Genomic DNA, 141,747 nt, shown 5'->3' on the forward strand with positions numbered 1-141,747 from the left:
ATAGAATTTTTCATAGTGGTGTTTTCTGTGGTGTTGGCTGTGATCTCTCCTTTTCATTCGTGAATTTATCTATTTGGGTTCTCTCTCTTTTGTTTTTGAGAAGTCTGGCTAGGGTCTATCAATTTTGTTTATTTTTTCAAAAAAAAACAGTTCTTAGAATCATTGATCTACAGGGTGCCTGGATGGCTCAGTCAGTTAAGCGTCCGACTTTGGCTCAAGTCATGATCTCATGGTTCGTGGGTTTGAGCCCCGCATCAGGCTCTGTGCTGACAGCTCCGAGGCTGGAGCCTGCTTTGAATTCTGTGTCTCCCTCTTTGCCCCTTCCCTGCTCACATTCTGTCTCTCTCTCTCAAAAATACACATTAAAAAAAATTTTTTTAAAGAATCTGATCTGTTCTACTGGGGGGGGGGGGGAGGGAGGTGGATTCTATATTGCTTATTTCTGCTCTAATCTTTATTATTTCTCTTCTTCTGCTGGCTTTGGAGTTTCTTTGCTGCTCTGCTTCTAGTTCCTTTAGGTGTGAGGTTAGGTTTTGTATTTGGGATTTATCTTGCTTCTCAAGATAGGCGTGGATGGCAATATATTTTCCTCTTAGGACTAAGGCAGGGGCTATTATTATATAGGGGAGAACTAAGATTTGCAGTGGCTAAGTGTCCCAGCCTTGAAATGATTGCGTCTGGTTCCAGCTGGGCCAACCAGAGCCCACACACTACAAGACCTTTTCTGTCTCCCAGGGAGCCCCTCCATTTCTGTGCAACTATCTCATCTGTGTATGTGAATGCTGGTCTTCTTCTTTATTTATTTATTTATTTATTTATTTATTTATTTATTTATTTATTTATTTAATTTGAGAGAGAGAGCGTGTGCACACCTTTGGGGGGGTGGGGGAAATGGCAGAGAGAAAGGAAGAAAGAGATTCCCAAGAGGGACTCTGTGCCATAGCACAGAGCGTGATACGGGGCTCCATCTCACAAACTATGAGATCGTGACCTGAGCCAAAATCAAGAGTTGGATGCTCAACCAACTGAACCATCCAGGAACCCCCCAGTGTTTGTCTTCTTAATTGGTGTCCAGGATAGTATTTTTTGTCCACATCCTGATCCAAGTTTCAGGAATCCTCCCATTACATTGTATGTTCTACAACTCCAAGACAAACAGGACCCAAAGTAATCATGATACCTTACAAACATGAACCCCTTTTTTTGTAGCTATGGTTAAAATAATACAAAACCATTAAAAGGATTCTTTTAAACCTGCCCTGTATTTTGACATAACTTTTTCTCTGTTATCTTTTAGTTTTATCCACTTATATTATGTAGTTATACTACATGTGTTATAGAACGTTTACGTTACTTGTAAATATTTTCCTATGCTGCTCATAGCCTTCATGTAAACTATTTTTAGGAGGCTTAACTTTTTACACTTGTCAACCATGTTACCATATTTTTCTTTTGAATCTTAAAAAGATAAGATGGTTTATCTTCTTCTTATAAATCCTAAGTGTTTATGCCTGACTAGTTTTCAAGAGGGATGGTTCATAGGGTGTTGGATAAATATCTGGAAAATATTTCTCATTAAATCTCAAAGTTCAACACAGAGTTACTTAGTGTGTCAGACTCACCGATGTTTTCCAACACACAGCAGGCAGCCAGGCAGCACCTGGCAAGGGAGGATAAATAAAAAGTCAACTGATAAAATGGAAGAACATATCCATGATCAGTGAAGCTTGGGGGAGACTACCAGAGAGGAGGTAGGATGGCCTAAAGAGAAAATATTTAGTAAACGGGACTAGGGGAGTAGACAAAAACTAAAAAGGGAAATTTTTTTTGATGTCAAAAATATTTCATCTTCTGGGTCTTCATGCAGAGATACCCAGGCAATGGAACAAGGAAACCAAACCAGTGTCTCCGAATTTCTCCTCTTGGCCTTTTCAAGATGGCCAGAGTGGCAGGCTCTCCTCTTTGCACTTTTCCTGTGCCTCTACTTAACAGGGCTGCTTGGAAACTTGCTCATCTTGCTGGCTATTGTCTCAGACCACCGCCTCCACACACCCATGTATTTCTTCCTTGCCAATCTGTCTGCAGTAGACCTCTGCCTGCCTTCATCTACAGTTCCCAAGATGCTGCTGAACATCCAGGCACAGACTCAGACCATCTCCTATCCTGGCTGCCTGGCTCAGATGTATTTCTGTATGATGTTTGCCAACATGGACAATTTCCTTCTCACAGTGATGGCATATGACCGTTTTGTGGCCATCTGTCATCCTTTGCGTTACTCCACCATCATGACCCAGTGCCTTTGTGCCTCTCTGGTGGCTGTGCCATGGATCCTTGCCACTTTGAATCCCCTCTTGCACACCCTTATGCTCGCCCGTCTGCACTTCTGCTCTAACAACATCATCCACCATTTCTTCTGTGATATCAACTCTCTCCTCCCCCTCTCCTGTTCCAACACCAGTCTCAATCAGTTCATAGTTCTGGCTGCAGTGGGGCTTATTTTTGTGGTACCTTCGGGGTGTATCCTGGCATCCTACAGCCTCATCATCTCTGCTGTGATGAAAATCCCTTCCACCCAAGGAAAACTCAAAGCTTTCTCCACCTGTGGATCTCATCTTGCCTTGGTCATTCTTTTCTATGGAACAATCACAGGGGTCTATGTGAGTCCCTCATCCAACCATTCAACTGAAAAAGACTCAGCTGTGTCAGTGGTCTTCATGGTTGTAGTCCCTATGTTGAACCCCTTCATATACAGTCTAAGGAACAATGAGCTAAAGGGGGCATTAAAGAAAGCTGTGAGCCAGACCAAAATCTTCTCCCAGTAATTTGTACTGATTGAAAGGCATTAAACAGGAGGCAAGTCCTCATGAGATCATTGATATTCCAGTCACAGTTACAAAGCTGTTATCAAATACCTAACTAAAGTTGGCAACGACCTAAATTTGTTACCTAATCACAGGATTTATCTATTTGAGCTCCCAAAGGTATTACTGTTGTTGGCAAACATGCGGACAATAAAGTCCCTGAAAATCACAGTAAAAATATGAAATCAACATTCAATTGCATCATTAAGAACTTCCAGATGGCTCAGATCAACACGGAAACATACATGGGGAGTGCAGAATGGAGCACCTCCCCCCAGGCCTGTCTTCGTAGAGTAGGCAGGAGGGATGTAACCACATTGTTGTGCATGAAAAACAGTAGAGAATAAAATTACTATATAATAAAGGTTTTAAATCATAACTGCAATGAGAGGTTAAAGAGAAAAGATATTGATGAGGGTGTAAGAGATCAGGTAAAGTTCAAGACAAGCCACACTTGGTCTGGGTCCTAGTTGCAAAGAAATAGAAATCAATTTTATTTTTACATAGAAACAATGAGAATATGCCAAATCCATTAAGGAAGCCTTGTAGGTAAGAAGGAGCATGGTGTGTGTGAGTGAGTAAATGTACTGAATAAACTAATCTGAATGGGTGAAGTGTCCACATGAGGGATTGTGAGGAATGAGGGATGGGTTGTTATTTCTTACCCTGATGTTTTTTCTATTTAGTCACATTTTGTAATTGTATCATATGAATTCCCTATAACCTATCTTTATCCCTTGTGTGAAAAGCAGCATTTATATCATCCTTCTGAAATCTATATAAACCTTCATGATGGTCTGCAGAGAATTGCCTGGAAGACTATTAACCATTCTTAAACTTAAACTCTGTGCTGTTATTTAGAGGTGTCTATGGGAGAAGCAACCACACCAGCAATTCAGAGCATATGCCTCTGTGATCTTTGATTTGGAATTCATAGCTTATGTAACAGATTGTTTTCTGTGTCCGTGTTATCACCTAGAGCCCATATGCCATATGTCCCATATATTAAGTCATACTATCCAAAACATCTCTTTAAAGTTGGTAAGAAAAATAAAATGCTTAATCATTTTTTTCTTTTTTGCATGTTTATTTTTGAGAGAGAGATAGAGTACAAGGGAGAGGAGGGGCAGAGAGAGAGGGAGACACAGAATCCGAAGCAGGCTCCAGGCTCCGAGCTGTCACCACAGAGCCTGATGCAGGGCTTGAACCCATGAACTGCAAGATCTTGACCTGAGCCAGCTGGACACTTAACCAACTGACTCACCTAGGAGCCTGCACTTCAATTGTTTCAAATCATAACTGTAACGTTTGTTGCAGTTCAAACATTTATTGAAATGTTGCAAGGACCACAAAGTATCAGAGACACCACTACAAGCATGAAACCTACAGATAACACAATGACTCTAAACCCATATCTTTCAACAATAACACTGAATGTAAATGGACTAAATGCTCCAACCAAAAGACATAGGGTATCAGAATGGATTAAAAAAAAAAAAAAAAAAAACAAGACCCATGTATTTGCTGTCTATAAGAGACTCATTTTAGACCTGAGGACACCTTCAGATTGAAAGTGAGGGTATGGAGAACTATCTATCATGCTACTGAAAGTCAAAAGAAAGCTGGAGTAGCCATACTTATATCAGAAAATTAGATTTGAAACTAACAAGAGATGAAGAAAGGCATTATATCATAATTATGGGGTCTATCCATCAAGAAAAGTTAACAATTATAAATGCTTATGCCCCCAATTTGCATGCACCCAAATATGCAAATCAATTAATCACAAACATAAGCAATCTTATTTATAAGAATATGGTAATTGCAGGTGACTTTAATACTTCACTTAGAGAAATGGACAGACCATCTAAGCATAAAATCAATAAAGAAACAAAGGCCCTGAATGTTATACTGGACCAGATGGACTTGACAGATATATTCAGAACTTTTCATCCAAAAACAGCAGAATACATATTACTCTCGAGTGCACATGTAATATTCTCCAAGATAGATCACATACTGGGTCACAAAACAGCCCTCAATAAATATAAAAGAATTGAGATCATACCATGCATATTTTCAGAACACAACGCTATGAAACTTGAAATCAACCACAAGAAAAAAATTGGAAAACATGCAAATGCATGGAGGTTAAAGAACATCCTACTAAAGAATAAATGGGCCAACTAGGCAGTTAAAGAAAAAATTTTAAAATATATGGAAGCAGAGGAATGAATTTTATTGCCAGATAATAGAAAAGATTTGAGTAAATAGAAGCCCCAACATACTCTTTCTTCCTTAGTAAATTTGGTAGATAAAAATGAGAAGTGAAGGGGGAGCCAAGATGGTGGAACAGCATGGAAGTTTTTTTGCGTGTCTCGCATCCATGAAGTACAGCCAGACCAACACTAAACCATCCTGCACACCTAGAAAACTGACTTGAGGATTAACACAACAATCTGCACAACCTGAACCACAGAATTCAGCAGGTACACGGCGCGGAGAGGTGAACTTGGGGAGCGAGAAGCCGCAGCAGGCAGGGAGCTGGTTTTGCAGGCAGAGAGAGAATGGAGATGGGGGGGGGGGGGGCGGGGGCACGGGGGAGAATATGGGAAGGCACCTGGAGAGAAAGTGGAAAATTGGAAACAGCCGCAGGGACTAAACTAAAAAGGGAGAAAGGAAAAGGAAAGAGTTTAAATTCCATCAAGACTTTATAAACAGGGTGGGGCACAGAGGGTGAAACTCCGCGGCTAGATACCTGGCGGTGCTCTGGTGGGAAGGAAGAATCCCCAGGAGCAGAATGGGGTCCAGGAGGTTCTTGGGCCACACGGGGAAAAGTGGTTCCACTGCTGGAAGGACATTTGGTAGAGAATGTTGAGGCCACCTGGCCCCAGCAGACCCTGGAAGGTGGCCACATTCTCTGGTGCTGGGGCAAGGTCGTTAAGGGTGAAGCCTGGTGCCAGATGTGTGCCGTGATTTTCCATAGTCCCTGAAACGCTGCTGCTACACTATCTCGGGAACTTTTTCTGTGGCGGGCTGGCACCTGGCCACAGTCTCAGGGCACCGGCAGCAGCAGGGTCCAGCGGGCGTTCCTGGGTGCAGCCGACATTCAGCCATTGCTCATTCAGCCATTGCTCGATGAGACCTTCCCGCAGAGGGGCGGAACGGGTCAAAGCCGCAGTCCTTTGGAAGTAAGGGGCCAAGGAAAACAGCCACATCTGAGACAAAACTCAGGAGACAGGTACTGCCTGGGGCCTGTTTACGTAGAGTGAAAAAGCAGGGAGTGGACGAGGGCTGAAGACGGAGGACAGGTGCGCGATTGCTGATCCGGGAGAACAGACCGGGTAGGTGAGTGATGCCATTTTCACCGCTACCGCGCAGGCGTATAGGCACCTACAAGCACCATAGCAATCCACCCCAGTAGGCTAGCAGCGCCATCTAGGGGAGAGTGGAGCTGTTACACTGAGCCCCGCCCAACTGAGCCAACTTCGCTCTTCAAGAACACAAACCTCACCACCGGCTTAATTTATGGACTATAAAGACCTACATGGACTGACTTATAGAGCAAAACGAAGCAATTTCAGTCCTACCTCAATCTGTTAGCATGTTTATCTACTGAATTTTCTTTTTGTTCTTTTTCTCTTTTACAATTCGTTTCTTTTTCTTGAATAATAAAGAGAAAAAATTCATTTTTATTAAAAATATTTTTATTTTATTTCCATTACTATATTTTTTACTTTTGTGTAAATTTTTTCAAATTCTACTTTACTTCCATCATTTTATTTTAGTCTACTTCTGTGTATTCACCTTTTCAAATTTTCAAGCAATTTCCTTTTTTTCTTTTTCTTTTTTCTCTTTTTCATTTCTTTTCTTTTTCTTGAATGCAGAAAGAGAAAAACTTCATTTCTACTTTCAATCTCTATTAAATATTTTTATTTAATTTTTATTACCATATTTTTTGCTTTTATGTAAATTTTTTCAAATTGTATTTTCCTTCCATCACTTTATTTTAGTCTACTACAGTGTATTCACTTTTTCAAATTTTCAAATGATTTCTATTTTTTCTTTTCTTTTTTCTTTTTTTATCTTTTTTCCATTTTCATTTCTTTTTTCTTAAATACAGGAAAAGAAAAAATTCGTATTTATTTTTAATTTTTATTAAAAATATATTTCTTTAATTTTTTTCCTTCTAAATCTTTACTTTTGTATATATTTTTTCAAATTCTATTTTACCCCCATCATCTCGTTTTAGTCTACTTCAATGTATTCATTTTTTCAAATTCTCAAATGATTTCCTTTTTATGTCTCCCCCCCCTTTATTTTCTCTAATCTCTCAAACCACTTTCAACACCCAGATGAAAACACACCTAGGATCTACCATCATCTATTCGATTTGTGTGTGTGTGCGTGTTTTAATTTTTAATTTTAACACTTTTTTAATTTTCTTTTTTTATTTCAATTTTTCTACCTCATTAATTCCTTTTCTCCCTTCAAAATGACAAAACGAAATAATTCATCCCAAAAGCAAGAGCACAAAGAAACTACAGCCAGGGATTTAACCAACACAGATACAAGCAAGATGTCTGAACCAGAATTTAGAATCACGATAATAAGAATACTAGCTGGAGTTGAAAATAGATTAGAATCTCTTTCTGCAGAGATAAAAGAAGTAAAAAATAGCAGGAATGAAATTGAAAATGCTATAACTGAGCCGCAATCACGGATGGATGCAGCGGTGGCAAGGATGGACAAGGTAGATCAGAGAATCAGAGATATAGAGGACAAACTTATAGAGAATAATGAAGCAGAAAAAAAGAGGGAGATTAAGGCAAAATAGGACGATTTTAGAATTAGAAAAAAAATAAAATAAATTAAAAAATAAAAATAAAAACAAACAAACAAACAAATAAATAAGTGAATAAATAATAAAGAATTAGAGAAATCGGTGACTCATTAAAAAGGAACAGCAGAATCATAGGGGTCCCAGAAGAGGAAGAGACAGAAACAGGGGTAGAAGGGTTATGTGAGCAAAACATAGCATAAAACTTTCCTAACCTGGGGAAAGACACAGACATCAAAATCCAGGAAGCACAGAGGACTCCCATCAGATTCAACAAAAAACAATCATCAATAAGGCATATCATAGTCAAATTCACAAAACACTCAGGCATAGAGAGAATCATGAAAGCAGCAAGGGGAAAAAAGTCCCTAACCTACAAGGGAAGACAGATCAGGTTTGCAACAGACCTATCTACAGAAACTTGGCAGGCCAGAAAGGAATGGCGGGATATATTCAGTGTGCTGAATCAGAAAAATATGCAGCCAAGAATTCTTTATCCAGCAAGGCTGTCATTCAAAGTAGAAGGAGAGATAAAAAGTTTCCCAGACAAATAAAAATTAAAGGAGTTTGTGACCACTAAACCAGCCCTGCAAGAAAATTTAAGGGAGACTCCCTGAGGGGAGAAAAGACAGGAAAAAAAAGCAACAAAGACTAGAAAAGACCAGAGAACACCCCCAGAAACTCAAACACTACAGGCAACATCATGGCAATAAATTTATATCTTTCAGTACTCACTCTAAACATCAATGGACTCAGCCCTCCAATCAAAAGACATAGGGTAACAGAATGGATAAGAAAACAAGATCCATTGATATCTGTTTATAAGAGACAGATTTTAGACCTAAAGACACCTTCAGATTGAAAGTAAGGGGGTGGAGAACCATCTATCATGCTAATGGTCACCAACAGAAAGCCGGAGTAGCCATACTTTTATAGCAGACAACCTAGATTTTAAGATAAAGACTGTAACAAGAGATCAAGAAGGGCATTATATCATAAAGGGTCTGTCCACCAAGAAGATCTAACAATTGTAAACATTTATGGTCCAAACATGGTAGCACCCAAATATAAATCAATTAATCACACACACAAAGAAACTCATTGATAATAATACCATAATAGTAAGGGACTTCACCCACAATTACAGCAAAGCACATATCATCTAAACAGAAAATCAACAAGGAAACAATGGCTTTGAATGACACACTGGACCAGATAGACTTAACAGATATACTCAGAACATTTCATCCTAAAGTAGTAGAATACACATTCTTCTCCAGTGCACATGGAACGTTCTCCAGAATAGATCACATACCAGGACACAAATCAGCCCTCAACAAGTACAAAAAGATCGAGATCATACCGTGCATATTTTCAGACCACAACACTATGAAACTTGAAATCAACCACAAGAAAAAAAAAAAATGGAAAGATAATAAATACTTCCAGACTAAAGAACATCCTACCAGGGGCGCCTGGGTGGCGCAGTCGGTTAAGCGTCCAACTTCAGCTCAGGTCACGATCTCGCGGTCCATAAGTTCGAGCCCCGCGTCGGGCTCTGGGCTGATGGCTCAGAGCCTGGAGCCTGCTTCCGATTGTGTGTCTCCCTCTCTCTCTGCCCCTCCCCCGTTCATGCTCTGTCTCTCTCTGTCTCAAAAATAAATAAACGTTAAAAAAAAAATTAAAAAAAAAAAAGAACATCCTACCAAATAATGAATGGGCTAACCAAGAAGTTAAAGAGGAAATTAAAAAGTACATGGAAGCCCATGAAAATGATAACACCATAGCCCAAAACCTCTGGGACGCAGCAAAGGTGGTCATTAGAAGGAAGTATATAGCAATCCAGGCCTTCCTAAGAAGGAAGGTCTCAGATACACAACCTAACCATACACCTTAAAGAGATGGAAAAAAACAGCAAATAAAATCCAAAACCAGCAGAAGGCAGAAAATAATAAAGATTAGAGCAGAAATTAATGCTACCAAAACCAAAAAAAAAAAGGAGAACAGATCAATGAAACCAAAGCTGGTTCTTTGAAAGAATTAACAAAATTGATAAACCACTAGCCAGTTTGATCAAAAAGAAAAAGGAAAGAACCCAAATAAATAAAATCAAGAACGAAAGAAGAGAGATCACAACCAACACAGCAGAAATAAAAACAGATAAGAGAATATTATGAGAAATTATACGCTGATAAAGTGGGCAATCTGGAAGACATGGACAAATTCTTAGAAACATAAACTACCAAAACTGAAACAGGAAGAAATAGAAAATTTGAACAGACCCATAACCAGCAAAGAAATTGAATTAGTAATAAAAAATCTCCCAAAAAATAAGAGCCCAGTGCCAGATCGCTTTCCAGGGGAATTCTACCAAATGTTTAAAGAGTTAACACCAATTCTTTTGAAGCTGTTCAAAAAATAGAAATGGAATGAAAACTTCCAAACTCATTCTACAAGGCCAGCATTACCTTGATCCCAAAACCAGACAAACCCCATTAAGAAGGGGAACTACAGACCAATTTCCCTGATGAACATGGATGCAAAAATCCTCAACAAGATACCAGCCAACCAGATCCAACAAGACATTAAAAGAATTATTCACCATGACCAAGTGAGATTTACACCTGGGATGCAGAGCTGGTTCAATATCCACAAATCAATCAATGTGATACATCACATCAATAAAAGAAAGGACAAGAACCACATGATCCTCTCAATAGATGCAGAGAAAGTATTTGACAAAATACAGCATCGTTTTCTGATAAAAACCCTCAAGAAAGTACGGACAGAAGGATCATACCTTGAGATCAAAAAAGCCATATATGAAAGACCCAACTCGAATACAATCCTCAGTGGGGAAAAACTGAGAGGGAAGGAACATGACAGGTATGTCCACTCTCGCCACTGTTATTCAACATAGTATTGGAAGGCTTAGTTAGCCTCAACAATCAGACAACACAAAGGAATAAAAGGCATCCAAATCGGCCAGGAGGAAGTGAAACTTTCACTCTTCACAGATGACATGACACTCTATATGGAAACCCAAAAGATTCCACCAAAAAACTTCTAGAACTGATCCATGAATTCAGCAAAGTCACAGGATACAAAATCAATGCAGGGAAAGTGGTTGCATTCCTATGCACCAATAATGAAGGAACAGAAAGAGAAATCAAGGAATTGATCCCATTTACAACTGCACGAAAACCATAAAATACCTAGGAATAAACCTAACAAAAGAGGTGCATAACCTATATGCTTAAAATTATAGAAAGCTTATGAAAGAAATTGAAGAAGACACCAAAAAATGGAAAAATATTCCACCCTCCTGGATTCGAAGAAGAAACACTGTTAAAATGTCAATACTACACAAAGCAATCTACATATTCAATGCAATCTCTATCAAAATAGCAACAGCATTCTTCACAGAGCCAGGACAAACAATCCTAAAATTTGTATGGAACTAGAAAAGACCCCCAAAGAGCCAAAGCAATCTTTAAAAAGAAAACCAAAGCTGGAGGCATCACAATACCAGACTTCAAGAAGTATTACAAAGCTGTAATCATTGAGACAGTATGGTACTGGCACAAGAACAGACCCTCAGATCAGTGGAACAGAATAAAGAACCCAGAAATCAACCCACAAACATATGGCTAACTAATCTTTGACAAAGCAGGAAAGACTATCCAATGGAATAAAGACAGTTTCTTCAGCAAGTGGTGCTGGGAAAACTGGACAGCGACATGCAGAAGAATGAACCTGGACCACTTTCTTACACCATACACAAAAACAAACTCAAAATGGAGGAAAGACCTCAATGGAAGACAGGAAGCCATCAAAATCCTCGAGGAGAAAGCAGGCAAAAACCTCTTGGATCTTGCCCACAGCAAATTCTTACTCAACACGTCTCCGGAGGCAAGGGAAACAAAAGCAAAAAGGAACTACTGGGACCTCATCAAAATAAAAACTTCTGCACAGCGAAGGAAACAATCAGCAAAACTAAAAGGCAACCGACAGAATGGAAGGAGATATTTGCAAATGACATACCAGATAAAGTTTTAGTATACTAAATCTATAAAGAACTCATCAAACTCAACACCCAAAGAACAAATAATCCAGTGAAGAAAAGGGCAAAAGACATGAATACACGCTTCTCCAAAGAAGACATCCGGTGGCTAACAGACACATGAAAAAATGCTCAACATCACTCATCATCAGGGAAATACAAATCAAAACCACAATGAGGGGCGCCTGGGTGGCGCAGTCGGTTAAGCGTCCGACTTCAGCCAGGTCACGATCTTGCGGTCCGTGAGTTCGAGCCCCGCGTCCGGCTCTGGGCTGATGGCTCAGAGCCTGGAGCCTGTTTCCGATTCTGTATCTCCCTCTCTCTCTGCCCCTCCCCCATTCATGCTCTGTCTCTCTCTGTCCCAAAAATAAATAAACGTTGAAAAAAAAATTTTTTTTAATTAAAAAAAATAAAAAAATAAAAAAAACCACAATGAGATACCACCTCACACCTGTCAGAATGGCTAACATTAACAACTCACGCAACAACAGATGTTGGCGAGGATGTGGAGAAAGAATATCTTTTGCACTGTTGATCGGATTGCAAACTGGTGCGGCCACTCTGGAAAACAGTATAGAGGTTACTCAAAATATTTAAAATAGAACTACCCTAAGACCCAGCAATTGCACTACCAGGTATTTATCCAAGGGATACAGGTGTGCTGTTCAAAGGGGCACATGCACCCCAATGCTCACAGCAGCACTATCAACAATAGCCAAAGTATGGAAAAAGCCTAAATGTCCATCAGTGGATGAATGGATAAAGAAATGGCAAATATATACTATGGAGCATTACTTGGCAATCAAAAAGAATGAAATCTTGCCATGTGCAACTACATGGATGGAACTGAAGGGTATGATGCTAAGCGAAATTAGTAAGAGAAAGACAAATATCATGACTTCACTCATATGAGGAATTTAAGATACAAAACAGATGAACATAAGGGAAGGGAAGCAAAAATAATATAAAAACAGGGAGGGGACAAAACATGAGACTCTTAAATAGAATGAAAACAGGGTTGATGGAGGGGTTGTGGGAGGGGTGTGGGGTTACTGGGTAAGGGGCATTAAGGAACCTACTCCTGAAATCATTTTTGCACTATATGCTAACTAACTTGGATGTAAATTTAAAAATAAATTAAAATAAAATTTAAATTTAAAAATTAAAAAAGGGAGTCACTCCACAGTAGTTCACTGTATGGACTGTCTCTTACCAGTCCCTTACTGATGGACTTTTGGGTTGTTTCCATTTTTTGTCATAAATGCTGCAATGAATTATCTTATACATGCAATATGTTTAAAATGTTCAAATATATCTGCAGGAATTTCCCCCAAATGTAATTGCTGGGTCAATGGACAAATTGAGTATATATTATCAAATAGCACTCCACAAAACTATACCAATTTATTCATACTAATCACTTTCATGGCCTTTTCCATAGGAACTCTCACTAATGATGGTTGTTAATTTGAAATCTGGGGGAAAGATTGCTGATAATTGTCCTTCCTATGATTTAGCTGTTTCTGAATAAGGACATTTCATAGTCCTTGACTTTTCCAAACTTGAATCTTTGTTACAGTTTCTATGAGAATCTTCCTGATATCACTGACATGGGATTTTATTTATTCATAGAATTCCTGTTTAAGTAATGATGAATAATCCCCAGGCTTAAAATTTGAGATGGCAATGGAAAATATAAACCTCAAATGTCTTGAGAGAAATAAAATTGCTTTAAGAAAAAAGGAATATTAAAACAAAGAGCACATTTTTTATTTAACTTTTTTTATTTCAGAATAGTTTTAGATTTACAGAAGAATTACAAAGACTTCCTGTATATCAGATTCCCTTATTACTAGCATCTTACAGAGTATGGTACATTTGTTGTAGTTGATGAATCAATGCTAACACATTATTATTAAATAAAGTCTATACTTGACTCAGGGTCCCTGAGTTTTTGTATAACATTTTTTATTGTTTCAGGACCCCATCCAGGATACCACATTAGGCTCTTCAGGCTCCTCTTGGTTGTGACAGTTTCTCAGACTTTCCTTGTTTTCACAGTTTTGAGGAGTACTACGCAGGTGTTTTGTAGAATGTCCATCTACTGGGATTTATATCATGTGGATTGTTGTTTTTTTTTTTTTTTTTATGATTAGAATGGAGCTAGGGTGTTTTGGAAGGAAGACCACAGAGGTAAAGTGCCATCCTCACCACATTCTTTCAAGGGCACATAGTATCAACATGACATATCACGGTTGATATTAACTTTGATCATATGGCTTAAGTAGTGTTTGTCAAGTTTCTCCACTGTCAAGGTACTCTTCCTCCCTTTTCCTACCGTGCTTATGGGCAGGAAGTCTTTACACACAACCACATTTAAAGAGGGCAGAGTATCTGCATAAATTAATTATTCTTCACAAGACATTTGCTTATCTTCTGCCATTTGTTTATTTATCCAATCATTTGTTTGTATCAGTATGTGCTCATGGATATTTATCTTTTGGCTTATAATCCAAAACCACTTAGCTTTTTGCTCAAATTATGCAGGTTTTGCCATTGGAAGTTCACTTGGCTCCTGAGTAACTTTGATGTAACTCATCATTTTGGTTTTAACTGTTTGTTTTGTGTTTGTGTTTGAACTACTTATTTCTGAAACCATAAGACGCTCTGGACTCATCTATTTCCTCTCAGCCCTAGAATAAGCCATTTATCAATTACAGAATCATGTTAGAAAACAAGATCTGGGCACAAGGTGTGCTGGTTGCTACTGAAGTGTAATTGCTTCTAGGCCATCTCATCTGACAGAGCAAGAAAATATGTGTATACTAACCTCTGCATATATACTTACTTATCTATCTCTCTATTACCATGTGTATCTATATTAAGATAATCATAACTTTATATTGACTCTACCTTTTTATCCTGGCCTGTCACCTCCTACTCCAACAGTGAGATACCTACCTCCCACCATCTGCCATCCATTTATTTAATCATTCAAATCTACCGTACATATGTAATGGTTTCAGAACTGTTAAGCCAGACTCCCATGAGAAACAACTTTATCAACTAGAGTACTGTTAAGTACAGTTCCTTTTGTATTTATCATTACAGACTCTACTAATTTCCAATGTTATTTACATCAGTATCTTTCAGCTGTATCCCTACAGGGAGGCTGTTCTATGCATTTATAATATGGTTAGGTAGTTTGTCACATTCCGCATTCCATCTTGGGATCCTTCAACCTCCTAAAAAGTGTTTTTAATTTGCATACATCGAGGTTCTTTTTTTTTTTTTTTTTTTTTTGGATCTTCTAATGTTCAGTGGGGCTTGACAAATAGTGTCATGTATTCACCAGTACAGTAGCATACAGAATAATTTTACTGCCATAAAAAATCCCCTGTGCTTCACTTTCTTAGCCTTCCTTGACCCCAGAACCCTAGCAACTACTGATCTGCTTACTATCTTTGTTCTGTCTTTTCCAGAGTGTCATATAAATGGAATCATACAGTTTGTATCCTTTTTAGAATGGCTTCTTTAACTTAGCAATATGTATTTGATTCATCCATGTTTTCATGTGGTTTGATAGTTCATTATTGCTGAATAATATTTCAGTGTATGGGTGTATCACAATTTGTTAATTTATTTACCAATTGAAGGACACCTGAGTTGCTTACACTTTTTGGCAATTAATAAAAAGCTGCTAGAAATATTCACCTGCAGGTTTTTGTTTAGTAAATATATATTTTCAAATTTGGGTAAATATCTAAGAGTGTGATTGCTGGATTGTATGGTAAGACTATGTCTAGCTTTGTAAACAACTGCCAAACCATCTTCCAAAGTGCCTGTACCCTTTTGCATTCCCATTGGCAATCAATGAGAGTTCCTGTCGGTCTCCATCCTCACCAACAATTGGTATTGTCAATTTGGGGGGGATTTTATTGAGGTATAATTGACATATAACATATTAGTTTCAAGTGTGCAACATAACGATTTTATATTTGTATATAATGCAAAATGATCACTCAATAAATCTAGTTAACACCCATCACCAGACATAGGTGCAAATCCTCTTTTCTTATGAGAAGTTTTAAGATCCACTCCCTTAGCAACTTTCAAATAAACATGCTATTGTCAACTTTGAAAATTTTAGTCACTGATACGTATGTATGAATGTAGTGGTATTTCCTTGTGTTGATTTGCATTTTCCTACTGCCAAACGATGTTGAATATCTTTGCATATGTTTTTCAATCCATAGACATGGATTTTCCATCTGCAAATCTTCTTTGATGAAGTATCTGTTCATATACTTTGGCCATTTTTTAAATTAAATTGTTAGTTTTCTTATTGTTGAATCTTAAAAGTTACTTGCATATTTTGGATATGTCTTTTTGTAGAAATGTGTTTGAATATATTTTCTTCCAATCTGTGGCTTGTTTTCATTCTTGTGTATTTCATAGAGAAAATATTTTTATATTTAATAAATTACAATTTATTTTTTTCATGGATCACAGTTTGGGTTGTTGTGTCTACAATATAACCACCAAACTCAAGGTCATGTAGAATTCCTCCATGGTTTCTTCTAGAACTTTTATAATTTTGGATTTTACATTTAGGTCTATGAGCCATTTTGAGTTAAGTCTGTGAAAGGTACATGATTTTCTTGCATATAAACATCTCATTGTTCCAACACCATTTGCTGAAAGAGTTATCCTTTCTCCATTGAATTGTCTTTACACCTTTGTCAAATTATCAGCTGACTGTATTTGTTTGAGTTGATTTCTGGCCTCTATTCTGTTCCACTGATCTATGTGTCTATTGTTTTTCCAATTCCATGCCATCTTGACTACTAAAGTTGTATAGCAAATCTTGAAATTATAGTGTGAATCCCCCAACTTTGTCCTTTTCTCAGTATTGTATTGGTTATTCTAGGTTTTTCCCTTCCCATATGAATATTAGAATTAGTTTGTATCTACAAAATAGCTTGCTGTGATTTTTGATTCATTTATGTTGAATCAACAGATCAAGGTGGGAAGAATTGACATCTTAACAATATGGAGGCTTCCAATACATAACACAGAATCTCTCCATATGTTTGGGTCTTTGAATTATTTCATCAATGTTTTATAATTTTCTGCATACAAATCCTATACCTACTTTGTCAAGTTTATACTTAAGTGTTGTTTTGTTGTTTTGTTTGGTTTGGTGCCATTATAAAAGATAATTTCTTTTAAGGAGCCTGGGTGGCTCATTTGGTTAAGCATCTGACTCTTGATTTCAGCTCAAGTCATAACTCCAAGTTCATGGGATCGAGCACTGCATTGAATTCCCCTGCTCGGCATTCTCTCTCCCTCTTTCTGCCCCTCACCCACCTACTCATGATCTCTCTCAAAATAAGTATACAAACTTAAAAAATAAAAGGTAATTTGTTCTAATTTCAAATTTCAATTTCTCATTCCTGGTATCCAGGAAAGCAACTGACTCTCAGATATTGATCTTGTATCCTGCAACACTACTGTAATTGCATGCTCCAGGCGACTTTTGTTTTGTTTTTTAGAGTCTTTGGGGTTTTCTACATAGAAAGTTTATGTTATACATGAATAGACCTATTCTTTTCCTTTCTGTACACCTTTTATTTATTTTTTTTATCTTACTGTCCTAGTTAGGACTTCCACTGTGGTGTGGAAAAGGAGTAGTGAGAGAGGACAGCTTTGTCCATTTCTAATCTTAAGAGGAAAAGATTCAGCTTCTCATTCATAAGTATGGAATTAGCTGTGGTTTGCTGGGTGGGGTGTGGGGGATATTTTTTGTATATGTTCTTTATCAAGTAGAGAAGTTCCCATCTACTACTAGTTTATTGAGAGTTTGTATCACAAATGGGTGAATTCTATGAAGTGCTTTCTCTGCATCAAAATGATCATGATTTTGCTTCTTTAGCCTGTTTATTATATTGATGGATTTTCAAATGTTGAATCACTCTTGTATGTCTGGAATAAATCCCACTTGGTTGTTGTATAGAATTCTTGTTATATACTATTGGATTTGTTAATATTTTGTTGAGGACTTTTGCAACTATGTTCATGAGAAATCTTAGTCTGTGGGGTTTTTTTTCTTATAATGTCTTTATCTGGTTTTGGTATTAGGGTATTAGGTATAACAGAAAGTTAGGAAGTGTTCCCTCTGCTATTTTCAATAGATGGTGATGAAATGGTATTATTTAGTCTTTAAGTCCTTGATAGAATTTACTAGTGAAACTATTTAGTGGCTTGATTCTTTTGCAGAAAGTTATCAATGAGGAAGAGCAAAGTTCACCAGAGATGACAGAGCATAATGAGCAAGGGAGAGAGTAATAGATTTGAGTATAGGTCATATGGGGTCTTATAGGCCATTTTAAGTACTTTGGGTTTTGTCTTGACTGAAATGGGGAGCTATTAAAAAGTTTTCAGCTGAGGGCTAGTTTAGGGGTTGAAAAATAATTTTCCCTCTACCATTCTAAGTTCTTAGTTGAAGCCCCCGTAATAAAAGACAATTTAAAAAGAAAAATAAATAGAAGTTCATTAACATGAGTATATAGGAAATACCAAGAGAAAAAGGAGGAACCGAGAAAGCAACATTAGAATTTTCATCTTAACAGGGAAAGGGGATGGAATATGTAAGCTTTTCAGGGGAGAGTAAATGACTTTTAGGAAAGATGAATGGAGCCCTTAGAATAGATGGGAAGTATGAGCATTTGTGACAAGTTTGTCAGGGTGAGGTATCAACTTCTTTCTGACCACACGAGTCAATTTTCCCTGGTTGATGAAACTCCCAGGGCGGTTGTTTATGACAATGAAGTCTGTTCTGGAGGATCTGTTCGTAGGCAGATAAGGGAAATCTGGAGAAAATTTCTTTCCGCATTTGCTGTTTTTTAAGAGCCTACAGCTCAAACTAATCAATATACCAAAGGGGCTTATTTGAAATCAATGTACCAAAGGCGAGGTGTGTTCTGCTACCCTTCAGTAGCTAGAACTTGTGCTACAATAGTATCACTATGACTGCTCTATTAAGAACAGACTATGAGTAGGGCACCTGGGTGGCTCAGCCGGTTAAGCATCTGACTTCTGCTCAGGTAATTATCTCACGGTTCATGAGTTCCAGTCCTGCGTTGGGCTCTCTGCTGTCAGCACAGAACCTGTTTCGTTCGGATCCCCTGTTCCCCTGTCTCTACCCCTCCCCAACTTGCGCACAAGCACGAGTGCACTCTCTCTCTCTCAAAAATAAATAAAACGTTTAAAAAAGAAAAGGAATAGGGGCACCTTGGTGGCTCAATGGCTGAGTGTCCTACTTCAGCTCAGGTCATGATCTCACGGTTCATGGGTTTGAGCCCCATGTCGGGCTCTGTGCTGACAGCTCAGCAAATCCTGCTTTGGATTCTGTGTCTCCCTCTCTCTCAAAAACAAACATCTAAAAAAAAAAAAAAAAGGTAATGGACTGTGGGAACACAGGTAGAAGCAGAAGGAACACTTAAGAGGTTTACTGCCATAACCCAGAAGAGAGGGAATAGTATATCAGCCCATTTTTAGGAGAATGGATGCAATGCTATATTCACAACTGGATTGCTATACAGTAATGAAAATGAATTTTAACTCAACAACAGGGATCAACTTTAGTAACCTACTGTGGAGTGAAAAAAGCAAATACCATAAGATTATCTGATGACATGATGCCTTTTAGATTTAAAGAAACTACGAAAATTAAACCAATTTGGCCATGCATACTCATCTAACAGAACTACCTTTTCAAAAAGAAAGAGAATAAATACAAAATGTATTAAAAAGAAAACCACAAGCCCAAGATGGAGTTAATTGTCTCCAGGACAGCAAACCAGGACTACATTACAATTGCAATCTCTCTAGAAGTGAAATTTTAGGCAAACCAATCAAGAATTTTCTGGTCAGCACTAATAAGATAATCTGTCACATGGGCTCTCTCCATTCCCTTCCCCCACCCCAAAGAAAAAGAGGTAACCTGCAAGATTAGACCCCTGCTCATCCCCCACCTCCCAAGTGAAGGTGATCTTGCCTTGAGATAATGCTTTTTCTTTTGCTAATGACTTCCTTGCCCCGCCCTCCTTCCTACAAAAACCTTCTATTTTTCTATCACTGGTCAAGGCTCCTCTCTGCTTACAATGGCTTCATAAAGATGATTAGATCTTCAAACCTACTCGATTGAATTTTTGTTAACACCACAGATGAGAAGAGATACAAGAGAAACAGCAGCAGCAAATGTAAGTTACCATCAAAGTTCTAGTTCTCATACATTGGCCCAGGGATTCAAGAAAGTTCACATTTTGGGGGCACCTGGGTGGCTCAGTTAAGCGTCAGAATCGGCTCAGGTCATAATCTCATGGTTCAGGTCATTATCTCACGGTTCGTGGGTTCGAGCCCCACGACCAGCTGTGTGCTGACAGTGCAGAGCCTCTTTGGGATTCTCTCTCTCCCTTTCTGCTCCTCCCCCATGCTCTCAAAATAAATAATTAAACTTTAAAAATAAAAAAGAAAGTTCACATTTCTTAGGGGCACCTGGGTGGCTCAGTCAGTTGGGCATCCAACTCTTGATTTCCGCTCAAGTCATGCATGATCTTATGGTTCCTGAGTTCGAGCTCCATCTCGCGCTCTGCGCTATCAGGGTGGGGCCTACTTGGGATTCTGTCTCCCTCTCTCTGCCCCTCCCCCACTCACACTCTGTCTCAAAATAATTTTTTTTCTTTTTTTTTAAGTTCACATTTCAGGGCATGCACACCCCGCCTGAGCCAGGGTTATCAGCCACCGTTTGTAAACCTGCACTCCTGAAGCCCAGGGAGGCTTCGCGAGCTTCAAGTCTGGGCGGCGCCCCTGGTGCGTGGGCTTCGGTTCCACTTCCCCCGACTTAAGACCGCGCGAGGCCAGCGAGAGCAGCAGGGCCGCGTTTCCCGCTACAAACGGGTGCAAGGACCCCACCCCGGAGCTCTGAGAATTCGAGGACCTCCGCCAGGCCGCAGGGGAAACGGACTCAGCGCGGAGGAGACGCCGGGGCTTCTGGGAATCGCAGTCCAAAGCCAGGCCGCCTTCTGCGCAGACTCAACGTCCCGAGGACGGAAGCTTTGAGAGACGGCGCAGCGCCGTCCTCCCACCGGAAGTGTCCGATCGGAACCATCCTGTAGGAGAGGTGAGTCCGGCTTTGAGGACCCGAGGGTCTGACCCTTTGCCCCCTGCAAGCACCCGGTCGCTACCACTGTCCCTTCGGGATTGCAGCAGTCCCGCGGCGACCTGGAGCCGGGACCGCGGAGGAATCCCGAGGAGAGGGGAACCAGGGTCGGCGTTCGGAGGACATTGCGCCCGCCTGCCTCCCGAGGGGAGGTGGTTTCCATGGTTACCCGCGCCGCGCGTGACGTCACCGCCGCGGGCGGGGCTGGGTCATTGGAATGACCAGCTCGGCGGCGGCCTCAGGACGCCAGCTTTCAGCCGGGAAGAGCTGCCCGGGAGCCCGCCCCGACATCTCGCGGGAGGAAGAGCGGGGACGGCCCCGCGTCCTAGTGAAGTGTATCCATACTGTGGATGTTTGTTGTTTCCCGTGTGTCCGGCAAGCAGTGGGGACGGTCAGAGGCCGTCCCGTAGAACCTCCGGGGCAGGACAGCCGCCAGCATCCGGGCGAGAATCCCTCCCCGCCCTGCTCCCGCGGCCCCTGCTGGTCCCCCTCGTCCTGCAGCCTAGCTCCAACGCCCTCCAGCCGAGCCCCCCCTCCACGCCCCGTCCTCCAGCCGAGTGCCCAGGTCCTGCTCCTGCACACGCAGGCGCCTGCCCCTCACCGAGCTCCGACTTTCCTGGCAGTTACTCCTTCTCTCTTCTGAGACCGTCTAGAGGCTTCTCAGGCTTTCCCTCCCCATCGACAAATGTGAGAACTTAGAAAATAGCGCGTGGTCCTTAACCTCCTGGAGTTCCAGCCAGTTGATGAAGAGAAACAGCCAAAGCTAAAAATGATACCAGGTGATGAGTGTTGTATTCACAGGTGTTCTGTGTTAGGAACTGTAGGAGCTCAGAGCAGGGATGACAAATTGTTTATTAGAGGGAGCTGAGTTCTTAGTCACTCCAAATATTAGAGTGAGCTGGGATCGCCATCAATCTGCTGTTCATTCCCACTTCCTAAACTTTTCTCCTGCCCCTTCCTTTTGAATTTTTTTCATCTTTTATTGTCCAGTTTAAGCCCCACCAGCTCTAGGAAATATTTGCTACCCTTTGCACATAAACACACACATGGGCTCCCTGCCTCAAAACCGTTAGGATATTTGATGCCTCTCCCATACAGCTTGTTTAGTACTTCGGTTTTCAACATCTTTCATCATTTCAGTGTGTGTCATGTAAAACACATCTAGTTATGTAAATGTTTTTAACCCACGTGTGTTTATTGTCATTTCTTTCCAACTGTTTTGCAAACTCACACACCATTTAATTCCTTATGGCTGTACATCAGAATACAGGTTTTCCAGGTATACCCATACTAACCCAGACAGCATCCCAGGATCTGTTTCTAACAAAGTTCCCACATGATGATTAGGCAATGAGCTCAGCTGGGAACTAACTCAGACTTTCTTGGAAATCGTTGCTGTACAACTTCCAGCCCAGAGCTTTGCTTGTGTTCAGATTCTTGATAAAGTACATGTCAATGCAACAATCAGCAGTCAACTTGGTGAAACGTTTAGTAGAGGATCTGAAAGATTGATATTTGCATTCTGCTCTCGTAGTCTATTGCTTCACAGCTAAATTCCTGTTACTCAGTTTTTCAGTTCAGAAACCAGTCCCAGTTCAGAGACCATTCCCGTGTGCTGACTTGAGGAACTGGTATTTAATAACAAGACTCGGAAGATGGATAAGCAAGTCATGATGCAGGCTTATTATATTTAATTTTATTGTCCACGATATGGACTGAGCCAGGAACTAGGAAGGTAGAGAAGGAACTGTTGGGATAAAACAAACCTATTTGAGACCTTTGGGGAAGGAAATAGTTAACATTGATTGAAACAGCCTGTTGACTAACTTGGATTTAAAGAAAATTTAATAAAATAAAAAATAATAAGGAACATAAATTTAAAAAATAAAAGACATGGTTAGCCTCTGGCTCTCAAGACAAGTTGCCCTGGGGTGCCCAGCTGGCTCAGTCGATGGAGCATGCAACTCTCGGTCTCAGGTTTGTGAGTTCAAGCCCTGCATTCAGTGCAGAGGTTACTTAAAATCTTAAAAAAAAGAAAGAAAAGAAAGAAAAATTTGTCCTTATTATTTAACAGATTTATAAGTAATCCTAGTTCCAGATTTTGAATTGATAATTATCATTCCAAGCTTGTATTTTCCTTACACTTGTATGAGCACAAGTGTGGTCTCTGTTTCTCTTTCCATATTGCAGTCTATCCCAGAAATGAACAACATATTAATTAATCTCCATAAACAGTATTTTTCAGGTCTTTGTGCTCAGAAGCCTCCCTTAGCTCCCCAGTGTCTAAAAAGTAAATTCTGAATTCCGGATCTTGACATTTGAGGCTTTCTACAGGAGGCCTTTGCCTCTGTGATATCCTTATACAAACTTGCTGAACTTTTTGCTTTCCCGCTTCCGTGATCCTACCATTAGCCACTTGTTCAGGCCATTTCCTTGCTTGTAATTTCCTATTTTTCTCTCTCCCACATCCTTTCAAAATCCTTTCCATTCTTCAGAAGTTAGTTTCTGAATTAAGCTTTCCCATCCATTACAAACGACTAGGCTCTCTTGAATCTCCCAACTTCATGAAGCACTTTGTCATTGTACTGTGCTGATCCTTTTTTGTCTTTCTGACTTACATATAATCTAATTGCATGTGGCATGTTAACATGTAGCATCAGCTTAAAGTTATAAGTTTTATGTTTATTGTTTCTACTTTAAAGTATTTTGTTTTTAAATTTAAATTTTGGCTACTGTGAGGTAGAAATCATGGGACTGTTGTACTCCACAGAGCAGGTATTTCAGTGGTTGTACATATGCTAAATGCCCAGTACACTTCTGTATAATGGGAAATGACAATTTCTGCGATGTGATCTTTAATCTTCATAGACGGTAATAGCTATTTTATAAATAAAAAGATACTTTTGTTTTTATTTTAGAAGAGCTCTCAAAACTAAATAAGACGCCGCACAAAGCAGAAGTGGATTTTCTGGGAATACATTTCATCCCAGGATGACGACAGAATCTAAGAAAACTACAGCTCAGAACCTTCAGGAGAATGCAGGACTTCTGATAGTGAAGATAGAAGAGGAAGATGTCGTCTGGAGGCAGGACACTTGCTTCCAGAGAAGTGATGCCCTCAGGCAGGAGCTCTGCCGACAGCTTTTCAGGCAGTTCTGCTACCAGGATTCCCCTGGGCCCCGTGAGGCCCTGAGCCGGCTCCGGGAGCTCTGCCATCAGTGGCTGCGGCCCGAGACGCACAGCAAGGAGCAGATCCTGGAGCTTCTGGTGCTGGAGCAGTTCCTGACCATCCTGCCCGCCGAGCTCCAGGCCTGGGTGAGGGAGCACCGCCCGGAGAGTGGGGAGGAGGCAGTGACAGTACTGGAAGATCTGGAGAGAGGCGCTGATAACTCAGTAGTCCAGGTACACAGGGGACAGGAGATCTAAGGCCTCCAGAGAGCTGGATCACACAGTGGGAGGAAAGGGTCTGAGATTGAACACCCCAATGAGACCTGCAGGGGCTCTTCCTTCAGCATTTATGTCTCCTTTCCACTCCAGCTGGTGCTGTGCCACATTTCACAGTTGAGTCGTACTTAATCCATCCTTCTGCAGTTTTGTATTCCTGTGGGAGGTTCTCTTTGTGTTTGGAAGATGTTCAGTTCCAAGAGAGATTCTCTCACAAGCCCAAATATACTTTATTTTTCTCAGGTTCCAGTCCTTGCACATGGGCAAGAAGTATTCAGGGGAAAGGTGGTGCCTCCTGGACCGGCACTCGGTGCCCAGTTTCAGCCAGTGGACCCCAAGTCCCTTCATGATTCTTCAGCATCCTTTGTGCTGGACTATGGTAAGGAGTAGTATTACACACATTTCATGTCACTGAAGGAGTGGGGCTGTGAATTTGCCTTCTCAGAATAGTCTCAGTCACTATAGGTGGTCTTTTCCTTTATTACCCCATGAGAAGTACAGAACTCTTTCCCTGTATGCCATTGGCCAATTAAACACACACACACACACACACACACACACACACACACCACCCAGAATTTGGTTCCTTATCAAACATATTAACATTCTCCTATTTGTACTTTATCCAGAATATTTCCAAAACACAGGATACTTTTATGAGTAAATTAAAGAAAAGAAAAATGAATGAGAAAATGTCAGAGAATGAGTAAAGAAACAAAAGAATAAGAGGAAGAAACGCATCAAGAGAAATAAAACATGTTAGTAGAGAAGCATATATAATGATAGAGAAGCAGATACATAATGATATACTCAGAAATGGAATATAATTCAGATGCATACAAGATCTACACTCTTATCTTTTTTATTGTACTTTTGGTCTTACAAAGCTTTCACGTTTTTATAGGAAGTTGGCCATATTTCTGGTGACCACCTCCATGGAATACTCATCACTGTTCTAAAACTCCTCTGTTTAAAAATTTTTTTAAGTTTATTTTTATTTATTTTTGAGATAAAGAGAGCAAGTGGGGGGAGAGGTAGAGAGAGGGAGACAGAATCCCAGGCAGGCTCCGCACTGTCAGGGCAGAGCCTGACATGGGACTTGAACTCACAAACTGTGAAATCATGACTTGAGCCGAGATCAACAGTCTGATGCTTAACTGACCAAGCCACCCAGGCACTCCTAAAACTCATCTGTTTAAGAAGTTCATGGATTCAGTATCACTTTAGGTATGAGTGGTCTCAAAAATAAAGAGTAAATTACAGTCCATTTTTTAAAAAAAATACCTAAATTCTGCTTTCACGTTTGTTCTGGAAACATTTCCATCCATCCTATCCAAAATCACAACATTTCCCCCATGCTAAGACCAGCACTGCCTAACCACCTTTCCTATCATAGCATATTCTAGACAAAACAAACCCAACAACAAAGATAAGATGCATAATACAGAGCCATAAGCACAGTATAAATTTGTGAGCCACAGGCACGAATTGTGAGGACTAGATCATAAATGGATTCTGGAAACCAGGCGGAAGAATTCATGTAAGTTGTGGAGGAAAGAGGGTGAAAGTTTCTGAGTAAGGTATAGGAGGTGACAGGGTTTTAAGGACAGCTAATCTGGTGAGGTTATTCAAAGTGATTAGCAGCTCAGAGTCAAAACAGCAGGAGGCTGTGACAATCCCCTAGATAAAAAGTAGTGATAAGGAACATGGTAGCAGAAATGTAAAGAAGGGGATGTATTCAGGAGATATGTAGCAGAAAGTGGTTACAGAATTGGGTTAGCCATGGAAGATGAAGAAATGGGTGGATGGATAGATGGATGGAGGTCTTCCCCTCTGCATGCATTCTACCTTCTTTTACCAGTTTTTCTCCGTTGTGCCCTTCAACCCTTTCATTTGAAAGGCCACATCTGAATTTTTAATTTTTTTAAGTTTATTTATTTTGAGAGAGAGACCACACACACACACACGAGTGAGGGAAGGGCAGAGAGAGAGAATCCCAAGTAGGCTCTGCGCTGTCAGCACAGAGCCCAATGGAGGGCTCAAACTCACCAACCATGAGATCATGACCTGAGCCAAAACCAAGAGTCAGATGCTCAACCGACTGAACCACCCAGGCCCCCCTGAAAAGTCGCATTTTTAGAGTAACCAAGTGAAGTACCAATATGTAATAGTGTTGAGTATTTCTTCCAACTCAGCAAATAGATGTTTACCACTTTCTCTTTGCGTTATTTTAGATAATGAGAGTGAAAACGGTGGATCCATGCCAAAGTTGGACATTTATGAAAAAATGGAATCACAGAGAATTCTATCAGGAAGAATTTCAGAATTCGTGTCAGAAGGATCTGCTGAGCCTCAAGACATCTGCAAGTCTACAGACAGGTTAAAGAGGCAATGGGAAAAAGAATCAGGGGGGTCTCAGAGACCATCATCTGCTCAGGATGGAAGTTTTAGTAAAATCCTTACCCACAAAAATACACTTACAGGTGAAATAAGCCATGACGGATGTGACAGAAGCTTAAACCTGAATTCAAGTGAATTTACACACCAGAAATCTCATAAACATAGTACCTATGACCAAAGTTTCAAATGGAATTCAGATTTTATTAAGCATCAAAGAATTTATGCTGGAGAAAAAATTCACCAATATGGAAAATCTCTCAAGAGCCCAAACCTTATTAAACATGCAGCAATTTTTAGTGGGGAGAAAACCCACCAGTGTAATGAATGTGGGAAAGCTTTCAGACACAGCTCAAAGCTTATTAGGCATCAGAGAATCCACACTGGAGAGAGGCCCTATGAATGTAATGAGTGTGGGAAAGCCTTTGGGGGCAGCTCAGATCTTACTAGGCACCAGAGAATTCACACTGGGGAAAGACCCTTCGAATGCAAAGAATGTGGACGAGCATTCAGCCTAAACTCACATCTCATCCTGCATCAGAGAATTCACACCAGAGAGAAACCCTATGAATGTAGTGAATGTGGGAAAACCTTCAGAGTGAGCTCACACCTCATTCGACACCTGAGAATCCACACTGGAGAGAAACCCTATGAATGCAGTGAGTGTGGGAGAGCCTTCAGTCAGAGTTCACACCTTCGTCAACACCAAAGAATTCACAAGAGGGAAAACCTGATAATGTAAAGAACTTAAATTTTTATGGAAGTGCTAAAGAAAGAGCAAAACATGAAAAACATTGAATAAAAAATATTGAGTGAGACAAATGACTGAAAGACCAGTGTCTTTTCTCTCGTTCTCTGATTTGCTGTCCTGCATATGATCTTCACTGTGTGTGTGCTTTCTGTGAAACAGGATTTGCCTCTTCCCCCACTGACTGCTAAAGTCAAACCAGAAGGGCAGAATTTGGAGGCTGATAAGTAGGTTAGTCTATGGCAGTGGGGGTGGAGGAAAAAGGGACTCTGTTGGGAAGTAACCGTGATTACTGCGTGGAGGGGAGAAGATTCAGGTAAAGAGGCTGATCATTAACACTAGTTAATGATCCGCCACAAGAGGAGGTGGGCTAAGCCCTGAAGTGGAAATAGCCTGAGCAATACACAACACCGCTTTCAGAACATTCCTTTAAATAAAGGCACAACAAAACTGAATTAGTCATGCCAGGGGCACCTGGGTGGGTCAGTTGGTTAGGAGACGGTCTTCGTTTTGGCTTGGGTCATCATCTCAGTTTGTGAGTTCAAGCCCCACGTCGGGCTCTGTGATGGCAGTGTGGAGCCTGCTTGGTATTCTCTCTCTCCCTCTTTGCCCCTGCCCCACTTGTGCTTTTCTCTCTCAAAATAAAAAATAAACAATAAAAAAAAAGGAAAGAAAGTCATGCCAAACAAGAGGACCTACACAATGGTAGCATTACAATCTGTAGACCAAAACCTGTGTCCAGAGGTCTTGCCAGGAGGTAAACCAGGAGAGCCTCCAAGGCAAGAGGCCAGAAACCAGAGATTCAAACAAGACAGGAGAGGAGAAGTAAATTGGGCAGGAGCTGGGGTAGGGAAACGTGGTCAAATTGAACTGAAACTTGAGTTTGGAGGAGACAGTAACATCCCTAGGATCTTCCTGCCCCATATGCGGGGGGGGGGGGGGGTGTCGGGGCACCTCCCTGGGGTGAACGTACCAAGACTGCAGTTCTGGGCAGCTCTCTTGAGAGAAAGAGGGTCTCCAGCTGCTGACAATTGTGGAAGAGGGCTGAGGGAATCCGCACTGACTGCTGCTCTCTCCAGAAAAGACCGGGTAGAGAGAGTTGGCATCAGAGAGTGGAGACAGGAATCCAACAAGTAGGAACTCCACCAGTGATTTCAGGACACAAAGGCAAATCTGGCCAGACTTCTTTTACCTGCTTGACGAGGCACATTTTCCCTAATGGGATAAAAACGATATAAGGCTTTAATGTCCCACTGCATGCATAAGGTCTTTACGTGAAAACTCTAGCAAACCACGTCCTTTGTAGAATTATGATAATCTAATGTACAAAATCTTCCACGAATAAATAGGCTTCATAACAAATGACTTAGCATTTGTTTCTCAATTACCTTGATTTAGAAATGTCCTGATGGGATCTCAGTAACCCAATACCTGGCCTGGGGTGTTTTGTTTTGACTACCGAACGCAGAGTTTCTTTTCTGCAGGTGCTGTGTAGCGCAGCCCACGGCGTGACAAGCGCCGTACCTCTCGCCCGCTCCGGGCTGGAGGAAACCGAGCCGGGGAGCGTCCTGCCCCAAAGCTCCCGGCGTGCGGGAACCGGGGCGCAAACACACGCGCCGCTGCGGGGCTCGGTCTCAGCCCCTAACCTTGATCACGTGACTGACAGTATCACCACGGGACGGAGCTTTAAAGTAGGGGACAGGGGCGCGAGCATCTTCAACCTTCCAGAAGGACAACGACCACAAGCCCCTCAAATTCGCGGCGCCGCCCCTCGGGGCCGCGCGAGGCCACCACCGAGAGGAACGTGTCCCAGAGAGGCCGAGAGGGGGGCTGCGACCCTCGGGGCCGCGCGAGGTTTCCTCCGGCCGCGCGAAGCCACCACCGAGAGGAGCGTCTCCCAGAGAGGCCGGAAGCCGGCGGCTTCCGCCCTCGGTGGCTACGCCGCTTCCGGCCGGATGGTGTGGTGGCGGTGAGGCCGGTGCGCTCCCCGAGGGCCGGCCCGGCGGCCCCGGCTGATGTCCGCAGCGCCCGGGCCTCACGTCTCTCCGGCTGCTGCCGAGGTTTAGGAACGGAGTTCCGAGATGAAGGCGGCGGCGCCGGGAAGACGCCGGTTTGGGAGCAGCAGGTGCGCCGCCCCGGCAGGCCCGGGAGGGAGCGAGGACGCCCTCTGCCGGTGTCGCCTCCCCTCTGGCGCCGGCTGTGCGAGGCTGCGGCTCCCGGGGCGGCCCTGGAGCGTGTCCTCACGGGCACTCAGACCCGCGCTCGGTGTGGTCGTTTTCTGGTCGTGACCTGAAGTCTCACCCGCGCATTTGCTTGAACTGGAAGAGCCCAGCGTGCTCGGTTTGCTATTTTCATTTCAGTCCGTCTGTCGTCAAGCTTCACGTTCTCTCCGCATTGCAGGTTTGACGTCAGAATTCACCGGCAGCGCCCGTTCTCCTTCGGAATTCGTATTTCCGTGCTTCACTCGGTGGGTTTCCAGATGATGGGTCAGCTTTAACCCCAGTAAAGCCTTCAGCAGCCTTTCGCATTTGTGTACGTTAATGACTCGTCTTGCCTCAGGAGTAGCCCGAAAAACACCCCCAAAGCCAGTCTCCCACATACTCCAGCCTGTGCCGTAATACGTGTTGCCTCGGTGACAGCCCGTAGTGGCTGCAGCCTTGGCTCCCGACCCTGAAAGAGCAGGACCGCGCTTGGAGCCAGGAATGTGTGCTGTGCCGGAAGAACCCCCAACAACCAGGACGTAGCCACTGCTGCTCCTGACTTTGGGCGTTTCTGTTACCTGGGGACGCCTGCACTTTCACCAAAATTGCCATGTCAAGAGGAAAAGACCTTGAAGCTTTTCTCATGCTTCTTTCCATAGCGTCCTTTTCCAAACATATTATCTGTTGAAAGAGACCTGAATTCTTAATGAAATTGCCTGAATATGTAGCCCATTATTAGAGCTTCTTATGCACAGGGGTAGTCTGAGACGTTACCAGAGCTGAACTCACCTGAAAAGCTCTCCCACATTTATTACATTCATAGGGTTTCTCTAATACTGAATAAGGCCAGTGCTTGCACTGGAAGCTTTCTCACATTCTTTACATTTCTTTTTAACATTATTATTATTTTTTTTTTTTTTTGAGAGACGGAGCATGAGCGGGGGAGGGGCACAGAGAGAGAAGGAGACACAGAATCTGAAGCAGGCTCCAGGCTCTGAGCTGTCAGTACTGAGCCCAACGTGGGGCTCAAATTCATGAACTGCGAGATGATGACCTGAGCTGAAGCCAACTGAACTACCCAGGCACCCGTCTTTACATTTCTTTTTAAGTTTATTTATTTTTGAGAGAGAGAGTGATCGGGGAGGGGCAAAGAGAGGGAAAGAGAGAGAGAATCCCAAGCAGGCTCCACGCTGTCAGCACAAAGCCCAACACAGGGCTCAAACTCACAAACCTTGAGATCATGACCTAAGCCAAAATCCAGAGTTGAATGCTGAACGGACTGAGCCACCCACATGCCCTACATTTTTTACGTTTATAGGGCTTCACTCTAGCATGGATTTTCAAGTGACCAACAAGATGAAAGCACTGAATAAAGGTTTTCTCCCACTTACTGCAGTGATACAGTTTCTTCCCCAAGTGGGTTCTCTGATGTTCAGAAAGGGGGCAAAGCTGAATAAAGGCTTTCTCACACTCAGCACAGTTACAAGGTTTTTGTCCTGTGTTCCAGGAGAAATTTCTCCTACATTTATCACCTGTATGTTGGAAGACTTCTTCACAACTGCCTTCCCTGTAAGTCTCCCCATGGAGTCTCCTAGATATGCAGTGCTTGCTTCAAAGGTGTGATACCTATGCAGTCACACAGGGCCCTAGCACTCAGAAGGGTCCTACTTCCGGAAAGTCCTTAGCTTGGTTTCATATGCTATGTTGTCACAGTCTTGAGATTCTAAATTTTATCTTTGAAGTCATGTTCTATAAGTAAAGCAGAACAATAATGCATACACCTACGCAGAGCGTATGTCTTGCCTTCCCATTCAGGTGTAGCGTTGGTAATCCCCCAAGAACACAAAATTCCAGTGGACCCATGATACATGGGAGTTAGTGAGATTCAAAGTAACTACGAAGGGGAGCAGAATAGGCTGCCCCAAAGTGCGCCACTTGGCATGTGGATTTTTTTGAGCCAAAGGCAATCAAGACCCAGAAGACCAGGAATAAATTTTTCCAGCACCCTGTTTTCTGCCTGGGATTCCGATTTTCTTAACCCTTTTGTAGTGTCTGTGTCATTCATTCTCTGTACCAGTCACCCAGGGGTTAAAACCCCTGGAACAAATGAACTCCCCTTCTGCAGAAGCTCAGTAACACAAAATGAGCATAGCCTCAAGGAGCTCACTGCCTAGAACAGGGCAGTAAGGATTCTTACCTAGACGTAAGAAATTCAGTTCCTAAGCGATTTTTACTGCAGTCCGTATAAAAACGTCAAGTTGCTACGAGTTGTAATAGCAATGCGGTATGAAGTACTATCACCTCCAGTTTGCAGAGGCAGTGAGTTTAGTTTAACTAATAGTCGGAGAACTCGGGATTCCGACCCCCTACCAGAAGCTGTTGAGCACTGGGCCGACCAAGCTTAGGCCGAGAGCCCTCGTGTAACCCTGTCTTCCTGGCACATAACTGTTACTGAGCAGCTCGCAGCAACACTACACCGTCGGGGCATTCAGTTCTACCCAACACACTTCAGAGGGCCCTGTAGCGGTTTTATTTTGAAATGTCAGGACGTACAGTAAGTCCAGAAATCACGTCTCTTTAACGCGAGCACAGGGGTCTCCCTGCGGCTGTGCGGCACCGAGCGCGGCCACACGGTAGGGAACCCAGCGCGGAGCGGAGTCCCTCGCGTGCAAGCCACACCGGGCGGCTCGAGCAGGTCCCCACGCCGCGAGCAAGACGCACGACAGCGCTCCGCACGCTGAGGAAGCCCCTCAGCTTCCCCTCCGACGGCCGTCCGGCTGCTGAGCCAAGTGTCTGCCTGGGAGGTGTGTCAACGTTCACAGCACTCGGCTCGGAGAGCAGAGGACGCGGCCGGGGAGGCAGGCTCCTGGGAGGGCGAGGCGGCGGCGCTCGATCCCCTTAACACCGGGAGGGTCACGAAGCAAATTCCCACAGGCCCCAACCTCCCGGGCGGGCTGCCGGCTCCCCGCCCCTGCAAGTGCCTGAGGGCCGCGCCCTGCCTCCAGGATCCACTCCGTCACCTCCCGGCGCCCCGCCCCTTCATGCACCGGCACCTCACGTCCCGCCCCCTCGCGCCCCGACGCCCCGCCCCTCACGTCCCGGCGCCCCGCCCCTCATGCCCCGAAGCCCCGCCTCCTCACGTCCGGGCCCCGCAACCTCCCGGCTCGCCTGCTCCCCGCCTCAGCGTCGGGAGTGGTCGCCGCCGCCGCAGGCGTGCGCGGACGGTCGGGGGCCGCCGGAAGCGACGCCGGCCGGGTGGGATTCGCGGGCACACATCTGCCGGCGGCACGGCCGCCTTCCCCCGGCCCGGTTAAGACTCGCGTCCGGAGAGCGCCGTACCGCGACCGGGGACTCCCAGGTCGGCAAGGGGGGGGGGGGGTAGGGAAGAGTCCCCCTGCCCGGCAGGGTCTGTGAGGACCACCCTGGCCTGAGGGGACCGCTGCGGTTGCTCGTGAACGCGGGGCCGGCGGGGCCGGGCGGCCGGGTGACGGGAAAGGTGTTTGCGGTCCGGCTGCTCAGCTGCCCGCGGGATCTTCCTCTTCGGAAGGTGTCAACTCCTAGAAGTCCCTGTGTCCTTTATTCTGAATGATCCCTACAACGCAGAACCCCCAAAATCCATCGTCAGGGCGGGGGAGGTGGGAAGGGTGTAAAGGATGCCCAGTGGGGCAGGTGTTCAGCAGGCGACAGACGGCCTCCTCGTGGGCCTGAGCCCTGCGCCCAGAGAGCGGGGCGGGGCTGCGCGGGGCGGGGCTGCCGAGAGGACCCGCTCCCCGCCGGGACTGCGACCCTCACCGAGGACTCACCGGGGGCCAGGCTCCGAGTTACTGCCGGGAGTTACTGCCGGCCGTACGCGCCCCAAACCACCCTACCCACGTTGTCCTGTTGTTACCGGGCCGTGGTTGTGTAAGATGTTAACTAGGGGAAGCTGGGTGAAGGTGCAGGGACTTTTCTGTTCCATTCTGGGAAATTTTCCTTAAAGGTATTCCAAAATAATACGTTAAAAAAAAGGTAAGATATGTTTACAGAGGGCGACATACAGGTTTAGAGAGATTAAGCCATACGCATAAGAGAACACGACAGGATTCAAGCCCAGGTCCTTCACCACTGCCCACCGTGCCCGTGAATTAGTCCACATTCACTTAAACGCACAGGCCCTGCCACCACGTGGAAAACAAACCATCTGCACCCACACAGCCTACTGCCTGCATTAAGGTGATTTTACTGTTCATTTGTCTTCACTAGATGTGACACTTTCATTCCACTGTCTTTATCAACATGACATTACTATTCCAGGAGGTTCTCGCCCTATAAGATAAAGTCGCAAATAATAGTATTTACTTCAAGAAATGACCCCTCAAAAAATCCACTTAAATGAGTATCGGACTCTCAGCTTTCAATGGAAAAGATCCAGACTTTTTGAAACCCTCAACTCAAAACTTTCACCTTGTTGTATCCACCTCTAAACTGTCGTGTCATGATCCTTGCCCAATCTTTATCCTGCCTCAGGAGATGTGCCTTACACTCCCGAAACCTCATAAAAATCCTGACTTTGCCTTCCTCCCTGGGAGATTTACTAAGACTCTGCCAAGGTAGTGCTAGCACTCATAGCAATAAATTCAGTTTGGTATTATCAATTATTTTGGCGTTATTTTTGGAACGCAGAGATCCAACAATATTCTCAGTATTATCAAAAATGCTGTTTGACAAACATTCCTTATGTTTGGAAAAAGGTTTGAATTATTTTAAACATATTTTTTCAATTGTCTTTAATTTTGGGTGGAGCCTTCTTTCTCTTCTGAACAGAAACTTTAGACTTAGTGAGTCATGTGTTTAATCAATGAGCATGTGTGTGTGTGTGCATGTGTGTCTATGTGTGTCTATCTTCTTAACAGTGGTTTTTGTAACCTCAGGAGTGTGTCCTGAAAGGTAACACACTTGTTGCCCGCCCCCGACCATCGGAGCTGGAATGGCTGGAGTACTCCTTCCACGGCCTCCTGAGGAGTCAGAGGGACTCTTCGGAGTAAACAACAAAAAATGGCCTGCCAAGGTTCAGGCGACTGGCCCACAGTGGAGCAGCCCAAACCACCAGGAGGTATTCCGCCAGCGCTTCCGACAGTTCTGCTACAAGGAGACCCCTGGGCCCCGTGAGGCCTTGAGCCAGCTCTGGGTGTTCTGCTGTGAGTGGTTAAGGCCTGAGATACGCACCAAGGAGCAGATGTTGGACTTGGTGGTGCTGGAGCAGTTCCTGACCATCCTGCCCGCGGAGCTCCAGGCCTGGGTGCGGGAGCATCACCCGGAGAGCGGGGAGCAGGCGGTGACCGTGCTGGAGGATCTGGAGAAGGAACTGGATGAACCAGGCCAGCAGGTAGAAAAAGGGCCTGTGCTCAGTGCGGGGATGGTTGGGCGCGGGCATCAGGCTGATGCTTTGTGGGCTCTTGGGATCATGTACACTGTGGGCCCTTCGGATGCCCAGACGAGCCTGCTTGTTCTCAGGTTTCAACCCAGACCTGTGCACAGGAAGTGCTTTCTGAGACATCGGTGCCCCTGGATCCAGCTAAGGAAGCAACATATCTCCAGCCTCAACCCAGGGAGATCCAGCTTAAGGGTGAATCTCAGGACCCTCAACACCAACAGGACTGTGGTTAGTGTTGACACTTGGGGCATATGGCTCCCCTGGACACCTTAGAATCACTCATCATTCAATAAATACATGTCGAATACTTATTACGTGCTGGGCACCATGCAAGGCGGTAGGTATAGTGAGCCAAGCAGACGTGATTCTGGCTTTCACGGGTCTTACAATAGTCTGGTGACAGAGGCATTAAATAAACACACAAATGAATGCACCATAACAGACTGCATGTGGGGGAAGAAGGTAGAGAAAGCCTTTTTGAGGAAGTAATATGGGAGCTAAATCCTAAAAGTAGAAACTAGCCACAGACGGACAAGCAAGGCAGGCCTAGCAGCATGTGCAAAACCAAGTGGGAAGGAAATGGGTTTGAAAGAAGGCCAGAGTGACCGGAACATGAAGGACAGAAGAGCAGAGAGAAGGCCGTCAGGGGCCAGAACACAGGGCTGTGTGGGACCAGGTAAGGAGTCCATACATCTTTAACTTTACTGTGTGTAAGACCCACCTCTGGGTCCTGCGAGAATCCCAGCCCTAGGAAATGCTCAGTAAAGGTGAGCGATGAAGTCCAAGCAGAGGGATAACACAGGATCCGAGATCCGCTCCTTGGCTGAGAGGAGCAGTGCCAACAAGGTGGTCAGAACAAAGTGAGAGCCTGAGAAATTGTGTATTCCTCGCCCGCTTGCTCTCTTTTTTGGTTTTTGATTAGGAACTAACAGGTGCTGCGTAAGCTGGACATTAGCCAGATTGGAGAAGGAGAAGAAAGACCACTTTGAAGACTTGCTGTAGCTTAAGTCAACATTGTGAGGGCCAAAAGTAGGGCAGTTTTGAATGGTGATGGAAAGAAGGGAGGGATGAAGAGAGGTCACGTGTCCTAAAGCCCTGGGAGGTGCTGGAAAGACAATAGAGTTGCTCTCACTCCTCTCCTGGCTGGAACAAGGAATCCAGGGTTCAGAGTTGGAGCATTCGTACATCTGATGGGTGGAAGTGACGCCCGCTCTTCCCAAGGGAAAATGGAGTGTCATTGTTAGAAATAGTGTCTACACAACATGAGTTATGCTTTCTCTGTTGTTGTCTTCTTTGTTATGCTGAGGGAAGACTTTTAAAGGATGCAGGGTACTTCTTACATATAGGTAGGAGTGTATGAAATTCATGTTTTCCAAATTAAGGTGTTTGACATAGGGTTTTCCTAAAGAACCGAAGCTTGCTGTGTGAAGGTCAAAAGTTTATTGTATTAGCCAATTAATGAGCATCTTACCCATATGTGTAACAAATTCTTGTAAACTGAACAGAGCCTGTCCTTTTCTTGAAGATATAAGCTGATCATTACGATTAATGATTCAGGCCTGTGGATCACTGCTGCTCTTGGAGACTTTTGGGTAGGAAGGGCCAGCAGCTTGTATCCTAAAATGACACCAGACTATCATGCCAGTAAATGGCAGATGTGTGATTTAAATATAGTCTGTCTCCAGGACCCGTGTTCTTAATTCCTGAGTAGTGTTGAGGTATAAAAATGAGGAAGATGGAAAGTTATAGAAAATGCAACTGAAAAGGTAGGCAGAGACATTTTTAACCTTCACTGTGCATCTGGATGACTTTAAAAATATATAAGTGCCTGGGCCCCACCCTCAGAAATTGGCTTTCAGTTGGACTGCGGTGAGGCCCGAGCATGGACTTTTTTTTTTTTTTCCAACCCTCCAGGTGATTTGCATGTGTAGCCAGCTAAAGTCAAGAACCCAGTGGATCACGAAGGGCTTATACACTCAACAGATGAGTTTAGGTTTTATTCTGTGGGGAAATTAAAGTTCGATATTCAGAACTTTTAAGTCCTTGGGCAGTTTCAAAATTTGGTAATTTAAACTCTAAGTGTGGTACGTACAATCTACAAATGGCATGTGAAGTCAGAATAATTTTTTTTTTTAATTTTTTTTTTCAATGTTTATTTTTTTTTGGGACAGAGAGAGACAGAGCATGAACGGGGGAGGGGCAGAGAGAGAGGGAGACACAGAATCGGAAACAGGCTCCAGGCTCCGAGCCATCAGCCCAGAGCCCGACGCGGGGCTCGAACTCACGGACCGCGAGATCGTGACCTGGCTGAAGTCGGACGCTTAACCGACTGCGCCACCCAGGCGCCCCAGAATAATTTTTAAAACAATACAAAACTGCACACTTCAGTACAGCCACTGTAGATGTTGGGATAGTGTGGGCCATCTGATCACACAGCTCCTGGAAAGTAAATGGCTGTAGTCACCTGAATTCTAAGTTCTGCTAAGGAGCACAGTTTCTTGAATAAACCATGTCTTTAAGTCTCTGTAAAGAAGTCTGATAGCAACAAAGTCAGTATCGGTGTACATCCCTTAGACCACTTTGGAAAACCTCCCATGGGATTAATTATACATTGAGAGCACGTGACTTGTTTTTAGTGTTTGCTTATTGATTTTGAGAGAAAGAGAGAGCGTGGGGGGGGCAGAGAGTGAGAGAATCTCCAGCAGGCTCCACACTGTCAGTGCCGACCCTGGCACAGGGCTTGAACTCATGAACCGTGAGATCATGACCTGAGCCGAAATGACGTCGGACATTTAACCGACTGAGCCACCCAGGCACCCCAAAACCAGTGTCGTTTTAAAATGTGAAATCAGGGGCACCTGGGTGGCTCAGTCGGTTAAACGGCCAAATCTTGATTTCGACTTGGGTCATCATCTCACGGTTGCTGGGTTCCAGCCCCACATCAAGCCTGCTTGGGAATCTGCCTCCCTCTCTCTCTGCCCCTCCAGCCACTCCCCCTCTATCTCCAAAATAAACAAAAGTCATCTTTAAAAATAAAATGCGAAATCAATTTTTTTCATAGCAAGTTTATGAGATTTCCTGACATATCAGTTATCGAGGCAACATTCTCTCATATACCTTTCCTGTGGGTTCGGTCTTCCTGAAGTTCATTCTTTAATAACTACTTCAGGCGCTTTGTGTGTAGACTTTGTCTTTGCTTATCTGAAAACACCCTAATTTTGCCCTCCCTTTCTAATCCCAGTTTAGCTAGAGTAAAATTCGGAATGACAGGTTTTTTCCTCAGGTTTTGAAGGTACTGCTGGTCCTGCCGCTTCTAGCAGCTACTCTTCTAACTGCTGTAATTTGCTAGTGAAAGGCTCCTGTCAGTCTCAATGCTTTTGTAACATTTTTAGGAATTCCATCTTTTCTTATTAGTAGTGTTTACATTTACTCTTAACCTGTATAAGATGAAGTGTCACTAAAAAGTGTGTCCTGTTAGGGTTTTATTTTTACTCATCTTCCTTTGCCCATAAATGCCCTGTTGCTCTAAGGACCCTTGTTTTTCTTCAGTTCTGGAAAATTCTCCGCTATCAGTTCTTTAAATAATGTGGGTTTTTGTTTTTGTTTTATTCCTTACGTATTTTCTTCTGGAACTCCCAGAACACACTGGTTAGGACCTATTCATCATCTGTTCATTTTGCTTAACTGCTGTTTCACATATATTATGTCTTTGTCTCTGTGGTACATCCCAGGGGAGTCCTGTTATGTTGCAGTTTATTCTCTCGGACTCTGGTTTATCCACTTTTAAAATCTCTATCCAGTTTTTATACTGTCTACTCTTGTTCCATTTTTGCTGATTTTATTTCCTAACTCTGTGTTTATGTGATGTGGATACTATGACATCAGTTATCTGTTCTAGGGATCTTTAATCTTTTCAGGATTTTTGATGAGAATAATTTCATCTGGGTTGAATTCATGTTCCAAGTGATGACTTTGTTAATCATCTTTCCTAGCATTCCATTCACGTTTTGAAATTTTCGTGTCTGGGTCCATTTTGAGTTCCTTCCGATCTGCTTCACGCTCTCCCCTTCCTTAGCAATTCTCTCATTACCTGTGCCCCACTCCCACCCCAGAACCGGGGCTCCAGTGTCATGCAGGGAAACACAGACCATCAGTGTCATCACAGGTGTCCCCACAGGGTTGTTGGCCGCCGTGCTGTCCACGTGCTTGTGTGTGTGTCTGTGTCCCACCCAGACTCTGGCATGAGCTGTGAGCTAGAACCTGGCCCATGGCTTCAACTGTAGCTACCATTCTGTGGTTTTGTTCCCTTTCTGGTCCACAGAGATGTTTGTCTTGTCTTTTTAGCACACACTTGTCTTAGAGTAATTTTTATTTTTATCACTCCATGTATGTGAAGCTGAAGTGTGAAGTCGCTGTGTTGTCCTGACTAAAAAGCACACCATTTTCCCCAACCTTTTTTAGTGGGTTAGAAATTATGTTTCTGTACTATGCTTTTTCTTTTCCTTCTTTTTTTGTTTTGGCGTTTATTCATTTTTGAGAGACAGAAAGAGAACGTAAGCAGGGGTGGGGCAGAGAGAGAGGGAGACACAGAATCCAAAGCAGGTTCCAGGCTCTGAGCTGTCAGCACAGAGCCCGATGCAGGACTCAAACTCATGAACTGTGAGATCATGACCTGAGCTGAAATTAGATGCTTAACCGACTGAGCCACTCAGGTGCCCCACCTATGCTATGCTTTTTAATAATAATCCATAAGTTTTCTTCTCATGCTGATATGAATTTTAGTTCTATTATATGTGCAGTGATGTTTTGGATCTCATCTAGAGTACATTTTATATTTGCTTATGGCTTTAAAAGACCATGTTCTTGCATCAATGTGTACTTTGTGTAATTTTCCTTTGAATTCTGCACACAGATGTATCTAAGGTAGATGTAACATAAGGTTTTAAAGTGCCCCAAAACTTTACGATAACCACATATAACCAGTGACATGAGATTTTTGTTTTGTCACCCGTGTGGCAGGGTGGTCTGGTGAGTAATGATCGCAGGCCCTGGTCCTAAAAGGAGGCCCGGGAAAAGGCTCCTATCACTCTGGGCACCTTGCTTCTCTGCTCCACCTCATCTCTGGGTTTTTGCCCTTCATACGTGGATGCCCTGACCCCCATGACGACTGTCACCCTCCTCAGCAGGGGGCCAGTGAGAGATCTCACATCTACTGTTAGACCTTGGCTCCTTCCCACCCTGCTCCCAGAGTCTCCTTAGCTGACCCATTTGGGCACATTTGGCCAGTGCCTCTGCCTAGGGTTAGGTTTGCCCTTCACTCTGGGTCCTAAAATGGGGTTACTTTCACAGAGAATCTGCCTCGAGTGGGACAGTCTCACTGTTTTCCAGAAACTGTCAACCACTGAGGAAGTGGCCACATCTCCCACCCTGGAGGAGAGTGGTCATCGGGATGCTGCTTGAGGCACGTCTGTAGGAGACACAGGCAGGGCAGTTGTGGGAGCATGCCTTCCCTGGGTCAGGACGGTGGGAGAGTCTAGGTCTGTTACAAGACCCTTCTCTGTGTTGGTGACTATTTACCTGGGGCGTCTCAAATGACCCACAGAGCGGAGCTTCAGGATTGACAGACTCCCAGGTTTTGGGGTTTTCTTTTTGTTTTGTTTTTTTTAATTTAACTTCATTTTTTATTTTTTTAAAATTTACATCCAAATTAGTTAGTATATAGTGAAGCAATGATTTCAGTAGGTTCCTTAATGCCCCTTACCCATTTAGCCCATCCCCCCTCCCACAACCCCTCCAGCAACCCTCAGTTCTCCATATTTATGAGTCTCTTTTGTTTTGTCCCCCTCCCTGTTTTTATATTATTTTTATTTCCCTTCCCTTATGTTCCTCTGTTTTGTCTCTTAAAGTCCTCATACGAGTGAAGTCATAGGATTTTTGTCTTTCTCTGACTGACTAATTTCACTTAGCATAATACCCTCCAGTTCCATCCACGTAGTCGCAAATGGCAAGATTTCATTCTTTTTGATTGCCGAGTAATACTCCATTGTATGTACATACCACATTTTCTTTATCCATTCATCCATCGAAGGACATTTGGGCACTTTCCATACTTTGGCTATTGTTGATAGTGCTGCTGTAAACATTGGAATGCATGTGTCCCTTTGAAACAGCACACCTGTACCCCTTGGATAAATACCTAGTAGTGCGATTGCTGGGTCTTAGGATAGTTCTATTTTTAATATTTTGAGTAACCTCTATACTGTTTTCCAGAGTGGCCGCACCAGTTTGCAATCCGATCAACAGTGCAAAAGATATTCTTTCTCCACATCCTCGCCAACATCTGTTGTTGCCTGATTTGTTAATGTTAGCCGTTCTGACAGGTGTCAGGTGGCATCTCATTGTGGTTTTGATTTGTATTTCCCTGATGATGAGTGATGTTGAGCATTTTTTCATGTGTCGGTTGGCCATCTGGATGTCTTCTTTGGAAAAGCGGCTATTCATGTCTTTTGCCCTTTTCTTCACTGGATTATTTGTTTTTTGGGTGTTGAGTTTGATGAGTTCTTTATAGATTTTGTATACTAACTCTTTATCTGGTGTGTCATTTGCAAATATCTTCTCCCATTCTGTCGGTTGCCTTTTAGTTTTGCTGATTGTTTCCTTTGCTGTGCAGAAGCTTTTTATTTTGATGAGGTCCCAGTAGTTCCTTTTTGCTTTTGTTTCCCTTGCCTCCGGAGACATGTTGAGTAAGAATTTGCTGTGACCAAGATCCAAGAGGTTTTTGCCTGCTTTCTCCTCAAGGATTTTGATGGCTTCCTGTCTTACATTGAGGTCTTTCATCCACTTTGAGTTTATTTTTGTGTATGGTGTAAGAAAGTGGTCCAGGTTCATTCTTCTGCATGTCGCTGTCCAGTTTTCCCAGCACCACTTGCTGAAGAGACTGTCTTTATTCCATTGGATAGTCTTTCCTGCTTTGTCAAAGATTAGCTGCCCATACGTTTGTGGGTCCATTTCTGGGTTCTCTATTCTATTCCAATGATCTGAGTGTCTGTTCTTGTGCAGTACCATCCTGTCTTGATGATTACAGCTTTGTAGTAGAGCTTGAAGTCTGGGATTATGATGCTTCCTGCTTTGGTTTTATTTTTCAAGATCGCTTTGGCTATTTGGGGTCTTCTCTGGTTCCATACAAATTTTAGGATTATTTGTTCTAGCTCTGTGAAGAATGCTGGTGTTACTTTGATAGGGATCACGTTGAATATGTAGATTGCTTTGGGTAGTGTCGACATTTTAACAATATTTGTTCTTCCTATCCAGGAGCATGGAATCTTTTTCCATTTCCTTGTGTCTTCTTCAATTTCTTTCATCAGCTTTCTATAGTTTTCAGTGTATAGATTTTTCACCTCTTTGGTTAGATTTATTCTTAGGTATTTTATGGTTTTTGGTGCAACTGTAAATGGGATCGATTCCTTGATTTCTCTTTCTGTCATTTCATTGTTGATGTATAGGAATGCAACCGATTTCTGTGCATTGATTTTATATTCTGCAACTTTGCTGAATTCATGAATCAGTTCTTGCAGTTTTTTGGTGGAATCTTTTGGGTTTTCCATATAGAGTATCATGTCATCTGCGAAGAGTGAAAGTTTGTCCTCCTCCTGGCCGATTTGGATGCGTTTTATTTCTTTGTGTTGTCTGATTGCAGAGGTGAAGACTCCCAATACTATGTTGAATAACAGTGGCGAGAGTGGACGTCCCTGTCTTGTTCCTGACCTTAGGGGAGAGCTCTCAGTTTTTCCCATTTGGATGATATTAACGTTGGGTCCTTCATGTATGGCTTTTGTGATCTCGAGGTATGATCCTTCTATCCCTACTTTCTTGAGGGTTTTTATCCAGAAAGGATGCTGTATTTTGTCAAATGCTTTCTCTGCATGTATTGAGAGGATCATATGGTTCTTGTCATTTCTTTTATTGATGTGACGAGTCACGTTAATTGTTTTGAGGATATTGAACCAGCCCTGCATCCCAGGTATAAATCCCGCTTGGTCATGGTGAATACTTTTTTTTAATGTATTGTTGGATCCGGTTGGCTAATATCTTTTGAGGATTTTTGCATCCATGTTCATCAGGGCAGACTCCCAGGTTTTTCTTTGCAAGAAGAGTAGTCATGTCTTTGGGGCCACATCAGTTTCTGTCTGTCCCCACATGATAATATCCTATTGTGCCCCATATGTCCAGACATGCTTGTTCTGCGTATTTGGAAACAGGATACTTTTCTGTGCTCTGACCCCTCATTTTTCAGTACTCCAGGGGCCTTCAGGGCCCCCTGCATGGAGCTGCTTCTCAGCTCCACATCAGCACCGGCCCCCTGGCAGCTTCCCTCCTCTCACAGCCCTGTGCCTTCGTCCATCTCAACCCCACTTTGGCCTTCCCTCGGAACCCCCTGTCCTCTCAGATCCTCTTCTGTTGTTGACTTACGCCCCACTGACCATCTCCGTCTGCACAAGCCATGCCTGGCCAGTGCAGCCACTGCTGGTCCCTCTTCCTTTGCCTTCCCCCACTGTCTTCCTCACATGGTGTGGAACAATTGTGTTGGTAGAGTTAAGCCGTGTACTTGTAGTAGATGTGTTTAATTTTACTTCCTGTATGTTTCAGTGATGTTTGAAATCTCTCCTTTTGTTTCAGGTGACGTAATCGGAATTGAGAAAGGAGAATCGATTCAAAAGCAGGAGGTTACCATAGATACAGAGTCTCCAAAAAAGTCACCTGGCCAAATCAACGGAAAAGTCCCTCATTGTGAAGAAACCCAAGAACATGAAGGACAGACAAAGAGATATCAGAGAAATTCTTCAACCGAGAGAAGATATAAGTGTGACGAGTGTGGGAGAAGATTCACTCAAAACTCCAGCCTCATTAGACATAAGAGAATCCACACTGGAGACAGACCCTATTCATGTAACGTGTGTGGCAAAACTTTCATCCAGAGTTCCCAACTTATTGACCATCAGAGAATACATAACCGATTAAAACCGTATCAGTGTGATGAGTGTGGAAAAGCCTTTTATTACAGTTCACACCTTGTTCAGCATCAAAGGACCCACACTGGAGAAAAACCTTTCCAGTGCAGTGAGTGTGGGAAAGCCTTTCACTACAGCTCCGGCCTCGTTCGGCACCAGAGGACCCACACGGGAGAGAAGCCCTACCAGTGTCACGTCTGTGGAAAGGCTTTCTGTCTGAGCTCACACCTGATTCAGCACCAGCGCGTGCACACTGGGGAGAAGCCGTACCAGTGCAGCGAGTGTGGGAAAAGCTTCAGCCAGAGCTCAGGCCTCTTCCATCACCACAGGATCCACAGTGGGGAGAAGCCGTATGAATGTGATGAGTGTGGAAAGGCCTTCAGTCACAGCTCAGCCCTGGTTGGGCACCAGCGAATCCACAGTGGAGAGAGGCCCTACGAGTGTGACGTGTGCGGGAAGGCGTTCAGTTATAGCTCCCATCTTCTGGGACATCGAAGGATCCACACTGGGGAGAAGCCCTATGAGTGTGACGTGTGCGGGAAAGCTTTCCGGCGGAGCTCGCACCTCCTGGTACATCAGCGAATCCACATTGTAGAGAAGCCCTGGTGACGTCAGCAATGGTGCAGAATTATCCATCCGCACTTTCCTGCGGAACGTCAGATAGGGACGTCTCCGTGATGGAGAAGTAGGGAATTCTGTGGTCACCGTTGCGGTTTCCGCTGTCATTTGAAAATACTTCTGGAGGCTGAAAGAGGCAATCACCTGACAGCTTGCCAAACAAGCATGTCGTCTGATGACCTGGGACCTTGGAGGGGCTCGTTCCACATCCTCAGACTTTCCTCCTCGAAGCAGGGGCTCAGGAGATCTCTATAATCCGTTAGATATGTCCCCAGGGTGGTAGAGATGCTGCTGTTCCCTCCCCTGCCTCCTTTCCTCCCTATTTTCTTTGGAGTTGGAGTGATGATCTTGTCTGAAGTGTGAGTTTAGAGTTACTTGATTTACATTTTTAAAAATCCTGAATTTTTGGTTAGCTTGATAAAAGACCTCAGCCTATCGGTTGTCTACACTAAAAACATAAATACAAAAACCACTTTGTAATTTGGGATAAACGTTTGGGTGGGTAGGAAGGTTCCATGGGATGGAGCAGGAGGGTTGATCACACACATCCAGTGACCTTTCATATCTTCCACCAGAGATGTCAAACAGGCCAGGGCGCTGTATTTGGCCTGCATGTGCGTTTTTCCCACATAGTATGTTCTGTGATAACATGAAATTATTTCAACTTTTAAAAATCTGGAGATTTCACATCGAATCTGACTTTCCAGATTCTCTTACAAAAACGCATGATGTGGCAATACTAGATGCCACCTTCCCACGAGGCAGGAGTCGACTGGAGCAGATTATCACCCACTGCGGATGGACACAGTCCACTACCACACAGCGACCTGTGCTCCCTGACCACCCCCTGCTCCCCCTACCTGTGTGAGCCCTGCCCTGCTCTCCGGGCTTCTCAGGACCACCTTGCCACCAAAACACTGCACTTTAGCTTTAGGCGCTGGCCCCCAAGAAGATTTTCTCTGAAGAAAAGGCTTTCTGCTAACAAAAGCTTGAAGATTTACTATAAAAGATTTAAGGAGCATCTGGGTGGCTTAGTCAGTTAGACATCTGACTCATGATCTCCGCTCAGGTCTTGATCTCAGGGTAGGGAGTTCAAGCCCCTTCTTGGGCACTGCGCTGGGCATGAAGCCTACTTAAATAAATAAATTTAAAAATGTATACTTGAGCACCTGAAGGTAGAGGAAAGCCACGGTAAAATTTTCCTTAGAATGTACAGGTACTTATTGAAAGTCAACTGTGATGGCTTCTAGCCAGACCTGTGGAGACTAGTTCTTCCTGTGAGATGAAAACAGCATGCTGATGGGAGTCAACACTAATGTTGGAGTGAACAGGCTCAGGGCCCAAAGCAGAGGTGCAGCTGAGGGAGAGAAGCTCAAGATCTGAAGCCACAGGGGCGGCAAGGCCGTGGAATGAGGCCCAAATGGGAGAGTGGGAAGAAAAAGCTACGAATAAGGGAGGGTCAGGGATGAACAGGGAAAGAGAAAGGTCAGAGACACAAGAAAAACCAACCGCAAGCAAAGGCAGTGAAAACGTGGAAGACCTGGAGGCTGAAGCCCTCAGTATTAATCCACCCTTCATTTCTATGCCTTGGAGGTCAGATCCCTGATAATGAAAGACCCGTACCCAATCTCAGCTCACTGCGGTTTGTACTGCGACCCGGGCCCTGTGTGGGCCTCTGGGTGATGGGACACAGGACACCTGTGTCCTATGGAAAAGCCATGTTCTACGGCTTCTTAGCAAAGCCAGCCAAGCAGAAGGACTCTCCCCAGGAGAAGGAAGACATTCTTGGCCTCTCTGGGATGCGGGTGATTTGCCCATTCCTCCTAAAAAGGAAAAAGTGCGTTGTGAGATAGCAGTACCCATTTTATACTAAATGAATGATGTGGCAAAATGAAAAGTCCTTTGCAAACTGTGACAATCATGGCTGTTATTTGTTGGAACACCAGTTGTGTCCAGCATCTTGTATCTCATGTCAGCATCCCAACTCTTCTGTAAGGTACAATTTATTATCTTAAACAGTATGTAGATATGATTTATTCTTACGAAGGGCTTATAATAAAAGGAAAAGTTTTATGTTTAAATGTTAAACAGCCTATACAAGTATTTTTAAAATATAATATGTAAAACAGTCTTAAAATATTAAAAATTGGAAATAACAAAATATCAACAGTGTATTTAGGTCATGAAAAGGGAGTGATTCTCACCTTTCTACTCTGTATATTCCAGGTGAAAACATTAGAATTCATCATACACATGTGGTAAATACTTTTTAAAAATTAAAATATTACAGAATTGAGCCTTTCTGGAGATGATTCTTTGGTAGCTTTTTCTTTTTTTTTTTTTAAATTTTTTTTTTTCAACGTTTATTTATTTTTGGGACAGAGAGAGACAGAGCATGAACGGGGGAGGGGCAGAGAGAGAGGGAGACACAGAATCGGAAACAGGCTCCAGGCTCCGAGCCATCAGCCCAGAGCCTGACGCGGGGCTCGAACTCACGGACCGCGAGATCGTGACCTGGCTGAAGTCGGACGCCCAACCGTCTGCGCCACCCAGGCGCCCCTTTGGTAGCTTTTTTCAATTATTTCCCTTAGGATTGGTTTATTTAGGTTTTTCTACTTTTTTTTTTTTTTTTTAAGTAATCCCTACACCCACCGTGGGGCTCAAAACTGCATCGCTGAGATCAAGAGTCATATGCTCCACTGACTGAGCCAACAAGGTGCTCCTAGATTTTTCCACTACTTTTTTTTTTAAGTGTATTTATTTTGAGAGAGAGAGAGAGAGAGAGCCGTGCACATGAGTGGGGGAGGGGCAGAGAGAGACTGAGAATGCCAAGCAGGCTCCACACTGTCAGCACAGAGCCTGATTCAGGGCTTGAACTCAAGAACTGTGAGATCATGACCTGAGTCGAAATCAAGAGTCGGATGCTTAACTAGCAGCTACCCAGGCACCCTGATTTTTCTTCTTGAATAAATTTTGGAACTAAAGGTTCTTTCCCAGAAAATCCCCATCATTAAGATTTTTAAAATTTTGATAGCATACTTTCTTCTTCATCTGCTATTTGTTATTTACAATTTTTAAATTTTTTCTCTCAATTGGATTTACTATAGGTTTTTTGTTTTTAATGGGCTTGCTTACAAATAGTTCGTTTTTGGATCTATTAATGTCACTTTTTCTATTTTCTAATTCTTTTTATTTTTCTAAACTTTTATTTGGGGGTTTCTTTTTCTAATTCCTTGAATGCTCAGTGATGTGAGGAACAAAGGCAAAAAGGAAATGTAGTATGAAAATCCCTTTGGAAACTTCCTTTGTCTTTACCTCCCCGAACTCCCAAGTAGATAATCAATCTGTCTTCACAATCCCCGGGTGGCTCTTCCTGCCCGCAGGTCCGGTCCCCGTGCTATAATAAAACCACCTGTTTGTGCAGAAGATGTCTCAAGAATTCTTTCTTTACCACATCATTTTGTTCATTTATTTTCTCCCTTTTTAAATAATGAAAGCAAGTGAAAATATACACCCATAAAATACTGTTATTTTGAAGTAGTGTACTTGTGGGGCTCCTGGGTGGCTCAGTTGTTAAGCATCCAACTTTGGCTCAGGTCATGATCTCACCGTTCGTGGGTTCGAGCCCTGCATTGGGCTCTCTCCCATCAGCTCAGAGCCAGCTTCGGATCCTCTGTCTCTCTGCCCCTCCCTGCTCGCTTTCTCTGTTTCTCTCAAAAATAAATAAAAACATTTAATTAAATAATAAAATATTTTTAAAAAAGAAACCGTCTACTAGTGTTTTTGTGAGGTGTTTTTTTTGGGGGGACGGGGGAGGTGCGGTGGTAAATTTGGAAGATAGAAGTTTAAAAAAAAAAAAAGTTCAGGACCTGAAGCAGGGTTTGTATTTGGAACCCAGTGAGAGAATTTGATACATTAGATAAGGAGGGAGGGGCGCCTGGGTGGCGCAGTCGGTTAAGCGTCCGACTTCAGCCAGGTCACGATCTCGCGGTCCGTGAGTTCGAGCCCCGCGTCGGGCTCTGGGCTGATGGCTCGGAGCCTGGAGCCTGTTTCCGATTCTGTGTCTCCCTCTCTCTCTGCCCCTCCCCCGTTCATGCTCTGTCTCTCTCTGGCTCAAAAATAAATAAACGTAAAAAAAAAAAAATTTTAAAAATAAAAAAAAAAAGATAAGGAGGGAGAAACTCACTGAAGGGGGCAGCAGGGGATCGTGGAGCTTCCTCTGTAGTTTGAATTTGCTCATTTCTGCATCTCCTAAATGTCCCACCCTAGTGTATTTCATCACTTGTATCTGCCTTCAAAGCAAAGGGAAATTGGCTCTGTTCTTCATCTTAAAGGAATTACACCCTTTTACCAGATGACCTACCAGCCAAAGAATCTCATAGAGAAAAGGGATATCGGTGACATTCCCCAAACAGGAAAGTTGTAGGTTGTGAAGAACGAATGATGTTTTAAAATAATTCTTACCTGGTTACGCCAGCAGTAGTAAGTTTGTGTAGAAAGTTACAGTTTACAGGGATGCCTGCCTGGCTTTGTTGGTGGAGCTACAACTCTTGATCTCAGGGTCATGAGTTCAAGCCCCATGTTGGGTGTAGAGATTACTTAAAAATAAAATCTTTTGTTAAAATGTTACATTTTGGGGCGCCCGGGTGGCTCAGTCATTAAGCCTCTGACTTCAGCTCAGGTCATGATCTCCCAGTTCATGAATCCGAGTCCTGTGCCGACATTTCAGAGCCTGGACCCTGCTTCGGATTCTGTGTCTCCCTCTCTCTCTGCCCCTCCCTTGCTCACGCTGTCTCTCTCATTCTCTCAAAAATAAATAAACATTAAAAAAATGTTTAATAAAATACAATTTAAAAAATTTTTTCATAAAAAGTTACGTTTTACAGAAATATATAATGTATAAAATCAGGTTCCCTGTAAGTTTACCTGAAGTGATAATCACTGAGAACACAATTATTCTGTAAAAATAGTATTATATACTGTTTTGTAACTTACTTTTTTTACTCAATATGCCTTTGGTATCTTTGAGTTTTTAGCCTTTAAAAAGATTGGGCATATAAAAATTTAAATTCCCAAATGTGGACATTTGGGTTTCCCACTTCAAATAAACAATGTTTCTTAGTGTATATTTGAACATTTGTGTAAATATTTCTACATGAATAATTCCAAGAAACTCAGTTGCTGCATCAGGAGGTATGGACGTAGTAATTTTAAAAAGTCTTGTTTTCCAAAAATATACAAAGTAAGAATGCCTATATTTTCACATACTTTCCAATACTGAATATGACTAATCTTTCTGTCTTTAGTAATTTGAACAATTTAAGAAAAGTTTGTTATTGTTTTAATTTAAATTCTTTGTGAACTTGAGCTCCTTTTCATATTATTGTCTATTAATATTTGTGTTCTATAAATGTCTACTTAAGTTTGCCAATTTTTCTATTGGCTTGTTGATATTTTTCTGTGTGTGTGTGTGTGTGTGTGTGTGTGTGTGTGTGTGTATGTAAGAGGTCTGTGTGTTTTAGGAAAATCAGTCCTGTGTCTTTTAGATGGCTGGCATATGTTACTCTGGCTTAGTTTTTATTTTCTTCATTTGAAATTGCAAATTTTAACATCGCCAGTTACATTCGTCTTTTCCTTTATGAGTTTTCAGTTATATGTCTTTAAGGGTTTTATGCCATGCTCAGAACCATCCCCACTCCAAGGTAGTAATAGCTTTTGAACGGATCTCCCTGCTTCTGCCCTCGTCCAATCCCCTTCACTTACAAGTTTATTTTTAACACGGTAGTCTTTTCAGTAACTGTATCTGAACATGTTACTCCTCTTCTCAGAAATTCTGAATGGCTTCCCAAGAGTAAAAAGCAAGATCCTTGAACTCACCCAAGACCCTCATTTCTCTCCCTCTCTCTACTCCCAACACCCTTTTCTTCCCTTAGTTTTGGACACATAAGCCTCCTCCCTGTGCCTAGAATATTTCAAACACACTCCACTCCAGCCTGAGCATTTGCTATCCTCTCCCTGAAACGAATTTACCCTGATGACACACTCACCCATCTCCCTCAATCTTTGCTTAAATGCCAATGTACTAGTGAGGTCCTCCGTGTCCACCCTACTTGAAATTGCATTACTTGTTTCTCCCTCCAAACTTCATATTTCCTTTATTTTCTCCTTGGCAGTAACATCCACCATCTAATACACTATACGTTTTTCTCATTTTTTTTATTGCCTGCCTCCCTACCTCATATGTACAAGCACACACACACTAAATTATAAAATCCATGAAGGCAAGGGCATTATCTTCTGTTATAGTTACAGCTTCCAGAACAGTGCCAGGCATAGTAGGTGAATACTCAGGGTTTGTATAAGAAAGGGAAAGAGGGAAAAACAAAAAACAAAAAACAACAACGATGCATTTCTAACCCAAGAGATTAGCAAACATCGAAATATTTTACAAGATTATATGGCCAAATATAAGTAAACCAGAACATCTCTAGTAGGTTTCATGACTGGTAATGTTACCAGTTACAGAAGTACGAATACCCTTCCTCTATACTCCACTAATTCTACTTCTAGGAATATATACTATGGAAATAACCTTACACATGAGACAGAAGTATGTTTACAGTAACTTATTGCAGCAGCGTTTGTAAAACAAAAGATTGGAAACAACCTACATGACTATCAACGGGGTAATTATTAATAAACGACGGCACATACGACCAATTGAGTACAATGCAATTGCTTAAATAGAGGAGGAAAAGAAAAGGGGAAGGGGAAGGGGAAGGGGAGGGGAGGGGAGGGGAGGGAAGGGGAGGGAAGGGAAGGGAAGGGAAAGAAAAAAGCAAGCCGGAGGCTGCAGGAAGCCCTTTATGAACAATCTCCAGTATTAGTTGGTAGGAGACAAGCGAGGGGAACATGCACCTGCCGGATGCGTCTACCCACCCGTGCGCGTGTCCCGAAAAACACTGTCAAACTAAATGCTGGAGAACACTCTTCTTAAATACTGAACGATGTGAATGCATTGTTTTTTCATACCACGTATTTAATAAGTGAACCTAAAAAGCACTGGCAGGACGCGCCGCGGGCCCCTCCCAGGGCCCGCTGGTCCGCCAGGCCCTCCCCGGAAGGCGGGCAGGGAGGTGCGGCCGCCGCCACAGAGGCACGGCTGCCTAGAGCGGCCGGAAGTGCCCGTGGCCGACGCCATTGGCCGGCCGGGTTCCAGCCTTTGTTCCGGGCCGCCGGGAGACCGCGGTGGCGGTCCCCGTGCGTGTGCGCGGGCGAGGTGAGTCCGCCCTGGCTCCTGGGTCCTGTGCGGGGAAGGGGCCGGGGGCGGGCGGGTCCCCACAGCCGCGGAGCCCCGAGCGGCGTGTGTTTCGCGGCGGCTTGTGCAGCCGCCGTGCGTGCTCCCGGGTAACCTGTACGCAACCCGGTGAGCAGCGCGACCTTCGTGCAGGTGAGCACCTGTGGCTCCGGGCTGCGTAAGCAGCGTCCGCTGCCCCGGAGCCCCGGAGAGAGGACAGCCCCGCTCGGTGCGCGTCCGCGCAGCCTTCGAGGGCGCCGGCCGCCCGGGGTAGCGTGGCTTTGCGCTCGCTGCACCTTCCGTCGTTTCTCCGCCTCCAACTTTCTCTCCGAAACAAGCTTCCCAGAGACCGGCCTTGAATCCGCCCCAGAGACGATTATCCTCCAGCACAGCCCAGAATGGCCGCAGCCCTGGAACCCGAGGGACAAAGAGGACTTGGGGTAGTGAAGGCGGAAGACCGTTACCGGGGACGGGACCCCGGCCCACAAAACTACAGCCCCCGCAAGAGGGAAGTGTTCCGGCAGCACTTCAGGAGGCTCTGCTATCGGGATGCACCCGGGCCCAGGGAGGCTCTCACCCGGCTGTGGGAGCTGTGCCGCCGGTGGCTGAGGCCGGAGTGCCACACCAAGGAGCAGATTTTAGACCTGCTGGTGCTGGAGCAGTTCCTGAGCATTCTTCCCAGGGACCTGCAGCAGTGGGTGCAGGCGCACCATCCAAACACTGGGGAGGAGGCGGTGAGCGTGCTGGAGGACCTGGAGAGAGAGCTGGATGAGCCTCAGAAGCAGGTGGGAAGGGGACAGTGCCCAGGCTGTGAGAGATGAGGGTGTATGCACCGAGCCAAAGCAGAAAAGGCATGGGAAAGGACACCTGAAGGTATTGCATGTGTTATCCTAGAGGAGAACAAGGCTTAGGGAGGGACCTGGCTGCCGATGTCGAATAACTCAAGTGTAGTTCAGTAAAGACGCTGGGGACGGATTCCGAATCAGTTTGAAAGGCAAATAGGTATCAGAGGTAAAGAAGTCTCCAAAATTCACAGCTAACTATTAAGAAATGGGCTACCTGGTAATAAATTTTTTTTTTTAATGAGAAAACCCTCTCTTTTCATAGGAAAATAGTTAAGGGGGGTTCAAGTAGATGTCAAGAATGTTACAGAACAGCACTGTCCAATAGAATTATACTGTGAGCCACATGTGTAAAGTTTTCTAGTAGCTACATTTTAAAAAATGAAACCAAATGAAATTAAATATATTTAACCCAAAGCGGGACGCCGGGTGGCTCAGTCAGTTAAGCATCCGACTTTGGCTCAGGTCATAATAACCTGGTTGGTGATTTAGAGCATCGGAGCCTGCTTCAGATTCTGTCTCCGTCTCTCTGCCCCTCCCCGGCTCACACTCTGTCTCTTTCTCAAAAATAAATACTAAAAAACCATGTATATGTATACGTGTATGTGTGTATACATGTATATATATGTGTGTGTGTGTATATATATATATATATGTATATACACACACATATATATACACTTTTATATATATGTAATCTTATATTTAATAATATATATACTTATCCCAAAGTAATCGTGTAGATACTATAAAAAATGAGCTATTTTACATTCTTTTTTGTATTACTTTCAAAATTCATTGTGTATTTTACCCTTTGCGTATCTCAGTTCCTGCTAACTACATTTCAAGTGTTCAGTAAGCACGTTGTGCTTGTGGCTATCATATTGGACAAAGGAGTTAGAGAAGTGCCCCTGTTCGGTAGAAGTTGGGCTAGATAATTTTTAAGATTCTTTCCAAATCCCAAGATTGTGATCCTGCACTTCTGCGGGTCCTTGTGAGAATCTCACTCTCCAGTGGCCTGAAGTACAGAGATTAGTCATTTGTTGCCATTTGCAATTGAATGAGAATTTTTCCCTTTTGTGTTCCTGTCCCTGGCAAATGCTTCTTTTGATCTTTTCTCTAAAGGTCTTTAAGTTCTTTCACAAAATCTGCCTTTTACCAGCCCAGTCAATGTTTCATTGTCTCCAGGTCCCAGCCAATTCAGAAAGACAGGACACGCTCTTGGACACGTTGGCCCCCTTGGGAAGGCCCCATGAGTCACTGACTGTCCGGCTCCATCCCGAGAAGAACCACGAGGAGCAGGAATCTGGGGATCCCCAGAGGAATGGTAAGGAGCAAGACTTTATGTGTGTGAGGGAAGATGTGGTTCCTTGTGTTGGACAGGAACTTTCTCACTCCGATCTTCTCCTTTTCGAGTTTTCCTGTTTGTCCTCCACCTCACTCTGGAAGATTTTACCTCCCTTCCTAGTGTTGCCTTATCGTGGAAAGAACTATGAAAATTTACTTTTTCATTAGACTTAAAAGCTGCTACTTGGCCCAGTGGATGGGGGATGGAATTTAAATACTCATTCAAGTTAATAACACCTTACATTTCTGGGGCACCTGGGTGGCTAGGTCAGTTAAGCGTCCAACTCTTGATTTTAGCTCAGGTCATGATCTCATAGTTCATGGGATCAAGCACTGCTCAGGGCTCAGAGCCTGTTTGGGATTCTCTCTCTCTGCCCCTGTCCCCTGCTCATGCTCACTCGCGCGCGCGCTCTCTCTCTCTCTCTCTTAAAATAAACAAACACTTTAATAATAAATATTATCTTAAATATCTATCTGTTATTATTCCAGTTCTGAATTCTCTTAAATTTACATTTTGAGCAGGAGAATTTGTATGACACTCTGTATTAGTCTAGTAGAGCTCCTGAAACAGAATACCACCATTTCTGTGTGACTTAAACACAGAAACTTATTTTCTCACCGTTCTGGAAGTCCAAATCAAGGTGTCAGCGGGCCTGGTTTCTGGTGAGGCCTCCCTCCTTGACTCACAGACTTGCTGTGTCTTTACGTGGCCTTTTCTGTGTGCATGTGTACTATTGGCATCTCTTCCTCCTATGTTTATTTTTAATGTTTTTATTTATTTTTGACAGAGACAGAGCATGAGTGGGGGAGGGGCTGAGAGAGAGGCAGACACAGAATTCGAGGCAGGCTCCAGGCTCTGAGCCGTCAGCACAGAGCCCGACGTGGGGCTCGAACTCACGGACCGCGAGATCATGACCTGAGCCAAAGTCGGACGCTCAACCGACTGAGCCACCCAGGTGCCCCTTAATTACTTTTTTTTAAGTTTATTTATTCATTTTGAGAGAGGGAGCATGAGCAAGTGGGGGAGGAGCAGAGAGAGAAGGAGACAGAATCCCAAGCAGGATCTGCACTGTCAGCATGGAGCCCGATGTGCGGCTCAGACCCAGGGACCGTGAGATCATGACCTGAGCTGAAATCAAGAGTCAGACGCTCGGGGTGCCTGGGTGGCTCAGTCGGTTAAGCGTCCGACTTCGGCTCAGGTCGTGATCTCCCGGTCCGTGAGTTCAAGCCCCACATCGGGCTCTGTGCTGACAGCTCAGAACCTGGAGCCTGCTTCTGATTCTGTGTCTCCCTCTCTCTCTGACCCTCCCCCCGTTCATGCTCTGTCTCTCTTTGTGTCTAAAATAAATAAACGTTAAAAAAAAAAAAATTAAAATTAAAAAAAAAAAAGAGAGACGCTCAACCGACTGAGCCTCCCTGGCACCCAAAAGTAAACAAACTTTAAATCCCAGTTTTGCCCAAACACTGGAGTTGTTTTTTTGTTTTTTTCTCAATGCTCTCTGTCCTTTCTCAAGAGGCTCTTCCCACCTGGCGCAGTATTTATACTCCAGTCTGTTACGGATTCATTCTCGCTGCTATAAATTTTACCAGTATGGTTTTCTCATTCTCTAGGCACCCTGCCAGGTGATTTGTCTAATCTGAAAAATGATTTTAAGCGAAGATCTTTCTAGCTGATACCTGGAAAGATGGCATTCAATTATGTATAACTTAGAAGAGTCTCTTAGTGCTTTCGAGTGTAGTGTTGGATATTAGTTAGCTTTGAAGGTGAGACCGAGACTTCCTCTTCTGTTCATTCTTCTTTTATAAACGTTGTTGAGCAGCTGCGGTATGCCAGGGGCCATGCTAGATGTTAGGAATACAAGGGTGAGACTCCTCTTCAAGAAACAGAGAAGTGAGCAATTATGCTATAACCTGCCCAAAACAGGACAGCTGTCCCTGTGGTTGGCCTGCAGGAGTATCAGAGTGGGTTTGCTTGAGCTGAGATGGTCACATGGGTGGGAAGGGGAGCATCCCAGGCAGAGAGAACAGTGTGGGGGGTGGGGAAGCAGCATGAAAGCAGCTTTCTAAGAACAACAGTTGCTGTGAGGTGTTTTTGATTTTGATGAAGAGAATTTTGTAGAAGGGAAAAATGCAAGGCCAATGGTGAAAGTTCCTGGATACCATGCTGAGGAACAGAACTTCATCCTATCAGAGATGGAGGTCTGTTACATTAAATAGAGAAGTGGGTGACACAGATTTGAGTTTTTATTTATTTATTTATTTTTAATTTTTTTTACATTTATTTATTTTTTGAGAGACCTAGAGAGACAGAGCACCAGTTGGGGAGGGGCAGAGAGAGGAGACACAGAATCCGAGGCAGGCTCCAGGCTCCAAGCTATCAGCACAGAGCCTGACGCGGGGCTCAGACTCACAAACCGTGAGATCATGACCTGAGCTGAAGTCGGATGCCTAACCAACTGAGCCACCCAGGCGCCCCAGATTTGAGTTTTTAAAAATCACTTATCAGTGATCCTACTTTTTTTTAAGTTACAAAGGAAAACATTGGAATGATACCTCCAAATGTAGTCAAAGATTATTTGAAGCTAATGAAATCACAAGTGACATATTCTTCTCTATTTTCCAAAACCTGTAAGTGAATGAGCGCACAACTGTAGTAAGGAGAAAAGATATAAACACAGGGCAGGGTGAGGGGAGACCACTTTCAGATATAGAGCATGGTAGACTAAGGCTGGAGAGAGGAAGGAGGAAATTCAAGAGATCCATATTATTCATTTATTAGTGAACATATCTGACTGGATATTGGTGGTGGGGGACTGTTATAATAAAACCAAAGTTTACGACTTGGGCAGCTGGCAGATAATGGTGTCAGTGAGTGAGAGAAAAATCAGAAGGTGGATGTATCTATGTGTGAAGATTTAGAGTAGGTTCGGTTTTCATACATACGAATTTGCTGTCTCTGAAACATCCAAATACAATTCTGTAGGCAGTACAATTTAAAATAAGATTCTAGATACAGGAAGAAGATGTGGGAGGAGAAAAGAGATTTGGGAATTGCCCCTGAGTAGATGATAGAAGACATGGCTGTAGATGAAATTGACCAAGAAGAACGTACCAAGTGAAGAGAAGAGAGGCACATGTAAATTTTTGAGGCATGCCACCATGTGAATTTGGGGTGGAGGAAGAGGATTCTGTAAAGGAGACAGATCAGGGACTGTCAGAAAAGTAAGAGACACACAAGAGGGTGGACAACAGGACATCACTGGACAACAGGAGCTTCAGCCAGCTGTAGCCAGTGCTGAGACACAACATACGAACTGATAAGAGGGCACCTGGGTGGCTCTGTGGGTTAAGCTCCTGACTCTGGATTTCATCTCAGGTCATGCTTTCACAGTTCGTGGGATCGAGGCCCGAGTCAGGCTCTGAACTGACAGCATGGATCATGCTTGGGATTCCCTCTCTCTCTCCCCCTAAATAAATAAATAAATTAGGGGAAAAAAAAAAAAAAAAAGAACTGGTGTGCCTGGGTGGCTCAGTCAGTTAAGCATCCAACTTCAGCTCAGGTCAGGATCTCATGGTGAGATTGAGCCCCGCGTTGGGCTCTGCACTGACAGCAAGGAGCCTGCTTGGGATTCTCTCCTTCTCTCTCTGCCCCTCCCCCACTCCTTTCTCCCTCCCTCCCTCCCTCTCTCTCAAAATAAATTAAAAAACATGTTTTAAAGTCTTCAAAACAAATTTAACAGATAGGTCACAAGAATATTTTAACATGTCAACATGCTAAATTCTCAGTATAGAACACAGAATTATTGCTTATGATGGATAGTCTGCAAAACTTTTAAGTTCTAGATGGTCGGTCGGTCTTTGTTTTTTTAATGATATCTCTGGACTACTTTCACTCTACGTGTTATAAATTCAGAAAAATACAGTTCCTAAACCTAAAATTGTACAGGCTTACATACTACGTGCTACTATCAAAATGACTTGTCAAGGGAAAATAGAAATTGTCTTCCCTTAATATAATCTACTGAAAGGTGCTTTATGAAATCTAGCTATTCTATGAGGTCTGAGAATTCTTACAGAATCCTCTCTGTCTGCACTGAACAGTATAAGTAGGACTTTTTTTTCTAAGATACAGCACCAAGGGCCATATACAGTTTTTTATCTGTGTCCCCACCACCACACTCCCCAAAACTGAGAAGCAAAAAACTAACAAAACCCACCAAAGCAAAACAAAAAAAAACCCTGCAGAAATCATAATATATTTTAAGACATGTCTTCAACTTTATTAAAAGCATGTAACATCTGGTCCAAATCCTCATTTTACTGGTGAAGAAATACACCACGGTGGTTGTGACTTTTCTGAGTCTCCAGAGTTATAGGCAGAGCTGAGATTATAGTCAGAGGCTGGTCCTCCTGCCTGCTGGTCCAGAATGGTTGTTAAAAGTCATCACAATAACATACCCAAAAGCCACTATCTTTTTTTTTTTAATTTTTTTTTTTTTTTCAACGTTTATTTATTTTTGGGACAGAGAGAGACAGAGCATGAATGGGGGAGGGGCAGAGAGAGAGGGAGACACAGAATCGGAAACAGGCTCCAGGCTCCGAGCCATCAGCCCAGAGCCTGACGCGGGGCTCGAACTCACGGACCGCGAGATCGTGACCTGGCTGAAGTCGGACGCTTAACCGACTGCGCCACCCAGGCGCCCCAAGCCACTATCTTTTAAAAATAATTTATTGATAGGGCGCCTGGGTGGCTCAGTCGGTTAAGCGTACGACTTCAGCTCAGGTCACGATCTCGCGGTCTGTGAGTTCGAGCCCCGCGTCAGGCTCTGGGCTGATGGCTCAGAGCCTGGAGCCTGTTTCCGATTCTGTGTCTCCCTCTCTCTCTGCCCCTCCCCTGTTAATGCTCTGTCTCTCTCTGTCTCAAAAATAAATAAAGGTTAAAAAAAAAATTAAAAAAATAAAAATAATTTATTGTTAAACAGAGAGACTTTTTTTTAATGTTTATTTATTTTTGAGAGAAACAGAGCGTGAGCAGGAGAGGGGTCGACAGAGAGGGAAACACAGAATCCAAAGCAGGCTCCAGGCTCCAAGCTGTCAGCACAGAGCCCCATGCAGGGCTCGAACCCATGAACTGTGAGATCGTGACCTGAGCTGAAGTGGGACACTTAACCGACTGAGCCACCCAGGTGCCCCTCTTTGTAACACATTTTTAAAGTATTTCATTTTGAAGTACTGGGCATGCTATTAACTTACAGCACTGACTCTCCATTAGCAAGAAATGACAGTTTGTTCCAGTTTCACTCAGCATTTAACCTTGTTCTTTCTCCCCAGACTGTCAAGCAAGCTGTACGCGTGGTGATCAAATGAGCTTTGTGGACATCTCCTCTCAGTGACCAGCAGGGCTGGGTGAATCTCAAATTGTAACTGATAGGGATTCTAGGTATTACACATGCCAAAATAACATTGGAAGGACAGCCCTGGCAGAAGATGTCAGAACCCAGTATTTTTCATTTTGTCCGTTCTGAAAAAAGGTCTCTTGGAATCCTATTAGCCTGAGACTAGCACTTAGAAGAGATACATAAACAAGACCCTGAATTCCAGCTGACCAAGAAGTAGACTGAGGTCCATGAGATGAAAAAGCTCACATTTGACAATGTCCATACGATATTCTTTATATTGTTCAGTTGCAGATCTAAGGGAGAGGATTATAATTTCAGTTGCTGACCAAAAAAAAGCTGACCTTGTATTAAAAAAAAAAAACAAAAAAAACCTTTTGAAGTCCTGATGAGATTTTTCTCTGGATTTCTCCCAAAGCTGTGGGGGAGAGACTTATCCTGAGGACTGGTAGATTACACTGAAGATGGTGAACTGACCATTTAGGGCAAACTCTGTGTCTTTTGTTGTTGTTGTTAATATTCATCAGTAAGCCCCAGGAAAGCCAGCCCCTGGTGACAGCTATATGTAAAGAAGCTGTTGAGGCTAATGTTGATGTTTCAGAACACTTCTTTTCATGGTAGGAGGTGTCTCTGATTTCCATGATTTGCTTGATCACTCTTCCCCTGCTAACCTAGCAATACTTCTGTCCCACGTTATACTTTTACAAATGCTTTATCCTATCTTCCCTCATCTGATCAAACAATGGGTAAAGAAGGCACAGAGGTGAGAAGGAAACCAAAATAGTTACCACCTGCCAGAATTTAAACATTGATCAGTTCCAGGACTGGAATCTTGATCTTCTGGTTCTAATTTAGTCCTTGTAATTTCTAGCCCAGGATAACATGGCATTTACATTCCAAAACAGTATCATCTTCGAGCAAATATCCAAACTTTGAGAAAGTCTACTGCCTGGTTTTAAAAACTGACTTTTCAGGAGGAACAGATCTGAGGACGATTGGGAGCAAGGGGGACACGGTGAGGACAGTGAAGAGTGGGCTTCGTGGCTTGGCCTCAGTGAGGCACGTGAGCCAGAGTTTCCAGCCCAACCCAGGCACTGAGATGCCCCGGGAGCTCTTGCTGCTGCTTCCTTCAGGCCAAGTGAGCCCCTGAGGACCAACTAAATGACAGCGGCACTGTTAGGATTCCTAGGTTCATTGAGATGGAAGTCACAGCATGACTGAGTAGGTGACACTTTCTACCCCCTCCAAATCATCAAAACAGCTATTTTCTTACAAAGTTCAACTCAAATATTTTCTGAGTACTTGCTGTTGTGTGCTATTGTATGCAAAGCATGAGGTTGAGGACATAGTGATCAGGAAGAGGGAAAAGAGCAATTTGGGAGATTTAGGGAAGACTTCCTGGAGGAGAGAGTATTTGAGTTGGACCTTGAAAAATACCTAGGCCGTTGGTTCTCAAAATGTGTTCCCTGAATCCGTAGTATCTCTCCCACCAGGAAACTTGTTAGAAATGCAAATTTTTGAGCTCTACTCCAGCTTTATCAAAGCTGAGTGGGAAGCCTAGTATTCTGGTTTAAGAAGCCATCCATGTGATTCTGATGCAAATCACGTTTCAGGGCTGGCACTGGAGATGAGAGTGTGGACACACACCAGACCATCCACTGTCACTTCCTCTATTTATCCTGCCCTGCATGCTCTCAACCTGCTTTTAACTGATTATTATCCTTCCTACGGTTCCTTTCTCTGATGGTTCCTACTCACTACATTCAGTTCAGATCCCTAATCCCACTATCTTCTCCCACTTAACCACCTATGTTTCAGGCCCTGACGTGTTTCTCCCAAGCTCTCAGCTCCCTCTCTGTCTGACCCCCTGTCTGTCCGTCTTCGTTATCCCCAGCATATCCGTAGTCCTCATTTACCGCTCAGCACTCTGCCTGTGCACGAGATTGCCAGGTGACTGACTCTTCGATCCACATCACTGCCTTCTCTCTTCTTAATCTCTTCCCAAATAACCCTGCCACCGGCTTCCCCGCTCGCCTCTTAATTTCTTCCTTATATCGTCGGTATGATTTGATGGTGCCAAATCTCTGGTTTGTGCATTGTATGTGACTTTTATAACACATTTAGAGCGTTCATGTGTTCTTTCTCAAACTTAGATTAGGACACCTTTGTGTTTGGTTACAGGTGATGAAACCAGCACTAAGAATGAAGTGTTGTCCCAGAAGGAAGATACGCCCAAGGACACACAGTTCCTTGGCAAGGTAAATGACAGACTTAACAAAGACATTCCTCTGCCTCCTGAACCCAGAGATGCTACTGAAAGCAAGGGCAGAGTGGAGTGGCCGCAGAGGGAAAGAAGGCGCTACACGTGCGAGGACTGTGGGAAGAGTTTCAGTCACAGCTCAGACCTCAGCAAACACAGGAGGACTCACACTGGAGAGAAACCCTACAAGTGCGACGAATGTGGGAAGGCCTTCATTCAGCGCTCCCATCTCCTCGGACATCACAGAGTACACACTGGAGTGAAACCTTATAAATGTGAAGAATGCGGGAAAGATTTTAGTGGGCGCACAGGTCTTATTCAGCACCAGAGAATCCACACGGGTGAAAAACCCTATGAATGTGAGGAGTGTGGGAGGCCCTTCCGCGTGAGTTCGGCCCTTATCAGACATCAGAGAATTCATACAGCAAATAAACTCTACTAAGATGGTGAAGGAACCGTTCTTAGCTCCTCAGGCCTCATTAGTTCCCAGAGAATCCGCCTTAGACACTGAGTAACCTGAATGCAGGCAAAGCTTCAGTCATTAAACATTTCTCCGGCACCACAGAATCTACCTGAGAAAGTTTCCTTTTATTTCTAAATTAGTTCAGTTTCTTGGGAAGAGTTAAGAGTTATTTCAGAAAGCCTTGTCTGTTGACATACTGCTGACTTGCAGCCCAAAATAGCCATTTTCTTGGTGGAAAGGCAGCGAATGCTACTTCTCAGCTCTCCCTGTTACTTGACCGTTCAGTGTACAACTTTGGGCAAACATTCACTTTCTTTTTAAGTTTATTTATTTACTTTGAGAGAAACAGAGATCCCAAGCAGGCGCACACAAGTGTGAAGGGGCAGAGAGAGAGACTCCCAAGCAGGTTCTGTGCTGTCAGTGCAGAGACCGATGTAGGACTCGAACTCACGAACCATGAGATCACGACCTGAGCCGAAATCAAGAATCACACACTCAACCAACTGAGCCTCTTGTGTGCCCCTAAACATTCACATTTTTCTCTGCCTTCGTTTCCCATTCCGTAGCGTGCAGATGACACAGCAGAAACCTACCAGATATATTGTGTTAAGTTAAAGCTGCTTTTGAAATTAATAACTAAAACAATACTATTTGTTTTCCACCACTACTGCTAGAATGGCCTAAATATTAATCTCATTTTTATCTTAAAGTAGGGAGTACAATCATTTTGTGGAATTTGTTTGCCATTGCTGAAAAAGAGGAAACCATCAGGAAAGATAGCAGGGTAAGGAAGACATTCCAGTGGAAAGGAAAGCAGTTAAGTGATGAATAGGAGCTATTGGGAAGGAGGGGGGTGATGGTGTATTAGGCATCTCTAATGTGGATAAATCACTCCTGAGTCTCCCGTCACTGTAAACTGAAGGACATGGGAGGGATCGGTCTAGAACTGTATTGTCCAGTATAGTATCCAGTCACCCACACATGGCTGTATAAACTTAAATTAACTGAAATAAAATAGAAAATTCTGTTCGTTAGTGACATTTTAAGTACTCAACAGCCACGTGTGGCTAGTAGCACGTGGATTGGACAACACAGATACAGACCATTTTTATCCGCAGAAAGTTCTAAAGGACATTGCTGTCCTAATCAATCACTGGTAAGGTATCTTCCAGCTTTGACGTCCTGTGATTCTGAGTTCAGGAAGGTAGTAAAAGAGATACCTGAGGAGGCTGCAATAGCAACAGATAAAATGCAAACACCCTAAGAAAGTAATTTAGTAATAACTTTATAGCACCTTTTCAGCCTTAGCAAAAGAGTATATTATAATTGGAGGATTGAAGACTATTAAAGTAAATACAGTAACCTAATCTAAATTAAAAGGCTAAATTATAATCAATTTTTTTCTTTTTGGCTTGGAAATATATTAGCAGTTCATGTACTTGCAACAGTTTTACATCCCTAATTTGAGAATTTTAATGACATGACAGAAATTGTGGCCAGAGGCCCAGCACGTTCAGAGTTACACCATCCAACTGCCATGCCCACTGGGTTTAGGAATAGCCTTCCCAGAACAACCAGGCAGTGACCGAATCGCTTCCTGAAGACACAGTCAGACATCCTTGCTTTTGTATTGTGCTCGACTAGTTAAACCACCACAGTCAGTTTTGGGTCTCTGCTCCCACTGGGAGATGAATCTTAGGCCATTCCTTGTAGCTCCATAAAGATAAACTGGGCTTTTATGTCTTCTGAACATACTTGGTAGAAAATTTTAAAACCTCAAGCTTCACACTCCTTGTTTTTATAATAATCATCTGGGCAATATTTTAGGCATTTGAAACAAAAGATTTTTTAATGGTCCTAAGAGAAAAGCAAAGCATTAAATCTCTAGTATTAAGAATGTCTTATTTTGAAAATAAAGTTAAATGCTTACTGAGTGAAGCTTCCCCCTTTACCTTTTGTCTTGCTGAGACACGTGCAAGGGAGTTGTCGGCAGATCTGACCTTGAATTTAGAGAGGCTTCTGCAGTGGGAAGAAAGATGAGCCTGGCTGGCACAAGATTAGGGCTCTTAAAGTTGGTAAGACACGACACACTGGTTTTCCTTTATCCTCTAGATGCTAGAACATTCTATTCAGATAGTTGTGAATACCTGTTCGTACAAAGAATCGTCCTAGTCTTAGAGTTGGATACCTTTAAAGGCTGAGTGAAGACTAGTTTGGAGCACTGACACCATGCTACCCTTTTCTAGGTTTGGTGTTGATTCCAAATTGCCACCGCAGTGTCCACCACCTGATCCTGACAGAGGGACCGTAAGAGTCCAGGAGAGACAAATGTAAGGGGCCAGAGACAGCCTAGAGTGCTGCAGCAAGAGAAGAAAGGCCAGCAGACCCTGGGATAACCCAGGCATGAGGCACAGGAGCGTGAGGTTAGAGGAGGTCTGAGTTGCTGGTACCGTGAAGAAACAGGCATTGTCCCAGTAAGTGTGCGGAAGCCTGAAGAGAAAGATGGTGAGGGTGCAACCAGTTGGAAGAAGAGCTGTGTTCAAGCCCAAAGTTAGCAGAAGAGAAGTTATCTGCTAGACACTAATCAGAACCACTGGGTCCCTGTGGAGCCACCCGCCACCCTCCGTGCACAGCACCTGATCTAGAGGAGCCCAGGTTCTCGGTTACCTCAGAAGCATGTGCGTTGCTCCTCCCATCTTTTTCGAGAGAGAATGATTGATTGTATTTTATTTTGTTTATGGGTTTTGTTTTTTTTGAAAGTGGTGAGGATTGTAGTCTGAAGCTTTTGCGAACTGACAAGACAGCTGTGATTGTCCAAGGCTCCTAAACGGAGGTGGGGGGGGCAGCTCTCAGCCACAGATGGGGGTGGTGGTGAACTGGGGATTTTGAATGAGGAGCCAGCAGCTTTGAGGGGAGGAAATGGACAAGTGCAGGGGAGGTGGGGTTCCAGGAGGAATGGATGGGCATCAGTGAAAAGGGAGAAATAAGATCAGGGAGAGGGATGGAAGGAAGAGAACAAAAAGGAGCAAGGGTGTAGGGAAAAGAACAAATATCAAATAGGAGATGGTGATAGGAACAAGAGAGCGGCAAGTAATCTAATACTGGCATTGGTCACATTTGAGCCTGGGTGGTACGATACAAGCCATACGAAGGTACATTGAGTCTTAGGAGCACAGTGCATACCATTTATCGACCAGGTCTCCATTCTCTTCCTGAGCATGAAATTATCTATAATCAGAAAGTCCAATAATGAAAACACAACTAGAAAGTTTGAAATACTTGAACAAAACAAGCTGCTCTCCCATACTGATCCCACAAGAGAGTTGCTTATACTAAGGTTCTCAGTCTTTCTTACCCAGATTCTCTAGAGCAAGGTTTCTCAGGCTTGTATTGACATTTTCAGCAAGACAGTTCCCTGTGGTACCCTGTCCCCTGCACTGTAGGATTTTCCCTGGCTTCCACCCACAGGATGCTACTAGCACCCCCTACTTGTGACAAGCAAAAAAAAAAAAACCTTAGGTGGGTGAGCAAATGCCCCCTTGAGGGGTCAGATTGCCCCCAGTTGAGAACAGCTGATCTGTAGGAAAATAATCTGATTTCCAGGACTGTTCTTAATCAGACACAATAAGATTCTACTTAGAGATGGTACATGTGACCAGCATTGCTAGACCCTTTTCCCACCCCTAAAAAATGATTCCCGCAGAACCTAAAATCTAAACAGCAATCATGCTAAAGAATTAGTCTGCTTTAGAAAGCCATACCTCCGTGTTGAGGACCAGAAGAATCTGCCCTCCAGTGTGACTTGCGTAAAGAGCTTACACTGCATTTAAGAATGCACACTTCCCTCCCTGGCATACGTGTGGTGCTACCCTCTCCTTTACCCCCTGGCCTATCGTGAGTAGACTTTCTGATTGAGATCTTCACTGTCCGCTGTAGTAGCCACCAAGTGCACATGCTATGCAACTAAGGAACTGCAATCTTAATTTTATTTGATTTTAATTAAATTTTAAAACATAATTCAGTTATTGGAAAACCTTTAGATATATTTAAAGTATATTTGGATATGTGAATCTACTTTTAGCATTTTAAATTTTGTATAATCTCAGTATAGATCAAGTATTTTCAATGAAAATATACCTGAATTGAGATGTGCAATAAGTAGGAATACAGCTTTCAAAGATTTTAGTATGAAAATGTAAGATATTTGGTTAATTTTTATATTACTAGATGTTAATATTTTGGGTATACTGGTTTAAATAAAATATATTACTGAAATTAGTTTCACCCGTCTTTTTTGACTGTGGTTACTAGAAAACTTTACATGGGTGCATCACATTATATTCCTATTTATTGGACAGCCTCATCAAGAGCTTCTCGCTCTCGGGTACCTCCCATTCTCCAGGTTCCAAACCACTTTAATTCTGTGAGAGCAAGTTCTATGATGCCAAAGACTTTTTACCTATTATTGATTTGTTTAATAATCAACAAATATTGAGCACATACTGTGTTCCACAGGGGACAAGGGCAGGCTGCTCCAAAATGTGCCACTATGGCAGTGATTTTTTTTTTTAATGTTTATTTACTTATTTTGAGACCGCGTGAGCAACGGAGGGTCCATGAGGACTAAATGGCGCACAGAACGAAAACGGAGAAGCAGCAGTGGCTGGAGCTGCACCAGGAGTTGTGGGAACAAGTCTCCCGGGAGCTGCTACCGAGGTGCGGCAGGGGAGTCCTACAGGAGAACCGCCGGGTGCAGGGACCCTCGGCGTGGTCTCCATGGACGCCGGGAGCCGGGAGCCCGCGGGCCGTGGCCCCGAGCGCTAGGGAGGCGGTCAGCATCCTGCTCGGCGCTCCCGGCCCCAGTTCGTTCCCTGCGTTGCTGCTGCTCCCGGGTGTGTTTTAATACCCGCCCTGTTCACCACGACCTCACTCCGCACGGCACCCCCCCAACACCCAGCCACAGCCCGGGCCGGAGATCCGCACCAGCCCGCGGTCCCGCGGCCCCTTGCCGCCCTCCGCTCCGGAGCCGCTCGCAACCGGAAGTGGCTCGCAACCGCGAGAGCTCGGGAAAACGGGTCCGCTCTTCCTCGACGGCACAAACACTGGGGTTCCGGCCCGAAAGAGCCCTGGGGCCCCAGGTGCAGGCGGAGGAGGAGGGTCGGGGGGGGGGGGGGGGCTCCCGAAGGCTATATCCCGGCCCGAAAGTCGTTGGGCCTCGGGCCTGGGCAAACCTCCAGGATTGCTCAGGAGGCCCAACAGTGACTGTGGGGACAGCCCTCTGCCCCCCATCCCCGCAACCTCTCATGTGGAGGAAGAGAGAAGGTGAGCAAATTTTGCCGCCCCTTAAATATGCCTGTTAGGGTTATTTTAGGCTGATTATTTAAAAACAAAACAAAACGAAACAAAAAAGGGACAGGAGCTCAGAAAAACAAGTAAAAGTTACCCTTTTGTAAGAAACATTTGCATTTTTTAAGGCAATGTCCATGTAAGGGTGTCTCCCCAGGAAGAGAAGGAAGAACTCTAAAACTCTAGAAACTTCTTGTCGACAAAGTAACAACAAATATGGTAACAATCTCATCCATCTTTACTGTGCTTCACCTGAAGGCCCCCATAATCTTCATTTGCCGACAGGTGGACATTATATTTAAGGTGGTGACTTGCGCCATTTCAAGGAGTGATGCCGTTTTCCTGGGTCTCCCCATGTATACAGGAGGTATACCTGTTACTGTTATGCCCAGAATTCGTGATTCCCAAAGACCACCAGGGAGCTGAGTCCGATGCAAAAGCAAAGAGCCTTTATTCGAGCTAGCTCGAACTCAATCCCCTACCTGCACCGACGCAGCGGTGAGATACCAGAGAGAGAGGCAGTTTCAAAAGCACAAAGGTTTTATAGGGGTCTAGGGGCAGTTGGTGAGGTAATGGCTGTGGCCTCAGCCATTTGGCTGGGGAAGGGTGGGAGTCCTGTTACGCAGGTCGCCGGCGTGTTTTGATCAGGAAGTTTGAACGGGTGATCGGGAGGTTACTCAAGGGGAGGAGGCGTGGTCTGAGGTTTCTGCGATTTTCCCGGAAAGGGGGCATGTCGGGGACGCAGTCATTCAAGGTGGAGGACACTGAACAAGATGGAGTCGGACGGCGTAGGTCCGCCCTTTCATTACTAAACGTCTTTTTCTCCTGTTAACATTTTTATTGGCTGTTGGGGGGACCTCAGCCAAAAACCTGGAAGGGTAGCTTGGAAGTTATTTTGGCTCTCCCATTAAAGTAAAGTGCAAGACAAGACTGGAGTAAGAGAAAACCATGAAGAATGGAAAAAGGTTGTGGTCATTGTGAGCGACCTATAGCTGCTCATCTCAGCAGTCTCACCAAACTTGGCACCTGGCACAGGTGAGCTCTTGAGAAGTATTACCTGGGTGAATAAGGACAGATCTCAGGGAAAGGAATTAATAGAAAAGAAAGGAGAAGGTGAATCATATTGACTAAATTTAGCCACTTGACGAAACAAGTCAAACCATTTTTCCTGTCTGAAATGTATGGCACATCTGCATATTTTAAGGAACACTGCATACCGGAAGTGGGAGAGAGCGAGATCTCGGAATAAATACTAGATGAGGAAGTTTATACTCTGGTTAAGAGCATGTACAATAATAACAAGTAATACAAAATAGAATGTGATAAATAGATTAATAAAACCCTGAGAAGAGAGACCTGTTATGAGAATAACAGACTAGTGTTTAGAATGATAGGAAACAATGAGACAACTCCTGGACTTGAGAGGACTCGGGAGACTCACAGTGATTATGGGGTAAGGAGAGGGGCATTCTAGAGGGCAGTAAGGCAGATAGGATTGCTAATGGTAGAAAGAAAGGAAAAGATCTAAATGTCTGTCAATAGGAGGGACTGAAGGTCTCTGGTCAGCTCAGGGAATGCACATGTGTTCCAATCAGACTACTTTTTGCCTTACATGGGCATAGATGATGTCAGGATAAGGCTGTAACCTCTGTAGTACTCAGCCAATGAGGAACCAGGGGACGGACTTGCACACTAGGAGATAAATTGTCTGCTGTAACTGCCCCGAGTGTGCCTGTCCATCAGACACCCACTCTTGTAAGAACATTGATTAAAGCCTTGCTTCACTGTGCTGTGAGTCTCTGCATCCCACCTTTGATCCGGTTGATGGGTTATTTCTAACAATCTTTATTATCCTTGTTAGGAAATAAATGTGCTCCAAAAGGAGATACATCTTTGAAAAGCTGAACTGAAAGAAAATTTGTCAGAAGACTTAGAGAAATGTGAGAAATCCTTGGAGAATTGTTTCCCAACATTCTAGGTAGTAGCATTTGGGGGTAGAGGAAATGTCAGCTTTTATTTATTTACTTACTTAATATTTTTGTGTTTGCTTTATATACATGTAGATTCTCACTTTTATCATATTTTGTTATTTTAATATTTTAAAATATGATAAAAAACAAAAGGCAAACAAAGAAGTTTAGTCAGCTTGGGTCACTTCTTTGAGTCTTGTAGTTTTATGAGCTCCTGTATGAACAACCCTAAAGTTTTGTCCTCCAGTTAAACTGTCTCGTGTCGATTTATGAGGCCGACCAAGGAACCAAGAAGGGAAGAGAGAAAGTTTTTCCTCCCCTGCCTCATTACAGGTATTCCGTTTTTCTGTTCCCTGGGTTGTCTGTCCGTGCTCTGGGGTCAGATACCTCTGCCCCTTCTCCTTCATGCTCTGCTCTTGATGTTCATCAGGTGTCTTCGGACGCGCGGTATCGCGGTATCGCTTGTATCTGGGAGTGAGTCACGTGCTGGTGACTGCAGGTGGCGTGAACTTCCACTGTCGTGGGAGGAGGCTGCTTCTGCAACTGGTCTTACCCGGTGGAGAGTCTCAATCTAGGTCCCACACGAGCAGGCTACAGGCAGGCCAAGGCCCTACGCAATTACCAAAACAGGAACCTTCCTCTAGGGCGGCGGGCTTCAGTGTACTTCACTTTTAGAGAATGCTATCTTTATTTTTCCTCCTCTTTGTTCCATTGTAAATGTCCTGAATCATCTCAAGTTTTGCTCTGCTTCGTTCAGTCTCTTGGTGAGAGCCTTTCCGGTTGTTTTGGAAAGTGAGTATCTAGCTGTGGGCAGAGGACGCGAGCCCCAGCGGCCAGCTAGGGAGCATCTCCAAACTTCCCCAAATGCAGTTCTTAAATGAATGACCCACTCTTGCCCTTTACAATTGTCGGTCCTGAGGTTTGACCTTCTCCGGTGATACTGAGTGAGGAAGCAAGTGTGAGAATCCAGCCACCTATTAAACCAGACTTCAAAGAGATAGCAAAAATGTGAAGTAATTCCACTCCTTTCACTAACTTTTTGTTTTAGAAGATATTCTTAGATTCCATAAAATGTATTAAAGTTAGCATGTAATGGAAATGTTATTGTCATTTCAAATATTTTTTAATTCCTCAGTTTTAATTTCAAATACAGCAAATCTTGATGGATATGAGCCACATAAAAATAAGCTCTTTGGGGTCCTCATTAGTTTTTAAGAATATAAAAGGAATCATGAAACCAAAATTTTGTTATTTTTTTAAGTTTATTCTGAGAGAGAGAGAGAGACACACACACACACAGAGACAGAGAAAGAGAGAGACAGCAAGTGGGGGAGGGGCAGAGAGAGAGGGAGAGAGAGAATCCCAAGCAGGCTGACAAGCTCAGCACTCTGCACTGACAGCACAGATGTGGGACTTGATCCCAGGGACCTGTGAGATCATGACCTCAACGGAAATCAAGAGTTGGGGGCTTAACTGACTGAGCCACCCAGGCACCCTGAGACCAAAATTTTAGAAAATTACTATGCTAGTCCATATACTACATATGAAGTGATGCTTCTGAAACTAAAATTCAGAGCAACTGAGGAGAATCTGGGAACACCTTTGAGGTTCCAGGTGTGGAAAATATTTGGAGTGTTATTGTAACAGCACTCCAACTGATCTCAAGGGTGAATTCGCTTCAATTTTATGCACTCCTTGCTTGCTGACCTAAGTCCCTGTGTCTGTGGCAGAAATAACCTGCTTTCCTTGAGATTTGCAGACCACTGGCCTTGAGGAGTGAAGGACCAGACTTTCCCAGAGGATATGGCCTGACTGCATTGGAAAATAGCTTTGGCTTTGCCAGAGAGTCTGTTCAGGGTCATGTCCACATATGACCACCACCTGGGCACCTGCTTCTCCTGTGTGTAGCCCCCTCCCTTTCCCATGCCTTCCCCTTTAAAATTCTCTGAACTATGGGGCACCTGGGAGGGTCAGTCTGTTAAGTGTATGACTTCGGCATGATCTCACGGGTCGTGGGTTCGAGCCCCACGTCGGGCTCTGTGCTGACAGCTCAGAGCCTGGACCCTGCTTCAGACTGTGTCTCTCTCTCTCTCTCTCTCTTCCCCTCCCCAGCTCATGCTCTGTCTCTCTGTCTCAAAAATAAATTAACATTTAAAAAAAATTCTCTGGCCTCACCTGGACAAGGAAGATGGTCTTTGAAAGATTTGTCCACCCTCTTTACCACCGAGGTAACACCCTCTTTACTACCTGGGAGGTAGTCCACCTGGCTTCTTGACTAAAGTAAACTTTCCTTTCCCACAATCACTTGCCTCTGAGCACAGATTTTCCAGCAGCGAGCAGCTGATGCTACGTTTGGAAATGTTTCTCCATCTGGTAACATTAATAGAAATTTGTCCCCTGCTTATAGAAGTGGGGAAAGTACAAGTAACTGGAGTCTAACATTTTTGTGCCTTGGTGGGGCTGCTGTTGTTGTTGGACTTAGCAACTCAGGAAGTCTATGTGTCCTCTAATCCCTGGTGTGGCTAGTTCTAGTAGTGGTCTAAAACATGAAATGCTTTCTTAGGGTATGGCTCAGTTGGTTAAGCATCTGACTCTTGGTTTGGGCTTAGGTCGTGATCTCACCGTTTGTGGTGAGATCTCAAGCCCTGCACTGGGCTCTGCTTATAGTACGAAACCTGCTTGGGATTGTCTCTCTCCCTCTCTCTCTCTGCCTGTCCCCTGCTCGCTCTCTCTCTCTCTCTCTCAAAATAAATAAACTTAAAAAATTAAATGCTTTTTTTCCATAGTAGGAAGTTAATGCATAATAAAGAATATTTATAAGTGAAAAATCAAGAAATAGCAGTGTTAGTACCTTATAAATATAGAGGTTAATATGAAAAGTAAAAGGAAAGAGTTAACTGGATATCTCTAGGGAATAGATATTGGTAGGGAATGGAGGAGTGAGGCCTGGTGTTTTTCACACCATAAAACTAAGCGTACTATTTAGTTTTGTTAACTTTTTTTTTTAAGTAGGCTCTATGCCCAACGTGAGGCTTGAACTCACAACCCTTGAGATTGAGAGTTGCATGCTCTACCAACTGAGCCAGCCAGGCGCCCCCAACATAATAAATTATTTTTAAGTTTATTTATTTATTTTGAGAAAGAGAGAGAGCATGCAAATAGGGAAGGGGCAGAGAGAGAGGGAGACACAGAATCTGAAGCAGGCTCCAGGCTCTGAGCTGTCAGCACAGAGCCCACTGGGGAGCTTGAACTCACGGACCATGAGATCATGACCTGAGCCGAAGTCAAACGCTTAACCAACTGAGCCGCCCAGGTGCCCCACCAACATATTTTCAAGATTCATCCGCATTATTCATCTATTAGTAGCTTCTTTTTATTTCTGAGTAGTATATATTGTATGAACATTACACTATTTCACTCTCTATTCTCCTATTGATGAACATTTGGGTTTTTCCAGTTTGGACCTATTATGAATAGAGCTGCTGTGGACTTGTGTTTTCATATGTCTTAGCTAAATGTCTAGAAGTGAGATTACTGGATCAGAATGTAGGCATTATTTAACTTCATTAAAAATGCCAGTTGTTGAAATTAGCATACCATTTTAACTCCCACTAGCATTGAATGACAGTTCCAATCTCTTCATATCCTCACCAGTACTTGGTGCTGTTAGACATTTTAATTTTAGCCATTCTAAGGGATATGTAGTGGTTTTAATGTTTTGTTGTGATTTTTGTTATATTTCCCCATATGACGTTGGGTACCTTTTCATGTACTCATTGGCCATTCAGATATCTTCTTCTGTACAGTGTCCGCTCAGATCTTTTACCTACTTATGTTAGTTTGTCTCATGATTGAGTTGTGAGTGTCCTTTGCATACTCTGTATACTAGTTGTCAGAAATATGTATTACACATGTTTTCCAGGCTGTAGCCTCTCTTCTCACTTTCTTAATGGTGCTTTTTCTTGAGCAGAAGGTTTAAATTTTGATGAAGTCAAATTTAGCAATGTTTTCTGTTATCATTAGTGCCTTTCGAGAAATCTTTCCTTAGGTCATGATACTATTTTACTTCTAAACTACCTATGTGGAGCGCCTGCGTGGCTCAGTCAGTTAAGCGGCTGACTCTTGATTAAACTCAAGTCGATCTCAACATGATTGAGCTCCACGTTGGGCTTTGTGCTGATGGCATGGAGCCTGCTTAGGATTCTCTCTCTCTCTCCCTTTCTCTCTGCCCCACCCTCTCTCTCTCTCTCTCTCCTTCTCTCAAAATAAATAAATAAACTTAAAAACAAAAACAAAAACCAAGGGCAGAGTTCCTAGTCTGTTGCCAGTTACTTCCAGTCACCACCCCATCTGGGAGGCAAGAACTATAAAACAGCAAAAATAAGTGTTTTGAAGGAGTCTAGAAACACTGTAACTTCTCAGTGCTTATTCTTATTTGTTTCATTGTGATGATTAGATGAAAACAAAAAAACCCTAAAAACAAATAAAACTACTAAGATTTAGTCCTGATGGGTGGACAGAATATTTTCTGGTTCAGGCTGGAGACCGGATAGAGACATTGGCGGTGGGTATCAGTAGGAGCAGCTAAAGAGGGGAAGTTAAGGTGAAGATTGGAGGGGCACCTGAGAACTCAGAATAAGTGGGTAGTTAGGAAAGATGTTGAAGGGATCATAATAGGAGGGGGACCTAAACAACACAAATAAGACATTTTCCTCAACCCCCACCCCCAAATCCTAGTTAGTCTGAAATGCTAAATCTTTAATACAATGGTATTAAAGTGTGCACTAACAGTGCAGTAGGTGACTGATGTCAGCCTTCTGTAATCTCAAGTGACCTCAAGGAGATCCCAAAACAGGAAGAACCGGAAAAACAGTGAAACACAGGCCTGCAGGCAATACTTCTGATCAAATATGATAGACACATAATGCATTAAGGCGACGTGTAAATTAAGATTTACACCTATGTGGAAGTCAGTGAATCTTAACGTTTACAAGGACAGATGGTAGATACCCTGAGAGGGCAAGGATTTGGAGCACTGCTTGCAAGCACGTGTACTCTTTCCATTTTTGCGTAGGACCCCTGGAAGCTAATAAGCATGCAAGCAGTTGTTCAGAAGAATCTGAAATAGTGTCTCAGTAAGACAATGACTAGAATAAAGCCCCTACGAATCTACTGTGAGATTGGCTTTCTCTCAGTCAAGAAAAGAATGAATGTAGATGGGAACGTAGATTTGTGGTATTAAAACAAAAGTCCACTAGTGAAGCTTTCCTCCCGGGTTTGGTATTTGAAAAGCTAAGCTACAAAGCTGGCTTTAAGAGATTGCAATTCAGTAAGATAGAAAAGGGCTGAACAGATACAAAGATTCAGAGGAAATTTATTCTCAATCACAATGGTTGGTCTTTCTTTCTTTCTTTCTCTCTTTCTCTCTTTCTTTCTTTCTTTCTGAGAGTAGAGAGCGAGCGAGAGCGAGAGAGAGAGTACAAGTAGGGGAGAAGGGCAGAGGGAGACAGAATCCTAAGCAGGCTCCACACTCAGCACGGAGCCGGTTGTGGAGCTTGACATGGGGCTCGATGCCCCCAACCCTGGGATCATGACCCCAGCCGGGACCAAGAGTCTGACACGCATCGGACTGAGCCACCCAGCCGCCCTTACAATGGTTGTGTGAACACAACAGTACAAGGTGTACTATTATTAAGCGCCATAGGGGATTCAAAAGGCTGTGAACCGTGATGGGGAGGAATTCCTCAAACGATCGGCAGTCTGTACGGGAGGCTCGGAGGACAGCCGAGTGCGGGGGTCTTTCCGCGCCCAGTCGCCAGCACCGCCAGGGCCCGAGCTGGCACCCACGTCCCCACTCCCGCCGGGCACCGCTAAGCGCGCACCGGCGGACCAGCCCAGGGCCTGCGGAGGGCGGGGCGCCGGTCCCCCGAGCCGGCCGGCCATAGAGCTTCCAGACCTCCAGGTTCCTAGAGAGCCTCCGGAAGTGCCTCCCGACAAGATGCGCGTCGGTCGAGGTTGTGCCTTCGCGGGTTTGGAAGTTAGAGGCTGGCGGGCCCGCGTCCCACTACAGCTCTCGCCCCGGTTTGCCCCCCGCCCTTCCTGCGAGTCCGTCCGTCCGTCCTCTGCAGCCTCCCTTCCCCGCCCCGGGCCGCCCCCGGAACTCGCGGTGAGTAACGGGCCGGGCTCCGGGCGGGGGAGGGGAGGGCTTTGTGGGCCAGAGTAGGCCGCCGCCGGGGCCAGGCCTGAGGGTCCGCAGGGGGCGCGGACTCGGCGGGAACCGAGGACAGACCGGATCGGGGCCGGGCCTGCGGCTCCGCAGGAGGCGCGGACGCGGCGGGAACCGGGCACAGACGGGGCGGGCCGGGCATCAGGGTCCGCGGGGGACGCGGACGCGGCGGGAACCGGGGACCGAGGGGCCAGGGCCGGGCATCAGGGTCCGCAGGGGGCGCGTCCCCAAACTCTCGCTTTCTTCATCCCGTTCCTCTTTTTGGGGTGCTGTTGTTCTTAAAATGGGAAACCGGCCCCACGTTATCTTTTATGCAGCTGTTCCCACGATCCGAATTGTTTTTACTCAGCAATTTTGCATTTCCTTCACGATACAAAAAAAAAGAAAAAATTTTTTTTCAAGCTGTACTTTGTTTTTGGAAGCCCCGAATTATCCTTGGAAACCTATGTTTGCTGTTAAGGCAATCTGCTGTTCGTAGTGTATGCAGAACACGGTGGCGCGTTGAGATAACTGCACAAAAGACACATTTGTCACATCTCTGGGGTAATAGAGAATTCACCCTTACTCAGAGTACTTACTTTGTTCCTCAAGGCCGACTAAAGTAGATGCCTGGGAACCCTTTTTGAAGGGGCCCCGTTTCTAAAACTCAGGGCACTCACGAGTGGTTTTTTTTGTCAGGCAACAGTAAGACCGCCGCTACCACCTCTCAAAACAACCCATATTCCTGTTGTTTGATTAGTTCAGTTAAGTATATTTATGCAGGAGTCGTTTTAACAAATCGTAAGTATTTTGAATTTGTGGTGAAGGGTGAAATGTAGCAGATGTTCAAACTGGCTTCCTCACTTTGATAACTGTAAAGCACAGTTTTGGCTTCACCTGTTTTTCTCTTGACCTTTAAAGCCTGGACAATCTCTTTCTTTTGTTGTCGGTTCTCAAACATCCCCAAGTGGACCTCATTAGTTTGAAGGAAGAAAAGCATTCCTTTTCATCTATTAAGAGAATAATGCTTTTTTTTTTTTAATTTTTTTTTCAACGTTTTTTATTTATTTTTGGGACAGAGACAGAGCATGAACGGGGGAGGGGCAGAGAGAGAGGGAGACACAGAATCGGAAACAGGCTCCAGGCTCCAAGCCATCAGCCCAGAGCCCGACGCGGGGCTCGAACTCACGGACCGCGAGATCGTGACCTGGCTGATGTCGGACGCTTAACCGACTGTGCCACCCAGGCGCCCCAAGAGAATAATGCTTTTAAATCGGAGTTGTGTCTTTAGTAGTTCACAGGATTATGTACCATTTGAGATCAGGAGACTGTACATGTTGACTATTTTAACTTCCTGAATCAATAAACTTGAGCAAGTATTTTTTTTTTTTTTTAAGTTCATTTTATTTTGAGAGTGGGGAAGGGGCAGAGAGAGAATCCCAAGCAGGCTCTGTTCTGTCAACGTGGAGCCCCATGTGAGGCTCAAACCCGTGAACCTGAGCCAAAATCAAGAGTCCGATGCTTGACTGAGCCACCCAGGTACCCCTTGACCAGGTATTCTTTTTTTTTAATGTTTTACTTTATTTTTGAGAGACAGAGACCGAGCATGAGTGGGGGAGGGGCAGAGAGAGAGGGAGACACAGAATCCCAAGCAGGCTCCAGGCTCCGAGCTGTCAGCACAGAGCCCGACACGGGGTTCAAACCCACAAACCGTGAGATCATGACCTGAGCCGAAGTCAGACGCCCAACCAACTGAGCCACCCAGGCTCCCCGACCAGGTATTCTTAAAAGAGGATGTAAGAAGCAGTCTTCACCCCTAAAGTGCTTACATGAAACTGAGAGGCAGGTACATACTAGACTAATATTGTAGTCCAAATATTGAAGTCCAATTATAGGTTGTAATTGTCAAAAACTTGATTGGAGAGGGAAGAGACTAAAAAGTGGAAAATTAGATACTAAAAAAAAAAATAGGGTGGGGAAAGGACAAGACTGGTTGGCTGATTTGGTGTAAATTATGAACAGACCTGATAATTAGATGACGTCTCTGGGTTTCACTATTGAGACTTTATTAAGTGTTATTTACTATGATGTTAATATGTTATATTTACTTTAATATCTTAATATAAAGTTCTTTTTAATTTTTTTTAATGTTTATTTGTTTTTGAGAGAGAGGGAGAGGGAGAGCACGAGCAGGGAGGGGTAGAGAGAGAGGAAGACACAGAATCCAAAGCAGGGTCCAGCCTCCAAGCTGTCAGCACAGAGCCTGATGTGGGGCTCAAACTCATGAACTGCAAGATCATGACGTGGTTAAGTCCAAGGCTTAAACCAGCTGAGCCACCCAGGCGCCTCTTAATTGACTTCTCCTAAATTTTTAAAAGTTATTTTAAGATGTGGGGCACCTGGGTGGCTCAGTCGGTTAACCGCCCGACTTCACTCAGGTCACGATCTCACAGTTCATGGGTTCAAGCCCGTATTGGGCTTTGTGCTGGCAGCTTGGAGCCTGGAGCCTGCTTCGGATTCTGTCTCCCTCTCTCTGTCCCTCACCCACTCACACTCGCTCGCTCTCTCTGTCTCTCTCTCTCAAAGATAAGTAAACATTAATAAATAAATAAATAAATAAATAAATAAATAAATAAATAATTTTAAGACCATGGATGTTAATCCTCGCTGTTCAAAACAAAAATGATTACGCCTTGTCTCAAATTCTCCACAAAATCTTCATGAATTAAACTCTCTGATGTTAGACACCATATTTAACCCTATATCTTACTTCTCTGTTCTTGGTATTAGTAGTTACTCACCAAACTGTTGTTCTCATCCTTATCTAATTAAAAAAAATTTTTTTTTACATTTATTTATTTTTGAGAGGCAGAGCACAAGTGGGGGAGGGGCAGAGAGTGAAGGAGACAGAATCCAAAACAGGCTCCAGGCTCTGAGCTGTCATCACAGAGCCTGACACAGGGCTCAAACTCACAATCCGTGAGATCACGACCTGAGCCGAAGTCAGACACTTAACTGACTGAGCCACCCAGGCACCCCTCAGCCATATCTAATTTTAAAGATAATTTTCCAACTTTTTTCCTTTTCTGTCCATGCTCTCTAAGGGTGGTTTTTTTAAGTTTATATATATATATATACATATATATATACACATATATACATACACACGTGTGTGTGTGTATGTGTATATGTGTGTATAGATGTGTGTGTGTATGTATGTGTATATATATATATATATATATATATATATAATTTTGTTGTTGTTGTTGTTAAGAAAGAGAAGGAGAGAGTGTGTGCGATCTGGGGAGGGGCAGAGACAGAATCCCAAGCAGGTTCTGTGCTGTCAGCACAGAGCCCGACACAGGGCTTGAACTCACAAACTGTGGGATCATGACCGGAGCTGAAATCAAGAGTCAGCTGCCTAACCAACTGAGCCACCCAGGCGCCCTGATATATTTTTTAGTAATCTTTACCCCCCAACATGGGGCTCAGACTCAGCACCCTGAGACCAGGAGTCGCAAACCCTTCCCACTGAGCCAGCCGGGCATCCCTCTAAGTAAGGTTCTTAATGGCCCTGGAGTCCTTGCATGGGCATCAGGTCTGTGAACTGTGCTGAAATTGAATGTAAACTTTTGTGCCTATGGGGTTTTTTTCGATGGAAAAGCTCTGTGTTTTCATTTGATTGTAGAGACTGAACTACCCCTACCCCATTCTTCCCCCTGCCCCCTAAAAAAAACTCCTGAAAGAGGCACTGCTTTCAAGACTCATGTGAAGAAGTAGATGTAATCTGATTTTCCTCCTAAGGGCCTGTCTCTCCTCTTTCTTTGAGGATTGTAGGTGTGGTTTTATCATGTTCATCTCTTGCCAGCTGTTTTGGATATACTGCCTTCATTTATGCTCCTTTCCATTGTCTGTAGTGCTGCCTTTGTGATCTTTCTGGAATACAAATGTGTAATAAAACTTCCTTGTTTTATAAGAGGGACAGAGAAGAAGGTGACTGCCACAAACAAACATTTGCAATAAAACCGTGGCCATGGGCACACATTTACAGTACCTACACAATGTGATCAATCCTCTATTTGGACCATGTGAAAAATGTCTTGGCAAGAATGAGCACCTTAATCTGCTTGTGGGTTGGGGCATGTCAGAGTGGGAGTGACAGACACCTCATGAAAAAAATAGGAGGTAAGCTGAGACTTTTAAGTTAGAATGAATGGTTTCAGCTAGACCGGGGTTTATGAACCTTGGCATTGACAGATCATCCTTTGTTGGGGAGTCTGTGTTATGCATCGTAAGTTGTTTAGTAGCATCTTGGGCTTCTACCTACTGGATGCCAGTAGCATCCCTTCCCTTCAGTTTTAACAACCAGAAATGTTTTCAGAGATTGCCAAGTGTCCCTGGGAGAGGGGAGCAAAATTGGCCTCGTTGAAAACCACTGAACTAGAATAAAGAGCTCTGTAATAGAGTGGAGCTTAAAGAAAGCCACATTTGGGGGTGCCTGGGTGGCTCAGTTGGTTGAGCGTCCGACTTTGGCTCAGGTCATAATCTCACGGCTCGTGAGTTCGAGCCCCGCGTCGGGCTCTGTGCTGACAGCTCGGAGCCTGGAGCCTGCTTCATATTCTGGGTCTCCCTCTCTCTCTCTCTCTCTCTCTGCCCTGTCCCACTTGTGCTGTCTCTCTCTGTCTCTCAAAAATAAATAAAATAAACATTAAAAAAAATTTTTTTTTAAAAAGAAAGCCACATTTGGAATAGGTATGTGAAGGTGAGCTTATAGTAGATAAAGGTAAGCAGGTTTACATACCATAAAGGCCATTGCATATCATGCTGAAGAGGTGGGTTCCCTTTCAAAAGATTTTAAAGTGATGAGTTATATTACATATTTATTAAAAGTCTTTCTAGAAAGGTGTTAATTTTATAGGGTAACATATTATAACAAAGTAGCACAAGCTGGGTGGCTTAGCACAGCAGAAATTTATTCTTTCATAGTTATGGAGGCTAAAAGTCCAAAGTCAAGATGTTGGCAGGGGCGCCTGGGGGCGCTAAGTTGGTTAAACATCTGACTTTGGCTCAGGTCATGATTTCGTGGTTCATGGGTTCAAGCCCCACATTGCGCTCTCTCCTGTCAGAGCAGAGCCTGCTTCGGATCCTCTGCCCCCTCCCCTCTCTGTCCCTTCCCCACTTGTGCCCTCTCTCTCAAAAATAAAATAAACAGGGGCGCCTGGGTGGCGCAGTCGGTTAAGCGTCCGACTTCAGCCAGGTCACGATCTCGCGGTCCGTGAGTTCGAGCCCCGCGTCAGGCTCTGGGCTGATGGCTCAGAGCCTGGAGCCTGTTTCCGATTCTGTGTCTCCCTCTCTCTCTGCCCCTCCCCCGTTCATGCTCTGTCTCTCTCTGTCCCAAAAATAAATAAATGTTGAAAAAATAAAATAAAATAAAATAAACAGAAAAAAAAAAAGATGTTGGCAGAGCCACGTTCACCGACTTTCTGGTTGTTACAGGCATTCCTTGGCTTGTGGCTGCATAACTCCTTACCTCTGCGTCTGTGGTCTCACAGCTCTCTTCTTTGTCTGTGTCTTCACATGGCTCTCTCTTTGTATATCTCAGTCTCTGTGTCTCTTACTTTCCTAAAAGAACACCAGTCGTGTTGTATTAAGGGCTTACTCTACTCCAGTATAACCTTATCTTAACTTAATTACATCTGCAAAGACCCTATTTCCAAATAAGGTCACATTCGCAGGTATCAGAGGTTAGGACCTCAGCATGTCTTTTGGGAGGACACAGTTCAACCCACAACAGGCAGCTGTGGGGAACATGAATGAGAGAAAAGAACAGCCAAAGGCAGGAAGACCACTTAACCACTGCAAGTACAGGCAAGAAGTGATGTCTGTTACCAAAGCTAAAGGCCATAGACATACCCACAGAGAAATAGGACCCTTTAATAAAGTCTTTAGGTCTATAGGTTTTGTATCTAAATCTTGCTCTTAAACAAAGACAGATAACTTCCGTGTTAGATATTATAAATAATAGCCCTTGAATGATCTTTGATTCTATCAATAAAGTAAAAGATACAGATCTTTACTTATACAGAACATACAATTAAGTTAGGAAGTCAGAACTCCTTTGCAACTAATAATACATAACTGTAGGAAAATTACTCATTTAAAGTAAGCTCTACACCCAACGTGGCACTTGAACTCATGACTCTGAGATCGAGAGTTCTATGCTTTTCTGCCTGAGGCAGCCAGGTGCTCCAAGAAAAGATTCTAAAGGAGAAAATATTGTGTCTATTCCTTTAAGAATAGGTATTTGGGGCACTAATGAAAGAAATTGGAGAAGACTTAAATGGAGAGATAGAGTGTGTTTATAGAATGGATATTAAAATGTCAGTGAGCTGTATAGATCCAGCACAAATCCAGTTCCGGGAGAGAGGGTTGGTAGGAATTTGTATCAAAAGACCATGGAATTAGAAAAAACAGAGGCTCCTGGGTGGCTGAGTGGGTTAAGCGTCTGACTCTTGGTTTTGGCTCAGCTCATGATCTCACAGTTTGGTGGGTTCGAGCCCTGCATCAAGCTCTCTGCTGACAGTGTGGAGCCTGCTTGGGATTCTCTCTCCCTCTCTCTCTGCCCCAACCCCACTCACGCTGTCTCTGTCTCTCTCAAAATAAATAAACTTAAAGTCAAAACAATTTTGAAAATATTGCAACAAAGTTGCAGGACTCTTAATATTTGGTTTTAATATTTTAAAGCTGCAATAATCAAGACAATTTTGTTTGGGGAAAAGGGTAAACATATAGGTCAATGGACCAGAATAGAGATTACAGAAATAAACCCACACATACGTGGTCAATTGATTTTTGACAAAGATGTAAAGATAATTCAGTCGGTAAAGGGGTAATCTTTTTGAAGGTGCTGGAACAATTTGGTAGCTGTGTTCCAAAAAATTAAACCCCATCCACAACTCAAATTCTATACAAAATTTAACTCAAAATTTGGGATGCCTGGCTGGCTCAGTAGGTGGAGTGTGTGATTCTTGGTCTCGGGGTCATGATTTTGAGCCCCAGGTTGGGTGCGGAGATTACTTAAAAAAATTAACTCAAGATGGATCATAGACCTATGGTAAACCTAAAACTATAGAAGTTTTAGAAGAAAACAGGAGAAAATCTTTGCGACTGTGAGTTAAGCAAAAATTTCTTAGGTATGACACCAAAAGCACAATCCCTAAAAGAAAAAAAATGACAAATTAGACTTCAGAAAAGTTATGGATTTGTGTTCTTGGAAAGGCACTGTTAAAGGAATGAAGAGGAGGAAATATTTGCACATCATATATATCATAATGGTCTTGGTGTCCAAGATATGTAAGGAATTCTCAAAACTCAATAATAAAGAAGTTTATTTTTAAAACAGGCAAAAGTTTTGAGCAGATAACTTCACCAGAGAAGATAATATGGGTGGCAGACCAACAGGTGAAAGGATGCTCTACAGAATTAGAAGGAAGATGCAAATTTAGACCATAGTGAATAGGCATCTGGGTGGCTCAGTCAGTTAAGCAACCAACTTCAGCTCAGGTCATGATCTCGTGGTTCGTGGGTTCGAGCCCCACATCAGGCTCTGTGCTAACAGCTCAGAGCCTGGAGCCTGCTTCAGAATGTGTGGCGTGTGCTCACTCTCTCTCAAAAGTAAACATTAAAAAAAAAAAAAAAAGACCATAGTGAGATATCAGGGAGTGGTTAAAACATAAACTAATTAATTAAGCCATAATGAGATACCATTACATACTTGTTAGAATATCTAAAATTAAAAATAAAACCATATCAAATGCTGCTTGTTAGGATAGAGAGAACCAGTTCTCACATACAGCCAGCGGAATGCAAAGTGTTATAGGCACTTTAGAAAACAGTTTTGGACTCTGCTGTCAGCATGGAGCCTGCTTTGGATCCTCTGTCCTCCCCTCTCTCTCCACCCCTCCCCTGCTCATGCTCTCTCAAAAATAAACATTAAAAAAAAAAAAGCTTTACAGTTTCTTATAAAGTTATACATACACCTGCCATGTGATCCATCAGTTTTACTTTAGATATTTACCCAAGTGAAATGAGAACATGTTTACACAAAACCTCAAATGCAAATGTTCATCGTGCCTTTATTTGTAATCGTCAAATACTGAAAATGAGTTGAGATACCTCTCAACTAGGGAACAGATAAACATACATCTCCATAAGGAATAAACTACTGGTACACACAACATTGATGACCTCATATGTATTATGCCAAGTGAAAGATGCCAGACTCAGAAGGATACCTACTGTATGAGTCTATATATAAAACATTCTGGAGGTTGTTAGTGTGTGTAGATGGGGCATTTAGGTTCCTGGAAAGGTAGCAACCAGTGCTCCAAAGAGTTGTAGAGTGAGATAAGGTCCACGGGAGAAGTAGTTGGCTTTGACATAGGAGGGAAGATGGAGAGCACAGAAGAATAATGGACATTAGGTGGAGAAGACTTTGGTGTTAGGAATTCTGGACAATAGCTTGAGCTAGATTGTGTAGAAATGTATGTCTGTTGGGGTGCCTGGGTGGTTCAATCCTTAAGTTCAGGTCATGATCTCATAGTTCGAGTGCCACATTGGGTGAGCTTGAGCCCTGCTTCAGGTGAGCTTGAGCCCCACTTTGGATGAGCCCCGCTTCTCTTCCTCTCTCTCTCTCTCTCTCTCTCTCTCTCTCTCTCCCTCCCTCCTCCCCAACTCCTCTCTCTGTCAAGAAAGAAAGAAGGAAGGAAAGAAGGGAAATAAAGGAAGAAAAGAAGGAAGGAAGGAAGGAAGGAAAAGAAAGAAAGAAAGAAAGAAAGAAAGAAAGAAAAAGAAAAAGAGAAAGAAAGAAAGAAAGAAAGAAAGAAAGAAAGAAAGAAAGAAAGAAAGAAAGAAAAAGAAAGAAAAGAAAGAAAGAAAAGGAAGGAAGGAAGGTAGAAAGGTAGGTCTATTGGGCACAAGGGATAGGTTGAGAGTTGAAGTGTGTAGAAACAGTATAGCTAGAGTTGCAAATACTGAAGGTTAAATCAACATCAGTGAAGACCAGCTGAGGTTAAATGCAGAACTTCAATTAGACCCAGTCTACGTGGTTTCCTAACTTTGTTTTGCCATATTCCCCATCCCCAAGGAGAGGAAGCAGAAGGAAGGGAATATTCCCCAGATGGATTTGGCATGGCAGAAAGCTAAGGAGGTAAGGTGTTACTTCTGGAACAGTGGAGAGGATCACTTAAATGACCAAGCCCTGAAGTCTGTGTTGTGGTAGGAACTTGTTAAGATGTCTTAGTAAATGACTATGACCTTTGATTTGCTTTAATATTGTTTGACGATTTCTCTTCTCCAAGAATTGCCCTTAGAGAAGAGGCCCTTGGAAGGTTCTTCTTAAGAAGATAGAGAAGGTAGTGGAAACGAGCCTCCTGAGTTTTTCCAGCCCTAAATGGCAGCAGAATCAAGAAAGTTGTCAGCCTCATCCCCACCAGACCAAGCTCCTGAAGAAGACCTTGTAATTGTCAAGGTAGAGGAAGATCATGGCTGGGACCAGGAATCTAGTCTGCATGAAAATAACCCTCCTGGCCAGGAGTTATTCCGTCTGCGCTTCAGGAAGTTATGCTACCAGGAGACATTAGGACCCCGAGAAGCTCTGATCCAACTCCGCGCACTCTGCCATCAGTGGCTAAGGCCAGATTTGAACACCAAGGAGCAGATCTTGGAGTTATTAGTGCTAGAACAGTTCTTGACCATCCTGCCTGAGGAGCTTCAGACTCTGGTTAAGGAACATCAGCTAGAGAACGGAGAGGAGGTGGTGACCCTGCTGGAGGATTTAGAAAGACAGATTGATATATTAGGACGGCCAGTAAGTAGACGGGTGTGTGCATGCTGTGCCCACGGTGTGTGGAAGCTGGGTGATAGACACCAGCACCGCAGCAGTGGAATGAATGCTGGGTGTCGATTTCTGTTTGTGAGGATAAAAATGGTTCTAGTGCGGTGTGGCTCATATTCGTAGAGTCCTTTTTATTTTTGTAAAGGATATGTGTACGTTTTTTATCCTCAACATCCTTGCAGTGATCTTTGCCAAGTGGGAAACTGGTATGCAGGGAGCTTGAATTACTTCAGTGACTTTGGGCACTCATAATTAAAGGTAGATCTGAGACCAGAACTAAGGTTTCCTGGTTTGTTACCAAAAGTTTTTTCTGTTGAATAACTGCTCCAAGTTTCTGTTTATCAGGCTTCCCATGCCTTGGGAGTGCAAAATGGTAGGAAGGGCATCAGAAATGATGCCTTTCTGCGCTAATCAACACATTTGTGTTCTTACTGCCTCTAGGAAGTAAGTGAGATTCTGCTTCCTCTTTTCCCAAGCATGTGTCCCTAGAGATGAGCTCTTCTTGATTGTTTTATGTCGTTCACTTCCTCTCGCAAAGGAATTTCTTGTAACGCAGCTGCCCTGTTGTTTTCAGGTCCCAGCCCGTGCACATGGACATGGACTCTGGGAGGAGGTCGTACATTCAGAGTCTACACCAGGGCTTCCAGATACTCAGCTCCGACCCATGGCAATGCAGCACAAATCTCCGGTGTCCCAAGGGTCACAAGAGAAAGGTAAGGAACCAGATTTCATTGATGAGAGGGAGGAATAGAAAAGAAAGTACCTGTTGAGTTCCTGGAGAATCGGGAACTAGAATTTTTGTGTACAGACCAGTCCTGAGATCTGAGTTTAAGTGTTTATCTAGGCTTCAAATATAGACTGTCAGTCCCATTGGTAAGTTCAAGAACAAATCAAAGAATTTGGGGATTCTTATATATTCACACATTTCTGTTATCCCAGTATATTTTTTTTAATTTTAATTTAATTTAATTTTTAAATGTATTTATTCTTGAGAGAAAGAAAGTGAGCAGGGGAGGTGCAGAGAGAGAAAGGGGGACAGAGGATCTGAAGCAGGCTCTGCAGCTGACAGCAGAGAGGCTGAGATGGGACTCAAACTCATGAGCTGTGAGAACGTGACCTGAGCTGAGGTTGGATGCTCAACCAACTGAGCCATCCAGGTGCCTTCCCAATGTTGTTGTGTTTTTTTTTTTTTTTAAGTTTATATATGTATTTTGAGAGAGAGAGAGGGAGAGAGCATGTGCATGTTGGGAGGTGGAAGGGGCAGAGAGAGAGAATCTCACTTGATCCCACTAACAGGATCATGACCTGAGCCGAAACCAGAAACCAGAGTTGGGTGCTTAACAAGTGGTGGGGAGGGGAGGATGTGCTAGCAAATGCATGTACACGTGAGAGCATGAGCTGGGCAGGGTCAGAGGGAGAAGTAGAGAGAGAATCTCAGGCCAGCTCCACACCTCGAGCCCGGACATGGGGCTTGATCCCATGACCCTGGGATCATGACCTGAGCTGAAATCAAGAGTTGGACATTCAGCCCACTGACCGACCCATGTTACCTCAATGTATTAACAACATAGGCGTTTTGAGGTTTTGCTGGTATCATCATGCCACTTTATTTATAATTATTTCAGTATATAATTCTTCAAGCAAGAGCATTTTCTTTGATAGCCACAATAAATGCATCACAATTAGGAAGTGTAATGCTGATACCGTACTAATCTGGTCCATAGTTCATATACATGTTTTGTCAGTTGTCCCAGTAATCTTCCAGAATCTAATCCAAGATTCCATTTTGCAGTCAGTTGTTTTGTCTCTGTAGACTCCTTTAATTCAAAATAGTTTCTTGGCCTTTCTTTGCCCTTCATGACCTTGACATTTTTGAGAGTACAGGTTGGTTATTTTATAGAATAGCTGTAAAATTTGGGTTCGTGTGATGTTTCCTTACGAGTCAATTCAAGTTGTGCATATGTGTCAGGAACTCCCCAAAAGTACTGTTGTATCCTTCTCAGCATTACAACAGGAAATTGTCCTGTTATTGGTGTTGGTACCTTTGATGACTTGGTTAAGGTTATTCTTGGTTAGGTTTGGGGCGCCTGGTGGTTCAGTGGGTTAAATGTCCAACTCTTGATCTCGGCTCAGATCATGATCTCACAGTTAATGAATTTGAGTCCCGCATCGGGCTCTGCGCTGACAGCAGAGTCTGCCTGGGATTCTCTCTCCTCCTCTCTGCTGCTTTCCCACTGGCGCACACTCTCTCTCTCTCTCTCTCTCTCAAAATAAATACACTTTTTTTTTTAAAAAGGCTTGTTTTTGCTAAGGTAATCATTGTGGTTACTATTTTTCCCTTTATGATAAATAAGTAATTTGTGGGGGAAGTACTCTTGAGTCTGTGTAAGTATTTGGTCCACATCAAACTTTTGTTGCTAAAATACTAGTTTTAATATTCATTGTTGTGGGGCGCCTGGGTGGCGCAGTCGGTTAAAGCGTCCGACTTCAGCCAGGTCACGATCTTGCGCTCCGTGAGTTCGAGCCCCGCGTCAGGCTCTGGGCTGATGGCTCGGAGCCTGGAGCCTGTTTCCGATTCTGTGTCTCCCTCTCTCTCTGCCCCTCCCCCGTTCATGCTCTGTCTCTCTCTGTCCCAAAAATAAATAAACGTTGAAAAAAAAAAAATTAAAAAAAAAAATATTCATTGTTGCTTCTTGATTGAATCGGTGATTACTAAGACTTACAAAATGATGATTTTCTAACTATGTCATTCCTTCTACACTTACTTGTAATAGAGAGTGTTCCCTCCCCATTTTATTTTATATGTCAGTATGGACTCCTAAATTCTTACTTTATTCCAGAAATAAAGTATCTTTAGTTATCTTTATTTTATTATTGTGTTTATTTTGATGCTTAAATTGTCTCAGATTTGTTCAGAGGAGGCCCCCTTCAGTCTGGCTCCTGTGTCCTTTTGACACTTCCCTATCGTTTTTTTGAGAACTTCTTGCAGAACAAGACCATTCTAGTGTCATCTTGTATTTACTCTGCGTTTCTTTTTTCATTTATGTGTTTTATAGCAGTTCTATATAAATGGGTTTTTAACATTCCTAAAGAAGAAACATAGGAACAGTTTCAGTTAGTTATATAATTCTTGTCTAAAGTTCTAAAGCGTATTACCCAAAACACAGTAGTCTGTTTATTGGTGTTGCACTGTCTGATACCTATGGGAAGCAGATAGTGGCAGTGATGGTGGACATTTCAGGAAGGTAATAGAGTTAATAGAGGTAGATTGGTTCTGTCGGCTCTCATATTCCATTTGCCAAGACATGAAGACCTGAAGAAATGCTGTACACAAGCACAGGGATAGGACGTAGTTTTGGTGGGAGAGAAGAAATTGAAAAGCAGTTCCTGTTAGGAAACCAGCACTCTATTTTCGACGCGGAATTTCAGGCTGAGTGGGACATCAAAGTGCAGATGTCCTGTGGGCAGCCATTAGTGTGGACCCAGAGCCCAAGATACCAGATTTGATTTGATTTGATTTTTTATATTTTATATTGTTTCATTTTAATGTTTTAAATGTCTATTTAAGCAGTCTCTATACTCTGTACTCAAACTCATGACCCCGAGACCTGGAGCCACACGCTCCACGTACTGAGGCAGCCAGGGGCCGCTCAGCACCTCTTGTGCAAAATCTCTGACATGCATATCTTCTGAAATGCAGACAGCTTTGGAATGGGTTAGTGCTGCCTCCTGCAACTGTGGGACAGGGTGGTCTCACTCCTCGCTTCTTTCTCCTCTCAGCCATCTCTTCTTGTGAGAGTCCTGCCTCTTCCCAGAAAGGAAGTCCTGGGAACCAGGAGATGACGGCCACACTTCTCACAGCAGGGCTGCAGGTGAGTTGTACTGCTTCTAGGTCTGCTTCGCAGCACCGGCGGCATCTGCCACGTGCCCGGGCTCTCTGTAGCAGTACTCACCAGGAACTTGCCCCAGATGTTTCTGCATGATTCTTGATTTCCCCCACCAAATCTGGTGCGTTTTCCTCTTTGTCCCCCGCTTAGTTAGATCCCTTTACACAGTATGTTCCCACCCCTTGATCCTCCCCAGCACTGGCGGACCTCTGACAGTCTGGGTTTGAGCCATGGAACACTGCCAGTCCCACATGGGGATTTTGTTTTGTTTCAGACTTTGGAGAAGATCGAAGACATGGCTGTGTCCCTAATTCGAGAGGAGTGGCTTCTTGATCCATCACAGAAGGATCTGCATAGAGATGACAGGCCAGAAAATTACAGAAACATGTTCTCCCTGGGTAAGGAGAGCTCTGGTCATTGTCATCATTTAAGGTTTTTTTGTTTGTTTGTTTGTTATGTGATGGTAGCTGTGAGTTGTCTGAAAGACATTCTTAAGTTTAAACTCAGGAACTAACAGAGAGAAACAGTGCTGGCCCATGGACTTTTATTCTCTGATCCAGGGCTTCCTGTGGGTACTGTTCTGTCTGCCAGTGGGAGTCCTCTGCTCCCAGCCCTGTGGGACTTTCGGGCCTGTCGTGCTCCTCCCTGTCAGTGCCAGGGCTTTTCCCATTTCTGTCCTGTTAGGTCATTCACTACGTCTGTATTCCTACCCACTCCCCAGCTGCCCCTCAGGTGGTCCCTTCCCTGCCTTCGTGCCTCCCAACAGCGCTCCTTGTTCATGGCACTTCTTCCCCACTTGGCTTGTGGTACTTCTGCTTGGCCCTGTTCTCATCTCCCTGTATTATGATAGCAGCCTGGAGACAGATGGAAGCTGTGTGATTGCTGGTAGTTTTTCCATGTGTGTTTTCCTTTTCCCTTATATCCTATTCCTTTCTAACATGGAGAATAGAAAGTGACATTGGCTTGATGTTTATCACATTTTAATTTCAGGTGGTGAGACCAGGAGTGAGAACAGGGAATTAGCTTCGAAACAGGTAATATCTACTGGAATCCAACCACATGGAGAGACAGCTGCCAAATGCAACGGGGATGTTATCGGGGGTCATGAGCGTGGAGAAGCCCGAGATCTTCTGGGCAGATTAGAGAGGCAGCGGGGAAATCCCACCCAGGAGAGACGGCATAAATGTGACGAATGTGGGAAGAGCTTTGCCCAGAGCTCAGGCCTTGTTCGCCACTGGAGAATCCACACTGGGGAGAAACCCTATCAATGTAACGTGTGTGGGAAAGCCTTCAGTTATAGGTCAGCCCTTCTTTCCCATCAGGATATCCACAACAAAGTAAAACGCTATCACTGTAAGGAGTGTGGTAAAGCCTTCAGTCAAAACACAGGCCTGATCCTGCACCAGAGAATTCATACTGGGGAGAAGCCATATCAGTGCAATCAGTGTGGGAAGGCTTTCAGTCAGAGTGCAGGCCTCATTCTGCACCAGAGAATCCACAGTGGGGAGAGACCCTATGAATGTAATGAGTGTGGGAAGGCTTTCAGTCATAGCTCTCACCTCATTGGACATCAGAGAATCCACACAGGGGAGAAGCCCTATGAGTGTGAGGAGTGTGGGAAAACCTTCAGGCGGAGCTCACACCTCATTGGCCATCAGAGAAGCCACACTGGGGAGAAACCCTACAAATGCAATGAGTGTGGGAGGGCCTTCAGTCAGAAGTCAGGCCTGATTGAACATCAGAGAATCCACACTGGAGAAAGACCCTATAAATGTAAAGAATGTGGGAAAGCCTTCAATGGGAACACTGGCCTCATACAGCATCTGAGAATTCACACAGGGGAGAAGCCCTATCAATGTAATGAGTGCGGGAAAGCCTTTATTCAGAGGTCAAGTCTCATTCGGCATCAGAGAATCCACAGTGGAGAAAAATCTGAATCCGCAGGAGTTTAGGGAAAAAACTACAGTCCTAGTGTGGGCATTGTGCAGAATTAGAGAATCCACATGCTGGTGAGAGGTCTTTCAGTGCAAGTAAAAAGCCAGAAACTTTGTCATCACTACAAGCTTAACGTAGGATCAGAATCGATAGCGGGGGCAGAGTCTGAATAGCTCTTCAGGAGTTTGGGCCGGTTCCTTGATGCAGGTGGGTCAGCTGGACTGTCTTAGGAGGTGTCTGATGGAGTGGAGCTCCTGGTGGCCTAATGCGTCCTTTAGAAACGCAATAGCATCTGAGCAAGTGGCTGGTGGTGGAGGCACTTAACTTTGTCTTTCGGGTGAGTAGCTGTAGGTGTGAGAGAGGCTCCTCCCGGTTCCTCTGCTGCTTCCCATCTCCTGTGATCTCCTTCCCCCACTGATTCCCCGGCAGGCGCACTTGTTATCCTGATCTGATCTGAGAAGCTACTTTAGAGTTTGAAGCAGCCTCCGTGTGAGACTTATATTTGTATTTAGCTTTCTAAGAACCTAGTTCTAGGGAAATTTTTACAGACACATAACGTATTTATGCTTAAGTGTGCGTGTTATTTTATTCCAACGTTCCTGATAGTGGAAAACCGTATTCCCACGCAAACTCAGAATGCTATATTTTTAACAGCACTCCAGCATTTTTCTTCATATATCACCTTCACTGACTCCTCTGAGTCACTGAGCATCCATACGTGTCCTCCACCACCCCCACCCCCAGCACCTGTGTCAGCAAAAGAAGTGATGTTTGTGGGAGTGAAGCAGAGAAGGAGGTGAGTGGAGACTCAGCCTGGCTGCTCTCGAGCTTGGGTGGTTGTACCTTTGGGTGACTTCCGGCTCTCTTTTCCACCTTCCCACCGTACGCCGTGGTGCACAGAGGTGTGGACACTGTTCCAGTTATAGCATCGCGTGGGCGAAAGGGGAGACAGGTGCTTGAAGGCCTAAAATCCTTACAAAGAACGTGCACTCATCCCTTCTGGCCCATTACAGTCCTGCCCTCTCAGGTTCCTGTCAGTCTGCACAAACCCCTGACTGGATGGTCTGTCACTGCTGTCATTGCCTTCGTCCCCCTTCCTTAGATGGCCTTAGCACCTCACCCTTCATTCTCCATCTGTCTCTTGCCATTAGCTTTATAAATGCACAGCGGTGATCTGTCGAATACCTCACCCCACAGTTCCTCACTGTTCTGAATTCGTCTGTAAGCTAGCGGAAACACAATATTAACTCATTACCGGGCACTGTCTTTCTCCTTTGAGGCTTTCCATATACCAGGGGATATTGTATAAAGTAACAAGGCTGTTTTAAGCAGCACACCAGAACCTGTGCATCCGAACATGGTCTGCCCTTTAAATTTGGAGGTCCGGGTTGTTGCTGTAGCACTACCACTCCTCCCAACATTTGGAAGACTTCTAGTCTTGAATAGTATCTCGTTTTTGACCATTACCCACTTGTTCACCAGACTTGGAGTTGAGTCATTTTTGGCTTTTTTTCCAAAGTCAGCTTTCAGAATGGGAATTGATTCCATTAATCCTATGCCGAAGAGTATGCTACACATTCTGAAGAAAACGCCAGGAGAATTTACACAACTTCACACTGACTGTTCTGAACAGGGACAGTACTTACTAATCATGCTATTTTAAGATTGGTGTTTTTAAAAACCAGGTCCAACTTTTATATCATAAATTCCTTCCGTATAAAATCCCTTCTGTATCCCGCTATGGCCCACCCTGACCACTGACAACATCAAGGTTGTTATACCTATTTCATTGAGCCATTGATACCCACCTGTCATAGGTCATGCTTGGTTTCCTTGGTTAACTGTTTCTATTTTCTTTTTTTTTTTTAAGTTTATTTATTTTGAGAGAGAGCATCCCAAGCAGGCTCAGCACTGCCAATGCAGAGCCCAATGCAGGACTTGAACTCCTGAACTATGAGATTATGACCTGAGCTGAAATCAGAAGTCAGACAATTAGCCGACTGAGCCACCCAGGCACCCCTCCTTGGTTAACTTTTTCAAAATAGTGCTTTCCATTATCCTTTATTTTCTTACTCTCCTTTTTTTTTTTTTTTGGACTATAGATTCCCTTGCACTTGAAGGGAATTCCATTCCTCATTCTCTTGTACTTGAAATTTCAAGACACCAGGAATAAATCTGGACTCTAGATCCTTGTTCTCTGTGTACCCTCTGTAAGACACGAACTCTGCCTGAGGCCAGTGCTGCCCACATGCGGGTCTTACAGGATGGAGTCACTGTCCGAGGGAAGATACGTGCACATGTGCACAGTCTCCCAGGCGGTTGAGGGGAGCACTTGTCCAGTGAGGGCTCTTAGAGTAACGTGTTGAGATGACTGTAGGCACACCAGCTAACGTCTCTTTACTACAGTAATGTGTAGCCATGCTATGCATTAAATCCATAATTACTAAGCATCTGGCAGAATTCAGAGGAAAGATGTGCCCTGAAAGATCAGTGTTCTGCTGGAAAGAATAAGGACAGACTGTGACCTGAAGGAACTATTGAAGCCGGTTCAGCCGCATCCAGAAATAGCCACATGGTGTAAGAAGGTAGAAAAGGCTGTTGTTTATCTGGGGCACACATAGAAGTCCATTCTTGGTCTCTGCTAATCACTCTGCACCAGAATGTGGTGGCTCCATCTTTATGACCTTATTTTGAGCTCTTAATTGTGAGTGACGTGTGCTAAATTCCTTTATATCCTGCAGATTCTATTTTTATGCTCTTGGTCTGAAATGAACTGTTCACCAATACCTTCTCCCATCGTGATCTTCTCATTTTAGGACCTGGCATGATAAAGTGGTTCTTCTGTCACTCTGCCGCCATCCAACATAGTCCTAGGAGAGGCGTCTTAGGCTTCAAAGGTTTACTCCATTGAGCAAGTGGCAGTGCTAGAATGTGGTGAATGATTGCCATACACAGCAGTTAGCTTTACTCTTGGTTCTGAGACTCGAAATAGTAATAGCTGACATTTATTAAGTACGTACTGTGTGCCAAGCTCTATGCTAAGTGTTTCTCATGGTTATGACACACATTATATCTTGCATTTTATAGATGAGGAAATAAGCTTAGAGAAGTGAGTGAGTTGACCAAGGTCATGTAGCTGGGAAATGACAGAGCAGGGGCTCTGCCCAACAGTGTCAGATTCTGGAGGCTGTGCTGCTGACCACTGTGCTGTATTGTCTCTAATGAGCACACTGGCCCTGGCCAGCCATTGGAAAATCCAGTGTCCCTGGCCATAGGATAGGTAGCTACTGGGGAAGGGAATGCATAGTGGTACAGCACTGTGTAGTGCAGTTGATTGAAAATGTCATTTTGATTGATGATTGTATCTTTAAATGCTGATACTTTTGATGCTTTGTAGTATTAGAAAGCTAAATTGTACAAGTAAAGCATGTTTAAAAGAGTAACTGGCAGGATAAAGCAATAAGGTACAGATTCGAGTACATTTCTCTAAACTGCCCCAAGGAAGTAGAATTGTGGGGGGAAATGAAAAATACCCATGCGCCCAGCCAGGCATATGGTCCGTTGGGATGACAATAGTTAAGTTTACCTACAGTGTAAAATGTGGAAAACCTTCCACTTCACTGCCCATATCCAGCTGCCATTCTGTTTTTCTTGTCATTCATGATCTTTCAAACATGTCATCCATTGTTCAACCCCATTTTCTCATTAATATATTCTTAAAACTTCTTATTGGCTTATGTACTCAGCATGCCACTGAAGTGTCCTATGGACAAATATCAATGCCTTTTCTAAGTTCTTGTCCTGTTTTGTTTTGTTTTTGAGAGAGAGAGAAAGCGAGCATATGAGCAGGAGAGGGGCAGAGAGAGAGAATCCCAAGCAGGCTGTGCACTGTCAGCAGGGAGCCCAATGTGGGCCTCAAACTCAAGAAACTTGAGATCATGACCTGAGCCGAAAGCAAGAGTTGGACGCTTAACTGACTGAGCCACCCCCCAGGCGCCCCTTGTCCTTGACCTATATTTCGCACTGTTGAGTAGGGACCCTGCATCTCAGGAATTCTTTTCTTTGGCTTGTGGGATCTTTTTTGATCATTTTCCTCCTAATTTTTAGCTTTTCTTTATTAGTCTTTTTTCTCCACTGAAAATAATCTCCATGTCTTGGTTTTATCCAGTATTTTTTCTGTATTTGCTTCTATTTATGTTTTGATTATTTACACTTACCTTCTGTATTTTAGTACTTTAATTATTAATTTCCCACCCTATGGGTCAGTTACCTACATAATTTGATATTTGGGAACAGAACTCCTCACTCTTGTCCCCCAGCCTACATTTTCCTTTTAAATAGGCATTATTGCTTAGCTTCTTGACCCTGAATAGACTCCCTGCCCTTCATATTTCTTTTTTTATTTTTATTTTTTAAAGTAGGCTCCATGCTCAGGGTAGGGCTCAAAATCATGACCCTGAGATCGTGTCCTGAGCTCCTCAGGCGCCCTGCCCTGTCTTGGAGTTGTCCTTCAGTCTTTTTCTGCTCTTCACTGTACGTGTCTCACGTCTTGCTGAGTCATTCCGGTTCTCCGTTTTCTCCTTGAGGCTGGATCTTCTACATTTCTGCCATCCCCTGCAGCCTTCTGCAGAGCCATGCCATCTGAGGCCCCAGCTGTTGTAATTCTTGCTTTCAAGACCCCCTTCAGTAACGCTTCTAAGGTGATCCTCCTCAAAATTCATTTTCGGTCAGAAACACTCAGCAGATGATTGCTGTCCCAGCAGTGGTGTTCCAGGTTCTCCATGTTTTGCCCTTCATGTTTCACCTGCCTCAGCCTAATTCTCTGGCATATTCACCTTGACTCTTCCTGTTCAAACTTCCGTGGCCTTCCACTGCTGTCTTACAAGCCCTTGCCTCCGTGCCTTTCTCATGCAATTTCTTTTGTTTGGATTGGGTTTTTTTTTGGCCCCACTTCTTACGCATCCATATCTTCAAAGCCTAGCTTCTTTGTATCTTTGAGTGGGCTCTCCCTGACTTCACCTCACACTGAGACCTCCCTTGTTCTGTGCTGCCTCAGCACTTACCCTTTGAGTTTGTACTGTGGTCCATGCACTTACTAATATGTTGCTTTGTAATTATTTTCTAGCTCTCTGTATTGTAGTTTCACATTTGTATTTATTTTCAAAATTAAATTGTAAGCTCCTTGAGGGCAGGAATAATAACTTTTACATTTGTATCTCTGCACCCCCTAGTGCCTAGTACAGTGCTGAGCACACAGTAGGTGTTTAATAAATGCTTGTTGAATCGTTGTGTGGATTATTTATGGAGTTCTATAATTGCCTGTACCTAAGACTAAAAAATCCAACTTCAGGGGAATATATGTGAAAACTGAAATAAGAAGCTCTCCATTTGGCCAAATTTATTCTTTAAGGAAGAAAATAGGAATAGTAAACTCTAAAGATTACTGTGTTAAAGTTATTGTTGCAAAAGTGCTGCAGAATAGACTTTTGTATCTGACGTTAAACCAGTGGTTTTCAACTGGAGAAAATTGGCAATGTCTGGAGATAGCTTTGGTTCTATCATCGGTGGACAGGTGGGATGCTACTGGCATCTGGCAGATAGAGGTTAAGGATACTGTAAACACCTTGCATGCACACACAGCCCCCACAACAACAAAAATTACCTGGCTTCATATGTTTAATTGGGCCAAAGTTGAGAAGCCCTGGGCTGGACATATTTAAGGTATATAGGAGAAAGAAGAGATAGGAATACTAGCGTTGCAATTAGAAAAATTAGCTATGGCAAGGTTTAAAAGAATCCTGTTATATATATTTTAGAGTATGTAAGATTAGAAAAGAAAAAGCCTTAATGTTTGGAGTTCACAGCAATATACACATCAGGGTGATGGTAAACCATAAAATGGTTGATAATGATGTTCTAAGGTTGCTTTCAGGGTCAGATCTGCCTCCCTCATTATACCAAGTACCAGGTGTTACAGGACTACAGTCTGGTTTCGTTTTATAGAATCAAAGATAATACTTAGGGCGCTGTCCCTTTAGCAGGGAGCCGGTAACATATAAAAGACGTAGCTTTGGAGACAACACATAACCTTCAACAGTCCCTTTGGCAGCGGCTAGGCAGGATTAACTACTCCAAGGAAATCAAGCCAGAATGCAGTCAGAGTTTGCCAAGTAAAACATACCCACTTAAGTTTTTAACAGAGTATTACCCTCCTCTAAGCAGGCAAATATGTAGAAAAAAATGTGATTTCCTAAATTAATTTTAAAAAACCTTTTAAGAACATTCATCTTTCTCATCATCACTAAGTAGCTCAATGGCACTTAAACAGGTTTAAAAAGTATCAACTCGAGTTAGAAAATCGGTTTCAATGTGTAGTTCACCAAAGAAATCACTGCATTGCTCTGTTGTGTTTAATTATTCATAGTCTATAGAATGCTAGGCTTGGAAGTGACCTTTGAGATCATTTCCCACCCCATTCTGCAAACGGAGGTCCACAAAGGCCCGGCGACCACTGGGTCGCCCATTAAGGTTTGTGGTGCAGGTAGAAGAGAATCCTGGCTTCCTGATGCTTTGCCCAATTCTTTTCTGACTGGTTATGCGCTCAGGTCTGACCCTTGTTCTTGTATGTTCTTAATTGTTACCCCGCCAGGGGGTGGATCCGTACTTTGAGCCTCCAACTGTAATGTTTTATTCTAGGACTTACTCCTTTCATCAGTTTGTATGTCCATACAAGTATACTGACTCGGTGTCTTGGGTTAACTTCTCCCATTAAGGCCAGTTGGTGTCCCAGTCAAGTTTTGAAAGCCCCGCCCTCCTGGGCCTGTTCCTAATCTTCAACACAAGGAGCGGCTCTGGCCTTCTGATCGTCAAAGATAAAGCCCTGAGCACCTGCACTCCCGCGTGGCGGTTTTGGGGATCCTTCAGGGTCCCCCTGGAGATTCTGCCTTTCCCGGCCGCGGTGTCTTCAAATTCCAAGATTCCAGAGTCGTCCGTTCTACACTGGACAGAATCAGCAAAGGGAAAGCACCTCTGTGAGCGAAGGGGTCTCGGATCGGCCTCCGCGGACCACCCGGGGCGGCGGCGCTCCAAGATTGGGCTGGTGGAGGACCCGCCCGGAAGTGTCGAGCGGGCCGCCCCGGAAGTGCCGGGACTTCCGGCCCGCGGGCGGCGGTGGCAGCGATTACGCTGCTCGGGCTCACCTGCAGACGCGAGTCCCGCGTCCGAGGGAAGCACGCGGGGGTCTGGCCGGCCGCCCCTCCGGCCGCGGACCCGACGCCCCAGTGCGGCCCGGTCTTTCCCACGGCCTCCCGAGATTTATGGAGCCGCCGTGACCACGTGCACCCCTGGTAGCTGTGGTGTAGCCCCCAGCCGACCCTCGGCCCGCCTTTCCGAACAGATGGGGAAACTGCGGAGGACTGGAAATACGCACTTGGGGCAGGCTTCCTCTTCCACCCGGGTGCCCGGGACGTTTCCTGGTGCGTGCGGATACACTTGGGCTGCAGCTTGGCCCGTGGGGCCGGTGCCCGGCCCTCGGCAGCCGCTTTCCCACCCGCGCGGCCTGCGGCGCTGTTCCTGCCTGGCCTGCAGTGCCCTGCGGCAGGGGCGAGTCGGGGCACCGGCCCCACCGGCTGCCCAGCCTGGGATCGGACACGCGACCTAGCAGATCAGCCCCTTGCTTGACACTGCGTTTTTTCTCCCGCCCCTCACTAGTTAGTGTGACAGCTATGGCAGTCTTTGCTTTTTCTTTGAGTAAGATAGTGTTTCTTTTACAAAAGAAGGGCAACGAAGACGAGACCCGTAAGAGGAAGCTTACTGAAGCGCAGACTCTAATGCGTGGCAGCATTAGAGGAGCTGTTTTCTCTGCTTTCAAGAATCCTGTTACTAGAAAACTCCTTGTTCTGGGCCGGCTCCAGCTCAGTTGACACTGGCTGAGGCCAGTTCCTGACCTTTAGGCCTAAGGAGTGCCAGATCTGGGAGAGGGACGGGCGTGGCGTGGGGCGGCGGGGGCGCGGATCAATGAGAAAGTGGCTGAGTTGGATGAAACCAGACAGCAGGAAGGGAAGGGAGAAGTATTTATTAAGTCATCGTAAACGTTTAGTCTCTTAGGGATGTTTTTTTCCATTTTGGGGGCCTGTAGGTCTAAACCTGTGATGTGGCCAAATCACTTAATCTCTCTGTGCCTCTATTTCCTCATATGTAAATGAGGATGACAAAAGCACCTGCCTAGAATTGTTATCATGGTTACATGAACGGCACCTGATAACAAAAGTTGTATCTAGATATTGTCATTATTTTTCTCCATACCTCTCTTAACTGGTCTGCTCTAATGATTCATTTGTTTATACAGTGATACGTTCATAATTTCATGTGTTTAATTTTTTTTTTCAGGTCCCAGCTCTTGCACAGTCAAGAAGTAATCTAGCAAGAAATACCAGCCCTGGGAGCCAAGGGAGGGAGAATCACTGTCTCCAACTCCTACCCAGGAACGCACCATTAAAATCTCAACTATAGGAACCCTTTATCCCACGAGAGGGTTGTAAGTATTAAACTTTGACATTCTGTAGTTTTCTGAAGATTCTACAATAAGGCACCTGAGAAGACTCTTTTTTTTTTAAGTTAATATAACGTATCAATGTAGGTGTGCTGTTATGAACCCTCAGCAGAATCTGCTTCAAAGTGAGGGTAGAACAAGAGGGCACCCGGCTCACCTGCCATTTCCACAGGATGTTATTGATAAAGAATTCTGTCTTTGCTGCCTGTTGTCTGGGACAAGCTGTATTCTGTTTTTTTTTATGTGTCTTTGACTCTGCTTAAGGTGGTTTTGTTATTTTACCTTGCAGGAATTTTGATTCTTTGTATTGATTTCAAATTTATCTATCTTTTCATTTATAGCCTCTGGATTTGGGCTTATAATTAGAAAGGCCTTCCTACTCTGAGGTTATTAAAGACTTCTCCCACATTTTCCTCTGGTACGTTTATAGTTTTCGTTTATAACATTTGAAACTTTGATTTAGGGGCGCCCAGGTGGCTCAGTTGTTTGAGCATCCGACTTCGGCTCAGGTCATGATCTCGCAGTCTTTGAGTTCAAGCCCCACGTTGGGCTCTGTGCTGACAGCTCAGAGCCTGGAACCTGCTTCGGATTCTGTGTCTCCCTCTCTCTCTCTGCCCCTCCCCCGCTTATGCTTGGTTCTCTCTCTCTCTCTCTGTCAAAAATAAATACACATTAAAAAAATTAAAAAAATGTTTTAAAATAAATAAATAAAACTTGGATTTATTTGGAATATTGACCTGTGTATAGACTGAGGAAGGAATCCAATTTAACATTTTTCCAGATGATTACCTAGTTCTCACCATACATTTATTGAGGAGTCTACTCGTCTTTTTCTTACTGATTTAGTACCTTTTTTCTATGCTAAATTTCTCCCTCTGATTGCATCTATTTCTGGACTTTCTATTCTGTGCCATTTGTCTGTCTCACCACTATCACACTGCCTCACTGAGGCTTTGTAATATGTTTATGATCACTTAGGAAAAGTGCTCCTTCATTGCCCTCCTTTTCAGAGTTGTCCCAGGGAGTCTTGCTTGTTTACTTACTTGTCTATGTGAACGTTAAAATCTATTTACAAAAAAGTTGGTGTTTTTTATTGGAATAGTATTAAATTTACAAATTAAGAAGTAGTTTCTGAGTGCAAAGTGGAGGGATTTTAGGACTGCAATCGATCTGGGTTCAAATTTCATCTGTCTCTTTTTTTTTTTTTTTAAGCTTTCTGCTTTTTATTTATTTGCTTATTTTACTTTTTTTAAGATTTTATTTAAGTTGAAGTTAGCTAACATATAGTATAGTATTGGTTTCAGGAGTAGAATTTACTGGTTCATCACTTACATGCAACGCAGTGCTCATCACAAGTGTCCTCGTTAATGCCCATCACCCATTTAGCCCATCCCCCCCTCCCCAAACCCCTCTAGCAACCCTCAGTTCTCAGTATTTAAGAGTCTCTCGTGGGGGAGCCTGGTTCGCTCAGTTGGTTAGGTGTCTGACTTCAGCTCAGGTTATGATCTCACAGTTCGTGGGTTTGAGCCCCACATCTGGCTCTGTGCTGACAGCTCAGAGCCTGGAGCTTGCTTCAGATTCTCTCTCTCTCTCTCTCTCTCTCTCTCTCTCTCTCTCTCTCTCTCTGCCCCTCCCCCGCTTGTGCTCTGTCTCTCTCAAAAATAAACATTAAAAAATTAAAAAAAAAAAGTCTCTCGTGGTTTGTCTCCCTCTCAGTTTTTATCCTATCTTTTTAAGTTTGGGGGCTTTTTTGTGTATTTTGAGAGTGAGAGAGAGAGAGCGCATGGGCAGGGGAGCAGCAGAGGGAGAGAGAGAGAATTCCGAACAGGCTCCATGCTGTCACTGCAGAACCAGTTGCCAGCCTCAGTCCCACAAACCAGGAGATCATGAGCTGACCCGAAAACAAGAGTTGGATGGTTAACCGACGAAAACACCCAAGCGTCCCTATCTTACTTTCTTTTCCCTTCCCTTCCCCTGTGTTCATCTGTTTTGTTTCCTGAATTCCACATGTGGGTGAAATCATATGTGGTATTTGTCTTTCTCTGACTCGTCTGCTTTATTAGTTGTCCAACCAAAAAATTTATCTGCTTTTCAGTTTTCTTACACATGAGAGGAGCATAACGTTTTATTTGCGGAATTAAAGGCGATAAAAGGTGCAAAATACCTGGTTTGAAGTAAAAACCTTGTTTGTTGGCCAGCTCAGGGACCACTGAGGAAGAAGCCTCCGGGGCCCTAGAGCGGCAGCAAAGCGAGGGCAGCAGGGATCTGCGGAAGTCGACGGCTCCGCCCCTTCCGGCGCCGTACTCACGTCGGAAGTGCGGGTGTGGGGTCTGGTTTCGGAGCTGGGGGCCCGCTCGCTCCCTGGTCTCGGCTGACCTCCACCCTGGCCTCCGCCTGCTTTCTCGCGCCCCTGCCGCTCTTCCTTTGCTCCCTTGCCCTGCCCCTCCCCTTGCCCCTCCTGTCGCTCAGGCTTGTGGAATAACAGAGACTCTGGGGGAGGGGACCGCCCCGTCCTGGCCCCTGTATCCTCCCCTACCTCGTGTGTGTGTGTGTGTGTGTGTGTGTGTGTGTGTGTGTGTGTGTGTGTGTGCGCGCGCGCGCGCGCACTCAGGGACACCTGGCAGTTTTATTGAGATGTTCCTGAGATCTTTTTGCCTCAAAGAAAAAAGCTAAATGAGCTACTCATGAAGATTCCTTTCTTTTGCTATTTTACATTTTTATTTATTTTTGGGAGCCAGCAGAGCATGAGAGGGGTAGGGGACAGAGAGAGAGAGAGAGAGAGAGGATGACACAGAATCTGAAGCAGGCTCCAGGTTCTGAGCTGTCAGCATAGAACCCGATGCGGGGCTCGAACTCATAAACTGTGAGATCATGACCTGAGCCGAAGTCAGACGCTTAACCGACTGAGCCCCTTAGGCGCCCCTTTTTTACTATTGTATATTGCACTTTTCTGCCCCCTCCCAGACTCTTCTGCTTAAAAGATGAGGGCACATGTCCTTCTCACCGATTTCTTCAAAGTTAAAAGTGTTAACCCAGAGGTATCTGATGACAGCCCAGAAAGGTATTTTGTACACACCCGTAGCTATCCGGTATGAGGAAGCCCATTGAGGCAGCGGCAGGATAGGATCATTCCAGTTTGAGCGAGCTGCAGACCTAAAGGGGTTTGGGTAGGACTAGGGATTCTTCGTATTTTCTTTTTTTTTTTTTTTTTTTTTCAACGTTTATTTATTTTTGGGACAGAGAGACAGAGCATGAACGGGGGAGGGGCAGAGAGAGAGGGAGACACAGAATCGGAAGCAGGCTCCAGGCTCCGAGCCATCAGCCCAGAGCCCGACGCGGGGCTCGAACTCACGGACCGCGAGATCGTGACCTGGCTGAAGTCGGACGCTTAACCGACTGCGCCACCTTTCGTATTTTCTTAATAAGAGCGGAGCAGCTTAGGCCACAGGCTTCCGTGGGTAACCATGTTTCCTGGGTTCTGGGCAGGAGTTCATGTGCACGTGACCCCTGCCCTGAGTGAGCCTTTTTCACTGTTGCTAAGGAGCGACTGTTCAGAGAAACGTGGTAGAACGTCACTGAGAAATGATTCAGCCCAGCCGTGGAGGGCCGTGTCCGTGTGCCAGTGGGCCCGTGCCTGACTCGTGGGGGACTTCCACACCCCGCCCCACAGCAGGAGCAAGGAAATCAGAGGTTCAGAAAAGACACGTTTGTATGAAGAAACACTCAAAGACGCAAGAAACTAACAAAAATTACCTATGGAAGTGGTAAACCCGGGGGGATCAGTGTGGAATGGAAACAAGACTTGTTTCTATATGTCGGTTTTTTTTCTTTAATGTTTGTTTATTTTCGGGGAGAGAGCACACAAGTGCACAAGAGTGGGGGCGGCGCAGAGAGGCAGGTACACAGGATCCCAGGTGGGCTTCCTGCTAACAGCAGAGAACCCTAAGGGGGTCAAACTTGTGAACCACGAGATCATGACCTGAGCCAAAGTTGGACACTTAAGGGACTGAGCCATCCAAGTGCCCCTCTATATATCTTTTCAGAGGATTTTGATTTCTCTTTACTTTTTTTTTTTCTTTGAGAGAGAGGGGCATGAACCATGAGATCATGACCTGAGCCAAAGTCAGATGCTTAACCACTGAGCCACCTAGGTGTCCTGACTTTTCAATTGTATATTATCTAGTCAAAAACATAGGCATACTTAAAAAAAATGTTTTTAATGCTTATTTATTTTTGAGAGAGAGAGACAGCACAAGTGGGGGAGAGGCAGAGAGAGGGAGACACAGAATCTGAAGCAGGCTCCAGGCTCTGAGCTGTCAGCACAGAGCCGGATGTGGGGCTCAAACACACCAACCATGAGATCATGACCCGACCCGAAGTCAGACGCTCAACTGAGCCACCCAGGCGTCCCAAACTTTTAAGTTTTTAAATTCAAGTTAATTAACATACAGTGTTACAATAGTTTCAGATGTATAATACAATGACTCGACAGTTCTGTACAGTATTCTGTGTGCTCATCATGACAAATGCGCTCCTTTATCCCCATCACCTATTTAACCCATCCTCCCACTCCCTTTCATCTGGTAACTATCGGTTTGTTCTCTGTAATTAAGAATCAGTTTCTTGATTTGTCTCTCTTTGTTTTCCCCTTTGTTCATTTGTTTCTTAAATTCCACATAGGCGTGAAATCGAATGGTATTTGTCTTTCTCTGTCTTATTTTGCTTAGCATAATACACTCTAGTTCCATCCACATCGTTGACACTTGGGCTGCTTCCATATCCTGGCAATTGTCGATAATGCTGCAATAAATGTAGGGGTGCGTGTATCCTTTTGAATTCGTATTTTTGTACTCTTTGGATAAATACGTAGTAGTGTAGTTGCTGGGTCTAAGGTAGTTCTATTTTTAAATTTTGAGGAACCTAGACACTGTTTTCCAGAGTGGCTGCACCAGTTTGCATTCCCACCAGCAGTGCATGAGGGTTCCTCTTTCTCCACATCTTCACCAACACCTGCTGTTTCTTGTGTTATTAATTATAGCCATTCTGACAGGTCAGAAGTGGTATTTCATCATGGTGGTTTGTTTTAATGTTTTTTGTTTTTTTATTTTTTATCTTAATAAAAAATTTTTTTAACATTTACTTATTTTTGAGACAGAGAGAGAGCATGAACAGGGGAGGGTCAGAGAAAGAGGGAGACACAGAATCTGAAACAGGCTCCAGGCTCTGAGCTGTCAGCACAGAGCCCAATGCGGGGCTCGAACCCATGGACCGCGAGATCATGACCTGAGCCGAAGTCGGATGCTTAATCCACTGAGCCACCAGGCGCCCCATAATGTTTCTTTTTTTGAGAGAGAGACAGTGTGATCAGGGGAAGGGCAGAGAGTGACAGAGACACAGAATCAAAGGCAGGCTCCAGGCTCCGAGCTCTCAGCACAGAGCGTGATGTGGGGCTCAAACCCACAGACCACGAGATCATGACCTGAGTTGAAATCAGACGCTTAACCGACTGAGCCACCCAGGCTCCCTCATCATGGTTTTGATTTGTATTTCCCTGATGATGAGTGCTGTTGAGCATCTTTTCATGTGTCTGTTTGCCATCTGTATGTCTTCTTTGGAGAAGTGTCTATTCATGTTTTCTGCCCATTTAAAAAAAATTTTTTTTAATGTTTGTCTTTTGAGAGAGACAGACAGAACATGAGCACGGGAGGGGCAGAGGGGAATGGAGACACAGAATCCGAAGAAGGATCCAGGCTCTGAGTTGTCAGCACAGAGCCAGACGTGGGGCTTGAACTCACAAACTGAGAGATCATGACCTGAGCTGAAGTTGGAGGCGTAACCTACTGAGCCACCCACGCGCCCCTCTGCCCATTTTTTAATTGGATTATTTGTTTTTTGGATGTTGAGTTTAAGTTCTTTATATACTTAGGATACTAACCCTTTATCTGATATGTCATTTGGAAATATCTTCTCCCATTCCATCGGCTGCCTTTTAGTTTTGCTGATTGTTTCCTTTGCTGTGCAGAAGCTTTTTATTTGGATGAGTTCCCTATAGTTCTATAGGAACTATAAGCCCCTATAGTTTTGCTTTTGTTTCCCTTGCCTCCGGAGACATACCTAGGAAGAAATTGCTATGGCTGATATCAAAGAGGTTACTGCTTATTTTCTTTACTAGGATTTTAACCATTTCCTGTCTCACATTGAGGTCTTTAATCCATTTTGAATTTATTCTGGTGTGTGGTGTCAGAAAGTGGTCCAGTTTCATTTTTTTTTTTTTTTTGCATGTTGCTGTGCAGTTTTCCCAAGCATTTGTTGAAGAAACATTCTTTTTTCCACTGAATATTTTTTCCTGCTTTGTTGAAGATTAATTGATCATATAGTTGTGGGTTCATTTGTGGGATTTCTATTCTGCTGCATTGATCTATGTGTCTACTTTCTTGATCACTACAGCTTTGTAATATAACTTGAAGTCCAGAATTGTGATGCTTCCAGCTTTGCTTTGCTTTTCAAGATTGCTTTGGCTATTCGGGGTCTTTTGTGGATCCGCACAAATTTTAGGATTGTTTATACTAGTTCTGTGAACAATGATATTGGTATTTTGGTAGGGATTGCATTAAATGTGTAGATTGCTTTGAGTAAGTAGACATTTTAAAAATATTTATTCTTCCAATCCATGAGCATGAAATATCTTTCTATTTCTTTGTGATACACAAACACATTTTTAAAGTTTATTTTAAGTAATCTATACAACCAATATGGGACTCGAACTCACAACCTGAAGATCAGGAGTCCCATGCTCTTCCGACTGAGCCAGCCAGATGCCCTGCATAGACAGATTTTTAAGTAAAATTTTCAGAATAGTTTCTGTGCGCTCTGGACATTTAGAGTTACAGAAAGATTGTGAAGATAGTACAGAGAGTCCCCATATACTTCGTGCTTAACTGACTGACACTTAAATGACTGAGCCACCCAGGTGCCTCAATGACCTTGACAGCTTTGAGGAGTTTTTTGGTCGAATGCCACTCAGTTGGGAGTTGACTGATTTTTTCTCATTACTATACTGAGGTTATAGGTTTGGGGGAGGATGACCCCAGAGGTTAAGTGCCATTCTCATCTCATCAAGGGTGCACATCATCAGTTTATTATTGTTGAGACGTAAAACAATTTGTAAAGTGGAAAGAGGCAGAGAAGAGAAAATTTGTGTAGTTTAAGTTTGCAGCAAAAGTTTTATCAAGTTTTCTTCCTAGAAGATAAGAGAGGGCACCACGCTGTCCACACATGAGTCCGAAGGAGCCCCATTCTTTGGAGAGGGGAGGGGTCCGTTCTGTCACACTTGGCACGGGATACGAAGCATCCCTGTTGCTAAGGTGCTGTCACAGCAACATCAGCGGCAGCAGCGGTGGTGGTAGCAACGGCCAGAGCTTTTATCCCCATGTTTCTCTTCCAGCCAAGTAGTGTGGACTTCTGTGTGAGTGGTAAAAACCCAGCTGTCAGTGAGGCTGCTGTCACCTTTCCAAACTTGTTATCAGTTGAAGTTCTGGTTCTTTTCCCTTCTGTATTTGTATAGTCCTTCATCTGCTCTACTGTCTACAAATCTCTTTAATTCCTGTCTTGTTTCCCGACTTAATTAAAGAGGTGAAAAGTCTTTTTAAGTAGGAACTAAGTATTATTTTGTAGTCATTTATATTCCAGATTCTGTGCTGTAGATACCATTGTAAAGGGTAATTTTTAAATAGACGTTTGAGTCAGGTGTCCGTTCTAATAGTTTTGTGATATGTTACTTTACAGACATTTGAATGGTGTGTCCTGGGTTTGTCAAGCATGTTTGAGGCTTCTGGTTAAGTCTGTGTCACATCCTATTGCTTTAGCAACAAGGAATAAATTACATTGAAACCTCTATGTGTTATTGTTTCAGAAGTCCAGGCCAGAGGCACGAATAAGGTGTCTATTCTGAAGGGAAGAATTCTGTAAGGATGGACCCACACCAGCAGGTTGCCAGCTTACGGAATGGGAGTACATTACAGGTTTCTGAGCGCGAGAAAACCTCTCAGTACGTGAACCAGGTTCAAAGGCGGGAGGACAGGCCCACGGAAGGGAGACGGTATACCTGTAGTGAATGCGGGAAGAAGTTTGCCCAGAGCTCGGGCCTCGTTCGACATCGGAGAATCCACACTGGCGAGAAGCCCTACGAGTGTGGTCACTGCGGAAAAGCCTTCAGCGTGCGCTCCACCCTCACTGTGCATGAGAGAATCCACACTGGCGAGAAGCCCTATACCTGTAATGAGTGTAGGAAAGGCTTCAGTGTGAGGGCACACCTGATCATACATCAGAGAATCCACAATGGGGAGAAACCGTATGAATGTAATGAGTGTGGCAAAGCATTTAGTGTGAGCTCAGACCTTATCAAACATCAGAGAATCCACTCTGGTGAAAAGCCCTATGAGTGTGACGAGTGTGGGAAAGCCTTCAGCGTGAGCTCCGCCCTCATCAAACATCAGAGAATCCACACAGGAGAGAAGCCGTACGAGTGCAAGGAGTGTGGGAAGGCCTTCTATGTGAACTCCGCCCTAATTAACCACCAGAGGATTCACTCTGGAGAAAAGCCGTACGCGTGTGGAGAATGCAGGAAAGCCTTCAGCCAGATCTCAACCCTAATTCATCACCAGAGAATCCATACTGGAGAGAAACCGTACGAGTGTGACGCGTGTGGGAAAGCTTTCCGTGGGAGTTCTAATCTTACTAAGCACCAGAAAATACACGCCAAAGGAAAGTGTCATCATTGATTTATGTGGCGAAGATATTCCAAAGGCCTTTTTTTTTTGTATCAGGAGTTAACACTAAGAGAAGGGCATGGAAGAAGTTGATGTTTTAATTGATACTTGGTCCTTTAGAATATTGAAGAAGTGAGAAGTCCGTGAAAAGTGCTCCAGAATGACTAGTTAAAGCTCTGAAATCACGTCGACTTCTGAGAATGCGCTTTCACAACTCACAAGGTAAGGCCCTTTAAATACATGTATACCGTAATGTAGTTTGTTTTGGTTTAGTAAGAGCAGATTTCAGTATTTCAAATATTTTTATTTTTCTCATGTGCAAACCTTCTGTTGTTGTTGTTGTTGTATTATAGGTAAAACCTATTAAGTTTGAAATTGGAAGTAGTGTTGATTGGTGGGACAGGAACCACATATCCTCATTGTATCTGGAAATAGGAACTGATTGGTCTTCCTTTCTTTGCCTTTGCTGTACCTCCATGCTCTCAGGGGTGATTCGATCGGTTAGTAACCTCCTTGGTAGAGGGTAGACTGCCTTTGTTTTAGGTAGAAATCTAATAGATACTTTGTCAGGGTCATTCTTGCTTAGTCAGCAAAACCCCAGGACTCTTGACTTCCTGAGCCAGTAAATCCCTAAACTTGACTGAGCTTCCTGAACCAAAACAAACAAAAACAAAAAGCCTCTCTAAAAGTGTCAGGTGCTCCGATCCCTTGGATTTGGTGTTTCTCAAGTGTGGTGAGGGATTTGCAGACTCAAGAGGTATGAGACTGGGCAAGCTTGGGAACTGTTGTTGAGTTGAGGATGGCATTGGTTTTAGGATGACTTTCAATGATCTATTTGAGTGACTCCTTGAAGTTCGATGTCTCATATCAACTGGGAGAGCTCAGATTTGGGAAGTGGTACAAAGTTAATGAGTTCATTCTGGAAAATGTCTTTGTCATATCTGGAAATCCCAGTAGAACTGTTCATCAGAATGTACCCTAACTTTCTAATCCCGTCCCCAGACCTACACCCAAAAGTTACACATGCATGTATGAAGCTCATGGAAGAGATCTGGACTCAAAAATTACTTTGTTACTATTTTTCTATATTAATAGTGATTTCTGACCCCTGGGTGGCAGGCCAGGAAATTCTTGTGAACCCTGAAACTAAACCACACGAGGTTCAAGATGAACACCAAAGTGATAGAAATTGCAGATTGATTTGGTCTGCAGTAGGACTCTGTGTTGTAAAGAGATACATAGTTTCCATGATTTCTCATGAGCATCTGAGGCAAGACAGCCCAAAGACACACTGGACTCCATGAAGCTTTGAGCCAACTTGTGCGGTCAGGCACTGAGGTCAGGGTTGCGTGTGGAAACACACAGCGTGAAGTCTGGTATCGAAGGCGTGCTTACCACTCTGCCCAGGTAAGTTTCAGTATGGACGTGGGGGCTGAAGGCAGAAAAGGTCCCGGTTTTGGAGCGCACACTGAGGAGACAGAACCTCACCGAGGCATGGGGCGTGCTGGAGAGAGTAAGGCACATACTTACAGGCAGCAATGAAGGGCCTCAACAAAACACCAGGAAATTGTCTACGGCATTGGGTCGAGGTGTGAATTCCTTTGTCCTGCTTCTTTCTGCCTTTTGACAGTTGAGGAAGGCTGGTTCCTCCTTGCTCTGTCCCAGAGAAAGTTCCCGGCCATGCCGTTTCTGTTCTGTTATCGTCAGTGTTTTTAGCATTCACTTCCTTGGCCCCAACTGTCTCGGTTTGTCCCTAGGATGGAGGTTTGCAGACAGACTCTTCTGGGTGGAGAATACGCTTCTGAGATCAGCACTGAAGTGATGCCATACCCCACCCCAAACCAGCGCAACTGAATCCTAAGCAGTAAGTGGTGCGTGTCTTGAAGACTTTGAAGGGGGCAGACATTCTGGAGAAACACATTTCTTCTACTGAAGAATGTAGTGGTAGGAGGGCACGATCCATGTAACATGGTTATTCCTTGTGAGCTCAAAGTACAGTGTTGATGGTCACCTGCTGTGGGTTGGGCCTTGTGCCAGGTACTAGGAATACAAAGGTAACTGGAGAAAGCACCCCAGTCTTCAGGGGCCTCCCAGTCTACTTGGGGAGAAAGGTGCAGAGAGAAAACAGTAAATACGGCGAGAAAGCCACTGGGTTTGTACAGGCTACTTTGCACCGAAGGTGTAAGAACCACTCGTGGAACCATTGAAAAGGCCTCAGGAGGGTGAAATCTTAGAGGAAGAGTGAGTTCTTCGGCCCCAGGAAAAGGGATAAAGGAAGGGACTTTGGGAAAAGCATGTTTAAAAGTATGTGTCTGGGGGCACCTGGGTGGCTCAGTCGGTTAAGCGTCTGACTCCTGATACCGGCTCAGGTTGTGATCTTGTGGTCGTGAGTTCGAGCCCCGCATGTGACAGTGTGGAGCCTGCTTGAGATTCTCTCTCTCCCTCTCTCTCTCTGCCCCCCCCCCCACCGTCTCTCTCTCAAAATAAATAAACTTAAAAATTTTTCGCTTCATTGTAGTTAACGTACAGTGTTACATTCGTTCCAGGTGTACAGTGTGGAGACTCGGCTGAAACTGATTTTTGTGTATGAGTGAGGGTCAGATTTCATTCTTTTCCCATATGGAGATCCGGCTGGTCCTGCATTACTTCCAGGAAAGACTGTCTTTTCCCACTGCTGTACAAGGCCCACGTGTCGTGTATCAATTGCCCTACATGCGTAGGTCTGTTTCCGGTTCCTCTGTTACGTCCCATTGGTTTCTTCGTATTTCCTTGGGTCGGTACCACATTTTCCTAACGATTGCAACTTTACAGTACATTTAGGTATTCTGTGGAACAAATCGTCTTACCCGAGGAGTCCAGCTTGTTTGCCCCTCGTGGGGCAGAGCCACCCTCCCACGCTGGACTCCCAGGCACAGCCACCGTGTGCAGTCTCTGTGTTGCAGTCAAGGATGGCAGGGCTTGTAGGCATCCTCGTGCTGCAGGCCACACCTCCACCTGGAGGCCTGGTATTGGGGACCTTGCCCAAGCAACTCTGCCAAGACTCTCTCACTGGGGTAGAGGAAACTTGAGCACACTTTTCCCCACTCTAACTCTGTATTCCGTACTTTTCCACTCCCGGCTCTCCCCCGCCCCCCTTCCCCCTGGCCCCCAGGAGTGCTCTCTTGGCAGTGAGACAGTCCCCACAGCAGTGCTGATTCTCCTGCCCCTTGCCTCACGCTGTCAGATGAGTAAGAATGGAACACTGCAGGCGCCAGCACTTTCTCGTGTTGAGCGTCTTGTTAATGCCGTAGCAGGGATTCAAGGCTTAGCTGTTACTTGGTTTTTTTTTTAATGTTTATTTATTAATTTTGAGAGAGAGAGAACACAGGAGGGGCAGGGAGAGGGAGAGGGAGAGAGAGAAAGAAGCCCAAGCAGGCTCCTCTCTCTCAGCACGGAACCCGATGCGGGGCTCGAGCCTATGAACCGTGAGATCATGACCTGAGCCAGAACCAAGAGTTGGACGCTCAACCGGCTGAGCCACCCAGGTGCACCTCTGACTTTCATTTGGTCTGTGTTAACTGACCACCAACACCTGGCAGCTGGTGCACGAAATGGTATGAGAGTGTACAAGTGGACTTAGTGTCATTATGATCAACTAGACTTTTGTTATGTAACCAGCACCTCCCCCCACCCCCAGCTACCACCCCAAATCTGTTGCCTACAGTACAGGACTTGGTCTTGCTTATGTTGTGTGTCAGCTGTGGCTCACTTGCAGATCTGCAACACATTCTCTCCACTCCAGGACCCAGGCTTGAGGAGTAAAAGAAAAACGGTGGTGGGAACACACAGTGGCTTTTACAGGAGAAGCATATATCATTTGCATTTATGTTTCATTAGCCAAAGCAGGTCAAATAGCCAAGCTTAACGATAGGGTGGGGGAAAATAATCCTTACAAAGATGGCAACGAGGAACCAAAAAAAATTGATAAAATCTACCATCGAGAGGGCCAATGTTTATGGAATGCTTTCTATGTCGGGGCTTTTTCTGAGTGCCTTATGTGTGTATTTGTCAATAACAAACAGTGGTATGAGATACATACCACTACCATTTTACAGCTGCAGAAGTTGAGGAGCAGAGACATTAAATAACTTGGTCATTTGGCCAGGAAATGGTCAAGCCAGGGATTGAAACCAGGAGTGTAAGGTGACGACCTGTTCTCTTAACTACTAAGCTGTAACATGAAAGTTTTAGCATGAAGGTTGTTCTTATGCCGTAGTGGGCTTCAAGGAGCCAGTGTGTTATGCAGGTAAAAACTTTCAAGGTGAGATTCAAGAGCCCTTGGTTCCAACCTGTTTTTACCTCGAAGTAACCATATTAGGCTAGACTAACGCCACCTAGCTGAGCCTCAGTTTCTATACCCTTAAAAATAAAGGAGACATGTCAAATATTTTGACATCCCTTCCAGCTTTGAGATTTTTGTAATCTCTCCAGATAGATAGTAAAATGCTTTGCTGATGTGATGGCCTCTTTAGTCTGCTCCTTTATATGTGGTTATGTTCACAGGTGACTTGAAGAAGTGTTGCGTCTCCTCCCTAGTCCCTTCCTTCTGTTTTACTTCTATTTTATGTTAGTGAGAATACTACTAGTAGTAGTAACTTCCACTTATTGGGACCTTCTCTGTTCCAGGTACCTTTTCAAGCTCCTTTTGTAAATTATTTCATTTAAAAATATAGATGCTAGGGGCGCCTCGGTGGCTCAGTCCATTAAGCGTCCGACTTCAGCTCAGGTCATGATCTCACAGCCCGTGAGTTCGAGCCCCGCGTCGGGCTCTGTGCTGACAGCTCAGATCCTGGAGCTTGTTTCAGATTCTGTGTCTCTGGCTCTCTATGCCCCTCCCCTGCTCATGCTCTGTCTCTCTCTCTCTCAAAAATAAATAAAAACATTAAAAAAATTTTTTAAATGTATAGGTGCTATACTTAGAAGAGAAGAAAGGCTGAAAAAAGTGCTCTTAAACATCCATATTTGAGCACTTTTAAAAAAGCACAGGAAAATAGCCCAAAGAAAGCAAAGGGAAAGAGCAGAAATTGATGAAAAACACGTGTACAGTCTTACTTAGGACTTTCGCATATGAAAAGCCCTATTCTGGGTGATTTCTCTCCTAGGCTGCTCTCATTTGTTACATTTGACTCCCTTCCCCCCTCTAAGGAAAGGGTGCCTATTTCATGATCAACCTGTTCTTTCAGAGGGTGACTCCTGGCCTTAGACAAGGAGTCTATCTCCCTGCAGAGTTTTGCGGAAGTCTAGCACAGAGGACTAAATGGGAACATTCCCCAGGGCCTCCACAAGTCCAGGGGCTTCTGAATAGTTCAGCCAAGTGAGGGAGGAGCCCCCTTGAGGAATCACAGCTTGCACTGCTTCAAGCCAAGGACAGTATCACTCTGATAAAGGGATAAGCCTCACTGATACGTATCTGGTAAGTATCACTCTGGTAAAGACACTTGGGAGAACCTGCCCTGAAGTTCACTTCTGTCAGTGCCCTGGGAGTGGGAAATTCTCCCTTCACCTTGCGCACAATTTCAGCTTCAGCTGTGATAAAAGCATCTGCTGCTCAGTCTAACGTGAGTGCTCCAGAAATGCCTCTCCCTGAGAAAACAAGCCCTGGAGCACCGGCAGTCCTGACTGAGCCCCAGCAGACTTGAGGAAACCCTATGAGGATTCTCAGCCCGGAAGGACCGTCAGTGTAAACCCAGGTCCCGTGGCACCGCACAGCAGAGAAGCCACCTAAAGAAGAGTCCCACGAGAGTAAAGAATGTGGCAAAGCCTGCGGATACTGGGAGGGTCTTGTCAGGCGTCAGAGGACCCGTGAGCATATCTTCAGTGCTGTAAATGTTCGTGTGAGCTCAGCTCTCATCAAACAGAAGCAAATTCATCTTGGGCGCGAGTGCGTAGGCGGAAGGTCTTCATTTGGAAGCAGCGCTTCTTGCCAGAAAACCCATAAGTGGAAAAATGTGGGAAGGCCTTCACTAAGATCAGTCTTCTCCATCAGCAAATACACCCTGGAGCAAAGCCCTATATGCGTGACTGCTCTGGGGACCTTTCAGCGTTAGTTCAGTTCTTACAGTGGATCAGAGATTCCTCTTTGAGTGTAAGTGATACGGGAAAGCCTTCAGTCAAAGTTCAAATCTTACCAAACATCAGTCTGTACTGGAGAGAAGTCTTCTGCCTGGGGCGGGTATGAACTCCTTTCTTCAGACATCAAAGGATACACAACAAAAATAAACTTCAGTTGTCAAATGTATGGTAAAGGTATAGTACAGGACTTTTTCAACATCAAGCATCACAGTTAAGTAGGAAGAGCATGCAACTCTGGATCTCAGGGTCATGAGTTTGAGCCCCATATTGGGCCTAGAGATTATTAAATAAATAAAAACTTTAAAAATCCAACTGCCTACAATCATTTGAGCATTTTATGGAATTAAGACAAGTGTTTATTAGAGACTTTGTCAGGTCACTTCATGGGGAAAGGTGAATTAAAACATCTGTGAGAGATCTCTATGGGTATTTAACTTTCTTTGGCACAGTTAGCTTTCATTTTCTGTAGTAAAGGTAGAGAATGGGGGGAAAGTCTTCACTCACAACCTTTGATGATTGAAACATTATTACATTTATTTTTGGCTTGGAATTCATGATGCTAATTAAAATAGTTTTTCTAAGAATGATTTTGACATTAATTCCTTTGACGCATTTCTACCAGACTTACTCCCTTTTATTTTTAGAATGTTAGTATCTGGGAAATGCTGCAAATATCTGTGGTTTGGTAAATCGTTTCACAGAATTTCCTATGCCTTTGGGCAGAAAAAGTAGATGAAGACACATGGGTGGGCCATGTGAACTTGTGATTTGCTAAACAACAGACCAAATTTACCTTGTTCACTTCGTGTGTCTAATATATGGAAGGAATAGTGCCCCATACGGAGAAGGCTTGAGCATGTGCTCAGTGAAGGGTTCTGCTTGTGGGTTGACAGCAAGTCAGCCTGAAGAGGGAGCTGTCACAGTTTGTCATTGGGTCTCCCGCCTTCCCAGGCCTGTCCACAAATGAGAGTGGTTATTATTCAGTGTGGATTCGTTGTGAACTCACTTCATGGAATATCATAATCATTGGTCTGTGTGTGGCCTTTTGTTTTTATACATTTTATTTTACCTCTACCCCCCCATCCCAGTCCCATTTCTCCCAGTTCCTTCCAGTCACCCGTAAATCGTTGTGTTCTATCTCATTCTGTGCCCTTCTGCTTTTTTGAAGCCAATGAATTATGAATAACAACTCACTAGGCAGGTCGAATCCTCTTCTGTGAGGTGGTTACTTAAGTCATTTGCTCTAATGACTAAGTGAAAGCCATTTAGGGTGTTCACCAGCTTTGCTCTGAACACCTTTGGGAGTGTTTTGCTGGGGAGCATACACAGGAATGAAACTGCCGGCCCACAGGTTATGCACAGTGTAAATTGCCCTGGCACGTAATTGTTCTTTTTCCGTGTGAACTAACGGATCTATCTGGTATCTTAACCTGATGGTGATATCACGTGTCCCACATGGGTTTTGAGAGCTGCAGACTTCCAAACAATGCAGGTACTTTCTCATCTGGTGGCGCCGTGGGGTGAGGCAGATCTCCAAGACAGAAATAAAGAAACGTCAACTTCAAAAATAATGCCTGACTTCTCAGGGTCTGGTGGTGCGAACTGATACTGCTACTTAAAATGCAGTGTGATCCTAAAAGCTACATACCAGACCATGCTGTGTGTAAAGGGGAAACAAAATACTTTTCTAAGAACATCCCAGAAAGGGAGTGTAGCAGGTGCAAAGGTGCTGACATACTGGAGAAACAGCACGGCCGGTGAGACAGCAAGAAGAGAGGAGGACACAGGTGAAGGGGGATGGCCTATAGAAATGACCTTTGGGTTTTACCCTGAGTGAAATGGAAAGCTTATGGCTGGATTTTAAGCAAAGATGTGGCGTAATCGGTCTTAGGCTTTGAAAGGATTCCTCTAGCTGCCTTGTGAAGCATATAAAGGGACAGGAGTGGGAACTAAGAGAACAGTTAGGAGCCAATGAGGTAATGTAGGCAGGAACTTACCGTGCCTTGGACACAGGTGCTCAGCAGAGGTGGTGAGAAGTGATGGATCCTGGTTACACATTGAAGACCATGCCACAAGGATTTTGCTCACGGATAAGATCGAAAGAAGAGGCAAGAATGACCCAAGTGTTTTGGCGTGGAAGAACACAGCGACCTTAACAGAGATGAGAGGATGCGGCTGGAACAGTTATTTTTGAGCAAGTGAATGTGGGATATAAGTTAGTGCCTCCCAGAAGTTTTGCTGTTTGAGAAAAAAGGAACATTCTCGGCACAGTCTGCCTGTCAGCCCAGAGCATTCTTCAGCCACACCGGGCTGAGTCCCAGATGAAAGACTTTTCTTACAGGCACTTCCCTCTTCCTCCACCCAGCTGCTCCTGAAGACGGGGCACTTACGAAAGCAGTATTTTCTCAGCCACATTGTAGAAAGGACATAGACGCAAATTGCTGAGTGACATCCTGGAGTCGTCTGATTTAAATTTACAGAATGAGATAAACTGCCTGCCTCTGAGAGTTACAGCAGGTCAGTTCTAACCTCCGAGTCCATAGTTTCTTGGGAAATATTACCTGTGGTATATTCTTCTTTTTGAAGAGTAATCAAATTAGTGATATGTAAATGTTCTCTTAGGTTAGAATGTTAAAATAGGAGTTGGAACAGAAATCACTTAATAGCTATTCAGCCTGCAAGAACATGCACCCGGAATTCTGCTTGGGGTAATGGTGGACAGAGTCCTATGGACCAGTTCTCCCACTGAGAAGTGGGGACGCTGGGCAAAATGCTTTTAAAAAAATCTATCCAGGGGCGCCTGGGTGGCGCAGTCGGTTAAGCGTCCGACTTCAGCCAGGTCACGATCTCGCGGTCCGTGAGTTCGAGCCCCGCGTCAGGCTCTGGGCTGATGGCTCAGAGCCTGGAGCCTGTTTCCGATTCTGTGTCTCCCTCTCTCTCTGCCCCTCCCCCGTTCATGCTCTGTCTCTCTCTGTCCCAAAAATAAATAAACGTTGAAAAAAAAATTTTTTTTAAAAATCTATCCAAACACATTAAAGAGCTAATTTGAGAATAAAAGATTAGAGTGAAAGAGTATGTATATTTAAGGAGATGATCCTTTCTTTGGGCATCTTCTGATTCTGGAAAGGGTACCTGAGAGGGTGAGTCAAACTCTTGATAGGGTCACAGAAAAAAAAGTCACCAACGTTAGATTCTGGAGACTGCCAACGTAGGAGGTAGTGCAGGTAAATGCCCTCACTCTGGTGTGTGGGACCCCAAAGACTGTCCTCTAAAAGTACACGAACCACACATAGGCTCTCACAGGGGCCACTGCTCTGCTTTGAATCCTAATCTCTACAGTGGATTTAAGTGATTCCATAATGCCAGTGCCCACAGGTACTGGGAGGTCGTCTCTATAAGAATGTAATATTCTCTTAGGCCTGAAACTATTTCTATAAGCAATTTTGCAAAAACAAATTTTAAAAATTAGGAACATGAGAAGACAAATGACACAAAATCCAAGAGAAGCAATTGATAGTAGAAACACATCTGGGAGGGACACCTGGGTGGCTCAGTTGGTTAAGCCTCTGACTGTCGATTTTGGCTCAGGTCACAATCTCCTGGTTCATGAGTTTGAGCCCCACATTGGGCTCTGTGCCTGCTCGGGATTCTCCTGTCTCTGCTCCGCCCTAACCCTCTCAAAAATCAATTTTTAAAACGCTTAAAAATTTAAGTTAAAATGGATCAAAGATGTAAAGGTGAGAGCTAAAACTTTAAAACATTTAGAAGAAATCTGGTGTAAATATGACCTTGGATTAAGGCAGTGATTTCTTCAGTAACACCAGAAACTCAAGAAACAAAATTAAAAAGAGAAATTGGACTTCATCAAATTATAAACCTTTTTTGCTTCAAAGAACACTATCAACAAAGTGAAAAGACCTCCCATGGAACAGAAGAAAATATTGGCAAGTCATATATCTGATAAGGGTCTAGTACCCAGGATACATAAAGAACTCTTACAACTCAGCAACAAAAAGACTGACAACCCAATTTAAAAATGGCCAAAGGCTTTGAATAGATATTTCTTCCAAGAAGATATGCAAATGGACAATAAGTCCATGAAAAGATGCACGTCATTCTACATTAGGAAAATTCAAATCAAAGCCATGAGATACCACTTCACACCCAGTAAGGTAGCTATAATAAAGATAGGAACAGGTGTTCACAGGGATGTAGAGAAATTAGAACCCTCCTCCATTGCTGGTGAAAATATAAAATGGTGTAGCCACCTTGGAAAATCGTTTAGAAGTTCCTCAGAAAGTTAAACATAGAGTTACCATATAACCCAGCAATTCCCCTCCTAGTTATATGTTTTTTAAAAATTTGAAAACAGGTGTTCAAATAAAAACTGTACATATGGGGGCGCCTGGGTGGCTCAGTCCGTTAAGTGTCTGACTTCAGCTCAGGTCATGATTTCACAGTCTGTGAGTTCGAGCCCTGAGTCGGGCTCTGTGCTGACACCTCAGAGCCTGGAGCCTGCTTCAGATTCTGTGTCTCCCTCTCTCTCTGCCCCTCCCCTGCTTATGCTCTGTCTCTCTCTGCCTCAAAAATAAATAAAAACATTAAAAAAAAACTGTACATATGGGAATGCAAGTTGGTGCAGCCACTCTGGAAAACAGTATGGAGGTTCCTCAAAAAACTAAAAATAGAACTACCCTATGACCCAGCCATTGCACTACTAGGTATTTACCCACGGGATATAGGTGTGCTGTTTCAAAGGAGCACATGCACCCCAATGTTTATAGCACCAGTATCAACAATAGTCAAAGTATGGAAAGAGCCCAAATGTCCATCGATGGATGAATGGATAAAGAAGATGTGGTATGTATACACAATGGGGTATTACTCGGCAATCAAAAATAATGAAATCTTGCCATTTGCAACTACGTGGATGGAACTGGAGTGTATTATGCTAAGTGAAATTAGTCAGAGAAAGACAAAAATCGTATGACTTCACTCATATGAGGACTTTAAGAGACAAAACAGATGACCATAAGGGAAGGGAAACAAAAATAATATAAAAACAGGGAGGGGGACAAAACAGACGAGACTCATAAATATGGAGAACAAACTGAAGGTTACTGGAGGGGTTGTGGGAGGGGGGATGGGCTAAATGGGTAAGGGGCACTAAGGAATCTCCTGAAATCATTGTTGTACTATATGCTAACTAATTTGGATGTAAATTTAAAAAAATAAATTAAAAAAAAAACTGTACATAAATGTTCACAGTAGAACTATTCATAATAACCAAAAAGTAGAAACAATCCATTTCTGTTGATTAATAAATGAATAAACAATTGTGCTATAATCATACAATGGTACATTATTCAACCATAACAAGGAATGAAGTATTTATACATGCTGTAACATGGATGAACCTTGAAAACGTTACACTAAATGAAGGAAGACAAAAAAAGGCCATATAGTGTATAATTCTATTTTACAAAATGTCCCAAATAGGAAAATCCACAGAGACAGAAAGTAGATTCATGGTTGCCAGGGATGAGAGGTATGGGAAGTGACTGGTAATGTAAACAGAGATGGAAACTTTAAAAATTAATGAAAAGGAAATAATAATAAAAAACACCATAACAAATGAATGCTTGTAAGGACTCATCAATAGACTGAACAATCATTAGACACTACTAATGGTGTGGATTTTTTGGGGGGTGATGAAAATGTTCTAGAATTAGATAGTGATGATGGTATCTCAAATTTGTAAATATACTAAAAATCACTGAATATTACACATTAAGAGGGTGAATTTTATGTCCTGTGAATTATATCTCGATAAAAAATATTAAAATGTATTCATTCCATGTAGGGGAAGGGAATACCCAGGCCTGGTCTTACCTTCCCATACAGGGGAAGAGCAAGCCCCAGCCTGTTCTGTCCTTCCGGAACAAAAACTGAGAGGCACTTGTGAATATCACAGTCCAAGGCCACAGACTCCCTGAAAGACTGAAACCTAATCTCAGGACTCTAGAATGCTGCTCTCCCCTCACCCTATCGCCACATTAATAGGGATCCTATATAACAAGGGAAACAATTGGAACAATTGCACAGCTTAGTTCTATTTAAGAAGTCCAGAGGGAAACCCAGAAGCAAAAGGTAAGGCAAAAACACAGACACCAGACCAAACTTTAGCTCTGATACCTACAGCTATAGCAAACAATAAATACCCAAATTCTACCTACAAACACATAAAATCCCGCACCATTTATCTAAAGACCTATTTACCTCAGTTCTTTTTACCTAATTTATTATGTCTGGTTTTCAAAAAACAACAACAAAAGAAGGCACACTAAAAGGTAAAAAGCAGGGGCACCTGACTGGCTCAATCGACAGTGCATGTGACTCTTGATCTCAGGGTCATGAGTTTGAGCCCTACATTATAGAGATTACTAAATAATAATAATAGTAATAATTTAAAATTTAAGGTAAGGTAGCAGTAATCAAAACTAAACTTAGATTCAGCAGAGATGTTGGAATTACCAGACCAGGAATTTAAAAGAACTATGATTAATATGCTAAAGGCTCTGATGGGAAAAGTAAACAACATGCAAGAACAGACTGGTAATGTAAACAGATGGAAACTTTAAGAATTAATGAAAAGGAAATAATAATAAACACCCTAACAAATGAAGAATGCTTTGAAGGATTCATCAATAGACTGGACGAGGCCAAAGAACCAGAGAGGTTGAAGAAATGTCACTGATAGAAACTTGCCAAACTGAAATGCAAGGAGAAAAGAATTAAAAGGAGGGAAAAGAATAAGAACTTTGAGGCAAAAGGCAAAGTATAACTCATATGCTAAGGGAGAGGAATGAAATCAGATAAAATGCTCAATTAAAGCCTCAGAAGGCAGAAAGAGTGGAAGAAGAAAAAAAAAAAAACAAGAGCCATGAATAGAAAACAGTAACAAAAATTATAGGTATTAACTGAACTATATCAATAATCACTTCATTTAAAAAAACTTTTTAACATTTATTTTTCAAAGACAGAGACAGAGTGTGAGTGAGGGAGGGGCAGAGAGAGAGGGAGACACAGAACTGGAACCAGGCTCTAGGCTCTGAGCTGTCAGCGCAGAGCCCAATGCGGGCTGATCACAAACTGAGATCAGGACCTGAACGGAAGTTGGACACTTAACCAACTGAGCCACCCAGGGGCACCAATAATCACTTCATTTTTTTAAAGTTTTATTTATTTTTAAGTAATCTCTACACCCAATGTGGGGCTTGAACTCATGATTCCGAGATCAAGAGACACATGTTCCTCCAACTGAGCCAGCTAGGTGCCCTTCAATAATCACTTTAAACATCAGCGGTCTAAATATACCAATTAAAAGACAGAGGCTGGTTCAATAAAATTTAAATTAAAAAAAAAAGGTGGGTGGGGGGAACCTCCTAGATCATTAAAAAAAAGAGAGAAAGACAGTGAATTAAAAACAAAGAAAAAAGGTGCCTGGGTGGCTCAGCCGGTTAAGCATCCGACTTTGGCTTAGGTCATGATCTCATGGTTCGTGAGTGCGAGACTCACATAGGGCTCTGTGTTGACAGCCTGGAGCCTGCTTCAGATTCTGAGTCTCCCTCTCTCTGTCCCTCCCCCACTCATGCTCTGTCTCTCTCTCTCTGTCAAAAATAAATTAACATTAAAAAAATTTTTTTCTAATTAGAAGAAGAAATCAAGACCCAACTTTAAGTTCTCTACAAGAACCACTCTTTAAATGTAAAGACACAGATTAAAGAGATGAACAAAGATACACCATGCTAACACTCATCATAAGAAAGGTGGAGGGGTGCCTGGGGGCTCAGTCAGTTAAGCGTCCAACTTTGGCTCAGGTCATGATCTTACAGCTGGCTTGTGGGTTTGAGCCCCGTGTCTGGTTCTGTGCTGACAGCTCAGAGCCTGGAGCCTGCTTCGGATTCTGTGTCTCCCTCTCTTCCTGCCCCTCCCCTGCTCACACTCTGTCTCTCTCTGTCTCTCAAAAATAATAAAACAAAAACAAAAAAGGTAGAGTAGAGGTGCTTGGGTGGCTCAGTCAGTTAAGCATCCCCCTCTTGATTTGGCTCAGGTCATGATCTCATGATTCGATTCGTGAGATTGAAGCCCTGAGCCTGCTTGGGATTCTCTCTCTACCCCTCCCCCACTTGTGTTTTCTCTTTCTCTCTCTCAAAATAAAATAAACTTAAAAAAAAAAAAGAAAGAAAGGTGTGAATGGAACTAAAGGGTATTATGCTAAGTGAAATTAGCCACTCAGAGAAAGACAGATCTCATATGACTTCATGCATATGAGGAATTTAAGACACAAAGCAGATGAACATAAGGGAAGGGAAGCAAAAATAATATAAAACCAGGGAGGGGGACAAAACATAAGAGACTCTTAAATACAGAGAACAAACTGAGGGTTGCTGGATGGGTTGTGGGAGGGGGGATGGGCTAAATGGGCAAGGAGCATTAGGGAGGACACCTGTCGGGATGAGCACAGGGTGTTATACATAGGGGATGAATCACTGGAATCTACTCCTGAAATCATTATAGCCCTATATGCTAACTAACTTGGATGCAAATTACCAAAATAATAAAAACATTAAAAAGGAAGTTGTAGTAACTATATTAATCTTAGACAAAGCTAGCTTTAGAGCAAGAAAATTTACTGGGGATAAAGAGGGACATTACATAATGACAAAGGAGTCAGTTTTCCATGAAGACATTACAATATTTTATGTATATGCACCAAGCAATAAAGTGTCAAAATACATAAGGCAAAAACTGGTACAAATGCAAGGAGAAATAGATGAATCCACTCGTAGATTTGGAGGCCTTAACATCCCTTTTTCAGTAATGGAAAAATCCAGTAGGCACAAAACGAGTGAGGACATAGTCGGATTGAATAACAGTGTCATTCAGTTGGTTGTAGTTGACATCTGTAGAATACTTTATCCAACAACAGCAGAATACTCATTTCTCTCAAGCACCCATGGAACATTCACCAATATTGGCCACATTCCGATGGCCATAAAATACACCTTAACAAACTTAAAAGAATACAAATCATACTAAGTACGCTCTCAGACCACAATGGATTTAAAAGAAATCAGTAACAGAAAGATAAGTGGAAAATCCCAAAATATTTGGAAGTTAAACAACATACTTCTAAATAAAACATGGGTCAAAGAAGTCTCAAGAGAAATATAAAAATGTTTTGAACTAAATGAATACTTCTCAAAATTTGTGGGATGAAGCAGAAACATTGTTTAGAGGAAAATTTATACCACTGAATGTATATATTAGAATAGAAAAAATGTCTAAAATCAAAAATGTAAGCTTCCATTTTAGGAAATTAGAAGAAGAGCAAATTAAATCCAAAATGAGCAGAAGAAAAATAAATAAAAATTGGAGCAGATATAAGTGAAGCTGAAAACAGGAAATCAATAGAAAAAAATCAGTGAAACCAAAAGCTGTTTTTATTTTTTTTAAGATCAATAAAACTGATAAACTTCTAGCCAGGTTAGCTAAGGAAAAGAGAGAGAGAAGACACAAATTTTAATATCACTGTGGATTCTATAGATATTAAAAAAAGGAATATTATGAACAACTCTATGCCCTCAATTTTTTCACCTAGATGAATCATACCAATTTTTTGAAGGACACTACAATTCTGATTTCAATTACAATGTGTGGGTCTTTTTTTCCCACACCACCAAGCAGTTCTCAGATATCAGGTGGGTGTCATGCAATTCAACTCAATTCTGATACTATTTACCTGGAGATGGCATCAGATTTTCTCTGTTAAGGGCTCAGTCCTGCAAGACTGCCCCCTCTCCCCACCTAAGATGCCAATCACAAGTCCTAGGTTGTTACCTGAGCTTCAGACAACGAACTATAGATGGGAGGGACCAATGACCCCATCCTTTGGTTTGATTAATTTGCTAAAATGGCTCCAAAACTCAGGGAACCAGTTTACTTACTAGAATACTGGTTTATTAGAAAAGGATAGAATTCAGGAACAGATGCACAGGGTAAGGTATTGAAGAATGGTGCAGGACTCCCATACCCTCTCTGAGCATACCACTCTTCCCAAATCTGTGTTCACCCACCAGGAAGCTCTCCTAACCCCCTTCTTTTGGGTTTTTGTGGAAGCTTCATTACATAGACACGATTGATTAAATCATTATCCATTGGTGATTGAACTTAATCTCCAGCCACCCCTTGCTGGGGGGTGGGGGTGGGGGCTACTTAAAGTTCCAACCTTCTAATCACATGGTTGTCCCCTCTGACAACCAAGCCCCCACCCTGAGGGGCTTCCTAAAATTCACCCTATTAACATAACAAAAGATCTCTTTGTCACTCTCAACACTGAATGGGGAGGAAGACCAAATATATGGTTTTTATTACAAGTCACAAAATCACAAACAATTACCAAAACTCACACAAGGAGAAAGGGACAATCTGAGTTGGCCTATATCTATTAAAGAAATTAAAACAATAATTAATCTTCCCAAAGTACCAGGTACAGATAGGTTCACTGGTGAGTTCTACCAAATATTTAAATAAAAATTATGTGACTGCTGTACTATATCATTTTTTTTACATTTATTTATTTTAGAAAGAGAGTGAGCAGGGGAGGGGCAGAGAGAGGGAGAGAGAAATTCCAAGCAGGCTCTGCACTGTTAGCACAGAGCCCAATGCAAGGCTCAAACACATAAACTGTGAGATCATGACCTCAGCTGAAATCAAGAGTGGGACGCTTAACCAACTGAGCTATCCAGGCACCCCAATGCTGTACTATCTCTTAAAGACGATGAAAGCATAGAGGAATACTTCCTAATTCATTTTATGAGGCCAGTATTATCCCAATACCAAAATCAGACAAAGTTATTACAAGATGGGAAAACTGCAGACCAATATATATTTCACAGATAGATTGAAAAATCTTTATTAGAATATTAGTAAATTGATTCCAACAATATAGAAAGAACTGTATACTATATCCAAGTGAAATTTATTCTTGGTATGCAAATCTGGTTCACTATTTGAAAATCAGTTAATGTAATTATCTCATCAATAGGCTAAAGAAGAAATGTCATATAATCATATCAACAGATGCAGAAAAAGCATCTGACAAAATCAAACACATTCATAATAAAAACTCTCAGCAAACTAGGGATAGAGAGGGAACTTCCTCAACTTAATAAAGAACATCTACAAAAACCTACAGCTAATATTATATTTAATGGTAAAAAAAAACAAATGCTTTCCTATTTAGATGAGGAAGAGGATAAAGACGTCCCTTCTCACCATTCCCACTTAACACCATACTGGAAGACTTATGTAACGCAACAAATGAGAAAAAGAAATGAAAGTAATGTAGTTTGGGAAGGAAGAAATAAAACTGGCTGTTTGCCATAACACGATTGTCACTGTAGAATATCCTAAAGAATACAAAAATAAAAATAACAACCCTTCCTGGACCTAATAAGTGATTACAGCAAGGTTGCAGGATTCAGCTTAATACAGAAAAGTCAATTGCTTTCTTATATAACAGCAATGAACAATAGGATTTTGAAATTAACATTTACCTTAGCACCAAAAAGATAAATACATAATTTGGGATAAATCTAACAAAATGTGTACAAGATCTCCATGAGGAAAACCATAAAACTCTGATGAAAGAAATCAAAGATCTAAATACAGTAGGAGATATTTCATGTACATGGATAGAAGACTCTGTTGTCATGATTGTCATTCCTCCCAATTAAATCATAGATACAATGTAATCCCAGTAAAATCCCAGTTAGTTCTTTTGTAGATACCAACAAATTGGTTTTTTTAATGTTTATTTATTTTTTGAGAGAGAGAGAGAGAGCAAGCATGAGCGGGGCAGGGGCAGAGAGAGAGGGAGAGAGAGAATCCCAAGCAGGCTCCACGCTATCAGCACAAAGCCCAATGCGGGGCTACATCCCATGACCATGAGATCATGACCTGAGCTGAAATCAAGAGTCGGACACTTAACCAACTAAGCCATCCAGGCGCCCCTCCAACAAATTGATTCTAAAGTCTATGGGGAGAGGCCACAGACCCAGAATAGCTAACTCAGCATTGAAGGAAACAACAGACGACTGACACTCCGTGACTTCAAGACCAGTTATAAATCTACAGAAATCAAGACACATGATATTGGCAAAAACAATACACAAACAGATGAACAGAGTGGAATAGAGAGCCCAGAAACAGACACATACTCCTGAGGTCCACACCGCGGAGGACAGGAGGCTCTGAGTGTAGCGAAGGTGGAGGAAGAGCAGGACCCTTCCTGGGAGCAGAAGCCTGGGTGGCTGGGGGAGGTGCACCTCTATCAGGAGGTCTTACACCAGCGCTTCAGGCTCTTCCGTTACCAGGAGATGCCTGGGCCAGTGGCTGCGGCCCGAGACGCACAGCAAGGAGCAGATCCTGGAGCTGCTGGTGCTGGAGCAGCTCGTGACCGTCCTGCCCGCCGAGCTCCAGGCCTGGGTGCGGGGACAGCACCCGGAGAGCGGGGACGAGGTGGTGACCGTGTTGGAGAGTTTGGAGACAGCACACAACAGGTGGGGAAAGGTTAATCCATCGTTCCTTGATTAGACGCCAAGGGTCTGCCAGCAAGGAGCGGGGGCCTGTGTAAGCGAGGGGATTTCCGGCCCTTGTTGCTGGGCTAAAGCGTTGTCCTTTTGTTTTCTCTTTGAAACTCTGCTGCTTATGTGCTTTGTGTGAATTGATTATGACACAGGTCTCGTTATTCTGCTTCCTGTATCCATAGGAATTGTTTACAACATGTTATTTTTTAGTAATCTCTACAACCAGCGAGGAGTTTGAACTTCGAACCCGAGATCGCGGGCTCCACTGAGCAGCCACGCGCCCCCGTAGCAGATTTTTTTTAATCAAATTTTGAGGTTTTAGCTATTGCCGATATCTGAGATGGTCTTGTAAACCCAGCTCTACCTGTATGTCCTTAGGTTGAAGCCAAGCTCTACAAACAAGGACGTGGGACCTGTGAGCCTTGCAGATCAGCCCTGACCGTCCAGCCAAAGTGTGATCCTTGGGAGCACAGGCTTGTGCAAGAGAACAAAGCCTCAAAATGTGAATCCTGGTGGAGGTTTTGAAGCACTGAGTAGATCGCATCCGCCTGGGAGCTGTATTTCTGGCAAGAAAAGTGGTGTCTGGGGGTAGAATAAATTTAACACCAAAAGGTTATTTACAAAATGAGCATATCCAGAGCTGATTTAATTTTGAATTAAGATACTCAAAATTGTTGAATTTTGGTTTTTATTTTATTTTATTTTATTTTTTTTTTTTATGTTCTGCTTAAGATAGCACTTTTCAATTCTATGAATCCAATCACCAAGGACTATTTAAAAATATAGATGCCCATCGGGCGCCTGGGTGGCTCACGGTTGAGCATCTGACTTTGGATCAGGTCACCATCTCACTGTTAGTGGGTTGGAGCCCCACATCGGGTTCTGTGCTGACAGCTCAGATCCTGGAGCCTGCTTAGGATTCTGTGTCTCACTCTCTCTTCTCCTCCCCTGCTAGCTCTCTCTCAAAAATAAATGAACATTAAAAAAATAGATGCCCAAATCTACCATACATTTACTACAATAGATTCTAGTATTATATTTTTAAATTAATTATTAAAAGGGCTATTATTATAGAACAATAGTTTATATTTCAAAAATTGTAGTAGAGAAGGACACATAATGAAAATAAAAGTTCCATTCCAACATTCTCTAATATATACGTATTTCTAAAATCATTCCATGCCTCTCAAGCCCCCGTCCCTCTTTTAGGTCAAGTGGGATTATTTTTGTTATTGTTATTTTAATGTTTATTTATTTTTGAGGGACGGAGAAAGAGAGACAGAGCGTGAGCAGAAGTGGGGCAGAGAGAGAGGGAGACACAGAATCCAAAGCAGGCTCCAGGCTCTGAGCTGTCAGCACAGAGTTCTGTGGGGCTCGAACCCATTGACCATGAGATCATGACCTGAGCGAAAGTCGGACATTTAACCCACTGAGCCATCCAGGCCCCCCAGGTCAAATGGTATTATCCTGTATGGACTGTATTTTCTTATTTTCTATATTCTTGATGTTCTGGCATTTAGGACCTTGATCCTGGTGCCCCTGGGAGAGCTAGCTGATTCCTAGAGACAGTGGAGAACTCCCTGCAAGTACCCTTTTCATATTTGAACCAGATAATCCAGAGTCCACTCCCCAGCTGGCTCCTTTATCAGGCTCCTTTATCAGACTCGCGCACACCAGTCCCCAATTTCTCCTGCTGTAAATCCCCCCGGGGCAAGGTGGTGGATAACCGCAGAACATCCCTGTAGAATCATTCAAACTATGCGATCCTGAGCTCATTCAGCAACCTACCCTGCCTTGCCTATTCCTTCTCTGGAAAACTCCAGTAAAGCTCTAGGCCACACTCTCTCCTCTCCTGCCTCCTGCCTTCCTACGTGGCCTGCACGAGGTGCCACGCCTGCTGTTCCTAGGGAATCTGTGGAGATCGAAACTTCTTCATGATAGTCCTTCCCATGCCTCCTTGATTAAGACAAATCCTGGGTACATTTTACTTTATTTTTTTAGTAAGCTCACCAACTTTTTAAAAAGTCTATTTGTCTTTTTTGAAAGAGAGAGCATAGGCAGGGTAGGGGCAGAGAGAGAGGGAGACAGAGCATCCAAAGCAGGCTCTGTGCTGACAGCAGAGAGCCTGATGTGGGGCTCAAACTCACAAAACCATGAGATCATGACCTGAGCCGAAGTCCGACGTTCAACTGGCCGAGCCGCCCAGGTGCCCCTAAATAATATTACTCTTATCAATAGAACTACTTTATTCATTTAATAGGTCTTTAGTTTTGTGTTGCATACATATAATTAATTTACTAGTCTTCTGCTGATACACATCTAAGCTGTTTGTAGTATTTTTATTACGCACAGTGCACCAGTGGGTGTCTTTACATAAAAGTCTGACACTTGTGTGGAATTCCTGGGAGAAAAAACTTCCCGTAAGTGCAGGCGCAAATGACAGGCACTGAATCGCCATGGTAGATCCATCACAGGGCAGCGAGGCTGCGGTGGTTGCCTGCGGAGTGAGTGCAGGGAGCACGCAGGGTGATGCAGAAAGACAAGTGAGGATTTGGACATTTTACTTTTATGCCTTTTGTACTGTTGAAGTTTTTCCCAGGCGTATCTATTCCTTCATCGTAAAAACAAAGGGCACAGGCTTTGGATTCCTGTAGACCTGTGTTCCAGGCCAGACTTTACCACTCACCTGCCATGTGATCCTAGGCCACTTACTTAATTTTTAGGTTTCAGTTACTAAATCTATTACCCAATTCATGGTGTTGCCATGAGCATCACCAAAAACTGGCTGATGGATTGGCATTTCAGCTGTCTGTTTCCGTGTACCAAACCACCCCCACAACGTAGTGGCTGAAAGGAACGACCATGAATTGTCTCCCACACTTCTGAGGGTGTCTTCTGTTGCACGTGATACCAGTTTGTGTTATCCAGGGCCCTCCTGGGCTGTGCTGCCCAAAATACCTTGCTCCCTTGTCTCCTGCCTTATCAGGAGGCAGAAAACTAGGCCTCTAGAGACACTGTGATGGCCTCAGGTTTCATGGGCTCTCCCGCCATCTCTCTAGAGGGTGACTGACCTTCTTACAGGGCAGCTCAGGATCTCAAGGACGCAGACGCACGGTGGTAAAGTCTTCGTCCCTGAGCTGACAGAGCTTTACTTGCACCACATTCTGTTGAATAAAGTGGGTCACGGGCCAGCCCAGATCCTGTGTGGGACGACTATACCAGGGGTAAATACTGGAAGGTGTGTTTGGTGGGGACTTTTGGAAGATTCTTGGGGAATTTTCATTTCATTCCACCATTTTGAGTTTTTAGATCTGGGCCAGGGCCCTGAGGGCCTTTATTTATTTATCTTCATTCTCTGTGACTCATAGGTGCAGTGAGTGTCAAAAACCATTAGGATGATGGCTCTCGATTATCTATCCTAATCTTTCATCAAAACCCTTTATATGGGACATGTGACATTTAAATCATTGACTTGCTCTTCCAGCAGAAGGCTGAACCAGGACTATGAGTGGTGAATTTGCTCCAAAGCCAAGTTCCGCGGAAAGGAGCACATTGGATGTTTTCTAGGATGCAAGATGTGGAGAAACCTCAATGTGAGGGCAAATCAGGACAGCAAAAGGTCGACCCCATAAGAGTCAAACAACACAAATGTAAGGAGTGTGGGAAGGCCTTTGCTCAGAGCTCAGGGGTGGTTTGCCCCTGGAGGATCCACACTCAGGAAAAACCCTGTCAATGTAACCAGTGTGGGAATGCTGTCAGTTATAAATCAGCCCTTCTTTCACACCAGGAAGTTCATAATAAAATAAAACGGTATCGGTATAATGAACGGGGGAAGGCCTTCAGTCAAGACACAGGCCTGGGTCGTCATTGGAGAATCCATACTGGGAAGAGACCCTCTGGGTGTAAAGAGTGCAGTAAACCATTTAGGCAAAGCTCACACCTTATTGGACGTCTGAGGGTCCACTCCAGAGAAGCCCTCCAGATGTCATGCATGTGGGAGGGCCTTCAGTCAGGGGTCGGGACTCACGGAGCATCAGAGAAGCCACACAGGAGAGAGACCCTACCTGTGCAAGGAATGGGGGAGAGCCTCCCGAGGGGGCACAGCCTTACTCCACACCTGAGGACCCACAATGGGGAGAAGCCCCATCAGTGTGAGGAGTGTGGACGAGCCTTCATTCAGAGGTCAAGCCTTGTTCGTCATCAGGGGATCCACAGAGGGCACAAGTCTGCGTTTGGGTCCTAACTGCAAGAAAGCCTTTAATCATGCAGCAGGCCTTACTGAACCACTCTAGGAAGCTATGCTGCATACAGACCCTATCGCTGTGTGGTAAGTTCGGGACGTCAGGATGTGGTGTGTCCATTCCGTTGTCATTCTAGGCCGTGAGACAGTCTGATGCACACATCCGGTTGAAAGATCTGGCGGTCTCCTCCCTTGTGGTCCGTCTGCCCTTCTGCTTCCTGAAGTCACCGTCATCACATACCCTGACTATCCCGACGACCCAGGGACTCCCGTGTTGTGGGCAGAGGACCACAAAGAAGTCATGTGTGTTCCCTGCAGAGAACTTAGCAGGCTGCATGGGGATGTGATGCTGTTTTTAAAGTTACATAAATGAGGGGTGAACTAGGGAGAGGTTTTCAAATGACTGCTCAGTGAGGTAATTTGCCCTTTTGTTCATCTCCCCTTCACCCTGTTGGTGCCAGGGGTGGGGGGCCACCTGCCCTCATGTTCTGAGGATGGACAAACAGGTGACACCCGGTGCCGGGCGGAGGTACACTCTCAGCACGACATCCAGGGCCACAGGGGAGCACGAGGAACAAACTGGGACTTTGGGATGCAGGCTTTGCAGTAACAAGAGGACGAGGTGGCCCCGATTTCTTGGGAGGATGTGACTGGCGTGTTTGAATAATGTTGTGCACAGGTGAGGAGGTGAAACCTGGTAGGTTGAGGCTGAGGTGGAGAGCAGCTAGTCTAATGTCGAACCAGCTGGGTGGGGAGCATTTCCTGCTGGGTGGGAGGCAGATCCGGCCAGAGCAGGAGAGCCCACTTGGGCCTAAGGGTCCCTGTGAGGCTCAAACACATCAAAGCAGCTCATGAAATTTTACGCCTTGCCGGCGCACTTTGTCAGCTTAGGGGAAAGGCAGTTTTTAGGAAGGAGTTACAATGTATATTTGCATCCTCAACTCCGCACTTCATTCATACGTCCTCTTTTTTCCTTTTTAAATCTCAGTGATACACATTTCTCTTCCAGTTTATCTCTGGGGGAAAAGTCCCAGAATTACCTTTGGCCATCCAGCACTCCAGGTGGATGTGCTCACATATTGTAGTGGGACTGAAGGGACATCAGGTGCCAGAGCCTCTAATCCTTCTCCTGCATCCTCCTGACTTTTCTTTTTTTTAAGTTTATTTTGAGTGAAAGAGAGAGTGGGGGAGGGGCCGAGAGACAGAGAGAATCCCAAGCAGGCTCCGGGCTGTCAGCACAGAGACCAATGTGGGGCTCGAACTCACCAACCGTGAGATCATGACCTGAGTTGAAACCAGAGTCAGAGGCTTAACCAACTGAGCAAGCCAGGTGGACCTCCCCCTTCTGACTTTCTTATGCTAAAAAATAGTAGATGTTTCAAGCTGAGGTCACTGTCTACTGTAATCATCTGGACGCTGAGGTTCTCATTATGCATTAGTTTATTTTTTCAGCCTTGAAATAAACAGTCTGAGAAGCATTGGTGTCGTCTACTACTTTGAATGAAATATACTTTTCACTACCAGGACTTAAGAAATTAGCAAGTTTATGGGGCACCTGGGTGGCTCAGTCGGTTAAGCATCTGACTTCAGCTCAGGACATGATCTCACAGTTCCTGGGTTTGTGCCCCGAGTCGGGCTCTGTGCTGACAGCTTGGAGCCTGGAGCCTGCTTCAGATTCTGTGTCTCCCTCTCTCTCTGCCCCTCCCCTGTTCACTCTCTGTCTCTCTCACAAATAAATAAACATTAAAAAAGATTTAAAAAAAGAAATTAGAAAGCTTATAGAGAGTATATATAAATTGGGTATTTCACTATATTAATATTTGTATGGGGATGGTATGAATAAATGCCAAGAAAACGTTGGAGGTGCTAATTGTTCATACTTACTGCCATCAAAGTACTTCTATTGTTTTGCTCTGTTTCAAGGTCTAGATAGGAAGTACTTGAGAGGTTGAAGTCTACAGGCCAGCGGGAACAGTTAATAAATATTTTAAAAATAAGAGAGAAGTGGAGACATTAAATCTCCCTGAAGTTGGACACCTCAAAATTGAAAATCTAGGCTTTCACACAATACCTGTACATTTGAGGAATTTTCAGCCGATTCAATGAGTTCTCCCATGAAATGTGCTGATGCACTGAGCTTTCTGGCAGTAGGAATTATGCCAGAGATGAAAACTGGTAGCCAAAGGTTCAGGTACATTTGGCAGACATTTTTGTAGCCCTTTCGTTGTTTTTAAGAATTGAATTAGCTGCCAACTTTAAAATGTTAGAGATTTTATGTAAAAGCCTGGATTTCCATCTTATTTGGAAAAATTAAGACCTGGCATCATCGGGCCAGATCTCTCTTGATATGCTTTCTAGTTCACTGGCATCATCACCCTCTAGCTCATGATGCATCTGGGCCCTGGAGACAAGAATTTGCTTATCTGGAGAATGACAACTTAAGAAGAGGTTTATGTTTAATGGCAGAGAAAATACAAACAATGTGAAGTTTGATCTTTTTGATTGGTTGTTTGCAAAAAAAAAAAAAAAAAAAAAAAGGGAGGGGCGCCTGGGTGGCGCAGTCGGTTAAGCGTCCGACTTCAGCCAGGTCACGATCTCACGGTCTGTGGGTTCGAGCCCCGCGTCACGCTCTGGGCTGATGGCTCAGAGCCTGGAGCCTGTTTCCGATTCTGTGTCTCCCTCTCTCTCTGCCCCTCCCCCGTTCATGCTCTGTCTCTCTCTGTCCCAAAAAAAATAAACGTTGAAAAAAAAAAAAAAAAATTAAAAAAAAAAAAAAAAGGGGGGTGACCAGAAGTTGAGGAAATTTTAAAACTAGGATTATTTATTTATTTTAAATTTATTTATTGAGAGAGAGAGCATGCGAGCAAGTTGGGGAGGGCAGAGAGACAGGAGCAGACTCCGCACTGTCAGCACAGAGCCCAACGCAGGGCTCAAACCCACAAACCGCAAGATCACGACCTGAGCCAAAATCAATAGTGTGACGGTCAACTGACTGAGCCGCCCAGGCACCCCAGGGTTCTTCTTCCCCTTTTTTTTTTTTTTTTTTTAAGTTTATTTTTGAGAGATCAGGGAGGGGTAGAGAGAGGGAGAGAGAGAATCCTATCATCTACCATCAGCACAGAGCCAGACTCTGGGGTGGATCCCATGAACTGTTGAGATCATGACCTGAGCCTAAACGAAGAGTAGGTGGCTAAACAGACTGAGCCACCCAGGCACCCCTAAAAATAGGATTATTGCTTGATTTAGCTTAAGTGAAAGTAATAAATAGGTACTGTAAATGTCAGTAACTTGACCTTTGTGGCCAAACATCTTCACAAGTAGACAGAAGAGCTCTCTGCACAGGGACGTGGATAACACACATTTCCCAATATGTTACTTGTTTAGACAGTGGTCATTGCACACGTATATGTCATGTATTTTAAGGGTATGTACTGCTACAAGTAGTACTTTACTACTAAGTAAAACATGGATTCAAATTTGATGAATTTACAATCTAATGGGAAAGACAAATGAACACAAATCAAGAAAACAATCCTGCCTGGAAGAACTGGGAAGGTATACAAAGAAAATGGGCAAGGGCATTGGTAGGACTTTAAGGATGAATTTTATCAGTTCAGGTACTCCAGAGAAATAGAGTATGAACATGTGTTTTTGTAAGGAATCAGCTCAGGCAATTGCGCGGGTTGCTAAGTCTACGACCTGCAAAGCAGGCTGCCAGGGTGGGAACTCAGGCAGGATCTCCACGTGACAGTCTTGAGGCAAAATGCCTTCTTGGGGATGTTTTTAACTTTTAGGGCCTGTGGCTGATTAGCCAAGGCCCATCCAGCCGTGCGAGAATGGGAAGGGAGGTCTCTGCTCAAGTCAACCGATCCCAGAAGTGAACCCCATGTACCAGGTCGCTTCGCGACAGCAGCCGCGCCGTGGGAGCGTGAAGCCACCACGGGAGAGGCGCAGGGCGCAGTCAACGCCGCCGGCGTCCCACGCGATTCTCCCGAGGGCGCCATGCAGCGCAGTCGGGTTGTGCGCGGTGCTCCCGTCCGCGTAAACGCGTCCCGCGGAGGGGCAGAGCATGGCCGGGCAGCAAGCCGTCTCGGTGCTGGGGCCACGGGAAGGGCACAAGCCTACCCTCCGGCACAGACTGGGTACGTGGGGAGGCAGGTGGCGAGCGGCCAGGCGGCTCCGAGAGCCGGAGGCGGGCGGGGGTGTCGTGACCACACCGGCCCGGGAGCGCAAGTCATAGAGACGCCCAGACCTCCCGGTACCTACGCAAACCCGGAAGTAGCCTCTCGGGATCCAGTTCCGCGGACCACTCGACGGCATCTAGTTGCGCGTCGGCGTGGGCTCGCGGTGCGGCGGGGCGCGGAGAGGGGATCGGACAGAGGGCTGGGGCTGGACGCGAGGTGAGGGGCGTGGGGCGAGCCTCTGCTTGGCCTGCCCAGCCGGCCCCGGGGGCGGGCGCTCACGCCGCTCACGCCCGGGCGAGCGTGGCATTACTTGTAGCCCCGGGGGCTGTGAGCGCCGCAAAGACCTGCCTCCGCAGCCTGGGTGCAATGTGTCCCTAAGTTGTTCGGGTCGGCTTATCACCGCTATCGTGTTAGCAGGCTTATCCAAGTTCTCCGCTGCCCGGGTCATTTTGTTGTGTTTACAATACGTTCTGATCCCCTCCCCCCACCCCCAGAGTCCAGAAGAGCCTTCACCCTGACTCCGACTCTGCCCCGAGTCCAGTGAGTTTTGTCTGGAGCCTTCACAGCCCGAGTTGTCTAAAATTTGGCGTAACCCTGACTCCTGTCGTCCACACTCCCTGAGAGCAGGAGGGTTTGCACGTAGTGAACCGGGAAGAGAACATTTTGGGGAGCTGTCGACACTGTCTAGGAAGGTGCTTCCTGTCCGCCCTCTTGCATTTCCGGCGCTTCTGCTGAGGAGGCCTCTGGGCCCCGCGAAGACCTAAGGGGCTCCAGGAACCGCCGTCAGTGGCCGAAGCCAGACGTGCATACTGCATACCGAAGAGAAGAGCGGATCCTGGATCCTGGAGCTGCTGGGGATGGACCGGCTTCCCTGCCCCCCGGGGAGCTGGAGGCATTAAAGGGGAAGCCACGCGGGGTAAGGGAGGGAGCTGCATGCGGGAGGAACAGGTGGCCTGGCGGGTAGTCACAGGTGGACGTGACCCTGAACAGACTCGCGCCGTTTTCCAATCCGGTCAGGCTTTATCCTCTGGGAAGGTCTGGTCCTTCACTCCTCAAGGCAAATGGTCCGCAAATCTCAAGGGAAGTTGGTTATTTCTGCTACGGACCAAAGGACTTAGGTCAGCAAGCAAGGAGTGCGTAGGCTTGAAGCAAGGTCACCCTTAGATGGGTTGGAGTGCGTTGGACCGATGTTACCGCCCTCCCAAGGCTGTATCAGCTGATTAGAGCATCTATTCACACACACAGTGAGGTCAAGTTTTTGTTGTTGTCATTTGTTTTTAGTAAATTACCACACAGCAAGGATAACCTGTTTTTACCAGACAAATGGGCCTTAGGCTCAACAAATTATTTTCCCTCACTATACAGGATGTTCTTAGAAAGTAAGCATTCTTATCCCAAACACTGGGTTACATTTATTTTCTAATATTTAAGGCAACTTAAATAGAAGTGTACCTCAATGAAAACGACTTCATTTTGTCGACGGCGTGTTGTGCTTTCCTGATCCTGTTGCGTGTATTCCGGGAGACGCCGGAAGTGGGACGCGGCCGCGCGCGCCAGGGGGCGTGGCCTCCAGGAGCCGCGGGCGGGGCGCTTCCGGGAGCCCGGCGGCCGCTTCCGGGAGCCGGGGGCTGGGCCCCGCACGCTGTGGCGGAGCTGGTTGAGCGGCCTAGTGTGTCCCTCGCCTTGGGGTCCAGGGTTGGGGCTCGGACCCCGGCGGGAGCGGCCCTGCGGACCCCCGACGAGCTGAGCCGCGAGGGCGACCCGGAGTGGGGGCCCCTCGATGCGAGCAGGGAGTAGGGCTCCGCGCTCGTCGTTGCCAAGCCAGCACGAACGAAGGTCACTGCTGTTGTGACCGCGGTTCCTCAGCGCTTCTCTCCCTCTGGGTGGGCGCATCTGCGCGCGGACGGACGACCCTGTGCCACCTCACGAGGCTTGGAAGTGTTCCCTGAGGCCGGGGCGCCGGATTCGGAGGCTTCTTCGGCCCGCGCGCCCCTCCTCCAGTGACGCGACACCACCCTACGCGCGGGGTTCCGCTGGTAGTTGTGATTGCTGACTGCCCCGCGTGGAGTGGACGCTCCAGGATGCCAGGGCTCTGTGCACTGACGCAGTTCGAATGCCTGCAATGCTTTCTGCACAGGCTCGGCCTCTATTAGTGCATTTTTGTGGATTTACCGAATGAATAAAAATAGTTACTGCGGTCACAGGTCTTGCGTGGTTCTTCACAGGATCTGCCGTTTACCCCCTATTTAGTTCTGTGCCCTAGAGCGCCCTCAGCAGCCTCCAGGTGACACGCCGGCAGAAGCCAGGCAGGATGGCTGTGGACACAAGAAAGTCTGCCGGCCATTTCCACCCTGAATGGGGTCAGCAGGGGCCTGCGGTGGTGAAGGTGGAGCTGGAGGAGGACAACCCCAGGAGTCAGGTGCCGGACAACCAGCCCCCTGCCTGGGAGATCTTCAGACAGCGCTTCAGACACTTTTGCTACCGGGAGACGCCTGGACCCAGGGAGGCGCTGCGCCGACTCCGCGAGCTGTGCCGCCAGTGGCTGCGGCCCGAGACGCACAGCAAGGAGCAGATCCTGGAGCTGCTGGTGCTGGAGCAGTTCCTGACCGTCCTGCCCGCGGAGCTCCAGGCCTGGGTGCGGGAGCACCGTCCGGAGAGCGGGGACGAGGTGGTGACGGTGCTGGAGGATCTGGACGGAAAAAGAAATGTACAAGTAGGAAGGCACTGGTCTGATATGGTTGTGGGTGACTGGGAACAAAACTTCCTCAGTTGTGGAGCTCTGAGGGAGCAAGGGCAGAACCAGCATTCAGCAGGGGACTGAGCGTCTTGCTAAGCCAGCCCCGAGCAGAGGGAGAGGGAGGGAACTGCAGATTCAGAGATGGTGAGTAAAGATAAGGAAGACATTTTATCTTTCAGACACTAGAGGGGCATCATGCTCCTTACTTTAGAGGTCTCTCAACTCTCGGCCACAAAGGAGGAGGTGAAATCATTCCCAGTTTGCACACATGGAAACTAAGGTCAGAGAGGTTGTGTAACTTGGCCAGGGACACACAGGCAATAGTGAAATGACAGAAACAAGTCTTGATCGGATTTTGCTTTGCTTACTTTTCTAGCTATTTCTCAGTGCCCCAGAAGGTAAATAAGGCCCTGTTTTCAATTTTCTTTTTCCTAGTGTCTCGGGGATATTTCTTGTGGATTCCTCAAGGAGTCCTTCCAAACCAGTTTAGTCTCTTAAATTTTCAGTGTCCTTGGGGCTTAATCACTACTGCTTGTCTCCAGGTTTCAGCCTGTGTTCTGGAACAGGAAATCCTTTTGCAGAGAGTGACCCTTCAGACGCTGGATGAAGAATCTTCATACACATGGGTTCAGCCCCCAGCAATCCAGTTCAAGGGCAAAGGACCTGAGCCCCAACCATCAGAGGAAGGAGGTGAGGCAATACTTTCTCTGGGGAATTTGGACGGAAATGAACTCTGAGTTGAATTTTTTTGTGTGGAGTATGACATGTTCATTCCTTGTGATGAGGGTTATTAAAGAACATGATGAAGGCAACATTTTAGGTAATAATGATTAAAAGGCAGTAAGTCATATCAGAACAGCCTCAGTGGTATGGTTGGTTTTAAATATCCGTATTTGCAGGGCACCTAGGTGACTCAGTTGGTTAAGCATCCGACTTCAGGTTAGGTCATGATCTCGTGGTTTGTGAGTTCAAGCCCCACATCAGGCTCTACGCTGATCACTCAGAGCCTGGAGCCTGCCTTGGATTCTGTGTCTCCCTCTCTGCCCCTCCCCTGCTCATGCTCTGTTTCTCTCAAATAAACATTAAAAAATATGTATATCTATCTTTGAATTTTCTGCATATGGTCTAGTAGAAATGTTATTTAAAGAATTTTGATGCCTACATTTTTCAGTTGATACTGATAGGATATTAACCCTGTAAAACTATATTAACTGTTTTGAAAGTTACCTTTTATTATTACCAGAGAAGTATACATGCATTGTACAAAGTTAGAAAGTACATAGTAGCAAAATAAGAAAATAAAGCACCATGTTCTATCACCCAGAGATTATTACAACTGATGACTTTTTATTCTATATCTGTGTAGCTTTTTATGTGCATGTGTATTTATATGCGGGTATGTGTACACGCATGTGCATACACACACATACCTTTTACCAAAGAGAGCTCATACTCTGCTATTTTCTGATCTATTTAGTTCAGCTAATGATCTTTCCTTTCCCCCATCAGTACATCTTCATGTTACCTAAATTCAGTTCAAATTCAGATTGGCTCAGTTTTTTTCGAAAATGTATTTAAAGCTGATTTGTCCAACTCTGGGTAGAATCCGGGGTTGTTCATGCCTCTTAATTCTTTGCTACATTAAAACAATTCCACTCCCATTTTTTCCCCATAACCCAGACTTTTTGATGAGCCCAGGCCAGTTTCCCTGCCTGTGGAGTTTTTTAATTGCTTCCTCATTGTATCCTTTACTTTGCTGCCCACGTACCTTGTATTTGCTATAAACTGGCAGTTGCATCTGAAGGCTTGAAGGATTTGAGTTAAACATTTTGGGCTAGAATTAATATTAGGTAATAAGAGACATTAATACCTGGGTGACCCGCTATTTAAATCACCGGCTTAGCATGATGACAGGAAATAGCTGGTTTCCCCCTCATAGCTAACTGTGAGTGTCGCCTTGCCACTTTGCAAATAGCCAGTTCCCCGTCAACAAATTATAAATGTTTGATAAACCTCGTATGGGTCAACCATTTTATTAAGAGTTACAGGATGAATTTGTAATTCTTTCATTCCTTCTCTGTTATTAACTGGCATTCTTCATAGTAAAGCTTTCCTTCATCCGATATGTCTGTTTGGTCACTTCCTTCTAGGCAGTCATGACTGATGCTTAGTTTCCCCCTTTTATTGACCAGTTTTCAAATTCAGGAAGTGGTTTATTAGGCACCTTAAATGGTGACATGAGATTTTAGGTTTTTTCCTGTGTGGGTATCATTATGGACATAGGCATTTGTATTGAGTCAGCGTGTTTCAACCCACCACATTTCAATCCACCCTTTCTTCCACACATCTTTGGCTTATGTGGATGTCTTCAGTCTTGCTCCCATCTCCGTTAATTTTGGCTCTGTTAGTTTTGAATGCTTGCTTTTACTTTTTGAACAAAATAAATTGTTTCAGGCTCACCTTGTATCTTCCCTGTACCCAGATCTGCTGTCAACCATTGCTGAAGGAGCCTTGGTTTTTTAAATGGAGAATAAGATCTGGGTGTGAGGCGTGTTCTTTATCATGTGGGTAACACTGCTTCTAGGACATTTCATGGGCAGAGCTACATAATACATATTTTTTCCTAACACGCATGAATTTATATTGATGTATTCGATTGTTTTACCATTACAATGTTCCATTACCTTTCTCTATTATATTTGGTGTCTGCATTTATTTTTTTTAATTCATTTCTTATGTTCTCCTTTGGCTGGCTGGCTGGCTGGCTGGTTGGTTGGTTGGTTTATTCATTCACTCGCTCACTTATTTACTTAAGGTTGTGACACTATCAGGTGATCCCGAGAA

General features: G+C 44.2%; 6 protein-coding genes and 1 non-coding gene across 15 annotated transcripts in view; 6 read left to right on the plus strand and 1 right to left on the minus strand.

Annotated features, from left to right (window-relative positions):
- The first annotated feature begins 1,880 nt into the window (after positions 1-1,880).
- Positions 1,881-2,822, plus strand: LOC124528437 (putative olfactory receptor 1F12P). The gene has a single exon (XM_047102060.1). It carries the CDS (start codon positions 1,881-1,883, stop codon positions 2,820-2,822), a length of 942 nt encoding a protein of 313 aa, XP_046958016.1.
- Positions 2,823-20,881: 18,059 nt separating this feature from the next.
- ZNF165 (zinc finger protein 165) lies at positions 20,882-27,650 on the plus strand. Of its 2 annotated transcripts, none has more exons than XM_047102031.1 (4): positions 20,882-20,948; positions 23,906-24,389; positions 24,675-24,810; positions 26,666-27,650. In XM_047102031.1, exons 2-4 carry the CDS (start codon positions 23,979-23,981, stop codon positions 27,568-27,570), a joined length of 1,452 nt encoding a protein of 483 aa, XP_046957987.1. In that variant the 5' UTR covers positions 20,882-20,948; positions 23,906-23,978; the 3' UTR covers positions 27,571-27,650. The 2 variants fall into 2 exon arrangements, with proteins under 2 accessions (XP_046957987.1, XP_046957986.1); XM_047102030.1 differs by lacking the exon at positions 20,882-20,948 and adding an exon at positions 21,507-21,766.
- A 5,357-nt stretch (positions 27,651-33,007) lies between these two features.
- On the plus strand, positions 33,008-62,522 carry ZSCAN16 (zinc finger and SCAN domain containing 16). 3 transcript variants are annotated; one of them, XM_047102048.1, is made up of 5 exons: positions 33,008-33,135; positions 34,688-35,142; positions 35,271-35,418; positions 43,867-44,803; positions 62,055-62,522. In XM_047102048.1, exons 2-5 carry the CDS (start codon positions 34,744-34,746, stop codon positions 62,398-62,400), a joined length of 1,830 nt encoding a protein of 609 aa, XP_046958004.1. In that variant the 5' UTR covers positions 33,008-33,135; positions 34,688-34,743; the 3' UTR covers positions 62,401-62,522. The 3 variants fall into 3 exon arrangements, with proteins under 3 accessions (XP_046958004.1, XP_046958003.1, XP_046958002.1); XM_047102046.1 differs by lacking the exons at positions 33,008-33,135; positions 34,688-35,142; positions 35,271-35,418; positions 43,867-44,803 and adding exons at positions 52,031-52,095; positions 52,267-52,898; positions 54,144-54,282 and having other exon boundaries at positions 61,880-62,522; XM_047102047.1 differs by lacking the exons at positions 33,008-33,135; positions 34,688-35,142; positions 35,271-35,418; positions 43,867-44,803; positions 62,055-62,522 and adding exons at positions 52,020-52,898; positions 54,144-54,282; positions 59,634-61,873.
- A 6,025-nt stretch (positions 62,523-68,547) lies between these two features.
- On the plus strand, positions 68,548-92,230 carry ZKSCAN8 (zinc finger with KRAB and SCAN domains 8). 3 transcript variants are annotated; one of them, XM_047102023.1, is made up of 6 exons: positions 68,548-68,802; positions 85,302-85,810; positions 86,412-86,550; positions 89,618-89,709; positions 89,999-90,122; positions 90,715-92,230. In XM_047102023.1, exons 2-6 carry the CDS (start codon positions 85,394-85,396, stop codon positions 91,674-91,676), a joined length of 1,734 nt encoding a protein of 577 aa, XP_046957979.1. In that variant the 5' UTR covers positions 68,548-68,802; positions 85,302-85,393; the 3' UTR covers positions 91,677-92,230. The 3 variants fall into 3 exon arrangements, with proteins under 3 accessions (XP_046957979.1, XP_046957977.1, XP_046957978.1); XM_047102021.1 differs by lacking the exon at positions 68,548-68,802 and adding an exon at positions 75,354-75,903; XM_047102022.1 differs by lacking the exon at positions 68,548-68,802 and adding an exon at positions 84,825-85,150.
- TRNAE-CUC (transfer RNA glutamic acid (anticodon CUC)) lies at positions 72,756-72,829 on the minus strand. The gene has a single exon. It is a non-coding gene; the product is annotated as a tRNA-Glu (tRNA).
- Positions 92,231-98,864: 6,634 nt separating the features above from the next.
- LOC124528450 (zinc finger protein with KRAB and SCAN domains 8-like) lies at positions 98,865-112,358 on the plus strand. Of its 4 annotated transcripts, XM_047102077.1 has the most exons (6): positions 98,865-99,134; positions 100,048-100,195; positions 108,123-109,200; positions 110,736-110,849; positions 111,525-111,698; positions 111,799-112,358. In XM_047102077.1, the coding sequence occupies exon 3, from the start codon at positions 108,181-108,183 to the stop codon at positions 108,988-108,990; it is 810 nt and encodes a 269-aa protein (XP_046958033.1). In that variant the 5' UTR covers positions 98,865-99,134; positions 100,048-100,195; positions 108,123-108,180; the 3' UTR covers positions 108,991-109,200; positions 110,736-110,849; positions 111,525-111,698; positions 111,799-112,358. The 4 variants fall into 4 exon arrangements, with proteins under 4 accessions (XP_046958033.1, XP_046958031.1, XP_046958032.1 ...); XM_047102075.1 differs by having other exon boundaries at positions 111,525-112,358; XM_047102076.1 differs by having other exon boundaries at positions 110,736-110,842; positions 111,525-112,358.
- A 25,453-nt stretch (positions 112,359-137,811) lies between these two features.
- The window catches only part of LOC124528412 (zinc finger protein 883-like), a 9,086-nt gene continuing 5,150 nt past the window's right edge, over positions 137,812-141,747 (plus strand). The window contains exons 1-2 of the mRNA XM_047102017.1: positions 137,812-138,879; positions 139,446-139,593. Coding sequence (XP_046957973.1) covers positions 138,478-138,879; positions 139,446-139,593 — 550 coding nt within the window. The 5' untranslated portion in view covers positions 137,812-138,477. The remainder of the gene's footprint in view (positions 138,880-139,445; positions 139,594-141,747) is intronic.

Source organism: Lynx rufus, unplaced genomic scaffold, assembly GCF_022079265.1.
Source record: "Lynx rufus isolate CCGP_SWC_20201006 ecotype Redwood Valley unplaced genomic scaffold, mLynRuf1.p SCAF_6, whole genome shotgun sequence".
Taxonomy (NCBI): Eukaryota; Metazoa; Chordata; class Mammalia; order Carnivora; family Felidae; genus Lynx; species Lynx rufus.

Bases quoted from the DNA above. Each gene is read 5' to 3' on its own strand.
- LOC124528437 (XM_047102060.1), top strand. From the start codon at position 1,881: ATGGAACAAGGAAACCAAACCAGTGTCTCCGAATTTCTCCTCTTGGCC.
- ZNF165 (XM_047102031.1), top strand. From the start codon at position 23,979: ATGACGACAGAATCTAAGAAAACTACAGCTCAGAACCTTCAGGAGAAT. The intron at 24,390-24,674 runs GTACACAGGGGA...TATTTTTCTCAG, and splicing joins CTGATAACTCAGTAGTCCAG to GTTCCAGTCCTTGCACATGG. The intron at 24,811-26,665 runs GTAAGGAGTAGT...GCGTTATTTTAG, and splicing joins ATCCTTTGTGCTGGACTATG to ATAATGAGAGTGAAAACGGT.
- LOC124528450 (XM_047102075.1), top strand. From the start codon at position 108,181: ATGGACCCACACCAGCAGGTTGCCAGCTTACGGAATGGGAGTACATTA.
- ZSCAN16 (XM_047102048.1), top strand. From the start codon at position 34,744: ATGGCTGGAGTACTCCTTCCACGGCCTCCTGAGGAGTCAGAGGGACTC. The intron at 35,143-35,270 runs GTAGAAAAAGGG...GCTTGTTCTCAG, and splicing joins TGGATGAACCAGGCCAGCAG to GTTTCAACCCAGACCTGTGC. The intron at 35,419-43,866 runs GTTAGTGTTGAC...CTTTTGTTTCAG, and splicing joins TCAACACCAACAGGACTGTG to GTGACGTAATCGGAATTGAG.
- ZKSCAN8 (XM_047102023.1), top strand. From the start codon at position 85,394: ATGGCAGCAGAATCAAGAAAGTTGTCAGCCTCATCCCCACCAGACCAA. The intron at 85,811-86,411 runs GTAAGTAGACGG...TGTTGTTTTCAG, and splicing joins TTGATATATTAGGACGGCCA to GTCCCAGCCCGTGCACATGG. The intron at 86,551-89,617 runs GTAAGGAACCAG...TTCTCCTCTCAG, and splicing joins CCAAGGGTCACAAGAGAAAG to CCATCTCTTCTTGTGAGAGT.